The sequence below is a fragment of the Suncus etruscus genome, chromosome 18 (assembly GCF_024139225.1).
Source record: "Suncus etruscus isolate mSunEtr1 chromosome 18, mSunEtr1.pri.cur, whole genome shotgun sequence".
NCBI lineage: Eukaryota > Metazoa > Chordata > Mammalia > Eulipotyphla > Soricidae > Suncus > Suncus etruscus.
In genome coordinates this window covers 35,245,826-35,384,635 of record NC_064865.1, presented here as the reverse complement: position 1 = coordinate 35,384,635, position 138,810 = coordinate 35,245,826, and the positions used below count along the sequence as shown (strand labels likewise).

The 138,810-nt window shown below is 48.1% G+C and overlaps 9 protein-coding genes and 1 non-coding gene across 13 annotated transcripts; 7 read left to right on the top strand and 3 right to left on the bottom strand.

The window, feature by feature from the left end:
• Window positions 1-10,856: 10,856 nt before the first annotated feature.
• LOC125996755 (U6 spliceosomal RNA) lies at window positions 10,857-10,964 on the top strand. Its single transcript, XR_007491436.1, has one exon. It is a non-coding gene; the product is annotated as a U6 spliceosomal RNA (small nuclear RNA).
• A 12,122-nt stretch (window positions 10,965-23,086) lies between these two features.
• On the top strand, window positions 23,087-52,643 carry NOTCH4 (notch receptor 4). The gene is made up of 30 exons (XM_049764680.1): window positions 23,087-23,277; window positions 23,980-24,061; window positions 24,214-24,506; window positions 25,865-26,212; window positions 26,305-26,427; window positions 26,540-26,776; window positions 26,892-27,047; window positions 27,886-28,080; window positions 29,734-29,847; window positions 31,176-31,289; window positions 31,359-31,481; window positions 34,867-35,026; window positions 35,958-36,103; window positions 36,312-36,464; window positions 37,320-37,437; window positions 37,637-37,724; window positions 37,967-38,120; window positions 38,868-39,052; window positions 41,278-41,530; window positions 41,764-41,876; window positions 43,175-43,698; window positions 44,772-45,152; window positions 45,249-45,424; window positions 46,228-46,447; window positions 46,816-46,894; window positions 46,983-47,121; window positions 48,661-48,956; window positions 50,794-50,941; window positions 51,410-51,507; window positions 51,854-52,643. Exons 1-30 carry the CDS (start codon window positions 23,196-23,198, stop codon window positions 52,565-52,567), a joined length of 6,012 nt encoding a protein of 2,003 aa, XP_049620637.1. The 5' UTR covers window positions 23,087-23,195; the 3' UTR covers window positions 52,568-52,643.
• Window positions 52,644-55,755: 3,112 nt separating this feature from the next.
• On the top strand, window positions 55,756-57,139 carry GPSM3 (G protein signaling modulator 3). The gene is made up of 4 exons (XM_049764717.1): window positions 55,756-55,877; window positions 56,103-56,202; window positions 56,428-56,627; window positions 56,893-57,139. Exons 1-4 carry the CDS (start codon window positions 55,836-55,838, stop codon window positions 57,028-57,030), a joined length of 480 nt encoding a protein of 159 aa, XP_049620674.1. The 5' UTR covers window positions 55,756-55,835; the 3' UTR covers window positions 57,031-57,139.
• A 1,267-nt stretch (window positions 57,140-58,406) lies between these two features.
• Window positions 58,407-63,473, top strand: PBX2 (PBX homeobox 2). The gene is made up of 9 exons (XM_049764695.1): window positions 58,407-58,650; window positions 59,448-59,521; window positions 59,670-59,917; window positions 60,011-60,201; window positions 60,323-60,458; window positions 60,556-60,709; window positions 61,456-61,544; window positions 61,643-61,729; window positions 61,848-63,473. The coding sequence occupies exons 1-9, from the start codon at window positions 58,430-58,432 to the stop codon at window positions 61,938-61,940; spliced, it is 1,293 nt and encodes a 430-aa protein (XP_049620652.1). The 5' UTR covers window positions 58,407-58,429; the 3' UTR covers window positions 61,941-63,473.
• A 508-nt stretch (window positions 63,474-63,981) lies between these two features.
• On the top strand, window positions 63,982-67,062 carry AGER (advanced glycosylation end-product specific receptor). Its single transcript, XM_049764727.1, is given in 10 exon segments — window positions 63,982-64,033; window positions 64,192-64,301; window positions 64,428-64,620; window positions 64,791-64,855; window positions 64,959-65,046; window positions 65,363-65,539; window positions 65,668-65,807; window positions 65,991-66,110; window positions 66,492-66,673; window positions 66,800-67,062. Coding segments are annotated over 10 exon segments (1,224 nt in total). The 3' UTR covers window positions 66,897-67,062.
• Window positions 67,063-67,220: 158 nt separating this feature from the next.
• Window positions 67,221-70,019, bottom strand: RNF5 (ring finger protein 5). The gene is made up of 6 exons (XM_049764716.1): window positions 69,717-70,019; window positions 68,437-68,455; window positions 68,231-68,343; window positions 68,067-68,121; window positions 67,874-67,991; window positions 67,221-67,760 (listed from the first exon to the last, which is right to left on the bottom strand). The coding sequence occupies exons 1-6, from the start codon at window positions 69,854-69,856 to the stop codon at window positions 67,663-67,665; spliced, it is 543 nt and encodes a 180-aa protein (XP_049620673.1). The 5' UTR covers window positions 69,857-70,019; the 3' UTR covers window positions 67,221-67,662.
• Window positions 70,020-72,502: 2,483 nt separating this feature from the next.
• On the top strand, window positions 72,503-84,803 carry AGPAT1 (1-acylglycerol-3-phosphate O-acyltransferase 1). Of its 2 annotated transcripts, none has more exons than XM_049764707.1 (7): window positions 72,503-72,763; window positions 81,318-81,526; window positions 81,713-81,846; window positions 82,122-82,297; window positions 82,416-82,511; window positions 82,645-82,717; window positions 83,566-84,803. In XM_049764707.1, the coding sequence occupies exons 2-7, from the start codon at window positions 81,327-81,329 to the stop codon at window positions 83,748-83,750; spliced, it is 864 nt and encodes a 287-aa protein (XP_049620664.1). In that variant the 5' UTR covers window positions 72,503-72,763; window positions 81,318-81,326; the 3' UTR covers window positions 83,751-84,803. The 2 variants fall into 2 exon arrangements, with proteins under 2 accessions (XP_049620664.1, XP_049620663.1); XM_049764706.1 differs by lacking the exon at window positions 72,503-72,763 and adding an exon at window positions 77,220-77,244.
• An 800-nt stretch (window positions 84,804-85,603) lies between these two features.
• On the bottom strand, window positions 85,604-87,252 carry EGFL8 (EGF like domain multiple 8). The gene is made up of 7 exons (XM_049764728.1): window positions 87,128-87,252; window positions 86,781-86,903; window positions 86,566-86,678; window positions 86,373-86,468; window positions 86,122-86,292; window positions 85,953-86,038; window positions 85,604-85,875 (listed from the first exon to the last, which is right to left on the bottom strand). Exons 1-7 carry the CDS (start codon window positions 87,226-87,228, stop codon window positions 85,702-85,704), a joined length of 864 nt encoding a protein of 287 aa, XP_049620685.1. The 5' UTR covers window positions 87,229-87,252; the 3' UTR covers window positions 85,604-85,701.
• Window positions 87,253-88,724: 1,472 nt separating this feature from the next.
• On the bottom strand, window positions 88,725-111,883 carry PPT2 (palmitoyl-protein thioesterase 2). Of its 2 annotated transcripts, none has more exons than XM_049764702.1 (9): window positions 111,758-111,883; window positions 110,497-110,690; window positions 110,119-110,275; window positions 109,254-109,349; window positions 108,886-108,993; window positions 104,888-104,971; window positions 104,700-104,784; window positions 89,732-89,786; window positions 88,725-89,541 (listed from the first exon to the last, which is right to left on the bottom strand). In XM_049764702.1, the coding sequence occupies exons 2-9, from the start codon at window positions 110,680-110,682 to the stop codon at window positions 89,398-89,400; spliced, it is 915 nt and encodes a 304-aa protein (XP_049620659.1). In that variant the 5' UTR covers window positions 110,683-110,690; window positions 111,758-111,883; the 3' UTR covers window positions 88,725-89,397. The 2 variants fall into 2 exon arrangements, with proteins under 2 accessions (XP_049620659.1, XP_049620658.1); XM_049764701.1 differs by lacking the exon at window positions 111,758-111,883 and adding an exon at window positions 110,983-111,207.
• A 1,544-nt stretch (window positions 111,884-113,427) lies between these two features.
• Window positions 113,428-116,446, top strand: PRRT1 (proline rich transmembrane protein 1). 2 transcript variants are annotated; one of them, XM_049764699.1, is made up of 4 exons: window positions 113,434-113,628; window positions 114,705-115,237; window positions 115,790-115,975; window positions 116,132-116,446. In XM_049764699.1, exons 1-4 carry the CDS (start codon window positions 113,610-113,612, stop codon window positions 116,306-116,308), a joined length of 915 nt encoding a protein of 304 aa, XP_049620656.1. In that variant the 5' UTR covers window positions 113,434-113,609; the 3' UTR covers window positions 116,309-116,446. The 2 variants fall into 2 exon arrangements, with proteins under 2 accessions (XP_049620655.1, XP_049620656.1); XM_049764698.1 differs by having other exon boundaries at window positions 113,428-115,237.
• Window positions 116,447-138,810: the final 22,364 nt, after the last annotated feature.

Genomic DNA, 138,810 nt, shown 5'->3' with positions numbered 1-138,810 from the left:
TTCCCAGACCCCAGGTTTGGTGGATAAGAATTCTCTATGTAAAAAAAAAAAAAAAAAAAGAATTCTCTATATATGCTATTATGAAAACAAAAACTTGGAAAATCATAGACAACTCATCACTAAGATTCCTTTCAACTCGAAAGTTCTCAAGATCCAGAGGTGAACCTTACATCACCTCCATCTCTCCACCCTGTGAGAACTTCCTCTTTGATTTCCTCTCTGAGGTCATATGCCTTCCCCCAGGTCAGGGCTTTTTATGTAAGCAAATTTCTTGCACAAGAGTTTCAGTTCCAGAAGATTTGTTGATAAAAGTTCACCTAGAAAGTGAAATAACCAGGGTAGGAGAAATGATGCAGTGGGTTGAAGCATGTTTTACATATGGGAACCCAAAGCTAGATAATTCCCTGCTATATGATCCCTCTAAGCACCATTAGGTGCTACTACCAATGCCAAGCTTGAAGCAGGTCCCTAGCACCACTGGGTATGACCCAAAAAGGGCAATTAATGGCTAAGAAGGGAGGATCTAATAAATGGAATAGGGTTTCTTTGTAATGATCTTATTCTATGGACAATTTGTGATTACTTCCCTCAAGTTCCTTTAAGAAGGTTAGAGGAGCTCATACCACAAAATTCAAGGTGGTGTTGTTATTTTTTTAAAGAAGGCCTCCTAAGTGATGCTAAGGAGAGCTAGGTTCCCCTCCCAGTGTTTCTCGTCCAATATACCCAGCTGTTTATAAGGACCTGTTTATGCTGCTCCGTCAGTGCCAGGAAGCATTAGGGCCAACACAATCAGCAGTGCTCAGGGGTCATGGACATGCTGGCAGAGACCAAGTCTGCCAGGAATCAAATTGGTTCTATCTAAACAATACTATCTCCCTGCCTTAGATTATCCATTCTTTTTGAAGGATGCCCTTCTCTGATGGTCTTGGATTTAAAAGGACTTCGGTGGATTGGTAACACATGCAACTCTCCACCATCTCATGTGGTCTAATCTGCTGCACCAACTTCAGCCCTTTCTCTTGTTAATAGTTAATAGTTAATGCCTAAAATAACTATATTATGAACAACCTCGTAAATCATGATGATATTATTTTTAAAAAATGTTAAAGAAGGGGGCTGGAGTAAAGGCACAGTGATAGAGTGTTTGCCTTACAAGTGGCCAACCCGGGACAAACCCGGGTTCAATTCCCAACCTTCCATATGGTCCCCTGAGCCTGCCAGGAGTGATTTCTGAGCGCAGAGCCAGCATCTTTGAGTGTGGTCCAAAAACAAACAAACAAAAAAATGTTAAAGAAAAAAATAAATTACAAATTCCAAATAAATGGAGAAGTATTTCTAACAACAAAATTGTGTATTGTGGTATCTTAGAAACTTTGTACAAGGGCCGGAGAGATAGCACAGCAGTAAGTCATTTGCCTTGCATGCAGAAGGATGGTGGCTCAAATCCCGACATCCCATATGGTCCCCCGAGCCTGCCAGGGGCGATTTCTGAGTGTAGAAACTTTGTACAAGGAAAGTATACAAGGCAAAAACTAAGAAGGTTGGCCTTTAATGATAATTTATTAATTAATTATAAGAAATTATTATATCTACATAAACTGTTAATAATAAAAACACTGGATGCTGGGTGCATTGAGGATACTCTAAACCAGGGGTCTCAAACTCGATTTACCTGGGGGCCGCAGGAGGCAAAGTCAGGGTGATCCTTGAGTGCAAAGTCAGTAGTAAGCCTTGAACATTGGGGGGTGTGACCCAAACAACTAAAACAAAACAAAACCGAAAAAGATTCCTCTAGGGCAGGGCCACAAAATGTTGTACAGAGGGCCATTTGTGGCCCATGGGCCATGGGTTTGAGACCCCTGCCCTAATCTATTGCCTCAATATTTTCTGCAACACCTTCTTTTGTTTGTTTGTTTGGTTGGTTGGTTTTTGGGCCACACCCGGCAGTGCTCGGGGTTACTCCTGGCTGTCTGCTCAGAAATAGCTCCTGGCAGGCACGGGGCACCATATGGGACACCGGGATTTGAACCAACTCTGCAACACCTTCTAAAAATTAAAGTCGGCCCCGGAGAGATAGCACAGCAGCGTTTGCCTTGCAAGCAGCCGATCCAGCACCAAAGGTGGTTGGTTCGAATCCCGGTGTCCCATATAGTCCCCCGAGCCTGCCAGGAGCTATTTCTGAGCAGACAGCCAGGAGTAACCCCTGAGCAACGCCGGGTGTGACCCAAAAATAAAATAAAAAAAAAGTAAAAATTAAAGTCAGTTTAAAAGAAGAGAAACTGGAATGGAGCTATAGTATAGCATGGTCACTTACCTTGCACAAGATTAAACTAGATTCTATCCCAGTCATCCCAGGTGAGTCCACTGAGCCCAGCCAGAAGTGGCCACTGAGCACAAAGTCAAGAATAATCCCTAAGCACCACTAGGAGTGGCCTAAAAGTCAAAAAATAAATTTAAATAATTTTTATTTTAAAAAATAAAATTATGGGCCGGAGCAGTGGCGCAGTAGTAAGACAATTTGCCTTGCACACAGCTGACCTAGGATGGACCGTGGTTCAATCCTCCAGCATCCCATATAGTCCCCCAAGCCAGGAGCAATTTCTGAGCACATAGCCAGGAGTAAACCCTGAACATCACTGGGTGTGGCCCAAAAAGTTAAAAATTAAATTAAAGGGGCCGGGCGGTGGCGCTAGAGGTAAGGTGCCTGCCTTGCCTGCACTAGCCTAGGACAGACCGCGGTTCGATACCCCGGTGTCCCATATGGTCCCCCAAGGCAGGAGCGACTTCTGAGCGCATAGCCAGGACTAACCCCTGAGCGTCACTGGGTGTGGCCCAAAAACCAAAAAAAATAAAAATTAAAAAAAATTAAATTAAAAACTTAAGACATATCAACCAAATGTAATTAGTGGATTTTTGTTTTGTCTTGCTTTAGGGTCACATCCAGCAACCTCAGGGTTTACTTCTGACTCTGCACTCATAAATTACTCCTGGAAGGTTTGGGGGACCGTATAGGATACTGGAGATCAAACCTGGGTTGGCCTCGTGCGAGGCAAATGCCCTCCCCTCTGTGCTATTGCTCTGGCTCCAAAATGAGTGGATTTTCATTTGTTCCTAATAAAAACAAAAGAAATCTATCTAGACAATTATTAGACAATTCGAGAAATTAATAAATACATGAATTTCCAGATATAATATTATAGTGATCGTTTTAGAGCTTATCTTTTAGACATACTAAAATATTTATGGTAAAAATTATATGATGTTTAGGATTTTGCTCTAAAAAAATATGGGATGGAGGGTGTGAGTGAAGGTGGAACCAGGGTGGTCCAGATTTAATTAATATTCTAGCTAGATGGTACGTGGGGAAATTCTACTTATGAATATGTTTAAATTTATCTATAATAATTTTGTATTTAGTTTCCCTTGCTTTCATGTACCCGTCTACTACATATATTTTTCCTGTGCAAGTCTTTTTTATTCCTTTTTGGTTTTTAGGCCACACACAGTGATGCTCAGGGGTTATTCCTGGCCCTTGTCACCCCACCCTCATCTTCCTGCATAACCTTACCTGATGGTAAGACCAGCCCATTTCTGAGAGGGGTCTTTGGGAGCTAACAAAAGAACTATCTCAGGGTCAGAAGGGAGATTCAGAGAGGATTCAGGGAGAAGGAGCAGAAGAGGTTAATAACATGGAGAGATAGAGATGGCTTGAGATGCCATAGGCTGCTTAAAAGGTTATGATAGAAGCAACACCTGTTGGCTAGGGCCTTGAATAAAGCTTCATATCTCCTGAAACCTGATTGTCTGTGGATTATTTCCTGAACCCTCAGACCTGCCGACTGGCGGGAGTTGCAGGAGCATGACCCAGGCTGGCAGAGAAAGGCCTCTCCATTCATCTCACCATCATCCAGCCCCATCCAGGATTCAATAATTAATATGTTTTTCGACAACCCTGTCCTCAGAAATTACTCCTGGCATGCTTTGGGACTATATGGGATGCTGGGGATCAAACCTGGGTCAACCTCAAGCAAGGCAATTACCTGCTTGTACTATAGCTCTGACCCCAATTCCTGTGCAATTCTTAACAGAAATATTCTTCAAAAATTTGAAGCTGGGGACCAGAGATACTGCATATCAGGTAAGCACTTGACTTGCACACAGCTAACTTGAGTACACTCACAGGCATTATATATAATCTGCTGAGCACATTGGTGTGGTGGCTCATAAACAAACAAAATTTCAGACTAGGGGTTCAGGGTGATAGCTCAGATAGTCAGAGGTTCATGCTATTCAAGCACCAAGTTTGTGCCAGATACCACAAGGTCCTCTGAACACCAGCAAGTGTTACACTGGGGTCCCAGCTTCACTAAGTGTAATCCCAAAGGTAATTTCTATTACCGCATTTTCAGACCCTTGCACTGAGTCACCAATCTGGCTAGTCAAGTATCACCAAGCATGGCCCCCAGGTCCCCTGAGCATCACTTGGCAATTAACTTCCCTCCACCCCAGAAAAAGTTCAGACAGGGGATGTGGCTCAGTGGCAGAATTCCTTCCCTGCATGAGTGATGCCTTACATGAGAGTCCTAGCACTACCAAAAGAAAATTTTACCACACCCAGCCATGCTGGCTCTGCACTCAGGGGTCACTCCTGGTGGTGTTCAGGGGTGCCAGGGATTGAACACAGGTTGGCCATGTGCAAGGCAAGTGCCCCGACCACTATGCTACCACTCAAACCCCTCTCATTCTCTTCTGAAATTGATCTGTAGATGCATAATTTTTAAGTGTTTTATTCTTGTCACACCCTGCAGCGCTCAGGGGTTACTCTTGGCTCCATGCTCAGAAATTGCTCCTGGCAGGCTCAGGGGACCATATGGGATGCCGGGATTCGAACCCCCATCCTTCTGCATGCAAGGCAAATGCCCCACCTCCATGCTATCTCTCTGGCCCCATGGATGCATAATTTATATCTAAAATTCACCTGGTATGGAGGGCTGAAGCAATAGGACAGTGGTGAGGACTCTTCTTGCCTTACATGCAACCAACCCAGATTTGAACTCTTACATCCCAAATAGCCCCCCAGTCCACCAGGAGTATTTTCTGAGTTCAAAAACAGGATTAAGCCCTGAGCACCTCCAGATGTGGCCTCAAAAAAAAAAAAATAAATAAACAAAATAAAAATAAAAAATAAAATGTGGGGGCCGGGCGGTGGCGCTAAAGGTAAGGTGCCTGCCTTACCTGCGCTAGCCTAGGACGGACCGAGGTTCGATCCCCCGGCGTCCCATATGGTCCCCCAAGCCAGGAGCGACTTCTGAGCGCATAGCCAGGAGTAACCCCTGAGCGTCACCGGGTGTGGCCCAAAAACCAAAAAAAATTAAAAAATAAAAATAAAATAAAAATAAAAAAAATAAAATGTGGAGGGGGCCGGGCGGTGGCGCTAAAGGTAAGGTGCCTGCCTTGCCTGCGCTAGCTTTGGACGGACCGCGGTTCGATCCCCCGGTGTCCCATATGGTCCCCCAAGCCAGGAGCAACTTCTGAGCACATAGCCAGGAGTAACCCCTGAGCGTTACCGGGTGTGGCCCAAAAACCAAAAATAAATAAAAAAATAAAAAATAAATAAATAAATAAAATGTGGGCCAGAGAGATAGCATAGTGGCGTTTGCCTTGCAAGCAGCCGATCCAGGACCTAAGGTGGTTGGTTAGAATCCCGGCGTTCCATATGCTCCCCTAGGCCTGCCAGGAGCTATTTCTGAGCAGATAGCCAGGAGTAACCCCTGAGCACCACCGGGTGTGGCCCCAACCCCCCCAAAAAAAAGAATAAAATGTACCCTTTTTGGTGTCCAATTAAATTATTTTAGTCTATTGATGAACTTATGAGACAATGAAATAGTCTAATTTTAGACCATTGCCTTAAAAGAAGCACATGCTCATTTGCATTGTCCCAGCCCACCTGTCTTAGGAAACCAATGATCCTCTGTCTCTATAAATCTGCCTATTGTGAACACTTCATCCAAATTCAGTCCTATTCTATGTGCCTCTTGAGTTTGATTTTTTTGTTCACTTGACATGATTTTAAAGTTTATTCACATTCCGTTCCTGTATGAATAATAAGCCACATTTGTTCTTTCTTTCATCAACTGTTTAATAGTCAGACAATTATAAATAATATTGCTAAAAAACATTTACAGGTATTTACATGATCATATGTTTTCATTTTTCCAGATAGAAAAATAAAGTAGTTTAAGGAAAAGTGAAGTAGATACTCTTCTGACTCCTTCTGCTAAGTACAGCTAAAGCACCACGTGCTATTTAAAGAATAAACAAGAGACTGAAAAATGGACAAAGCCAGACTAGCCAGGAATCTCAAGATCCAAAGACAACAGAATGGGAAGTTGCATAAGGTTTCTTTTGCCTCGTAGCCCTGGGTGCTGGTAAAATCAGAGCCAAGAAACCTTGACAGGTGCACTCCATGCACAAATACACACATATGCCACATATACATATTCCAGATACACACATATGCACGCACACACATATGCCATATGTACACACAAACACTCATAACACAGTCTCTATTCGAAGTATTGAGGCAAAGATAGTCTAGCTAGACAGAAAATTCTTAGTCAATAACTGCATTGCTCCAACTTACAAAAAAAAAAAAAAAAACCTGCCATCAAATATGGAGAGAGTTGGGGCCGGAGAGGTAGCCTGGAGGTAAGGCGTTTGTGTTTTATGCAGAAGGACGTGGTTTGAATCCCAGCATCCCATATTGTCCCCCAAGCCTGCCAAGAGCAATTTCTGAGCGTGGAGCCAGGAGTAACCCCTGAGCACTGCCGGGTGTAACCCAAAAAAAAAAAAAAGAATGGAGAGAGTTGACTTGAACAACTTTACCCAGCTTGAATAAGCTCCCACCCCAAGGCCGGTGATCTTTTTTGTTTGTTTGTTTGTTTTGGGGGGGCCACACCCGACATTGCTCAGTGGTTACTCCTGGCTGTCTGCTCAGAAATAGCTCCTGGCAGGCACGGGGGACCATATGGGACACCGGGATTCAAGCCAACCACCTTTGGTCCTGGACCGGCTGCTTGCAAGGCAAATGCCACTGTACTATCTCTCTGGGCCCAAGGCCGGTGATCTTACAGCTTTAATACTTTGGCTACCCCATTGAACTGTACTGCCTCTTTTAAGTTGATTAAGGTCTAGGAATATTTCCTTTTAACCTCATTAATATTGCTTTGTTTTGTTTTTGTAGTGTACAGTGGTAGTGTACAGTAGCCACTCTCAATTCAGTGTTTGGTGGTCACTCCCAACAGTTCTCAGGAAACAGTGCTGTGTGGGGATCAAACCTAAGCCTCCAGGGGGGCAAAACAATAGAACAGCAGGTGGGGTGTTTGCCTTGCACAAAGCTGGTTGGGGTTCGATACCCATATAGGCACTCCATATGGTCGCCAGGAGTGATTCCTGAGTGCAGAGACTGGAGTAACCCCTGAGCAGGGCTGGGTGTGACCCAAAATCCAAAAACAACTAAAGGGATAAAGAAAAACCCAATCTATAGGCAAAGAATGCATTTCAGCCTGCTAAGCCATTTCTCCAGCCCAGGACTTTTTTTTTTTCTTTAATGAAGTTGCTTTCTTGTATATGTATGGGTATGTCCTCTTTGAGTAGAGGAAAAATTAAATTCCCAAGACATTTTGTTTTGGGCTCATTTATGTTGTTGTTTGCTATTTGTTTGTGTGTGTTTGTTTGAGGGAAGGCTCCCAAATTGTGCTCAGAAGGCCCAGGCCCTTCTGGCAATTCACAGCCAACAGGTAGTCAGCTCAATGCTGAAGATGAGGTGCTGTTCCAGCCCTGTAGGGCCAGGGTTTACCTGTACCACCAGGACAATATTGGGCTGGAAGGACTCGCACTAAATGACGTTCAATGGAATTATGTGGTGCCTGTGATCAAACCTGCCACATTCAATAAATACGTCTTAAAGCCTATACTACATCTCTGACCTACATCCAGACTTCAGTATTTGTAAAGAAGATGGTTTTTAAAGTTAAAGCTTTTCATAGCTGAAGACATTAAGGCCTGTCTAGAGCACCCTGTCCTGAGGACAATCACTGGAAACTTAGGGGGACATTACGGAGGTAGTTCACGTCTCCAGTCAATAGGGGTCAGCAGAGTCCTAGGCGGGAGGCTGAGTGCCAGACACACCTAGCGCGAGGACAAGCTTCGCACAGAAAATCAAGTTTTTTGTTTGTTTGTTTTGTTTTTTGTTTTTTATTTCTTAGTTTTTGGGTCACACTCGGCAGCACTCAGGAGTAACTCCTGGCTCTGTGCTCAGAAATCACTCCTGGCAGGCTCAGGGGACCATATGGGAAGCCGGGATTCGAACCACCGACCTTCTGCATGCAAGGCAAACCCCTTACCTCCATGCTATCTCTCCTGCCCCAGAAAATCAAGTTTTTGAATAACACAAACCCCTAACTTTTGGGGGGGGTCATACCCGGTGACACTCAGGGGTTATTCCTGGCTATGCGCCCAGAAATCGTTCCTAGCTTGGGGGCCATATGGGACGTCAGGGGGATCGAACCTTGGTCGTGCAAGGCAGACACCTTACTGCTTGCGCCACTGCTCCGGCCCCAGATAGTTAACAGAAGCCAAGTGAGAGCCTGGACTTCTCCCCGCTGAGAGCAATGAAGCAGCCCTGGGCATAGACTCCAAGGAAACCTACTGGCATAGACCCAGAGAGACCCAGACAGATAGAGCAGAGGTAGGGCCAGGTTGCATGAGGCTGACCCAGGTTCGATCCTTGGCATCACAGGTCACCTGAACAGACCAGCAGTGAACCCTGAGCATAGCCAGGAGTAAGCCCTAAACAATGCTGAGGGTGACCCCCCAAAAAATGAATACTATAGGAGTCGGAGAGAGCACAGTGGTAGGCATTTGCCTTGCATGCGGCCGACTGTGGAGAGACCCGGTTCAAGTCCCGGCATCCCATATGGTCCCCCAGGCTATCAGAGGCAATTTCTTTTTTTGTTTGTTTGTTTGTTTTTTGCTTTTTGTTTTTGGGTCACATCCGGCATTGTTCAGGAGTTACTCCTGGCTCTACCCTCAGCAATTGCTCTTGGCAGGTTCGGGGGACCATGTGGGATGCCGGGATTCAAACCACTGTCCCTCTGCATGCAAGGCAAACGCCCTACTTCCATGCTATCTCTCCGGCCCCACCGAGGCGATTTCTGAGTGCAGAGCCAGGAATGACCCCTGGCCACCGAGGGGTATGGCCCAGAAACCAATCAATCAATAAAGTTTAAAAAATAAATAAATACTATAATGGGTTTAAATAATGCCCAGAGTCTAGAAATATGATGCACCAAAGTCCAAGAAACAATAGAAAATTACACATCAGTACTCAAATGACCTACATGTTGGAATATATGACATGTTTGAAAATTGACACATTATAAAATATAAAAAAATATTTCAATAAGCAAGTACAAATTTTCCATTAAAAACAGGTTCAGCTGGGGCCAGAGCGATAGCACTGCGATAGGGCATTTGCCTTGCATGCAGCCAATCTAGGACGGACCTTGGTTCGATCCCCCAGAGTCCCATATGGTCACCCAAGCGATTTCTAAGCGCATAGCCAGGAGTAATCTCTGAGTATCACAGGTTGTGGCCCAAAAAGCAAAATAAATAAATAAATAAATAAATAAATAAATAAATAAATAAATAAATAAATAAATAAATAAATAATAGGCTCAGCAGGGGCCAGAGAGATAGAACAGTGGTAGGGCATTTGCCTTGCATGCAACCGATTCAGGAAGGCTGGTGCTTCGAATCCCGGAATCTCAGCATCCCATATGATCCTCCAAGCCTGCCAGGAGCCGCAGAGCCATGAATAATCCCTGAGTGCCGCAGGGTGAGACCCAAAAAACAAAAAGAAGAAAAGAAAAGAAAGAAAAGAAAAATAGGCTCAGCAAAGAAGTGCAGGTATAAAAGAGAACCAAGTTAAAATTTTAGAATTATAAAAGTGCTATGGTAAAAAAAAAAAGTGCCATGGTGAAAATTTAAAACTAGACAGATTGGAGACCAAAGCAATAGCACAGTGGTAGGGTATTTGCCTTGCAGGCGACTGACCTAGGACAGATCTGGATTCTATTCCCAGAGTCCCATATGGCCCCCCCAAGCCAGGAGTGATTTCTGAGCACATAGCCAGGAGTAACCCCTAAGCATCACCGGGTGTGGCCCCAAAACCAAAAAAAAAATTGACAGATGGAGCCAGACCAATAGAACAACTGGTAGGGTGTTTGCCTTGCAACAGGCTGACCTTGGTTTATTCCCAGCATCCCATAAGGTTCACTTAGCCATGAGTCATTTCCAGGTATTGCCTCAAAACACAACAAGAAAAATATCCATCAAACTATATATTATGGTACCTAAAAAAAAGTATTTTTGTGGAATGCCCCTCATTCATTGTCACTATGTACCATAAATGATGCAGTGAAAGATTTGTAATGCACTTTGGTCACAATAAAAATTTTTTAAAAAATTATTTTGTGTTTTTATTTTGGGGAGCCACACCTGGCTGTGCTCAGGGCTTATTCATGGTTCTGCATTCAGGGATCATTCCTGGAGGTCTGAGGGGATCATATAATGAGCCAGGGACCAAAGTTAGTTAAGGAACATGCAAAGCAAGTGCCTTACCCACAGTACTATCTCTCTACCTTCCCCCCAAAAAAATTATTTATATATTTTAAAAACCTAAACTTGATGAATTGATTGACTTACAGAAAAAAATGGGACAAAGCACTAAATGGACTTTAAAATAAATTAAAAGAAATGACTTAGTCTAAACAGTTAAGAGATAATAGACTGTGCTTGCTTCGGCAGCACATATACTAAAATTGGAACGATACAGAGAAGATTAGCATGGCCCCTGTGCAAAGATGACATGCAAATTCATTGAAAAAAAAGAGAGAGATAATAGACTAAAAATAAACAGATGGTGAAAGTGTAAGTTGGTCAGGTACCTAAAGCAAACAACATGGCATATTCTCAAAAAATTAAAATTAGACCTACTGGGGGTCAGGAAAATAGTACTGTGGATAGGGCACTTGCCTTGCATATCTGTGTTCAGTCCACACGGGACCACATATGCTTCCCCCTCCCCACTCTAGCTCTGCCAGGAGTGATCCCTGAGCAGAGAGCCACAAGTAAGCCCTTGTGTTCACAGCTGTGTGTGCCCCATCCTCCCCCCCCCCCCAAAAAAAATAGACCCATCTTATGATCTATCAGTTTTACAACTAGGTATCAAGACTGAATACAGAACTGAGAACAACAAAAGAGAGGGAAGGACTCTCAGGGGGAGGGGCCAGTGGACAGTGGCAGAGAAATAATGACATTCTCCTGGTAATCTTGGTGTGGTAATGAAAAGATATAAAACTGATAGGGCCGACTGATAGCATAGCACACAGCTGAACCAGGTTCGATTCCGGCATCTAATATGGTCCCCCAAGCTTTCCAAGAGTGATTTTTGAGCACAGAGCCAGAAGTAATCCCTGAGCGCCACTGGGTGTGGCCCAGAAACCCAAAAAAATAAGAAGCTTGAATTTGTACCATAAAATACATAGTCGTAAAAAATAATGTTACCTCTATAAAATTATTTACAAAGCCAATGAGATAACACAGAAGTCAGGGGCATATGCCTTGCATGTTGGGTGGGAGACAGGCTAGGTTTGATTCCCAACACATAGCCCTGGTAACCCCAACAACTGCTGGGCCAGAGCTGCACCACATCACTTGGCCAAAGCGTTGAACCTGTTGATCCAGACAACTGAGTATCGCTGCAGGTGGCCCCCATGTGTCACTGCTTTGGAGAACTCCCCCACAAAAAAATAATTAACAGAGATTAGATATTTATGGTATTAAAACAAAATATCAAACAAATAATCAAAGGCCCAGAAGAACAAACCCAAAATCTTAGCATTTGAAGGATACACTGGGTTCATTGTACTCTCCAGCTCCCTTAGTTTAATTTTGTAAGATTTTTTTATATATATATATTCTGGATCCAAGTTCTTATCTGATATATGATCTGAAGATTTGTCTTTCCCTTGGGGTGGGGAGGCATAACCCAGCTGTATCAAGGGACAACTCCCTACTCATTATTACTCCTGGCAGCATTAGGGAGTCAAACAGTGCCAGGGGTCAAACCCATACCTCCTACATGCAGAGCATGCACTTCAGCCAGGGAGCTGTTCTTCAGATCCTCTTCTTTCGGTTTTAAAATTTTAATGAGTCCATTTTGTCAATATTTTATTTTATTTTATGTGGTGCTGTAAAAGATTACTGTCTAATCCAAGACATTTTGTTTTGTTTTGTTTGCATGTGGAGAATAAATTGTCTCAGAACTGTTTGTTAAAAGAGGCTTTTTTTTTCCCCCTTGAGTTGTCTTAGCTCTTTTCTTGGAAATCATTTGGCAAAAGGTTTATTCTACTGCATTGATCTTTAGTGTCCACACCACAGCTGCCTTGGTAGCCACCGTACTATAGTAACATTTGACATTAGGAACTATAAATCTATTTTATTCTTCACAATAGTCTTAACTATTTTCTGTCCTTACCATTCTTCTTTTTTTTTTTTTTTTTTTTTTTTTTTTGGTTTTTGGGCCACACCCGGCGATGCTCAGGGGTCACTCCTGGTTGTCTGCTCAGAAACAGCTCCTGGCAGGCTCGGGGGACCATATGGGACACCGGGATTCGAACCAACCACCTTTGGTCCTGGATCGGCTGCTTGCAAGGCAAACGCCACTGTGCTATCTCTCCGGGCCCAAAACAGACTTTTTTTTTTTTTTTTTTTTTGGTTTTTGGGCTACACCCGGCGTTGCTCAGGGCTTACTCCTGGCTGTCTGCTCAGAAATACTCCTCCTGGCAGGCACGGGGGGGGGGGGGGGGGGGGCATATGGGACATCGGGATTCGAACCAACAACCTTTGGTCCTGAATCGGCTGCTTGCAAGGCAAACACCGCTGTGCTATCTCTTCAGGCCCCTTACCATTTTTCATATTAACTTTAAGATGCCTTTTGCAAATCCCCTAGATGGCTGAAGAAAGAAGAGGACCAGGCAATAGGAAGAATAAGTGTGAAGGTCCTAGGAAGGAATGTACCCATGGAAAAACTAGTGAGGGGATCAATATAGCCCAGAAGGAAGATGTATTATTAGAGGGGCCAGAGAGATTAACAAGACAGGCAAAGATGGGCACAGCTCAGTGGGCCCTTGCAGGCCTTTAAGAAATGTTTGTTTCCTCTGAACAAGTGGAAAAGAGATTATATAGCTTTGAGCAAAGAGTGACATGATCTAAGCTATATTTTAGGGGCTGTGACTACCATGGGGCGCAAGGGATTCTAAAGAGGTCAGGGATATAGCTCAGCAGTGGAGTATTTGTCTTTCTCATGTGAAATAGTTCAGTCCCCAGTACTGCCACATTTAAAAAATCATCATAGGAGTTGGTGAGATAGTACACAGGAGAGATTGTACAGTAGGGAAGGTGCTTGCCTTGCACACAGCCGATTCAGGCTTAATTCCTGGCACCTCATATGATCCCCCAAGCATGGCAAGGAGTAATTCTTGAGTTCAGAGCCACAAGTAAGACCTGAACACCACAGTGTGGCCCAAAAACAAAAAAGGAATTATCAGAATAAATGGTGGTTGGTGGGTTGGTGGGTGGGTTGATCGGTTGGTTGGTCGGTTTGCCTGAGGCTGGCCTCAGCATCCTATATGGTCCCCCAAGCTCACCAAGAGTGATTCATAAGTGCAAAACCAGGAGCAATCCCTGAGCACCACTGGGTGTGACCCAAGAACAAAAACAATAAAAGGTCCAGAGTCTCCAAAGTGTCCATGACTAAAGAGTAAATGATTGACTGGATCATCCTTCTCATGGAAAGCACAGAGAAGAACAAACATCTGTTTGACAAGACATAAGAAAAGAGGTCAGTTTTACATGAGAGAACCCTTGGGCCCCCAACACATAAATCAGCTCACAATGATCAGGACGTTCCTATCAGTATCAGCACTGTCCACTATGAAGCTTCTGGGTAGGGAAACCAGATCTCGGGGAAGCTTTCACACTCTCTGAACAGTAGGATCTTGTCCCAGGACAGAGCCTGGGACCCAAGTCAACATTCCTGTGGAGTGGGTGCAGGCTGCCTTCTCTTAGGTAAGAGATCTGTGAGTACTAAGATGTCTGTGAGCCTTCCTAATTCTTTCCATTTAGCTTCTGCCCACACCATACCACTGGCTCCCCTTCACCTAACCACTCCTGTCTCTGTTGTCACTTCCTCTTCTTTCTCTTAGACTCTAATCTTGTACCAAAGCCTTCCTCTGCAAAAAGAGTGAGATGAAGAACTTGACAGAAATGAAGCTTTTAGTTCTTTCTATTCATCATAGGGGTTAGTGAGATAGTACACAGGAGAGATACTACAGTAGGGAAAGTGCTTGCATTGCACATGGCCAACTAATGCTTGATCCCTGGTACCCTATATGATTCCTCAAGCATGGCAAGGAGCAATTCTTGGTTGTGGGTCTACAAAAAATTTGTTGTCTTATAATGTGCTTTCTCTTCTGAGGAACAACCCTAGTTAGCCAATTCAACAGTGCCAAAAGCAGGGACTTCTCACATCATATCTCTTCTGCCTTGGTCTCTCCACCCACACATGCAGACAACCACATGTGCATGTTCCTCCTTCTGCTTCTTTTAATATTATTACTTTCATTTTGGAGTCATTCCCAGCGATGCTCAGGGATCACTACTGGTAGTATTCAGGGAACCATACAGATTATTATATCAGGAAACAAATCTGGATCAACCATATGTATGACAAGTGCCCTACCCTCTGTAACGTCTCTCCAACTCAACAAAAAAAAGCGATGGGAAATGACAATTATGGACACGACAAAACATTCAAGAAGAAGGAGGCCAGAGTGATAATACAGTGGAAATAAGGTTTGCTTTGCATAAGACTGACCCAGATTCAAGCCCCAGTATTACATATGGTCCCCCAAGTACCTCAAAGAGTGGTGTTGTCTTAATATAAATTAATGAGTCATATTGTTGGGACTCATTATTGTCGGGCGATGGTGAGGCCTTTCTCAGCTAGGCCCAGCTCCCATAGCCCCTATGGTCTGGAAGGTCTGAAGGTTGCAGGATGAGGGCAGAGAGATTCACAAAGCAGTCCGATTAAGTTCCAGGAGTCAGCCATCTTTATTTCATGGTCCCTACTGCCATATACACCTCCTCACATGGCCTCTATACTAAGTCTTTTCCTAGCAGCTACTTCTCTACTCCTTCTGGCTCTGTCGGCCTCTGTCTCCCTTTCAGCTGCCTTTTCCAGGTTTCCTAACTGGCTTCTAGGCTGACTATCTCCCTTTAGTGATGCTACTGCTGCTGCTTCTTTGGTGATGCTCAATTGCTAAAGCTGAATCTCTCTGTTGATTCTCCCTTCTGCCCATTCTTACTTCTGCTTCTTGCTTATGCCTCACTTCTCTCTCTAACTCTCCTTCTTATCTCCTCTCTCTGCCCAGTCAACCTCTTCTACCCGCCCATTTTAGGTGTGGGCAGTTCTGATCATTCAGGTGGGATAAACAAGAAATTGGGGGAGGAGATACCCACAGAATGGTACCTGAGTGCAGAGTATGTCCTGAGCACAGTAGGTGTGCCCATACACACACAAAAGGAAAAAAAAAAACTCATGAAGAAGAAACATGGATAGCCTTTAACCAGATTAAAACAATATTAACTGCAACAAAGCCCAACTTAAAGCTGAATGAGATCCCATTTCATCTGTCCAGTGGCAAGTATCCTCACCCCCATGGTGAGTGGGAGGAAGCGCAGGGACACTGCTCTAGGAAGGAAAAGTTCAAGTTGCTTCTAAAGAATGATTCCGCAACACAAAAAGTTTTGCAAATAACTTTGACCTTTTGACTCAGTGGTTTCACTTCTAAGAATATAATCTAAAGGAAATAATTGGGAAACTATGCAGATATGTATGTTCAAGAATTGTTATTGTAGCACATTTAGCATACATTTTGAAATTGAGACTCACAGGAGTCAGTATGTAGCTCAGTGGTAGAGAACCTATCTTGCAAATTTGATGCTCTAGGTTGGATTCCAGACAAAAATTAATTTTTTTTTGTTTTTCAGCCACACCTGGTGACGCTCAGGGATTACTCCTGGCTATGCGCTCAGAAATCCCTCCTGGTTTGGGGGACCATATGGAAATATAAAGCAGAGGTTAAGGCACTTGCCTTGCACGTGGTCGACACAGGTTCAATCCCTGGCACTACATATGGTCCCCTGAGTAATTTCTGAACACAGAGCCCTGAGCACAACCAGGTGTGCACTCCCCACAAGAAAAGGGGGGAAGGAGATTCACCAAAATCTCTATATTAGAAAACTGATTTTAGGGTCGGAGCAATAGCACAGCAGATAGGGCATTTGCCTTACAACTTGTCGGGAGCTATTTCTGAGCACAGAGCCAGGAGTAACCACTGAGCACCTCCTAAAAACAAAAAAAAAATTAGTTTAATCAAATAAAGTTCACCAAACAATAAGGTACAAACCTTGAGGCTAGAGTGATAATACAGAAAGTAATATGGTTGGGGTTAGAATGATAGCACAGAGAGTAAGGTGCTTGCCTTGTACATAGCAAGTTCAGTTACCAGCACCACATATGTTCACCTGAGCACCACCAGGGTAATTCCTGAGTGCAAAACCAGCAGTGACCTCTGATGATCGCCAGGTGTGTCCCCCAATAAATAAATTAAGACAGCTTGCTTGCATGTAGGAGGCTGTGATTTGACCCCAAACACTCCCAAACACAGCTAGAACTAACCTCAAAGCACAGAGCAAGACATAGACTCTCAGCACCACCAAGTGTGATCCAAGGCCAAAGCAAACAAGCAAAAAATCTCTAGTCAACCCTTATAAATGATGGTGTTGACTCGTGTCTCCTGGTGTGATGCTTTGAGAAAGGTGCACCATCACTTTTATTATACAATTCACATAAACAAAATTGCATAAATAAATTGCATAATAGAAACCAGAGACAAGCCTACATTTAGAAAGAGTCTTTTTTTTTTAAGTTAAATAAGAAGCAAAGTAAGTCTGTGACTATATTAAAGAGCACTGAAAAGACATGAGTGCTAAATGGATTAGATTATGTATCAAGTAAACAATTCATTATAATGTGTATTTGGGATGGGAGAGAACCGAGGGACATTAGTGGAGAGAAGTTGATACTGGTAGTGGGACTGGAATTAAATATTGTTTGCTTGAATTCCATAATAAACAACTTTGGATAAATAGGGTGAGTTCATAGTTATTTTTTAATGCAAGGGATGAGGCTGGAGTGATAGCACAGCAGCAGGGTGTTTGCCTTGCACGTGACGAACCGGAATTCAGTTCCCAGAACCCCCTACAGTCCCCCAAGCCTTTCAGGAGCGATTTCTGAGCACAGAGCCAGGAGTAATCTCTGAGTGCCTCTGGGTGTGGCCCAAAAACAAAACCAAAAATAAAAGAAAAAAAAGCAAGGACTGAAGAGATAGTTGAGAGGATAGGGCACTTGCTTTACACATAGTTGAACTGGATTTGATCCTCTGAATCATTTATATGGTCTCTTGAGCACCACCAGGAGTAATCCTGAGCATTGCTGGGTGTGACCAACATACAATTAGAGATAGCACAGCAGTAGGGCGTTTGCCTTAGACGCAGAAGGAAGGTGGTTCAAATCCCGACATCCCATATGGTCCCCCGAGCCTGCCAGGAGTGATTTCTGAGCGTAGAGCCAAAAGTAATCCTGAGCGCTGCTGGGTGTGACCCAAAAAAACAAAACAAAAAAATTAATAATAATAATAATAATAATAATAATAATATGAAGACACAGACAACTGTAGATAAATCTTCACACCCTAATTCCATACAACCTGTTGGTTATCTGTATGTGTGTATGTTTTCATTCATGCATCTATCTATTTAATAATTTTTTATAAATATTTTTACTAGGGGCCGGGAAGGTGGCGCTAGAGGTAAAGTGTCTGCCTTGCAAGCGCTAGCGTAGGACAGACCACGGTTTGATCCCCCAGTGTCCCATATGGTCCCCCCAAGCCAGGGGTGATTTCAGAGCGCATAGCCCTGAGCATCAAACGGGTGTGGCCCAAAAACAAAAAAACAAAACAAAACAAAAAAAATATATATATATATTTACTAGATTAAAAACGTGGACATTTGGGGATAACTGGCAAATTTTGAAAATGAAATATTAGAAAATAGAGATTGAAAGGTAACTCTGAGAGCTGAGCACATGCTTTGCATTTAGGAGATCCAGGTTCAATCCCTGGCATTGCATGGTTCCCCAAGCACCAGTGACAGTGACCCCCGAACCCAGAGCAATAGTTCCTAAGCACTGTTGGATGTTGCCCCAAAACAAAAAAAAAAAGGAAGGAAGGAAGGAAGATCACAATAGATAAATAAAAATAAAAATTAGAACTGAAGAGATAGCACAGCGGTAGGGCATTTGCCTTGCATGTGGCTGACCCAGGATGGACCCAGGTTAGATCTCCAGAATTCCATATGGTCCCCTGAGCCTGCCAGGAGCAATTTCTGAGTGCATAACCAGGAGTAACCTCTCAGTGCTGCAGCGTGTGGTCCAAAAATAAAACAAACAAAAAAAGTAATTAAATTAAATTTTAATTTTAAAATAAAAAAAATTAATGGAGTTATGGGTCATAATGATAGCACAGTAAATAGGAAGTTTGTCTTGCATGTATCTAATCAAGGTACAATATTCAGCATCCATATGGTCCCCTAAACCTTCCCAGATTAAACTCTGAGCTCAGACTCAGAGTGTAAACTCTGAACATTGCCCAGTGTGGACCCCCAAAAATAATAACAATAATAGAGTTGGAAAGATAGCACAGCAAACAAATCATATGTCTTGCATGTTGGCCAACCTGAAGTCAATAATTAACAACATATATAGGCCCGGAGAGATAGCACAGTGGTGTTTGCCTTGCAAGCAGCCTATCCAGGACCTAAGGTGGTTGATTCGAATCCCGGTGTCCCATATGGTCCCCCATGCCTGCCAGACATTTTTTTCTGAGCAGACAGCCAGGAGTAACCCCTGAGCACCGCCGAGTGTGCCCCTCAAAAAAAAAACATATATGGTTCCCCGAACCCCAGTAGGAGTGATCCCTAACACAGATCCAGGAGGAAATAAACACTGTAGCTCTCAATAATAAAACCCAAAGTAAATTTAAAATTATGTTGCTGGAAAAGTCTTCACCAGGGAGAGGCCCTCAAGCTATGGAGCTGCACAGGTGGGGGTCACTGATGACACCCCACTGCCCTTTAGTCTTCATTCCCTGTGCTGCTAGAGAAACTCGGTGTCCAAAACTCTCTATGTCAACTCAAGAAGGTGGAACCAGATCAGTGCAATTGATTCTCTTTTATTATTTTACTCTTTCCAAATTTTTTTTTGTTTTTATTTTAAGAAAGAGAATTGTCAGGGTTAGAGAGATAGTATGGAGGTAAGGCGTTTGCCTTTCATGCAGAAGGACAGTGGTTCGAATTCCGGCATCCCATATGGTTCCCTGTGCCTGCCAGGGGCGATTTCTGAGCCTAGAGCCAGGAGTAACCCCTGAGCGCTGCTGGGTGTGACCCCCCCCCAAAAAAAAAAAAAAAGAAAGAAAGAAAGAAAGAGAATTGTCACAATAGCCTGAATCTGGAAATAACCCAGTGTCCCAGAACAGATAAGTGAATAAAGAAACTGTAGTACATCTAGACCATAGAATACTAAGCAGCTGTTAGAAAAATGAAGTCATGAAATTTGCTTATATATGGCTAGACATGGAGAGTATCATGTTGAGTAAAATTAGTCAGAAGAAGATGGACAGACAGAATAACCGCACTCATTTGTGGAATATTAAAAAAATAACACAGTATGAGAATAAAACCCAAAGACAATAAAAATGGGAGGACTTTAGTTAGGACAGAAAAGGGACCACTATGACAATAATAGTTGGAAGTGATCACTCTGGTCAAAAACTGGGTGCTGAAAGGAGGTAAAGTGATATGTGTTGAAAAACATATTAATTATGGAGTCCTAGATTGAGGTGGATGATAGTGAGATGGATGGAGGGTGAGGCCTTTCTCTGACAGCCCAAGCCACACACCTACAAGTCTCTCCAGCCGGCGCATTTGAGGGTTCAGGATAGCCGCAAGGAAATGATCCACAGGCAGTCAGGTTTCAGGAAACATCAACTTTATTCAGGCCCTAACCATGTGTGGCTCCTAAGCTTTTAAACCTTTTAAACCTGCTCCATAAGCAGCCCTTGCATTCAAATCTGTCTTTTCTCCTGCCCTCCTGCTTCTCTCTGCATCTCTCTTGCAGAATCCTCTCTCAATCGCTTTAACACCCCTCAGGCAATTGTTTTGTTACCTCCCAGAAATGGACTGGTCTTACCATCAGATAAAATTAGCATATAGCCTTGAGGAGGGGTAACATTATGCATGATACCCCTTCAGTAACAGTATTACAAACGATGGTGCCTAAAAGGAAAATTGGTGAGAGAACAAAAAGAAAAAAAAATGTTTGCCATAGAGTTGGAGACAGGACAGGAGAGAAACTGGGGAAATGAGCACTGGTGAAGGGATGGGTGTTGGAACATTATATAACCAAAACCCCACCAACAATGTTTAACTCTGTGATAGTGATTAAATTTTAAAAAGGGGGGGGTTCTTTTTGGTTTTATTTTGGACCACACATGGTGATGCTCAGGGGTTACTTCTGGCTATGCATTCAGAAATCGCTCCCGGCTTGGGGGACCATATGGGATGCTGGGGCATCAAACTGAGGTCTGTCCTGGGTCAGCCGCATGCAAGGCAAATGCCCTACTGCTGTGCTATGGCTCCGGCCCCTAAATAATAAAAAAAGTTTAAGGGCAGGGGAGAGGTGATGGGGAGGGAGACTTCGGCTCTGCATGTGCATGCATGCACATACACCACAACCACACACACACACACACACACACACACACACACACACCTGGCTATGGTGCTCACATTCTTTAGCTGTGATGTTGTCCGGGATCACACACTTGGTTGCCTTGCTCTGAACCTCTATCACTGGACTCACCAAGGCTTTCTCTCCTTTAGTTTTGGTGCTTACACATAGGCTCACCAAGCCTGGCCATGCACTTGAACATTTCAGCTGCAATACTTTCTGTAGGGTAGCACCAATTCATATGGTGTTTACACATACCTTGTGGTGTGGCCATAACTTGTTTATACCACCAAAAACCCCAGACTACAAGGTGTCAAACAGCAGAGCTGCCAGACTCACTCAGTGCACATGGGACACCTTTAACCACATTCTTAAAAGGCAGGTGCTCTGACCTACCATGCTATCTATACTTCTGAGCCTATTTGTTCAAATTCAGTGGTAGTGTTCCCAATATCACAGGGACCTCTGTGGTAGAGGAAGGGAGAGAGAGAAAGAGCCTACCCAAATGCAGTGTTCACTACAGAAAAATCGCAAAATTTAGTGTAGATGATGTTCAACTGTGACAAGCTTATAAATTCCTCTCAAAAGAAAGGCCATGGGCCCGGAGAGATAGCACAGCGGCGTTTGCCTTGCAAGCAGCCGATCCAGGACCAAAGGTGGTTGGTTCGAATCCCGGTGTCCCATATGGTCCCCCGTGCCTGCCAGGAGCTATTTCTGAGCAGACAGCCAGGAGTAACCCCTGAGCACCGCCGGATGTGGCCCAAAAACCAAGAAAAAAAAAAAGTGTTACTTTCTACAATAGAATGTTTCATATTTTTTCTGTCTAGAAAAATATTGTATTTATGTAGGCATAAATATAATGTGTTTGGTTTGGGGTAACACCAGAATTACTCAGGGTTTACTTCTGGCTCTGAGCTCAAGGAGTCATTCCTGATGGGCTTGGTGAACCTTGTGTAGTGCCGTCACATGCAGGACAAGAACCCTGCCCTCTGTACTATCTCTCCATCTCTCCAGTCCACTTTGATCAATATTAGATTATTTCTGGAGGGCCCGGAGAGATAGCACAGCGGCGTTTGCCTTGCAAGCAGCCGATCCAGGACCAAAGGTGGTTGGTTCGAATCCCGGTGTCCCATATGGTCCCCCGTGCCTGCCAGGAGCTATTTCTGAGCAGACAGCCAGGAGTAACCCCTGAGCACCGCTGGGTGTGGTCCAAAAACCAAAAAAATAAAAATAAAAAATCATACCAAGGGTAATGTGCTTGCCTTACACATAGCTGATTGGGATTCAATCCTCAGCATCCCTCATAGTCCCTTGAGCCCACCATGAGTAATTCCTAAGTGCAGAGCTCAGGACGTATCATTGAGTGTGTCCCAAAACCAAACCAACAAAAATAGAAGTCCGACTCTTTGCCTCTTCTTCAAAGGGAGAAGATTGAGTTCCTGAAAAAAGCAAGGTGAGGTCCAGAAGAGCCCTGGGTTCCTTTGGCCAAGATTAGTGGTTCCAGATTCTGAGAAGTGGCAGATCCTCTGAGCATATTGCTGACCAAGGAGGAGGAAAGGGAGGTATCATTACCCATAACTCAATGTCCAAGCCCTTGGAGAGCAAATACAAGACTGACATCTTGCAATTTCATTTCTGAAAGAATCGGGGGCTAGAAAGATAATACAGTGGTGAGGACATTTGCTTTGTATGTGGTCAACTCAGGTTCCCTCTCCAGTGCTCCATATGGTACCCTGAGCCCCACCAGGAGTGATTCCTGAGCACAAAGCCAGGAGTAAGCCCTGAGCATCACCAGATGTGGCCACCCAGTAAAAGTAAAGACTCTTTCTAAGCGTCTCCATAAGTTCCACTGTCCCCAACACCTCCTAGCTAACTGCCACCTCCTAGCACCTACTTCCAGCCTGCTCTGCTGTTTCTCTCCCACCTCCCTGGGGCTGTCAGGAACAGAAGGCCCCTCCCTCATCCCCCCAAAGTTCCTGCCCCCATCACTAGGGTGTCCAGGACATTGTGTGACTCAGGAAACGACTCAGACGTGAAGCTTGTAGCAGGCCGAGGAGGAGGAAGAAGGGGCTGTGGGAGCAGAGGAGACTCTTGCCTTGGGAGGACCCTGTGGGTCCCTGTCTGCAGGGTGGAGAGTGTCAGGACAGGCGGCTCTGGGATGCAACCTCCTGGGCTGCCTTTGTCTCTGCTACTATTGCTGCTGCTGCTGCTGCTGTGTCTCTCCATCAGCAAGACTGGAGGTGAGGTATGGGGGGGTCCCTGTTTTCTTTAAGAAGATGTCTGGTAGAATGAAGGCAAAGTATCAAGCCAAATGGGGGATTTGGGGTGACACTGGAAGGAGGAGCTAGTACCGCCAGCAGGGAGGGAGGACTCTGCCAGTGAAGCTGCCCAGACCAAGGCCTTGGGCTTGGTGCCAGGGGTGGAAATTGTTGGGGGGATGGTCAGGATGGTGCCCACCTCCAGGGATAATCCAGTTGGCCTAGAGCCAGGAAACAAGGCGCTCTTACCATTACACTGAGGGAAAAGAAGGAAACACCAGCCACCTGCCAGGGGAGGGAAGAGAGAAGAATGGGAGATGGAGACTGAGAAGGTCAAGGGCTCAGCAAGTGCCTTTCCCGGTCCAGCCATTCACATCCACAACCACCCCCCCATAGCTTAGTGCTGGGTCCTTCCGGGAGGAAATCCCTTCTCTGTCTCAGCCATTCAAGTCCCTGGGAGTCCCCACAGCCCCCCTCCTGATCTCTGTTGTCTTGTTTCCAAGGGATGGAGCCTGAGACTGGACTTGGGAGGCTGGAATAAACAGGAAGAGGGGTGGTTACTAACTGAGGGGCCTGGGAAACAGGAACACATGAGCTCTGGAACAGGGCTATGGGGATGCCAGCCAGAGCACCCCCAGAGAAAGGTGGAAACAATTCCCCATCCCATCTCTGTCTCCATCCCAGGGCTGCAGTGTGGGAGCATCCCAGAGCCCTGTGCCAATGGTGGCACCTGCCTGAACCTCGCTCGGGGGCAAAGTATATGCCAGTGAGTTTGTGGGTTTTGTTTGGGGACAGGGAAGGATATGGGAGGGGACATCAGAAGAGGAAGGAGAGAGGGAGGAAGTAAAGAAGGGAAACAAGGAAGCCACAGAAGGAAAGAGGTCAGTTCTAAGAGCTTTCTTCCCTTCCCCAACCCAGGTGTGCTCCTGGTTTTCTGGGAGAGACGTGCCAGTTTGTTGACCCCTGCCAGGATGCCCAGCTCTGCCAGAATGGAGGCAGCTGCCAAGCCCTGCTCTCTGCCCTGCCAGTCTTGACCAGCTCTCGCTCCTCCTTGGTCCCCAGCTTCTTCTGCTCTTGCCCCTCTGGCTTCACTGGAGACAGGTGTCAAGCCACACTCAAGGACCCTTGTTACGCTTACTGTTCCCATATGGGCAGCTGCCACATCCAGGCCTCGGGCCGCCCCCAGTGCTCCTGCAAGCCAGGATGGACAGGTGAGCATCAGCCTGTGGGAAGTAAGGCAGGGGCTGTCCTGGACAAAGGAGGTAGGAAGAGAGATACAAGGAACTTCAGGCCCTTTGAAGACAAAAACCTTGGGACTGATAAAGCCAATTTGGGGGAACCGTTCACTCAGCACTGACATTCAGTGGGCGGAGGGATCATACTGGGATTAAGGCACCTTGCATGAGGCCAACCCTAGATCAATCCCCAGCACTGCATATGGTCCCTCCCCAAAGAACCACCACGAGTGATTTCTAAAGAATAGAGCAAGGACTAAATCCTGAGCACAGGCAAATGTGGCCCCAACCTCCACTACTACCCCCCCCCCAAAAAAAACCCACATTCTTTTTAAGGATCTGTATAGATCCTTAAAATGCTGAAATAGGGGGCTGGAGAGAGAGTATAGTGGATAAGGTGCTTGCCTTGCGCATAGCAGACCTGGGTTTGATCCCTGGCACTTCATATGGTCCCCTAATCCCTGCCGGGAATGATCCCTCAGAGTAGAATAAGGAGTAAGCCCTGAACACTGCCAGGTGTGACCCCCCCCAAAAAAAATAAGAGCTGAATTATTTCCAAACCAATTGCCAGAGTGGCATAGTTGGCATAGCCTATTTAGCACACCCTCTGACACTTTACCAGGCTTCCCCATGCCCCAGCTGTAAAGCTAGAGGGTCAATGCAGGACACCTCCAGTACTTTCCGTCCTGAGTGTAGCCATCATGGGAAATGGATATGAGGTGCAGGATTCCAACCCAAGAGATGAGTGAGGGCCCAACCTAGTGGAGGGTTCAGCCCTGGTACAAGAGACGGATGGAGTGTGCCATCTGAGGAAGTGGTGAGAACCAAATGGTCTTGAAGACCATTTGGAATCCAGGGAATCCCAGCAGGAAGTAGGACCTGGACCCAGCAGATAGGCCACATGAGTAATAAAGTAGCTGGAAAATAGCACCTTCACAAATGAACCAGAGCTAGATTGCTAGAATTTGATCAGCCACAGCAAGCACCTATAAAGCTTTAAAACAGCTTTTAAACATCAGCATCTCAATTGTGTAGGCATGGGGGATGCTACCATTGATGACAGAAAGAAGAGACCCTGAGTCCTGGAGCTTGCCCACAGGGTTGTTGCAATCCTCCCACCAATGATACCCAGTCTGTTTTCCAGTCTGGACAACCAATCATCCCAGAGGAAACCTTCCCAGAAATGGGCGAAACTGAAGCAAGGGGCTATGGAATGGGGCTGGGAAAAAAGGATGGAGCTATGAGCATTAGCTACCAAGAGACAGATGAGAGCCAGGCTGCCTCCCATAAGCAGGGATTTGTGCTTGAAACAGCCCCTCTGTTCTCGGTCCCAGGTGAGCAGTGCCAGATCCAGGACTTCTGCTCAGCCAACCCCTGCGTCAATGGAGGGGTGTGTCTGACCACGTACCCCCAGATCCAGTGCCACTGCCCACCTGGCTTCGAGGGCAATGCCTGTGAACACGATGTCAATGAGTGTTTTCTGGACCCGGGACCCTGCCCAAAGGGCACCTCCTGCCACAACACCTTGGGATCCTTCCAGTGCCTTTGCCCCCCTGGGCAGGATGGCCCAGCCTGCGACCTCCGCCCAGGACCCTGCCCCCCCAAGGGCTGTCTCAACGGGGGCACCTGCCAGCTGGTTATAGAGAAAGACTCCACCTTCCATCTCTGCCTCTGTCCCCCTGGTGCGTGCTCCCCAGGTCGCCCTGCAGCCCCCCTCATAGCCAGAGAGCTTGTCTCCCAGCTCCCTTCCAGGCTCATCCCACATCCCTGTCAGGTTTTACAGGCCTGGACTGTGAGGAGAATCCGGATAACTGTGTTGGGCACCAATGTCAGAATGGGGGCACTTGCCAGGATGGGCTGAATGCCTACACCTGCCTCTGCCCAGAGGCCTGGACAGGTGAGTTGTTTCAGTAATGTCTGTTGAACCCCTGGCCCAAAGGGTGAATCCCTGGCTTCCTGCTCAGAGGGTCCCCAACTCTCTTCATTGTCCCCTTCCCACACCCCTATAGGCCTGGATTGCTCTGAAGATGTGGATGAATGTGGGGCTCAGGGCTCCCCGCGCTGCAGGAATGGGGGGACCTGCCAGAACGTGGCCGGTGGCTTCCATTGTGTATGTGTGAGCGGCTGGGGAGGCCCAGGCTGTGAGGAGAACCTGGATGACTGTGCAGCGGCTACCTGCGCCCCTGGCTCCACCTGCATCGATCGTGTGGGTTCCTTCTCCTGCCTCTGCCCACCTGGACGCACAGGTGTGGGATTAGGGAGCCAGGCGTTGGGCAGTGGGCTGGGTGCAAGAGAGAAGTGGCCATAAGTAGACTGAGAGCTTCAAGTGGACTTGGGCCTCCCCCCAACCCTGCCCTACAGGCCTCCTGTGCCACATGGAGGACATGTGTCTGAGCCAGCCATGCCACGGGGAGGCCCAGTGCAGCACCAACCCCCTGACGGGCTCCACGCTCTGCTTGTGTCAGCCTGGCTATTCAGGACCCACCTGCCACCAGGACCTGGACGAGTGTCAAATAGGTGAGGACCCTGTGTCAAAGCCCCTCCAAGGTCCCAGAGAGGTAAAACAAAGGTTGTGGCATTTCAGGCACGAAGTTGCCGCCACAAATCTAGTTTAATCCCTGGCACTGTCTATGGTCCCCAGACCACCACCAGGTTTGGCTTTTGTCACACTTTTGAAGGTCTTCTGTCCAGCCCCTCCCAGACAGTTCCTACTATGAAGAGAAAAATGAGCAAATTACTTTTCAAATCAAAAAATTAATATTTAGGCCATAGCCATAATATAGCAGGTATGCATTTGCCCTGCACATGGCCAACCCAGGTTCAATCCTTAACACTCAGGTGATTCCAAGAGTAATTCCTGAGTACAGATCCAGAAATAACCTCTGAGATTGCCAAGCATGACCCTACCCCAAAAACAAACAAATAAGCAACAACAAAAACACACAAAAACTAACATCTGGCCAGAGAGATGACTCAGCAGGTTATAGGACATACTTTGCATGCTGGATGCCCAGGGTCAACCTCCAGGACCCAAATGATCCTCTGAGCACCACAAGGAGAGGCCTTCAAATAAAAGTAGATCCTAAGAATTGCCAGGCATATTCTAAAAACAAAATAAAATGAAGTGTATACACACACACACACACACACACACACACACACACACACACACACACACACACACACACTCTTGTTGTCCTGGATTGTCCAGAGGCAGCTTCACCCTCCAGGGCCCACGTAGTCCTTCCCCACCTTATGACATTGACCTTCCCTGGTTTGGTTACTGCCACCAGAAGCTCCCATGCCATCCATGGTGAAATGTCCTCCTTGCCTTCACTTGGCTTCTCCCTTCCAGCCCAGCTGGGCCCCAGTCCCTGTGAACATGGCGGCTCCTGCCTCAACACCCCCGGCTCCTTCAACTGTCTCTGTCCACCTGGCTACACGGGCTCCCGTTGCGAGGCTGATCACAACGAGTGTCTGTCCCAGCCCTGCCGCCCTGGAAGCACCTGCCTGGACCTGCTCGCCACATTCCACTGCCTCTGTCCTCCAGGTATCAGCTGGGGGCTGTTCCTCCAAAGCAAAGGCAACTGGGTCTGTTTTCCAAAAAGGTTCCCCACCTCTTCCCACCCCCACCAGATGAAAACTCAGGGAAGGGGCCCCAGCGATAGTACAGTGGGCTGGGTTTTTGTCTTGCATGCACCTAACCTGAGTTGAATCCTTGGCATCCTATGGCACCCTGAGTCCACCAGGAGTGATTCTTGAGCTCAGAGCCAGGACTAACCCCTGAGCAACACAGATGTGGCCCATTAAAAAAAAAATTAAAATTCGGGGCTGGAGAGATAGCATGGAGGTAGGATGTTTGCCTTGCATGCAGAAGGACAGTGGTTCGAATCCTGGCATCCCATATGGTCCCCTGTGCCTACCAGGGGCAATTTCTGAGTGCAGAGCCAGGAGTAACACCTGAACGTAACTGGGTCTGGCCAAAAAAAAAAAAAAAAGAAAGAAAAAAAAAAAGAAAAAAATCAAAACTCTGGAAAAAGAGCTGCTCCAAGTGGGTGTGAGACTAGGCAAGGGAACAGCTCTTGTTTCTTTTGTTTGTAGAGGCACAAATTGGTTACTACACACAGAAGGTCTTCAAGAGGGAACAGAATAACAACTGATCAACATTTCTCACTGCAGCTTTGCACATGTCAACCCAATGTTCTTCCTTATGACAGAAATTCCCCCTTAAGAATAAACTTTAGAAACCCCAAGGGCCTTTTGCACTTGAACTTGGTCCAACAGGAAAGGAATGCTGCAAGGTTCCACCCACTTCCCAACTAGTTTTAAGGGAGAAACATCTCCCCAGGGATTCACAGGATTCAAGGAGTTGAATGAAATCAGAAAAATAATAGTTTACTTTCTGCCAAGTACTGTGTATCTTACGTGCAATACCTCATCTTTACACCTACCTTGAGGCCAGGTTGCCACTATGACCACTTCACAAATGAAGAAGGCAACATATAGAGAGATTTGATAACTTGTCCAAGTCTCCCAGAGTTTCACATATGTTAATAACTTCTCTGTATCATCTTCCTGTGCCAAATGGCAACCAAGGAAAACGCTGATAAAACTATTCAAGAATTCAGGCCAAAGAGATAGTACCGGTTGGCTTGCACAAGGCCACACCAGGTTCTATCCCTGGCATCTCTCCAGCACCTCCAGGAGTATTTCCTGAGTGCAAAGTCAGAAGTGGCCCCTGAGCACAGCTAAATGTGGCCCTTAAACCAAAAAGCTTCCAATTTAGACTCCCCACAAAAGAAGCAGCAGGTTTTGACATCAAGAGACTGATTCAGCTACAGTTCAGGTGACAAATTGGAACCCAAAGAAACAGGACAAACAGTGTAGAACCATAGATCCCCCAAGCCCTTCATAGCCCCTGCCAGGATAGAATAAGAGGAATGAATTCCTCCAAATGGGTCCCCATTTATCTCAGCTCCTGGAGGATCTCCAGGCTAATCTGTTCCCTACAGAATTCAAATGACATTTTCTCCGGGTGCATAGACATGGGCACATGCACCAAAGTGCAATCAGGCCTCAAGATTCATCTCATCCAACCCACAGGACAGGAGGGAAAGGATCTAGAATCCAGGTCTCCTGGGATGAAGGGCAAATAGCCAAGGATGGCCAGACGCTCACCTTCTCCACCTTTCTATGTCTTCAGGCCTGGAAGGGCAGCTCTGTGAGCTGGAGACAGACGAGTGTGCCTCAGCACCTTGCCTAAATCAGGCCAATTGCCATGACCTACTCAACGGATTCTTGTGTGTCTGCCTGCCCGGTGAGTATAGAGTCCTCCTGACCCCATCAGCCCCACACCTCTGAACGTTCACAGTCCAGAGCTCTCAATCAACCAGGCCCCCATTTCTCTTTCAATGCTCCCCAACTCTTCTGTAACAGCCCCTAAACCTTCCCTCGCCTCCATCTATGTCATATCATCCAAGTTGCCCTTCTCTCCAGCACCTGTCAGATTCCTTTCCAAGCTCCCCCTGCATGCAAGAATCCCTGCTTGGTCTCAGCATTACTCACCGTGAACACATAAAAAACTCCCCAGGCCTTCCTCCTCCCCCCTTCAAGGGGCATACTCCTTCGAGAGACATATCTGCTGTGATAACAGTAACTGAGTAACTTGACTGAAAATTTACTCCAAGCCAACTGACTCTGTAGGGGCCACTCCATTACACTCCCCTGTTGACAGACAAGAAACTGGAGCTGGGAGAGCTGGTGGTTTGGCCACAATCACACAGCGGAGCTTCTTCTGCTCTAAGTCACCCTCCTACTATTTGCTCTTGCCTCAGGTTCAGTTCTCCTGGCAAGTAAAGGCCCAGGACTCATAGTGATGCTTCAGATAAAATGTATTTTTAGCTTTCGTATACACACCTGCTTATACCTTACATTGCAGTTACATCTTAAAACTTGAGGCATGGGGGCCAGAGCAATAGCACAGTTGCACAGTGTTTGCCTTGCATGTGGTCAACCTGGGACAGACCCTGATTTGATCCTCAGCATCCCATATGGTCTCCTGAGCCTGCCAGGAGCAATTTCTGAGTGCAGAGCCAGAAGTAACCCCTGAGTGCTGTGGATGTGACCCATAAACAAACAAACAAACAAAAAACCTTGAAGTACTATTTGATAAGCCACTCAAACTAGTGCTTTCATTATAAAGTGATACATTTATCCATAACCCAAAGCAAGCTTTTGTGTAGATCTAGAGACTCAATCCAAATCTCATGTATATAAGGCATTTGCTTTGCCATTGATCCATATCCCAGGTCAGAGACATATTCACTCTTAATTTCTTGTTTGACTCCTTCAGATAACAACTGTAAAGCTCACTCAGAAATTTGTAATAAACTCCCTAATACATACAAAGTCAAAATAAGTAAATAACAGGGGCCAGAGTGATAGTATAGTGGTAGAACATTTGCCTTGTACGCAAGCCCACCTAGGACCGACCAGGGTTCAATCTCCGGCATCCCATATGGTTCCTGAGCCTGCCAGAGGTGATTTCTGAGCAGAGCCAGGAGTAACCCCTGAGTGCTGCTGTGTGTGCTCCCCACCCCCCCAAAAAAAAGATGACCTATGCCATCTCTCCACTCCTTGCCCCAGGATTCACTGGATCTTTGTGTGAGGAGGACATCAATGAGTGTGAGAGTTCTCCCTGTGCCAATGGTGGGCAGTGCCAAAACCAGCCTGGATCCTTTCATTGCGAGTGCCTCCCAGGTAAACAGGGGTTCAAAGACAGAAGGGGCTCACTTCCATGTGCGCCCCTGACCCTCCTCTTGTGTGCAGGCTTCGAAGGTCCACGCTGTCAGACAGAGGTAGATGAATGTGTGAGCAACCCATGCCCCGCTGGAGCCAGCTGCCTTGATCTTCCTGGAACTTTCTTTTGCCTCTGCCCTTCTGGCCTCACAGGTAATCAGGAGAGGTGCTGGGAAAGGCATGGGGGCATTTTACATTTAGGGTGGGGGAGAGGGAATTGGAGGTTGTTCAATGAGTGGGGAGTAAGAATAGAATGAAGGGGCCGGGCGGTGGCGCTAAAGGTAAGGTGCCTGCCTTGCCTGCGCTAGCCTTGGACGGACCGCGGTTCGATCCCCCGGTGTCCCATATGGTCCCCCAAGCCAGGAGCAACTTCTGACCACATAGCCAGGAGTAACCCCTGAGTGTTACCGGGTGTGGTCCAAAAACCAAAAAAAAAAAGAAAAAAAAAAAAAAAGAATAGAATGAAAATGAATCCCTTAAAGCTTGATAATTCTAGGGGCTGAAACAGCAGGTAGGCCTCTTGCCTTAAAGGCAGACAACCCAGGTTCAATTGTGGGTATCACATATGGTCTCCCAAGCCCACCAGGAGTAATTCTTGAGTGCAGATCCAAAAGTAAAACTTGAGCACCATCATAGGTGACCCAACCCCCAAAAAAACAACAACAACAACCATCCATAATTCTGCAAACATGGGGAGGAGAGTGGGTGTATCTGTAGGGTTCACAGTGACTAGGTAAGAGTTTAAAGGAAAGCTATCAGCCTTTCGGCAGGAACCGCTGTCTTCTATGTTTTTCCTAGTAAATCGCAGTCATGAGAAAGGGAAAGAGGAGGAGCACGCCTGCTATGTTTTCTAGACCTTTTAGAAAAGATGAAATTGTTCCTTTGGCCACATACATGCAGATTTACAAGAAAGGTGATGCTGTAGATACTGTTCAAAAGGAATGCCCTACAAATGTTACCATGGAAAAACTGGAAGAGTCTACAATGTTACCCAGCATGCTTTTGGCACTGTTGCCAAGAGAATTAATATTTACATTGAGCACATTAAGCACTGTAAAAGTGGAGACAGCTTCCTGAGGCAGGTGAAGTGAAGAAAATGATCAGAAAAAGAAGAAAGCCAAAGAGAAAGGGACTTGGGTTTAGTTGAAGTGCGAGCCTGCTTCACCCAAAGAAGCAAACTTTGTGGGAACCAATGGAAGGAGCCTGAGCTTCTGGAATCCATTCCTTATAAATTCCTGGCATGAGAGGCACACTTTTTTTTTTTTTTTTTTACTTTTTTGGGGGCCACACCCTGTGACATTCAGGGGTTACTCCTGGCTATGTGCTCAGAAATCACTCCTGGCTCAGGGGACCATATGGGAAGCTGGGGATCAAACCACAGTCCGTCCTAGATCAGTGGTCTGCAAGGCAAATGCCCTACTTCTGTGCTATTGCTCCAGCCCTGAGAGGCACTTTAAAAAAAATAAAATAAAATAAAAGATCCCTGAAATATTAACAAAAAAAAAAAAAGGAGGAAACCATCAGCATTTTGTTGTTGTTGCCGTTGTTTTGGGACCATACCTGGTGATGCTTAGAGGTAAGTCCACTCCTGGTGGACTCAGTATAGAATGCAGGGATTGAATCTGGATCAGCAGCATGCATGACAACTGCCCTCTCCACTGTACAATCTCTTCAACCCCTGTGATCATTTTTTTTTTTTTTTTGGTTTTTGGGCCACACCCGGCAGTGCTCAGGGGTTACTCCTGGCTGTCTGCTCCTGGCAGGCACGGGGGACCATATGGGACACCGGGATTCGAACCAACCACCTTTGGTCCTGGATCGGCTGCTTGCAAGGCAAACACTGCTGTGCTATCTCTCCGGGCCCCCTTGTGATCATTTCTTAATGCCTGCCCTGCCCTGCCAGCCAATTTGAAAGACTCCTAGCTTTGAAGCCAAGGCAGAGATAAAAATAATCTCTTGGCCTAGAGAGGTGCTCTGAAAGATGCTCTAACAGGGATCTTCAAACTTTTTAAACAGGGGGCCAGTTCACTGTCCCTCAGACCATTGGAGGGTCTGACTATAGTAAAAACAAAACTTATGAACGAATTCCTATACACACTGCATATATCTTATTTTGCAATGAAGAAACAAAACAGATACAAATACAATATGTGGCCCGCGGGCCATAGTTTGAGGACCACTGCTAGGAGAACCAACAAACAAACAAACAAAATAAGGTGAAATAGTCTTGGAGTCAGAGTGATAGTGCAGTGGGCAAGGCATTTGCCTTGCACACAGGCAACCCCATTCAATTCCCAGCACCCAGATGATCCCCAAGTACTACTAGGAGTAATTCCTGAGCCAAGAATTACTGAGCATCACCAGGTGTGGCCTAAAATAACAACAAAGAGATGAAGCAATTTCTTGGAGATTATGGCTGAGCTATATCTTGAAGAAAGTGTAGCAGTTTGTTAAAAAAAAAAAAAATATATATATATATATACATACATACATATACATTTGGGCCAGAGAGATAGCATGGAGGTATTCTGCCTTGCATGCAGAAGAACGGTGGTTCAAATTCCAGCATCCCATATGGTCCCCTGAGCCTGCCAGGAGTGATTTCTGAGCACAGAGCCAGGAATAACCCCCTAAGCACTGCTGGATATGACCCAAAAACAAAAACAAATAAACAAATATATATGTATATATATGTATATATTATGTTGAGGAGGCACACCTAGCTGTTCTTTGGGTTTACTTCCAGCTTTGTGCTCAGGGATCACTTCTGGCAGACTCAAGGGATCATCTGAGGGCTGGAAATTAAACCCTGCATATGCAAGGCAAATACCTTAATTACTGTACTCTCTCTCTCTCTCTCTCTCTCTCTCTCTCTCTCTCTCTCTCTCTCACACACACACACACACAAACACACACACACACACACACACATACCCTCAAGCTGCTTAAAATAAAATGTTAGGGGGCAGAGAGATAGTACAGAGGTCAAGATGCGTATCTTGCATACACTGATTCTATTTTGATTCTCAGCACCAAGTAGCCACTCCAGTAGCCCTGGGTGTGACTTCAAGGTCCATGAGCACTACTGGATGGTCCTAGTAGTCCTTAAGACTGCAGGGACCAACCAGAAAGCACCACATCCTCAAGCTCTTGTATTGAATTGCCAACAAGTTAGCCAAGATCACTTGGGCTGACTCTCAGGCATCCTGAGTACCATTTGAAAACCCTTGCCCCCCCCCCAAAAAAAAAAAAAAAAAAAACAACCACACATAACAGCATGTTGCAGATAACCAGGCATGCAAAGACACAGAGGAAACAGAATTGCACCATTTTCCACATAAAAAGGACTTCAGGGCATAATGGGACAAGGGTACGAGCAGCAGTGGAAGGAAGATCAGGCACCCCCTCCCCACTTCATTCAAAATCCTAAGGGTCCAGAAGGAAAAGAAATCCTCTGGGGAGAATAGGAGCCTTGGAAAAGCAAGCCATGCTGAGAGATGGTCGTGGCTCTTGTCTCTGATCTATCTCCCTATTTCAGGTCATCTCTGTGAGGTTCCCCTTTGTGCCCTGAATCTGTGCCAGCCCAGACAAAAATGCCAGGCTCAGGAGGATAATGCCCACTGCCTGTGCCCTGATGGGAGTCCTGGTTGTGCACCTGCTGAGGACAACTGCACCTGCCTCCATGGGCACTGCCTGAGGTAATATCTTCCAGAACTCCCCATTGACTTCTGGGGTATGGGGTGGGCCTGCAAAAAGGACAAGGGTGTGGGAAGTGGTCAGGGGGAATGGGAAGGGATAGCCTAGTTGTAAGGGCAGCATCAATGGAAGGACTCAGTGTGGGCCCTGTCCAATGAGGAAAAGTTCATAAGCAATGGGGGGTAGAGTGGTATGGGGACAGGAAAAGAGCCACAATTTTTATGACTTGGTCATTCATCAGACAAAAATTACTAAACACATTCTATGTGGAAATACAGCTTCATGCCGACTTGGAGAAAAAGGGAGCAAATCTGAGTGCAGGGCTGTGAGACTGCTAAATGGGCTGAGCACATGCTTTGCATGCAGGAGGTCTATGATTTCTCCCCAGCACCACATGGTCTCCTAAGCTCTGCTGGGAGTGACCCTGGAGCTAAGAGTCAGGAGTAGTCCCTAAGCACTGCTAGGTGCAGCCAAAGGGAAAAAAAAAATCAAACTGGCACAAGCAGCCAGTGTTTCAGGGTTAACAGAAAGAGGTTGGTTGGGGCTGGAGTGATAGCACAGCAGGTAGATCGTTTCCCTTGCACATGGCCACCCAGGATTGACCCAAGTTGATCCCCAAAATCCCATATGATCCCCTGAGCCTGCGAGGAGAGATTTCTGAGTGCAGAGCCAGGAGTAACCCCTGAGCACCATTAGGTGTGCCCCCTCCCAAAATAAAGAAGAGGTTGGGCTGGAGAGAGAGCACAGCACCTCACCTGGTGTTATATACGGTACCACAACCCCTGCTTGGAGTCATCCTTGACACAAACCAGGAGTAAGCACTGACCACTGCCAGGTGTGCCCCAAAACAAAACAGGAGGAAACAAAGAGGTCATGGGGGACCAATGCAGGAAGACATGAAGACATGAAACCTCCTCCTCTCTTTAGGACCAGCTCCTCATGTGTGTGTGACATAGGCTGGACAGGACCAGAGTGTGAGACAGAGCTGGGAGACTGTGTCTCCCTGCCCTGTGCCCATGGGGGTACCTGCCATCCCCAGCATTCTGGCTACAACTGCACCTGCCCCACAGGGTACACAGGTGAGGCGCTCTCTACACCTTATATACCTTTCAGCTGATGGGGAGACTGGGGGAGCAGGGACGAGGGCTCCAGACTAGACACAAGCTGTGGGGAACATACGGATGTGCTGCTGCAGGTGGCATTTGGGGGAGAATGATGTGGTAAGATGAGGAAGGACAGGGGAGAAAAAGAGGGGTCCCTTCCCCAGCACTCCCCCATTTCCCACAGGACCAACCTGCAGTGAAGAGGTGACAGCTTGTCACTCAGAGCCCTGTCTCAATGGTGGTACCTGCAGCCCCAACCCTGAGGGCTACTCCTGTACCTGCCCACCAACCCACACTGGACCCCAATGCGAGTCCAGCACTGACCACTGTGCCTCTGGTGAGTCCTGGGACTGGGCCAAGGGTCACTGTGGAGATTGGTCAGGGTGTGTTTGTGCCACTGAAATAAATTTTGGGGTCACAGAGAAAGTACAGGGATGGTTAAGACACTTGCCTTGCACTTGGCTGACCTTGATTCCTGAGTCCTGCCAGAAGTGATCTCTGAGTAAGCTCTGATCTCAGCTGGGGTGGCCATAAAAAAAAAAATTAGTTGGGGACAGAGGGTGTAAATAAAATAGCATAGCACTTGCTTTATGTGTGTGAGGCTATAGACCATGGCACCTCATGGCACCTCATGGTCCCCCAAACACCACCAGGAGTTCTCAAAACAATTTTTTTAAAAAAATTAGAGAGATTGACTGGAGAGGTGGTACAAGAGGTAAGGTGTCTGCCTTGCCCACACTAGCCAAGGATGGACCACGGTTCGATCCCTGGCATCCCATATGGTCCCCCAAACCAGGAGCGATTTCTGAATGCATAGCCAGGAGTAACTCCTGAGGTCACCAAGTGTAGCCCAAAAAAAAAAAAAATAGAGAGATTACAGAGGGTAAGGCACTTGCCTTGTATGCAGCTGACTCAGGTTCAATCCATGGCACTATATATGATTCCTTGAGCCCTATCAGTTGTGATCCCTGAGCACAGAGCCAGGAGTAGGCCCTGAGTACCACCAGGTATGGCCCCTAAAACAAATATATATACATATATATATATAATTTATGTTATATATACATATATTATTCTATTTCATATATATGACACAGTGAGCTATGCTGTTTGGCCCTGTGAGCCATGTGACTGAGGTTGCAGGCCAGGTTTTAGGTGAGGAACCCAACCCCTCATAGCCTCCTCTCTCCAGCCCCCTGCCTCAACGGGGGTACCTGTGTGAACAGGCCTGGCACCTTCTCCTGCCTCTGTGCATCAGGCTTCCGGGGTCCACGTTGTGAGATAAACATCCATCCCAGCTGTGCAGACAGGTAAGACCCCTGGAGGAGGGTAGGAAGCCCCAGCCTTCCCACCTTCCTCTCCCTCTCCTCCCATTCCACACCCCAAGTCTTCTCACTCATCCTTACTTTTAGTTCCCCACCCCTGGTTGTCAAGCTCCCTCTCCACATCAACTGCCCATCCCACACACACTGTTCTCAGACCTCTCTCCTATGTCTCTGTCTTATTTAGTCCCTGTAGGAACAGAGCGACCTGCCAAGATGGCCCTCAGGGTCCCAGCTGTCTCTGCCCCGCTGGCTACACAGGAGCAAGCTGTGAGGTGAGGAGATACTGAGCCAGGTGTACATAGGGGTTGGGGGTGGGGGCAACAGGATTCCATGAAAGGAGGTTTGAAATGTCGGAACTGAGTTCTAGCCTGAGATTTGGATGGAGGTAAAAGACAGAACCCTGTTCTAGGAGAAGGGAATTCTGGGAAACAGTTTGAAGAGCTAAGAAGGGATTTACTCTAGACCTGGAAATCTAATGCTCTATTCTGCTTCACACTCTTCCCCAACCTCCCAGACTGAGATGAACTTCTGTGACCAGAAACCTTGTCCCCACAACTCCCAATGCCTGCGAACAGAGCATTCCTTCAAGTGCCTGTGTGTCCAGGGATGGAGCGGGCCTCTCTGTGACCGTCCATTGTCCTCCTGCCAGAAGGCTGCTCTGAGTCAAGGTATCAATCCAAGAATTTCCTGGGGAGCAGATGACGAGACAAAGGGTGTCCTTCTCCCTTAACCCAATCAGCAGCCACACACCACAACTATTGACCAAAAACTCCAACTGAGTCAGAGTAGCTCAGACCAAACATGATTGAACAGCTCAACATTGGGGCAGTCTGACACAGATCTACTCCCAACACCAGTCAGCACAGCTCGAGCACACAAATATCCAAGGCAACGAAGAGTACAACCATCATCAGAGATAGCTCAGTTGGGAGCAACTCAAGCCTGCCCCTACCTGACAACACAGCCTGAGGGGACAGCATTCAACCCAGCTATGCCCATTTCACCAACATCCCACCTACTTGATGCAGCTGCAAACTCCTAACTCTTCTTATTCAAGCCAGGCTTGAGGTGAGAACTCACAGGAAAGACTAGAGAGAGAGAGAGACTGATGGAAATCACTGCAGAGAACATTAAAGGGAGACTGGCTGAGGCCACTCCTTAAGCCCCTAACCTTGGAGTTCTTTCTACCTTGACACCTCTTGAAGGACAAGAAAACAACCACTTATAATTAATTCTCCAATAAGCTACAGAGGAGTCTCTCCCCATTCTGGAAGAACAAGCAGGAAAGGAAACTCCTCATGTTTTAACCTGAGAATGTTGATGGTCCTACCAGGCCTCTCTGTTCAGTGTCTGGGCTCCTAGCACTGTTCACCCCATTTAATTTTATCTATTCTGGTTTGTCTCTCTTTCTGTAGGCATAGAAGTATCTTCCTTGTGTCGGAATGGAGGCCTCTGTATGGATAATGGCCCCTCCTATTTCTGCCACTGTGCTCCCGGGTTCCAGGGCAGTGCTTGCCAGGATAGGGTGAACCCCTGTGATTCAAAGCCTTGCCAGCATGGGGCCACCTGTGTGGCTCAGCCCAATGGGTACTTCTGCCAGGTGACTGCAACCAGAGGAAAGGGTGGAGGGAAGGTGGGCTGGGATAGATGTGGGCTCCATTCATCATAGGAATGGAAAGTGGTTAGCCCTCTCCTTTTCCATCCTCCACACATTCAACCAACCACCAAGCCATGCCACTTTACCTCCTAAATATTTCTCAACTCTGTCCTTGCCCAGTTGCCCTTCAGGTCAAACTTAGTCCATAACTTGTTGCATTCCAGCTTGGCATATGCATTAGCCTCCTTTCATCACTGCCCCTTACTGGCCTCCAGAGATTCAGCCTTTGCTCTACCATATCAGAGTGTTCTGACATAGTTAAGCTGGCCTGTTACTCCCCTGTTGGCCACTCCTCTCAGAATAAAGTTCAAGTCCTGCCTGACCGAGGGCAGCCTGTCTGTCAGGCCTCATCTCTGTCCAACAACTCAAACTACTGCTAATTCCCTTTTTCTTGGGGAGGAGGGCATTTGGCATATCCCAAAATCTCAGCAAGTTACTCAAGGCTCTGCACTAAGAAATCATTTCTGGTAGGCTCAGGGGACCATATGAGATGCTGGGGATCAAACCTAGGTTAGCATTCAGCTCCCCACTGTACTGTCACTCTGGCCCAGTGCTACTGGTTTCCTATGCATCCAACCTGGCTCTTAACTCTCAGCCTCTATCCACTGTGCACTGTTTCTCGAATGATCTTTCCCACCCCTCTTCTGCTGGACATCGCTGGGAGCACATTCCTTAGCACATAGTCCCTGTGTTCTCGCCAAGTGAGTTAGGGCTTCTTTGTGGTTTGGTTCACCATGCAAGAGAAGCAAAGCCAGGACTCATGACCTCTGTACTCAGAACCATGATTTCAGACAAAAGGCATCATGCAACCAACTAACCACCATCTTTCTTCAACATTTAAATTGTTTTTTGTTTTTTTTTTTTTTTGCTTTATTAAAATTTTATTTCTTGGGGCCGGAGAGATAGCATGGAGGTAGAGTGTTTGCCTTGCATGCAGAAGGACGGTGGTTCAAATTCCGGCATTCCATATGGTCCCCTGAGCCTGCCAGGAGTGATTTCGGAGCATAGAGCCAGGAGTAATCCCTGAGCGTTGCTGAGTGTGACCCAAAAATAAAACAAACAAAAATTTTTTTATTTTTTACTTTTTTTATTTATTTTTATTTTATTGTGAACTTTTTTCATTTGGGGGCCACCCAACAGTGCTCAGGTATTAGACCTGGCTCTTTAATAAGGATTCACTCCTGATGGTGCCCAAGGGACCATATTTGGTGCCAGAGACTGAATTAGGGTCAGCCGCATGCAAGGCAAATACCTTAACCCCTATACTATCTCTCTGGTCCCCATTATGAACATTTTCAAACAAAAACAGTGCAGTCAAACCTCCAGATACTCATTATTGAGTTTGACTTCTCTCATTAAATGTCCCCCCCCAAAAAAAAGGTTTCCCAAATCTCCCTCATCTGCTTTGTACCAGCTATCTGGCCATTCTGCAGATCTTGGTAAATCCTTTTTTCTCCAGCTTCTGGGAATTCCATTCCTACATGCTATGCTCTTCTTCCCCCTGCAAGAACTAAGCATATGGTACAGACCAGTGATCCTTCCCTCATTGGCAAAAAAAAAAAATGAAACTATCAGAAAACAGCTTAAGGGCATTGATTCTGTTGGGTCACAGGCATGCATTGAATCCTAACCCTACCATCTACTTGTATGTGACTTACACAAGACATGCAGGAATCAGTTTTCTTTTCCGTAAAGTGCCACCCAGATGGGATCATCCAGATAAGGAAATTTAGGGTAGGTTTTATGAGGTTCTATATATGTCATGTAATGATCACGCAATAACTACTAGCTATTGCCCAAGCTGATTGACTCAGAATTTCCAGAAGCAGGAACTCTATTTTCTGGTATTTCCAGTGCCCCCAAACAGTGACTGGCAATACAAAGGCAATACAAAGCCTTACAATTGTGTAACCAGGAAGGAAGGTTTTAGAAAACATGGACTTGTACTTAGTGAAAATTTGCCAGTGATTATTTTGGAGGGGGGAAGAATTAGGTTTGTATTATAAAACTACGAATATCATGTGGAACTGATAGAAGAGTTAGGCTACCTATGACAATTTAATCAAGTTGATTAATGGCTTTTGCTTGAAGACTGGGACAATGCAAGCTTTTGGACTGGGTTCCTTGGAGTGTTAAATGGCTCCCTGTCCTACTCTCTTTGCCTTCAGTGTGTCCCAGGCTACAGTGGGCAGAACTGCTCGGAGAAACCTGATGCTTGTCAATCCCAACCTTGTCATAACCATGGGACCTGTACCTCACAACCTGGAGGCTTCCATTGTGCCTGCCCTCCAGGTTTTGTGGGGCTTCGTTGTGAGGGGGATGTGGACGAGTGCCTGGACCGGCCCTGCAACCCCACAGGCACAGCTGCCTGCCACTCTCTGGCCAATGCCTTTTATTGCCAGTGTCTGCCTGGACACACAGGTGAGACTAAAAATGGGACATACAGATCTCTGTGGCACAGCTGAGCAGACCCTTAAAACCTAAGCAATCCCCTCAAAGGGGCAACAGAGTCATCTTGTCTATGCCCAGTCCCTACGCCCTAGCCAAGAGAATCTGCCCCAGGATCCCTTTGACTATGCCACTGGTACTCCCAGACTATGCTAGAAGGAGAGCAGTGACTGAAGCATGTGATTTCCAATCCCACCCTGACATAGGCCAGTGGTGTGAAGTGGAGATTGACCCCTGCCAGAGCCAGCCCTGCTCCCATGGAGGGACCTGTGAAAGCACAGCAGGACCACCCCTAGGTTTCACCTGCCATTGCCCCCAGGTAAGTAAGGGCAAAGCTTTTCTCCAGTGCCCCATAAGAGTGCAAGGTGAGGAGAACCTAGAGGAGTCCTAGAGTTGGAATTATTGGAGAAAGTAGAAAGTTACCTGGCTCTGGAAAGGGGAAGGCCTCTAGAACCACTAAATCTGGGCTTGGTCTAAACCTCATTCTGAGAATCTGAATGTTCAAATTTTCTTCCACATGATTAATAACCATAGCAAACTAGCTTTACTACAATATATCCTACACTGCAAAAAATAAGTTATAGCATGAATTGAATTTTTAGAAATATGGACTGTCTTAGGGTCCTTAGGTGAAGTTGAAGTTGAATGACTTTGGTTAAATTTGGGGGGTGGGGTATGGGTGTGCATGTGTGCGTGAGAAAGAGAGAAAGCTGGAGAGAAAGAGAGGTGGGTGAGAGGGAGATGCATTGCCCATAGAAATCTTGAATTTTGGCTCATGATATTCTAACACTTAACATTTATTCTTAGAAGATAGCAATCATAAACCTGACCCAAATATTAACAATGATTAACAATAATTAACAATTATATGTCCTTTCAGAGGAAGAGAAAGTATAATCCTATCTCAAATGATTAAGATAATGTACTAGTCCCATTAATATAACCCCAGTAACTGCTAAGTCTCCTGAGAATTGGATCATGAAACTTGGCTGTTGCACACAGATATGGCTTATCTATTTTCACCACTCTGGCCTTCCTATGTGAATTATCATGGGATATTATTTTTGGGGGGTTTTTTGGGGTTTTTTTTTTTTTTTTTTGGTTTTTGGGCCACACCTGGTAATGCTCAGGGGTTACTCCTGGCTATGTGCTCAGAAGTCGCTCCTGGCATGGGGGTCCATATGGGACGCCGGGTGATCAAACTGCGGTCCATCCTGGGCTAGTGCTGGCAAGTCAGACACCTTACCTGTCGCACCACCGCGCCAGCGGGATATTATTTTAACAACTGCAAAATGATGGCCTAGATAGTTGCCGAGGTCCCTTCCAGATAGACTCCATCTAGTCCCTGGATTCTCTCTGTCTCTGTGCCTGTCTCTCTCTGTCTCTGTCTATGCTCTCTGTCTCTGTTTGCCTCATGTCTTTTGCCACACTCAGAGATTACTCCTGGCAGGCTTGTGGTATCCTCTGAGATACCGGGGATCAGACCAAGGTTGGCTGTATGCAAGGCAAACGCTACTATCTCCTCCACTCCCAGAGTTCTTTTAACCCAGGAGTTAGCTTAACAGCAGTGGGAAGAATAATAAAGTTCTCCCCTAACCTCTCTCCTCTTCTCTGCAGGGTTTTGAAGGCCCCACCTGCAACCAAAGAGCCCCTTCCTGTGGCCCCCATCACTGCCACCATGGTGGCCTCTGCCTGCCTTCTCCCAAGCCGGGTTTCCAGCCACGCTGCGCTTGCCTCAATGGCTATGAGGGCCCTGACTGCCTGACCCCACCCGTTCCCCAAGGCTGTGGGCCTCCATCTCCTTGTCTACACAATGGCACCTGTTCAGAGATCCCTGGGCTGGGGAGCCCAGGTTTTCGATGTTCCTGTCCCCCCAGCTCTCCTGGACCCCGGTGTCAAAAGCCCGAAGCAAAGGGTTGTGAGGGAAGAAGGGGAGATGGGGCCTGTGACAGCGGCTGCAGTGGCCCCGCAGGAAACTGGGATGAGGGAGATTGCTCGCTGGGAGTCCCAGACCCCTGGAAGGGCTGTCCACCCCAGTCTCAGTGCTGGCTTCTCTTCCGTGATGGCCAGTGTCATCCACAGTGTAACACTGAAGAGTGTCTGTTTGATGGCTATGACTGCGAGAAGCCTGCTGCCTGCACGTGAGCCTGAACCCCGGAAGGGCTAGGGAGGGCTGGGGGAGAAATGATGGTGAAATCGGAAGAAAGGACATTGATGCCTCTAAGTAACAATATGACCACAGGAAGTTTGCTTTGCTAAACAGCAGTAGATGGTGCTAGACAAATACAGGAAGCAGCTCTTTAGGAAGACAGGAGAAAGTGACTGAGTCTAAAAAAAGTTCAGTGGGTAAAGCACTTAGCTTGCATATGGCCAAACCACTTGTGCTCAGGAGCCTGGAGCCACTTTTGGTAGTACTTGTTAGTGATGAGGCCAGAGAGATAGTACAGTGGTAGGGCTTTTGCCTTGCACATGCCAACCCAGGTTCAATCCCCAGCATCCCATGGTCTCCCAAGCCTATCAGAAGTGGTTTCCAAATACAGAGCCACTAACTCCTGAGAACCACTAGGTGTGGCCCAAAAGACAAACCAACACACACTGCTCTAGGGGTATGTGCCTGAAGCACTGGCAAGGGGTTAATTGTTTATTGACTTGTAAGGCTGATAAGTCATTTACTGATAATAATCAATTTTTATTTCATAACAAACTTGTTTTGTCTGAGAGCCACACCTTCAAGGCTCAGGACTTACTCCTGGCTTTGTGCTCAGGAATCACTCCTGGCAGGTTTAGGGGACAATATATGATGTGGAGGATTGAACCCAGAATAGCCTTTTACAGGGTAACTGCCCTACCCATAGTACTATCTCTCCACACCCTAAAACAAATTTTTATAGGACAGGAGAGACAACTTGATGGGCTGGAGCACATACTTTGCATGCAAGAGACCAAGTTTGATACCATATGGTCCCCTGAGCAGTACCAGAAGCTGCCCCTAAGCACAATGCCAGGAGTAAATCATGAGCACTTCTGAGTGTTTCCTTCCAATTTTTTTTTTTTTTTTTTTTAGCTTTTTGTAACCCCTGAGTCGCAACCTACAGTTTAAGTTTAGAATAGGACTTAGAGTGGTTCTTAACTGGGCTACAGCCAAATCCTCTTGAAGAAGAGCAGGGGTCAGGTTTCAGTGAGGATCCTGAGTGTCCTTCTCCTCACTCCACAGCCCTGCCTACGACAAGTACTGCCGAGATCACTTCTACAATGGGCACTGCGAGAAGGGCTGCAACACCCCGGAATGTGGTTGGGATGGGGGTGACTGCAGGCCCAGAGATGGAGATGCAGAGTGGGGGCCCTCTCTGGCCTTGCTAGTCGTGCTGAGCCCCCAGGCCCTGGACCAGCAGCTACTTGCCTTGGCCCGTGTGCTGTCCCTGACTCTGAGGGTGGGACTCTGGGTGAGAAAGGATAGGGATGGCAGGGATATGGTGTACCCCTACCCTGGGGCCCAAGCTGAAGAAGAGCTACAAAGAGCCATGGACCCTTCTCATTGGGAGAGAACCCCTCAAACACAGCCTGTGGCCAAGGACACTGACTCTCTTGACACTGGGTAAGAAGGCTAGGCCAAGGGGCAGGATGGACACCAGATATGCTACCCACAGAGGGAAAGACTCTGAAGCAACAGGATTTTCTGCCTTACCGATAGGTTTGTGGTGGTGATGGGTGTGGATCTGTCCCACTGTGGCCCAGACCGCCCTGCCTCCCGCTGTCTCTGGGACCCCAGGCTCCTGCTCCGCTTCCTTGCAGCAATGGCTGCAGTGGGGGCCCTGGAGCCCCTACTGCCAGGACCCCTGCTAGAGGCCCACCCGCGTGCAGGCACTGGTGAGTGACCCTGCTGTCTCCCCTGACTTTGCTCCCAGGCCAGCTTTCAAGTCAGTAACCAACAACAGGGTAAATGTAACAGGATCATTGGACCCAAATGTTGTTTGGGAAGTCAGAGCCTCCTTAACTCCTGTCTAAATGGATCTCCTCCTGGCCCATTTGCTCTAGTTTCTTTATGTCCCTGAGCAGTTCATTCTCATCCCTCAAAGACTTCTCACAAAGTCTTGGAATTCTGGTTTATCTTCTACTAGATTGAGAGTATACAATTATTTCTGTATTGAATAGTTCATAGCATATGAATTAACCCTTATATATGCTGCTGCTTAATAAGCACTTCAACTATCAGTTCATTTAATCCCCCCAACAATCCCATGAAATAGGTGCTACTAAAATTCCTGTTTTAGGGCCAGAGAGATGGTACAAGGGTAAAGCTGATCCATGTTGGCTCACTGACACTTCATGATCCCCAAAACACCACCAAAAGGTGACTCTCGAGACAGAAGTAACCCCCTGTGAGAAGCACTGCTGAACATGGCTCTGAAACTGGATTGAAATTTCCAAATTACAATTGTGATGATAGTTCAAAGGACTGAGATACATCTTTTGTATAAAAGAACTATTGGTTAGAACCCCAGTACTATATGATACCTGAGTCATTGAGAAAAATGAAACCCCCCCCCAAATTTCCCAATCTAGAGTTAGGAAACTTAAGGCAGTAACAGGTTACCACTTTCATCCAAAAAGTCTCAGTCCTATTCAGCCTAACCAGGAATGGCATCTTTTTTGTGACTCTCTTCCACCAGTGTCTCCTAACAACCAGCTTCCCTGGCCGGTGCTGTGCTCCCCAGTGGCCGGATTGCTTCTCCTGGCCCTGGGTGCTCTTCTTGTCCTCCAACTCATTCGGAGGCGTCGCAGAGAGCATGGGGCCCTCTGGCTGCCCCCTGGGTTCACTCGCCGGTCTCAGACTCAGCCGACTACCCACCGACGCAGGCCCCCTCTGGGAGAAGACAGCATTGGCCTCAAGTGAGAGGGAAATGGGGCAGGGGAGGGGCAGGATCTTTCTAGAAAAGGTATTTATGATCAGAAGCAGTAAGAGACATTACTGCAGAAAATGAATACAGAAGGGGCTGGAAAGATAGTATAGTGGATAGGGCACTTGCTTTGCATGTGGCAGACCTGGGTTCAATCCCTGGCATCCCATATGGTCCCCAGAGCCTACTAAGAATGATCCATGAGCCCAGAACCAGGGGTAAACCTTGAGCACTGCCGGTGTGGCCACCAAAACAAAATGAACACAGAAAAAAGGGAAGAGAGTAAGGCTATTGGGAATCTTGGGAACTTTGAAGGTTATCACCCCTGTAACCTCTATTGCCCACCCTCTTTTCTCCAAGGACACTGAAATCAGAGGCAGAAGTTGATGAGGATGGAGTCATGATTTGCTCAGTTCTTGAGGAAGGAGAGCTATGCCAGGTGAAACCACCAGAACATCTCAGTGAGAGGGGTTGAAGGACAGATAGGTCAATTATCTTCTTCATTAACACTTACTCTGATTCCCAAGGCTGAAGAAATGGCCTCCCCCTCCAAGTGCCAGCTCTGGCCTCTGAGTGGTGACATCTGGGAGCTCCCCCAGGAAGCCATATTGACTCCTCCCCAGGAATCTGAGATGGAGATCACTAACGTGGACACCTGTGGACCTGGTATGTGAGTCAACCCAGGCCAAGGAAATGAAATCACCCTTTGACCCTTTGCAAAGCAGAGCATCCTTTGTAACAGAACTGAAGGAACTAATGTTAAAATTAGTGCCTGATGGGGCCCGGAGAGATAGCACAGCGGCATTTGCCTTGCAAGCAGCCAATCCAGGACCAAAGGTGCTTGGTTTGAATCCCGGTGTCCCATATGGTCCCCCATGCCTGCCAGGAGCTATTTCTGAGCAGACAGCCAGGAGTAAACCCTGAGCAATGCCGGGTGTGGCCCAAAAACAAACAAACAAACAAACAAAAAACAAAAACAAAAAAAAATTAGTGCCTGAGAATAGTGATTCTTGGTGCCAGAGTATTAATATAGCGGGTAGGATATTTGCCTTGCACAAAGCTGACCCAGGTTCAATCTCCAGTATCCCATCTGGTCACCCAAGGTCTCCAAGAGTGAAAAAGACAGAAGTGAAGTGACTGAAGACAGAGCCAGGAGTGGCCCACAGACAAAAAAAAATAGAATAGTGATTAACATCACCCTGGGACTTACTAGAAAAGCAAATTCAGGACCAAGGGAATAGCTCAGAGGGCTGGAGTGGATGTGCATTTGTGGATTCATTCCCCAGCACATGGTCCCTTCAACACCTCCAGGAGAGAACTCTTCCCAAACATAAACAGGGACCAGAGCGGTGGCACAGAGCGGTAAGGCATCTGCCTTGCCGGTGCTAGCCTAGGATGGGCTACAGTTTGATTCCCCGGCTCCCCAAGCCACAAGCGATTTCTGAGCACATAGCCAGGAGTAACCCCTGAGTGTCACCAGGTGTGGCCCAAAAAATAAACAAACAAAAAACCCAAAAACAAAAAACAAATTCTCGGCTCTACATCAGAGCTATAGATTCAGAATATTAGGAAGTCAATGTTTTAATAAATTCTCCAGGTATATTTGGTCCAGATTGAACCTTGAAGTTGCCTGACATATGGCCAATGTGGGTTCAATCCCCAGCAGTTCAAATGGAGTCCCCAAGCCCCACATGGAGTGATCCCTGAGCATAGAGCCAAGAATAAACCCTGAGCATAGCCAAGTGTCCCCAACCCCTACCAAAAAAAGGAAAAAATAAGATTGAAACTTGAGAACCACCATCCTAGAATGTTCGAAAATTAGGGAGCTGAAATGATAGCACAACAGTAGGGCATTTGCCATGCACGTGGCAGACCCGGAATGGACCTGGTAGTCCTGGTAGTCCTCTGAGCCTACCAGAAGCAATTTCTCAGTACAGAGCCAGTAATAACTCCTGAGAACAGCCAGGTATGGCCCCAAAACAAAACAAAACAAAAAAATTAGGCTTGCTTGGCTCCTTTTATAAATAAACTGAAAACCAGAGTAAAATCACTTTCCTAAATTCACATATAATCAAGGCCCAGAGATGGTCTTCCCAACACCTCGGGTTGTGACTCTCCCTAAGCCTTAAATGTATCCATATACATCCACCCTCAGTGAGGTTCTATTACTTATTACTTGCCTCCCATTCTTCATGTCATGCACAGGTAGAGTGACGCCCCTGATGTCAGCAGTCTGCTGTGAGAAAGAGGAATCCAGAACCATCCAGGGGGCATGGCTGGGAAGCCCTGAGCCCTGGGAACCTCTGCTAGGAGAAGGGGCCTGTCCCCAGGCTCATACCACAGGCACTTCGGAGACCCCCCTACACTTGGCTGCCAGATTCTCTCGGCCAACAGCTGCCCGACGCCTCCTTGAGGCTGGAGCCAACCCCAACCAACCAGACCAGGCTGGGCGCACTCCCCTTCACACAGCCGTGGCTGCAGATGCTCGGGAGGTCTGCCAGGTCAGTGCACAGTGAAATCACTAATAGGAACACGGGCAAACCCACAATGCAGTTGGCAAAAACATTCCCTAGAGTTTGGCACAAAATTATTCCCTAGAGAATAATTGGGACCTGAGTGGGGAACAAGAATAGATAGGTTGGGGCCGGCGTGGTGGCACTAGAGGTAAGGTGTCTGCCTTGCCAGCGCTAGCCTAGGACGGACCGAGGTTCTATCCCCCAGCCTCCCATATCGTCCTCCCAAGCCAGGAGTGACTTCTGAGCGCATAGCCAGGAGTAACCCCTGAGCGTCACCGGGTGTGGCCCAAAAACCAAAAAAAAAAAAGGATAGGTTGGGAGTTGGTTAAAAGTATGAAAGGCAAGGCTAGAGATATAGTACAGCAGGCAGGACTTTTGTCTTGTATATGGTCATCCTGGGCTCAATTTCCAACACCCCGTATGGACACCTAAGTCCTGCTAGATGCGATCCTTCCATGCAGAGTCCATAGTAAGCCCTGTCAGTATGCACCCCCTAAAAGAAGTCTGAGAGGCAGAATCTGGAGGAGAAAGTACAGTAGGTAAGACACATGTTTTGCGTGGGACTGACCCAGATTCAATTATCAGCATCACATGAAGCCCTGCAGCACAGCCAGGAACAACCCTGAGCACAGCCAAAATAAACTGGGTGTGTCCCCAGAAAAATAAAGTATGGCCAGGGAAGTGGGGTAAATGGTAAAGTACATGCTTCCAATTTCTGAGATCTTAGGTTCTATGCCCAGTACTGTAAAAATAAATATATAAATAAAACTAAGGCTAGGGAGAAAACTCAAAGGGCTGGACCACATGTTCCCCCCTTCCCTGAACCTTAAGTGAAGCCCTGGAAGCTACTAAAAACTTCCTGGATCATGCTGGTCACCCAGGACCACTGGCTGGAGCACCTGTCAAATCCAGCACTGCCAAATTTTGTTGTTTTTGCTTTGGGACACACCCAGCAATGCTCAAGGGTTACTCCTGACTGCACTCCTTGCGGTACTCAGGGAACCTATGGGGTGTCAGAGATCTAACCCAGGTTGGCCATATGTACAACAAACGCCCATCATATCCACTGTACCATCACTCTGGCCCCAAAGTTTTTTTGTTTTTTGGGCCAAACCCAGTGATACTAAGGGCTTATTCTTAGGTCTGCAATCAGGAAATACTCCTAGCAGGGGACCATACGGGATTCTGGGGATGGAACACAGGTTAGCCAAGTGCAAGGCAAAAACCCTACCACTGTACTATCTTTCTGGCCTCATCACTAACAAGTATTATCAGAAGTGACCCAGGCTCCTGAGCATAATAGGGTAGCCACCCACAAAAGTATTAAGGAAGGGCTGGAGCGATAGCACAGCAGGTAGGACTTTTGCCCTATACACAGCCAACCTGGGTTCTAACTCTGGCATCCCATTTGGTCCACCAAGCCTGCCAGGAATGATTTCTGAATGCAGAGCCAGGAGTAAACCCTGAGCATGTAGCCTAAAAACCAAAACCAAACTAAAATAAAAATATTAAGAGGGGATGTGGTTCAATAAAGCACTTACCATGTGAGACTCTGGGCTTAATTCCAAGCACAGACCCCCAATGACATAAAAAGTACTGAGGTATTTCGGACTGAAATGCATACTTTGCATGGAGGAGGCCTCCGCTGGATCCCCAGCCCCAGATGGGCCCCTGAGAGCCACTGGGAGTATCCCCAGAACACCATGCTGATTTGGCCTGTACACACATATAAAAAAGCATAACAACCAAAATAAGCGTGATACATCAGAGCTATAGTTGTCTATGATATAACCGACATCATTGATCCTCTCTGGGGCCCCAGATCCTACTCCGAAACAGACAGACTTCAGTGAATGCCCGGACAGAAGATGGAACCACAGCCCTGATGCTGGCTGCTAGATTAGCAGTAGAGGACCTGGTTGAAGAACTGATTGCAGCTCAAGCAGATGTGGGGGCCAGAGATAAATGGGGTATGGATCTGTAGTCTGATAAGGCTTAAGGTACAACTCAACAAGGAACAGCTAAGGAACCAAGTGGGGACTAAGGCATCCCGGGCTAAATTTATGCTTCAAATGCAAAAACATAAGATCCTTGAGTCGACCCTTAGTCACACATACACATCCCACACACCCAGCCCAATGGGAACCAAGGCCGGGAAAGAGTGCATGAGTCGGCAGGGAGGGGTCTGGGGTAAAAGGCCTTCTCCCGGTCCCACCGACCCCAGAACAATGCCCATTGTCCCTCCTCGGTGATGTCACCCAGGGCAATGCTTCCTGATGGCAGGCGGTCACCCCAGTAACGCTTCCTCCTCTGAGGCACCCGGCGGGCTCCAACAGCTTTTCCCCCCCAAGAACAGATCCCTTGGGAAACCGGAACCCTGGCGTCTGGCACCCCCAGCCTCGGACTAACAACCTGGCATCGTCCCGTCCCCTTTCTAGGAAAGACCGCGCTGCATTGGGCCGCCGCAGTGAACAACGCCCGGGCTGCCCGCTCCCTTCTCCAGGCCGGTGCTGATAAAGATGCACAGGATGGCAAGGTTAGATGGGGGAGCGGGTTCGAACACCCATCCCTAACCCCAGTGGCCAAGAGGCGTGGCCAGAACTCTAGGGGCGTGGCCATAAATCAAGGGCACCCGAGGGGCGGGGTCAGAAATCAAGGGGTTTGGTCAGCAGTAAAGGAGGCGTGATTAGCTATCAGGGGCGTGGTCAGAAGCCAATGTGTGGGGCCAGAAATCGAGAAGTGTGACCAACAGTTACGGGGCGTGGCTAGCAACCAGGAGCGTGGTCAACAGTCAATGGGGCGGGCCCATCAGCCAAGGGGGCGGGGTCCCGAAGGGCCCAACCTTCCCTGACCTCACCCCTCAGCTATTTCCTCCCACCCAGGAGCAGACGCCCCTATTCCTGGCAGCCAGAGAAGGAGCGGTGGAGGTGGCCCAGCTGCTACTGGGTCTAGGGGCGGCCCGAGGGCTGCGGGACCACACGGGACTGGCGCCCAGAGACATCGCCCGCCAGCGCCACCACTGGGATCTGCTGACGCTGCTGGAAGGGGCGGGGCCACCGGAAGCGCGTCTGAAAGGCCCCGCGCGGAGCCGCGGACCCGGGCAGTGCGCACGCGCGAGGACGGCTTCCGGAAGTGCGCCCCCCTCCGGAGGCGGGGCTGCGCCGCGCTGCCGGACGCTGTCAGCCGGAGCCGGCCCGCCGCATGGGGGCGGAGCCTGTCTGCCAGGCCGGACTTTGTCCGTCGACTTGGCCGCGCACGGGGGCGGGGCCTACTCGCAGCCCCGGAACTTCTCGAAAGCAGGAGGCCCGCCCCCCTCGCGCGAACGGAGATTTCCTGCGGGCCTGCGCGGATCTCGGCCCAACCCAGCGATTGTACGAGAAAGATCCGGGGTTGCGGCCGGGGCTAGGGGCGTGGCTTCAGCTGCTGATTGGACCTGTGATTGGTTGACCTTGGGCGCCTGCAGCCCCGCCTCCAACACGCCTATCCCAACCCCTTGCCTTACTCCCTCCCCAGAACCCGGTTCACCCAACTTTACCTGGGATCCCCTAGCCCAGCAAGTAATGCACTTAAGTAAGGGAGGCGGTGCTGAGAAGTAGGTTATGGGGGATTCTAAGGGGTTCCCCCTTAGATAACTGGAAGTCTGTAAGCATCCCAGATATTTTAAGACCTAGGCCTAGAGCCTTCTAGATGAGACCCCTAAGTTTTGTTGCCCTCCCCAAAGGCCCATCAGAACCTTCATCCGTTGTCCATGTGGAACAGCTGCAACCCTGAAAATGGGATTTCCAGTAGTGTAGTAAAGAGGACTCAGTCTCTTCCAGAAAATAAGAGTGAGGGGCTGCCAGGAAGGTAGAGTAGAGTGAGGAATATATGGCCAAACGGGGTATGTGTTTACTTCTGTGTGATTCTCACGGGATCCTATCACCTATCCTATCACTGACACCTGACAACTATTTATTGAGCATCTGATATGTGCCAAGACTGCTTATGACTCCTTGCATTCTCCCTCACCCAACTACTGCAAGAATGATGCATTCTTCCAACCACTCCTGATCTCTATTTAAAAGTCTAAATATTTCACCTTTTAATAAAAACTCATATGACGTGTTACTTTTTTAAGAGGGGTTGGGAAGTGGAGTCTGGTGAAATTAAACGCATAATTTATTGTTTAGAATTTTGTGATAGTTTAGCATTTGAATAGAGAGCTTTGAGTTCTGGAACCCTGGATTTGACCCCTGCACATCATACCACCAGAGCACCCAGATGAGCAATCCCAGAGCAACCATCCAGTAGACAGTGGTTCCAAGTTGCACAGGGTTGTCCAAAAACTAAACTAAAAGGATATATCTAGTTTAAGACCATGAAGAAGTAGATTTGGGAGTTACATGTTAGCTTGTAGTACTAAGTACTGTCTAGTAGTACTGTCTAATACGAGTAGCACCAGGAGAAACCATACACATATGCTTTGTCCTCTCCTCTCCCAAAGGCACTAGTTATGGCCACTTTGTTGCATTTACTTATGGCCAGTTAAGAGAGTCTAAGATTTCACATTAAATAGAAACGTGAGCTTCTCAAACTATTCACCTTTCTGCAACTAGTTATACTTCTGAGATGATAATATGCAAGCATGAGGCATTTTTTAAAAACTATCATATATGCATTATTTAAAGCTCACATCAACTCTATAAAGCAAGCACTATCAAAGCTCCTGTGGACCAGGGAGACAGTTCATAAGTATATACCTTGCATACTCAATAAATCAATTCTCAAAACTATGTAATACACCCCCCCACAACACAGCTAAGTGTAACCCTGGAGGTCCCCAAGAACCACTGGGCATGCCCTGTCCCCTGAGCAATACAGAATTTCTAGCCCCAGCACTAAAAACTACAATCCAGGGGTCGAGCGATGGCGCAGCGGTAGGGCGTTTGCCTTGCATGCAGCTGACCCAGAACAGACTCGGGTTTGATCCCCATCCCCCCCGGCATCCCATATGGTCCCCCAAGCCAAGAACGATTTCTGAGCGCATAGCCAGGAGTAACCCGAGTGCCACCAGGTATGCCCACCCCAAAAATACAACCCAGTTGATTATCACTGGGAGTGAACCACAGGCCTGTTGAAAACTGCTTAGAAGGTCTCCTCTCTACCCCCCCCCATCCTCATTTCACGTTCAGAAGCTGATACAGAGATTTTAATTTTTTAAATTAATTTATTTTATTTATTTTGTTTTTTGGGGGGGGATCACACCTGGCAGCGCTCAGGGGTTACTCCTGGCTCTACGCTCAGAAATCGCTCCTGGCAGGCTCAGGGGACCCTATAGGATGCCGGGATTGGAACCACCGTCCTTCTGCATACAAGACAAATGCCTTACCTCCATGCTATCTCTCCAGCCCTTTTTATTTTTATTGTTTATTTTCTGGTTTGGGGCCAAACCAGTGGCGGTCAAGGGTTACTCGTGGTTCTGTGCTCAGAAATAACTCCTGGCAGATTCAGGGGACCTTATGGTATGGCAGGTATCGAACCCGGGTCCTTCCCGGGTTGGCCACATACAAAGCAAACACCCTATTGTTATGCTATCTCTCTGGCCCTAATACAGAGATTTTTATTTTTAATACAGAGATTTTTATTTGCCAAAATTACAAGACATTAAATAGCAAAAACAGATCCACATGCCATTCTCCACAAGTTACACCACAATAAACCTAATATGACGGGTTGCCACTTGTCAGTCTTTTAAAGGGAAGGGAGGGTTTGTGTGCTACCTCACTGTGATCAGAGAGTACTCCAGGGGTAATTTCTGATGAGCTTGGGGACCATATATAGTACCAGAGATTGAATCAAGGTCAACTGCTATCTCCAGTATCCAACCCAATGATTTTAACCCAATGATTTTAACGTGTGTATCCTGCTATCACCCAGGTGTTAAGGAGACAGGGAAGTGTACTATCCCTTTCCCATCTATATCCATCATTCATGACCAGAAAGGTTTTCCCTAGTCCTCTCATACTTGGGGCATATCTTTGTTTTTGTTTTGGGCCCACATCCTGCAGTCCTGCCTCTGAGCTCATACTCCTGGAGGGCTGAGGGAACCATATGGGATACCAGGAATTGAATCTAGATTGGCTGTGTGCAAGGCGAACACCCTACCCACTGTACTATCACTCTGGCCACTTGGTGAATGTGTATCTTGTCTCCCTAATGTCTGCCTGGGGAGCAGGAAAAACCATTTAGATGGTACTGATGACTTATGCAGGACCTAGAACTAGGATTCATGAATATATTTGAGGACCTGCCATTCCTGGGTCTGAGTTTTATGTTTCCCAATGGAACCAAGCTCCTCCAGTACTTATAAGTCAGAGTCAAGCTCGGAGGCAAGAGAGAGCCAAATCCTATATCGGGGCTGCTTTATGGAGCAAAGGAACCTGGTCTGTGTGGGAGCGGGGGCGTTGTTGGAGTAGTGAAACCACTTCCTGTATAGCTAGTTCCTGTGTTGACAGAACAGAAGGGGAGGTGGGGGCTGGAGGGAACACAGGCTAGACTGGGGGGCTACTGAGTCTCTGGAGATGAGGCCTTTAGTCCTTCATCAGAAACCCCACCACTGCAGGAGCTGATGGAGCTTTTCCCAGACTCTGCTCCCAGGGGGGCCAGAGAGGTCCCACAAGCTGTTTGGGTGGGAAAAGAGATCTGGAGGAAGTTGACAGGGTTGGGCGGGGCCCGTGGGGGGCTGACCAGGAACTGAGTTTCCTGTTCTGTACCCAGACATCCAGCCCCTGGCTCACCCCCACCCCTTTCCAGCCCCCACTCCCCTAAGGAACCCAGGAATCCCGGTCCTCCTCCCAAATCCCAGCTCACCCTCCCCTCCAGGGGATGGAAGCTGAGAGAGCCCAGGAAGAAGAGGATGGTGAGCAGGTGAGCTGGGCATGGGATGTGGGAGGCTGATGGTGGGACGGAGGTGAGAGGACCTGGACCAGGCCATGGACCCAGAGGACTCGGGAGTGACCATGGACTAAGACCTAGCAAGGGCCCTGAGCCCTCAGAGGCAGGGAGGGAGACACAGAAAGAGGAAATAGGTTGCTGGTCTAGCCCCCTGCCCACTCCACTCCGGCTTGGCTAGAATGTATCTGTCCACTTCAGGGGCCCCATCAGGATGAGCCTGGCTGGCCCTCTGTGAACCCTACTACTCGGCCTTGGCGATCTGCTCCTCCATCCCCTCCTCCAGGAACCCGCCAAACAGGTACCCCCACTTACACGTATCTCCCTGACCCTGGTGCCTACGTCCTGGTCCCTTTACCTCTCTACCACATCCTAGTCCATCATGGGTCCTCTTCTACCTATGAACTGTATGGGCAACCCTCTAGCTTCTACCCTCTCCCTATTCTTCATTCTACTCCCCATCATTACCTCCACTGTGCCTCTAACAATTCATCTGGGTCTCTGAATGCTCCCCTCTGCTCTCCAGTCCTAGGACCCCGCTCGGCCTCCCTGCTCTCCCTACAGACTGAGCACCTCCTGGACCTGGTGGCAGAGGCCCAGTCCCTCCGCCTAGAGGAGCAGAGGGCCACCTTCCATGTCCCCTTGAGCCCCCCAAGTCTAATACAAGCCCCACCCCGGCCTCTTGAGGACAGAGAACAACTCTACAGTACTATCCTCAGTCACCAGGTGAGATTTCCCATCCCACGCCACCTTCGCACCCCCCCCCCCATCACCACCACAATTCAAGGCTCAGAGCTCAAGACCTCTGAACCCCTATTCATTTTGGGTCCTACCACTCTTCCTTCCCCAGACATACGTGCTGCACCCTCCCCACCCCTTACCTCCAGAGCCTACCCATCGCAGGTGTCCTACGTGCTCCTACACCAGTCCTGGCTCTTTCAGTGGCTGCCCTTAGCCCTTTCCAAAACTGACCTTCCTTCCTGTCCTCCAGTGCCAGCGGATGGAAGCCCAGCGCTCAGAACCACCCCTGCCCCCAGGCGGCCAGGAGCTCCTAGAGTTGCTGCTGAGAGTTCAGGGTGGGGGCCGAATGGAGGAGCAAAGATCCCAGCCCCCTACACATACCTGCTGAGACAGGAGCCCCACCAGCCCTACACAAACCTGGGCACAAAGCTGGACAGCCCCACTGCCTGCTCCCCGCCTTGCTTGGCAGTGGCTGTCGGGCTGGAAGACCCAGCAGAGATCAGTCATCCACCTTCCCTGGGAATGAGGGGGAGAAAGGCCTCAAATCCTAGGAATAGTCAAGATAGCATGGTTATTTAACTCTTCGCCAAGTACTTGGGAACCGAACACAGAAGCTGACCCCAGCCTTCCAGACACTTCCACCTTCCTCTGCATGGAGGACATTCCTTTGGGGTCACCCCAAATTAATCCGTTCACTCATCAGGGTCTGAGGGCTCAGGTCACCTCCCACAGATCTCAGGTGTGTGTCCGATGGCCTGAGTCCTTACAGGTTCCTTTTTAGTAAGAAGAGGGGAAAGGAGGTAAAGCTTGCAGAGGCTGTTGTACCTCCCCATCCTCAGCACCCCAACCCCAGGACTGAAGGGCTTCTTGAGCTGTGAATGGACTGTATGTAACCTGCCCCCTGATACCCCTATTCTTCCCCATGGCTGCTGAGAAGTCTTCTGACCCTTGGTTGTATGAATAAACCGAATTCTCTTCTAGACTGAAGCCTGGTGTCTGGGGCTATGGGGTAGAGAGAGGAGAGGAAGGTGAGGCCAGCGGCGGCCTCGCTCCCTGGCCAGAGGCCAGCTCCCCTCCCCGGCTGCTTAATTACCGGCTCATTAAGCAGCGGCTGGAGACCTCCCTAATTATGCGGCCCCCCTATGCCCCCTCTCCTGGTTTTAATTAAGTAGGAAAGGGAGGGGAGTCATTAGGACAAGAAATATGAACTGAGCTGTCTGTCTGTGAACCCGGACATTCATTCCAGCGGCCCAAGTCCCAGCCTCAATCCAGGGGTTGGGGGGGGGACACCCTAGCTCTCGGCTTCAGAATTCAGGGGGGGCAGCGCTGGGTACCCCAACCCCCAGGCAGCCGGCTCCGCCCCGCGCCCCTTTCCCCTCCTCCACCCCTCCCGGATCCCCGGGTTCGGCCCTGCTCTCCCCGCCCCCGGCTCCTCCCCGTTCCTCCTCCCGTCTCCCCTCCTCTTCCTCCGGGCTCCCCTCCCCCAGCCTCCTCCCTGGCTCCCCTCTCCCTCCTCCCTCTCTCGCACACACACACCCCCGCTTGGGCCTCCTCTCTCTCTCTCCGGCTCCATTTTCTCCGCCGCCGGGGGCCGGGGTCTCCTGTGGGGGCCCAGACGGTACCCCCTGGTCTCCCTTCTGGGCCGGGGCGAGCCCCCGGGGGAGCCAGGAGCGAGGGAGACGGGCGGGGGTTGGGGCGGAGGGAGCAGTGAAGGGAGAGTTTTGGGGGGAAGGACCCAGGCGGGGGAGGGGCGCAGGCGGGAGGGGGCCTCAGGGCCCCCCCCAGCTATGGACGAGCGGCTGCTGGGGCCGCCCCCTCCGGGCGGGGGCCGGGGGGCCCTGGGATTGGTGGGTGGGGAGACTGGGGGCCCAGGCGAGCCTCCCGGTGCCGGGGACCCCGGTGGGGGGAGTGGGGGGGTCCCGGGAGGCCGAGGGAAGCAAGACATCGGGGACATTCTGCAGCAGATAATGACCATCACCGACCAGAGCCTGGATGAAGCCCAGGCCAAGTGAGTGCCCCCAACTCGGGACCCCCTCCCCCGCACTGAACAGAATGGCAGAAGCTCCATTCACAGGCTCTGAATCCTCGAGGAGCACCCCTCCCAACTCCTGGGTCCTCTTAACCCCTGGGGAGTCCCGAGATAAGTGATCCCCTGGAAACCTTCCTTCCCAGTCCCTGGAACCTTGGGGGGGGGAAGGAACCCCAGGCGGTCTCACCCTGCTAACCTCTCAGTGACCCCGGCCTCACCCCCCAACCCCCCAATCCTCCTTTGCCAGAACCCCCTCTGGCTCCCAGCCTAAGAAACTACTCTCTTTCCAGCTCTCCCCCATCCTACCTCCTCTTCAATATCTAGGGACCCCCTCACCCTTCCGCTGCCACTATTCTCCTGGCTAGGTCCAGCTTCCAGGGGTTCTCGCCCCTGGGGTGGGGTGGGGGACATCAGAGCCTCCTTGCCCCGTCCAGGATCCTTCACAGACTGCTATACTGAACTCTTTATTCACTTGAGCTCGTACCCTTTCAAACCCCTTGCACCTCAGACTCTAGACTCTTTTCCCTCCTGCCTCTCTCTCAGAAATCTTTGTAGTACCCCACTTCTGCAGCCACCCCTTTCGATGCACCCTCTTTAGACTGTTTCCCTTCCTTTAGCCTCCTGTCTACATCTTCTCTCAGTCTTTACAAGGCAAGCTATTTCCCTGCACCTCCACACTTGGAGCTGATCTCTTCTCAAGAAGGCCCTCAACCCATTTAGGGGACACCCTGCTCTGTCTTTGTATGTTCTCAACTTTTGTCTCCTTTTGTCCCAAGGAAACATGCCCTGAATTGCCACCGAATGAAGCCAGCTCTCTTCAGTGTCCTGTGTGAAATCAAAGAGAAAACAGGTATGTGGGGCCATGGACTAAGAGTTTGGGACTTGGGGAATCTAAGGAAGGAGGATCCTGGGAGGTTACTAAAAGAGCCTAGAAAAGGAACCAAAGTGTGGGAATGTCGGAAACTCTGGCCTCTGATCCTTCTTGCATGCATGCTAAGGTCTCAGCATTCGAAGTTCCCAAGAGGAAGAGCCAGTGGACCCCCAGCTGATGCGCTTGGATAACATGCTTCTGGCTGAGGGTGTCGCTGGGCCTGAGAAAGGTGGGGGCTCAGCAGCAGCGGCTGCAGCAGCTGCAGCTTCCGGGGGTGGCGTGTCCCCGGACAACTCCATCGAACACTCCGACTATCGCAGCAAACTTGCCCAGATCCGCCACATCTACCACTCAGAGCTGGAGAAATATGAGCAGGTGAGGAGAGGAGATTGGGATGAGTGGAAAGCGCTGGAGGGGCTGGACCCAAGGCTAGAAGGTTCCTCACCAGGCCATTTGCCCTTTCTGCAGGCCTGTAACGAGTTCACGACCCATGTCATGAACCTGCTGAGGGAGCAGAGCCGTACCCGGCCTGTGGCCCCTAAAGAGATGGAGCGCATGGTGAGCATCATCCACCGAAAGTTCAGCGCCATCCAGATGCAGCTCAAGCAGAGCACCTGCGAGGCTGTCATGATCCTGCGTTCCCGCTTCCTAGATGCCAGGTAGGGCCCCCGGTCACCCCTCTGTCTTCCATTCTCCAAGCCCCTGAGCCATCATGTTGGACCACACAGTATTGCATGATGGACCCCACTGATTTCATCACCTTTGTCCCATTCTCTGCAGACGAAAACGCCGTAACTTCAGCAAGCAGGCCACTGAAGTCCTAAATGAGTATTTCTACTCCCACCTGAGTAACCCATATCCTAGTGAGGAAGCTAAAGAAGAGCTTGCCAAGAAGTGTGGAATCACTGTGTCTCAGGTATTGAAGTAGGGCATGCATGCAGAAAGCTCTGCTGTCATTGACTTTCTGAGGGAACCTTTCCACCTGACTATCCTTTCTGCCCAATACCCCACAGGTCTCCAACTGGTTTGGCAACAAGCGAATTCGCTATAAGAAAAATATTGGAAAGTTCCAAGAGGAGGCAAATATCTACGCCGTCAAGACGGCCGTGTCGGTCACCCAGGGAGGCCACAGCCGCACCAGCTCCCCAACACCCCCTTCCTCTGCAGGTGGATCTCCTTGACTGGCTCTTTCACTCATTTTCTACTTTGTCCCTAGGCTGGGTCATAGGCAAGAGGATGCCTTTGGGATTTTAGGGACTAAACTGAGCAGGTTGGGAATATTGGGTTAAGGACTATTTTTTTTTTTTTTTTGGTTTTTGGTTTTTGGGTCACACCCGGCAGTGCTCAGGGGTTATTCCTGGCTCCAGGCTCAGAAATTGCTCCTGGCAGGCACGGGGGACCATATGGGGCACTGGGATTCGAACCGATGACCTCCTGCATGAAAGGCAAACGCCTTACCTCCATGCTATCTCTCCGGCCCCCAAGGACTATTATTGTAGTGTCCATCTTTTCCAGTGCAGCGAGTGGCCAGGGAGGCTCAGGAGCTGCCTAATTTTTTTTAATATGGCAAAAAAAAAAAAAAAAAAAATATATATATATATATATATATAAATATAAGATATATATATGTTTTTTTGTTTTTTTGAGGTAGGAGGGTAGGACACACTCAAAAGTGGCCAGGAACCACTCTAGGCTCTGCTAGGAGCTCAAAGAATTCTAGTGTTCTACCTGGGGGTAGTTATGGGCAAGGCAACTGCCTTACCCCCGTTTTATCTTGGCAATGATGTTTGTGGCAGGTTAGGCTGCATACCCACAGAGCTGAGTTTAGAGGGCTTTTGGGAAACAGCATTGGTGGGTCTCTGTCTGCCCTCACAGACACTAATTTGTTCTTCCCTACTCCCCTCTCCCTCAAGGCTCTGGTGGCTCTTTCAATCTCTCAGGATCCGGAGACATGTTTCTGGGAATGCCTGGCCTCAATGGAGATTCCTACTCTGCCTCCCAGGTCAGGTGGCCCGTGTTCCAGCTCCTGTACCTCCCCTTAGATCAGGAGCATGCTTCCTTTAAACATATCTCATACTATCCTCTCCTTTGGGCCTGCAGGTGGAATCTCTCCGACACTCCATGGGGGCAGGAGGCTACGGGGATAACCTCGGGGGAGGCCAGATGTACAGCCCTCGGGAAATGAGGGTGAGTAGAACACTAAAACTTCTCTTAGTCTTTAACCAGGATAGAGGGCTAGTTCCCCATGTTTTACCCCACCTCCTGGTGCTTCTGAGCCCATCCCTAACTGCTTCTCATTTTCTAGGCAAATGGCGGCTGGCAGGAGGCAGTGACCCCATCTTCAGTGACATCCCCAACAGAGGGACCAGGGAGCGTTCACTCTGACACTTCCAACTGAACTTGCCCCTCAGGGCCACAGGGCTGGGGTCTCACCAAGCGACCAGAGAGGACTCAGGCATCCAGAGGACAAGCCCCAGACGCAGAAGAAGCACAAGACTGAGGGCAAATGGGGTCGTCTCCTCCCCACCTAGAATCTCAGTGCTGAGGATGCTGACTACATGGCAGGGAGAGTGGGGTTATAGGGGAGAATGGTGTCTTTCTCCCCCTATTTTTTTCTCTTCCCATCTCTTCCACACAGAAAAACACTCCCAGAATCCTGTTTTCAGATCCTTCTTTTCTCTCATATATACAATATATAACCAATGTATCTGGGCTCCCCTACCCCACTTATATAAGCTCTGGGATCTGTGGAGATGCCAGCCCTGCCTGACCAGAGATGCCAAAAATGGGGACACAACTTCTGGACAGAGGACGCCACGCCCCCTGTGTCTCCCCACCCTCCGCCCCTCCAGACGGCTTTATTACCTCATACGCAGCTCATCTTAAACCAATAGAATTGCTCGGTGGACGAGAGTGTCTGACTCAGATATCTACCTCGGAGGGAGTTTCTGCTACTTTAGGGAATTGTTGACTGAGCTTTGGGGTTGTTGACTGGGCTTTTTTTTTTTTTTTTTTTTTTTTTTTAAGGAAAGAAAATGAAACCCTGGGATCCATCTGTACATTTTTTTTTTCTTGGTTGGTTCTTAATTTAGTTTGGGGAAGTAGATGTTTTTATAAATATGTTGGTCTTTATTTTTTTTTTTAATTTCTTGTTTTCCTATATTAGGGGTGATAGTCAAAGGGGTCTAAGAAAAGGGAAAAACATAGAACTGGTAAAAAGACCCACCTGGCTCCTGTCTTGACCATCAATCAGGAAATTTAGATTTAGCTGGGTTACCAACCTCGTGCCCCCTAAAATCATTTAGACATTCTCCTTTGCTTATAAAATCACGTAGGTGTTTGCTTATGCGGGCAGTTTACTGCTGTACCTGGTGTGAGGAAATCCAGCTTGCTCTTCAGGCAAGCCCCTTCTGCAACAAAGCTGGACTCAATTGTTTTGAGGCAATAGCACCTCAAAAAGAACCACCTTCCCTTGTGAATGACATGCCTTTGAGTCTTCACTTTGCAGATAGGAGGGGAGGAAAAGGGAGGGACTATGCCAAGTAGGTTAAATACGTGTTTGGGTACTTATGTCTATCTTCCTCGATTTCCCCAGAAATGAAGTTTCTTTCTCAGTCCAAAATTGAGAGGAGGGAAATTGCAAAAGCCAGGTGTGGAGGAAAGAAAAAATGACCATTGTCCCATCCTTGGCCCTGAACCATCTGAACCCCCTCAAACCCGCTCAAACATCCTCAGGATTATAACAAGACTGTCCTAGTGGAACTCTTCCCATAAAGATCCAGGCAGTATTGGGGGGCAGGTTGGGAATGTGATGGGTTGGGGTGGGAGGCACGGGCCTGGGGCAGTTCTCTCCTCACTTGTAAACTTGTAGTTTCACAGGAAAAAACAAAACACTGCAATTTTAAATAAAGAAATTTCGTTTTTCCCTGGGTTTAGTTGAGATTTTTTTTCAAAATCAGAATTTCCAGAAAAAAATTTTTTCTCATAAAGTTCACCAAGGATTTTTAGTCTCCCAAGCTTCTCCCTTTCTTACCCCCCAGGCCTCAGTCCCTCTTACTTTTCTCAACTGGAAACTTGGATCAGAACCCTGTTGCCTAGCAACTTTACCTAGTTGGGATGGGGCTCCGGGGTCCTTCACACTGAGCTGACCTCAGGCAACATATTGGGGCTCCCGAATCCCAGGCATGACTGGGAGGTGCACTCCCCACCCACCCCCACTAAAAGGCCTGTGTCCAGAGGCTGGCAGTGCCCAGGGGCGGGGTGATAATTGTTTCTCTTAGTACCTGAAGGACTCTTGTCGGGGAGGCATAAATTCCTAGCATTCCCTATGAAGGCCAGGATGGGAGATGGGGGCAGGGGCTGGGGTGCAAGCCCCACCTAGGGCGTAGGCCACAGCAGTTGAGAGGTGCAGACAGCCAGGAGCCCACGAAGGAAGAAGGATGGCAGCAGGGGCAGCCGCTGGAACCTGGGTGCTGATCCTTAGTCTGTGGGGTGAGCTACTCCCCCTCATCCTCCCTATAGAAGCTTTACATTCCCTCCTCAGAACTTTCCTGGAACCTGGGCATTGCTTTCCAAGCTTACATTCCCTGACCTGACTAAACGTGGACCTCTCTCTTTTCCTGCCCCTTGACCACGGTGCTGTCTCCCAGGGGCAGTAGTTGATGGTCAAAATATCACAGCCCGGATCGGGAAGTCATTGGTGCTGAAATGTAAGGGGATCCCCAGAAAACAGCCGCAGCAGCAGCCAGAATGGAAACTGGTAAGTTGGGCTCCCCATTTCTAGAATAGTGCTCCTAAGAGTCATTTCACATCCCAACCTCCCTACCTCATGTCTTGGGACCTTCCCCAAAGCCTTGCCCTATTGACACTCTCATCTTGTTCCCAGAACACAGGTCGGACAGAAGCCTGGAAGGTTCTGAATCCCCAAGAAGGTTCCTGGGATAATGTAGCTCGCATTCTCCCTAATGGTTCCCTCTTCCTGCCAGCTGTTGGGATACAAGATGAAGGGACCTTCCAGTGTCGGGCAACAAGCCGGAGTGGGAAGGAGATCAAGTCTAACTACCAAGTCCGAGTCTATGGTAAGGGTACCAGGGCCTTCTCGGAGACCCATCTCTCACCTAAAAGTTCCAGCTTGCCTCCTCTGTGGCTCCATGGCCCTGTAGAGCAGTCAGTACCTCTGGCCTCCATTACCCTTTTCCATGCTGGCATGAGAAGCCTCCTCCACTGACTGCATTTATCCCTCTTTCAGAGACTCCCAAGAAGCCAACAATCATTGATCCTGTATCAGAACTCAAGGCTGGTGACCCCAACAAGGTAGGAGAGCCAAGAAGTAGGAAGTAGTCATGAGAATGGACATGGAAAGGAGCAGTTTGAGTGTGTACAGTCTTAGTTTTAGAGATATTACTTCTTTTCCTAGGTGGGGACATGTGTGTCCGAAGGGGGCTACCCTGAAGGCACTCTTAGCTGGCTCCTCGATGGAAAACCCCTGATACCTGATGAAAAGGGTAAGTTCTAATGTCCCCCAACTAGCCACGTTCAGATGCTCCCCATATAGTGCTCAGGAAACCATGCAGTGTTTGGGCATTGAACATAAAGGCCCCTGCATGCAAAGCATGCACTACATCCAGCTCTTCAAGCCCCATCCCTGGTTGGGCCACACCCAACAGTGCTTAAGGGACAGGCGGTGCCAGGGAACCAAAGCTGGGGCTTCAGCATGCAAAACATGCACCCAGCCCATTGAGCTCTCCAGTGCCCCTGCACTGACAGTTTCTTTGGTTGTCCCACACCCACCCTGGGTATCTTGTCTCCCTTCCACCGCAGGAGTGTCTGTGAAGGAAGAAACTGTAAGACACCCAGAGACAGGTCTTTTCACTCTTCAGTCTGAGCTGTTGGTGACTCTAGAGGAAGGAGAAACTTTCCCTGGCTCCACGTTCTCCTGTAGCTTCAATCCTGGCCTTCCCCGACGCCGTGTCCTTCACTCGGCCCCAATCCAGCTCAATGTCGGGGGTGAGTATAGAGGTAGGGAAGAACCCCAAGCTCCGGGGAGCATATTCTGAAAGTCCGGCCTTCAGGAAGGAAGGGTAAATCCAGCATTGCTGGGATGATGTATATTTGTAATTCTGCACCCCATGCCCTCCCCACTCCCAGAGCCTGTGCCCCTTGAATTCCATTGCTAATGAAACCCGAAGGTAGGGCAGTAGGTCCTGGTGGTATTGTGAACCTTACCTGTGAAGCCCCTGCCCCTCAAATCCACTGGATCAAGGATGTGAGTGATCTGGAGAGGGAGTGGGGAGGTAGAAGGATAAAAGCTGCCAATTTAGGGGCAGAAGGCGCCTGGAGGGAAGAGGAAGGTGAGCAGGGAGGCAGGCAGGGTACCTGAGGACATGGAGACAAGAGTAGGGATGTGTGGTTGGGGGTTATAACAGCCTCATCCACTTTCCCCCACCAGGGCATGCCACTGCCCGCACCCCCCAACCCTGTGCTGCTACTCAGTGAGGTAAGGCCTAAGGTCCAGGGAACCTATACCTGTGTGGTGACCTATCCCAGCCACAGGTCCCAGGAAAATCATGTTGTCACCATCAATCAGCCTTATCGGTGAGACCTCTCCCTGAAACCCCAGCTCTCAGCGCTGGGCAGTGCAAACTCCCATTCCTCACACCACTCAAGCATCATCCCCAGGAACCACCCCCTCTTTTCCAATCATCCTTAGTGTGTCCACACCTGGGCCTTCTTGGCCTCCCCCAAACCCTACCAAGAAAGCGACTCAGACTGGCTCCTCTCCCCTCTGAACTGAAGAAAGGGCAAAACTCCCAATGGGGCACCCACTATGACTGTCCTTCTGAGGCCACTGAGGCCTTCCAGAAACAGGTGAGGATCCACCAAATGCAGGTGTGGGTGGGACTGTCAGAGAGGCTGGCAGACTCTCCTGACAGGGAGACTGACTTGTGAGGCTTAATGGTTAGGGGTGAAGCTGTGCCCTAAGTTCTCCCCTTTCCCTACAGGCACTCAGGAAGAGCCAGGGCTGGGAACTCTAGCCCTAGGTCTGGGGGTTCTAGGAGGCCTGGGGGCAGCTGCCCTGCTCATTGGGATCATCATGTGCCAAAGGCGAAGGCGGCGCAAAGGTGAACAGAGGTGAGCAGGGAAAGCTAGACATCTCTGAATTGGGGCTCTCAGGCAGCAAGGAGGAGGGGGTGTGGAGGGAAGAATGTCAGAGTGCCTGAAACCATGTGCAGAATTCTTCCCAATCATCCTCCCCAGGAAAGTGCCAGAAAACCAAGAGGAGGAGGAGGAACGTGCAGAGCTGAATCAGTCAGGGGAGCCTGAAGCACCTGAGAACAGTGCAGCAGGGCCTTGAGGGCCCCCCATCTGGACACCCATTCCTCAGCAGCACCCTTTTCCCTTTCCTACACTGTTGTGACTCTTCAGCCAACTTTCCCCTATATAATTTCTATCCCACCTCTCCTTTTTGCTGCAACCAGAGCCTCCCACAAACGGCGATGAGTAAACACCTGACAAATCCAGTCCCGTTTGCTTTTGTGTGTGACAACCTCACCTTCTGCAACCTGAGAGCCTCAAAAGGGAGAAGGGCTCACCCCTGGGGCTTCCCCATAGCACACCAAGCATCTGGGGAGAAGTTGCTCCAAGCCTGGTAGTAAGGAGGGAAGGACAAAGAGAAATGTTCCCATCAATACATTTCACTTTATTTATTGAATGTGTAATCAAGGAGGTAGTTAAGGGAAGGAAGCAGAATTCCTATTAGACACTGGGAAGGGAAAATTAAATTAAATCAATAAGGGGGGAAGTGGGGGAGAACAAGCCAGCCCTGCCCACCTTTCAACAACAGATCAAGAAATCTGGGGGAAGGCAAGGGATCAGGAAGGAGGAGATGTGGCCTGTCCTCTAGCACTGCTGCAAATCATGCACCTAGTGAGGAAGCAGTTCAGAGCAGAAGGGTCTTTCATCCTCTGCACAACTGTCACTCCTCTCCACACCTTCCTGGAGAGCGGCCTTAGCCGACAGAACGGAGGGTCTAGGGGAAGGGTCTAGGGGTAAGGATGGGTCAACAGGGACCCCCAATACTGATTCTCCTCTGGCTGGAGGTGGGCAGAAGTAGACACAGCTCAAATACTGAGCAGCCAGAAAAAGAAGAAGATTGCAAGGAACAGGAAGAGGGAGTCTTGCCAGCTGGAAGCCGGGTGACCCTGTCCCAGATCCACACCTGTAGGAGAGAAGAGAGCCAGGGAAGCATCCATACTGAGGCCTGTGGGGAGGGGGTTACTGAAGACATTTAGATGGTTCCCTAAGAGGATCAGAGGGAAGTATTCTTCTTACCTGTACCCCGACGGAATGGATCGTGGGTGTTGAAGACAGTGGTGAAAAAACCAAAGGGAAAAGCACCAACACCAAATGAAAAGTGGAAGCCGCCAGTATCACCAAAAGGCTGGAATCCCTAGGGAGGTGGAAAAAGTCAGACGAGAAGTGGGCAACCTTTGGTGGGGAAGGAACACTATTAGACAAGACTCACCCCTCTGCTCTCTGGAGCTGGACGCTGGCCCTGGGGACGGGGTGGAGTTTTCAATCTGAGGAAGAGAAGAGGGGAGAGCAATAGGCAAGGCTCTCTTCCATGACCTGCTCTCAGGCTGGTACCCCCACCCCACTGTCCCTCTGTGCCATCCAGCTGTTACTCACCTGGGATCCCGGGGTTTCTGACTCCCACGCCCGTAAAGAGGGATGACCTTTTCTCTGCTGATCCCAGCCTTACATACTGGGCACTCTTGCCGATCAGGCCGAGTCTCCAACCACTGGGGGGGAATGAAATGGTTTCCAATATATAGCAGGCTCTTCCAGCAAGTCAGACCTCCCCATCCCCCTCTTCATTTCCTCTGACTACACACCTGATGAAGACACGGCCAACTGCATGGGGTAAAAGAAAAGAAAGGTCAAACTTGTACAGGAAAAAAAAAATCACAGACCCAGCCTCAGAATCATACTTGGCTTCCTTCTTCCCAGATATTTTACTTGCTGCTTTTGTCATAATCTCTCTTTTTCAGGGGCACACCCAGCGATGCTCAGGGATTACTTCTAGCTCTGCACTCAAGAATTACTCCTGGGGTTGGTGAGATAGTACAGTGGCTAAGGTGCTTGCCCTATATGCAGCCAACTTGGTTTTGTTCCCTACCATTTCATATAGTCCCCTGAGAATTGCCAGGGGTGATTCCTGAACGCAGAGCCAGGAGTAATTTCTGAGTATGGCCAGGTGTAGCCCAAAAACAAACAAGCAAAAAAAGAAAAATTACTCTGGAAGTGCTCATGGGATCATATGGGATGCCAGGGATAAAACCGTGGTCAACCACAGCCTTACTCACTGTACCATCTTTCCAGTTCTTCTTGTCAAAAATGTCTGCAACCTCAGTCATGCCAATTTGGCTTTCCTGCTTCTCTGATCTTCCAATACCTAAAGTTACATCCATCCTAAATGTGCTCAACCTGATATATCTCTGTTTCTCTACCTCTCTCCTCTCCCTCTGTCTGCCTGTCCATCTGTCTCTCTTTCTGTCTCTGTCTCTGTCTGTCTCTCTCTCCCCACTCTTTCTCCCTCACACCCCTCTTCGTTTTTTCCAAACTCACTTTCCCACATCTCTTTCAGCCTAGCCCCATCAGGATTCCCGTCACTCCCAAAACAAACCGGCTCTACTGCTACTAGATTCCCCCGCTACTCCTATTTCTCATCGCCAGCACAAACCAAGTCCCCATTTCCACAACCCTTTTGAACCTCTCAGGGTGTCCCCTCCAGAGGGCCCTTGTCCCCAAGTTCATCACATCACTCTGTCCATATCCTACCCTAAAAGGGCTTCCACATTCTCTAGGTCTCTCCTACTCAACTAATGGGCACCTCCCCAAGCCTATAAGTCAACTAACCAACAGCTGAGACCTCTCGCTTTAATTCAAAATAAGCTAGCTCTGGGCGGACATGGACAGATGTGAGCTGACACGCCCCCCATGGTCTATTCTGTACAGGTAAGAAAGACCCTTCGACCTATACAGATCCAAGACTTTAAATGGACCCTCCTAGGATGTCCCTGTGTGGGGGTGTGCCCTCTGATCATCATAAGCGACCCCCATTACCACACTGCCCGGTAGAAAGGCGAGCACCACCGCCTTTGATGATTCTCACCAATATAGGTGGCCACACACACTGACCACGGCTTCCCGAGCAGTCTCCAGGCATATATTGCATTCGAAGGTGGAGCCCGCCCCGCCCCGCTCGCGATTTAGCCCTTCGGGGCCTCCGTCATCCTCCTCTGCTGCTGCCATGGTCGGTCGGCTTCGCCCCCGTGTGGACCCCCTCAGTCCCCCAAACCTACATACACACACGCCCCAACCAACAAGAAACCGCCTCCAGCCCACGATCGTGGACACCGGGAGCTTCAAGGTTTTTCTACACGATTGGTCTGTTTGTCTGACAGTCACAAGGGTTCAGCAGAATGGATTGGCTCCCCAGGTCTGGGGAGTGGAAAGAGGCGCGTCAGGACCCGCCCTTGCGCACATATGATTGGTCCTTCTAGCTTGATTGTCTTCGTTTTTTTATACCCAGCCAGGGAGGCTTTTTATTCGTCGGAGTAGCTGTCAATCATAGCTAACGACAGACGCGATAGGTGTAGGCTCAACTAGGTTTCGCTCCCTGTCAACCACCCTCTTTCCTTTCTTCACTTCCTCCTTTCTAGAACGTCCGGGTTCCTATTGGACTTTAAAGCGTCCGTTTTCGAAGCAGCTGATTGGCTAGAACGCCACGTAGGGGAGGAAAAAAGGGCGATGAAGCGATTGTGCGCGTGCGCGGGAGGTGGCGGGAAGGGCCGGGCCAATCCCCAAGAGGGTTGCGCTTTTTCTAGCCCCGCCCTTTCACTGTGGGCTTGTTGTTATGGTAACCGCTTTACAATTGGCGGGACGTACGGGGTCAAAGGTCGAGCTCGGTGCGCTCTCATCCGGGTCCTCCGGCTTTTCTGTGTCAGCTCATTGGGTCCGTGTCTTTCGCTCCTCATTGGTCGCTCGCTTGGAAAGGCGGCGGAGTGTTAGAAAAAAAAGAAAGCAAAACTGAGGGTAGGGGGTGGGATCGCAGGGTTTAAAATGGCTCCGGCCTCTTTCGATGACGTTAAAGAGCAGAACTACTTGGGTCGTCCTCTCAGGGAAAAAAGTAGGACTAGGACTGGCCCGCTTTGGGGAGAGTGAGAGCAGAGCGTCCTTTTGAGGCGCTGATGAACTCATCTCCCCTCTGGCTGGACGACTCAGCCCGCCCGCCCCTTGCTGTGCTAGGTGATTTCCAGAGCACCCCAAACTACAAGGCCCTCTCCCCCCCTTTTTTTTAACTGTGACAGGGGTGCTGAGCAGGTGTCGCCTCACCCTTTTGGGATTGGGGGGCGCTTCTAGGGGACAAGGCCCGCCCTGGCCTGGCAAAACGTCCCACAGATTTGGGGGGCTTCCTCCTGGGCTAGCCTGGGGGACCTGGGCCAAAGCTGATTCAGAGCTTGTGAGCTTGTGCCTTTTATTCCAGAGTTTGGGCTTTATCCTATCATAAAACCTCACTGGCCCAAAGATACCAATCTAGGTGACAAGCCTTCTGGAGGCCCATTTGGGAGTGGGGGTCACTTCTAGGGGACAAGGCTCTCGCCCTGGCCTGGCAAAATGTCCCACAGATTTGGGGGGCTTCCTCCTGGGCTACCCCGGGAGACCTGGGCCAAAGCTGATTCAGAGCTTGCGCCTTTTACTCGAGTTTGGGTTTTATCCTACCATAAAACCTCACTGGCCCAAAAGATACCAAATCTAGGTAACAAGCCTTCTTCTGGAGGTCCAAGTTCTAATCTCTCTCTCCCTCAGGGCGTGTCATGCAAGTCCTGCGGGGCAAAGGTGTTTCGGGATGAGGTTCCGCAACACCCCAGCTTAGAAGTACCCCATGTGACTCCAGTTGAGGGCTTGGACGTTTCCTAAAGGAGGGCAGGGAAGGTTAAGAGGTTCAGGAAGCATTAAGAGGAGAAAAAAAGTGACTGGAGAGCAAGGAGGGAGGAGACATGGAATGATCCTGGTTGGAGGTATAATAACGGGCTTAAGGGCTGGTCAGGGAGCTAGATCCCAGAGCCCAAAGATGAAGGAAACATCTTTTCCGCAAAGGAATTTGCATTCTTTCCTCCTTCTTCCACCAGCCCCCCAAAAGAAGGGAAAGCTTTAAGCTTTATGCCCAGTTTTTGCTGGAAGAAAAGATCTCAGGATCTATCTTGGGAAGAAGGCTTTAAAGGGGAGACACTGATAAGAAGGGGAGTACCAAGAAGAACCAGGTATTAGGCACTGGGGTTAAAGGCATGTAAGGAGGAAGGGTTTCTCCTTTTCAAGAAACGGGGTGAAGGGTTCTGTACTGCTAGAAGAGAAGTCGAGGGACAAAAGGCAGAGACTTCATGCGAGGACTCTAGGGGAAAGTGGGGGAGAAAGTGGGAAAGCAAAAAGAAACCCGAAGACCTTTGCTGGGCATATAGTAGGTGTTTGATAAATACTAGGAACTGAATGGGACGCAGATCCTGGAGGAGAGCTGGAATTTGGAGGGAAGATGTCCCAGATCTGGGCGTTCAGGAGAAAGAGAACCAACCAGGAGGATTTGCGGACTAGCAGGAGGACGGGAGCTGGGAGCCAAGGAGTTGGCAAAGGAAGGGATGGCGCACCCAAACGCAAGCCAAAGGGGAGATGCAGGAAGAAGATGAGTCGGAGTCTACCCCGGCAGCCAGAGGCTGAACCCAGCAGAACGATCTCTTATCTCCCGGGTGGAAGGGAGCTAGAGGAGACTGGGAGATGTGGGGAGAAGCTGCCCGAGTCCCTAGGAAGCGATTGGCAAAGCAGGCCGCCCATCACCGCCCCCTACTTCCTGGCCAGCCCCGGAAACCAGCGGGCGTCGGGGAGGGGTGGGGGGCCTAGCGGCGGCGGCAGCCCCAGCCCTCGGAGACAGCAGGAAGGGAGGGAGGGCGGGAGCTGGGGGGACAACCCCCCACCATTCTACTGCTATGGGCCCAGCCTCCCCATCTCACCTCCCCTCCTTCGGCCGGGGCTAGGACACCCCTAAATCCTGTCGCCCCCCTTGGCACCGACTCCCCGACCGAGGCAGAGACACAGCCACCCGCCACCACCGCTGCTGCAGCCTGGCTGGGGAGGGGGCCAGACCCCCAGGCCCCCCACCCCATTGAGGTGGGGGCGGGAAAGGGATGGGAGGAGGTGGGAGGAGGGCGCCGAAAGGGACCGGGAGGAGGGAGGGGATGGGGGCGAGACCGGGTCTGGGAAGGCGGTCTGGGAGAGAGAGGGTGGCTGCTGGAAAAGAAGGGCCAACTGGGGAGAGGGTTGCTGGGAGAAAGGGGGCCTCTAGGGTGGAGGGCTGGAAGAGCTACAAAAGGGAGGAGAGATGGAGAACGTGCGAATTTGGGATGGGGGTGTGGACTGGGAATCCTGGAAAGGAAATTCCTGACACTTTCCCAAATTGCCTTTCCTGCTCTGTGGCAAGGAGAAGGCAGTTTGCTGCCCTCCTTCCAGAGTTTGCTTCCTAGGAATGCCCTCAAGCACCCCGTTTCAATTGAGGCACTCAATGTACCTCTCCTTTCTGTATGGCCTTCCACACCGTGGCTCGACTTACACACATACTGCTCTGGGGGGGGGGGGGGGCGTCTTCTATATTGAATTTGGGCCTTTGACGTGGTTAATGACTTGTGTGGGGCCTGGTTGCCTTATGCTAACTGTGGGCTATAAAGAAATGATATTTATTTTCCATCAGAGTTGTCCATTCATTCTTTTATATGTTCATGTCTCAGTTCAGGCTTGACATGTTAAAGTGTGTTTTCTAAATTTTCACTTGTTCAGGGATTACTTGTTCGTTGCACATCGATGCATATATACTTTAGCCTATAAAGATCTTTCTTTATTTTGTTTAGGCTTATGTTACATCCGTGGCCCCCCATGTGAAATGGTCTCCATGTGTGGGATCCTGTGATTTAACTTAATAGCACGTATGTGTTGTGTCAGTGGATTTGCCTTTTTTGCTCCCTGTGTTTTCCTGGTCACTTCACTGTCCATGTGCGTACACCTTCACATGATGTGCTGTGTGCTTCTGGTTATGCATACTATTTCATAATTCTGTTGGCAGTGTGTTCTGTGAGCTGCATGCTCATTTGCCTATTTGGCACTCTGGTGTTTATAAGTCCTTGGGCATTTCTGCTTCGAAGAGAGCAGTTAATATCACAGATCCAGAAAGATAACCGGACTTCCAAGTGGCTGAAGAACTATTCTCGGGTACCTTGATTTGCTCATATTTCTGGCCTGTGTCTTCTACTATGCCTTTTTCCCATTTCGGTGTGTGTCTCTCCAGGGAACGTGGTGCATGCGATGGGGTCAACCCTACTTCATACGTACACCCCCCTGTGGCATGTATTTGATGCAGTCTTTCTCCTATGGCATGTTGATTCTGTTTTTCTCACGTGTTGAGATGGTATGTATTCTTGATTATTGTTCTGCCTTTGCAGTAACTGTGTATTGTATCTATGTCTTCAGAGCAGGAAACTGAGATAGACTTGCTCCAGTCACAGTACCTCTGTCTCTCTTTTTAATTGGTTTTTGGGCCACACCTGGTGATGCTCAGGAGTTACTTCTGGCTCTGCTACTCAGGTGATAATTACTCCTGGTGGGGTTCATAGGACATATGAAATGCCAGGGATTGGGGATTGAACCCAGTTCGTCGCATGCAAGACACTCAATCTGCTGTAATATTACTCAAATTTCATCTTTTATGTTGATTTCTCTCTTTTTTTTTTTTTTTTTTAATGCTCGGGCATAGTTTTCCTGGCTTGTATTTTGGTACCTTATTCTTTCCTTACCCCTGCTCAGGGGTCTTTCCCGGCAGTGCTCAGGAAAGCATATGCAGTGCTGGGATTGAACCATGAGTGAACTGGGATCTGCCACCTGTAAGGCAAGCTTGTGCAGTCTCTCTCTGGTCCCTCTTTTTTTCGTGTGTGTGTGTGTGTGTGTGTGTGTGTGTGTGTGTGTGTGTGTGTGTGTGTGTTCTGGGTCACACCTGGCAGTGCTCAGGGGTTATTCCTGGCTCCAGGTTCAGAAATTGCTCCTGGCAGGCACGGGGGACCATATGGGACACCGGGATTTGAACTGATGACCTTCTGCATGAAAGGCAAACGCCTTACCTCCATGCTATCTCTCCGGCCCCTGGTCGCTCTTTTTTGTTGTTTTGGGCCATACTTGGATGTGCTCAGGACTTACTTCTTTTTTTTTTGGTTTTGGTTTTGGTTTTGGGTCACACCTGGCAGCACTCACGGGTTACTCCTGGCTCTACGCTCAGAAATCGCCCCTGGCAGGCACGGGGGACCATATGGGATGCCGAGATTCAAACCACCTTCCTTCTGCATCAAAGGCAAACACTCTACCTCCATGCTATCTCTCCGACCCCAGGACTTACTCCTAATTGCACTCAGGGATCACTCTTGGCAGGGCTCAGGGCTGAACTCAAGGATTGATTGAATTCAGGAATTGGAGCCAACTAATCAGGGTTGGCTATGTGCAAAGGAAACCCCTTTTCTGTGATATTATCTCTCTGGCACTATTTTTGTTTTGTTTTGTTTGGGGACCACACCCAGCAGCACTCAGGGGTTACTCCTGGCTCTGCGTTCAGAAATCGCTATTAGCAGGCTTGGAGGACCATATGGGATGCCGGGAATCGAACCTGGGACCGTCCAAGGTCCTATGTGTGCAAGGCAAATGCCTACTGCTGTGCTATCTCTCCTGCCCTCTGGCACCTTTTTAAATGACTTTTTTTAGGCCACATACAGCGCTGATGAAAGAACTGAGCACATTACCCAATGGTTGCTACTAGTACTTGGTGCTGAAAATTGAACCTATGCCTCCTTCATAGGGACAGAGCATGCACAATAGCCCTTTGAGCTATGTTCTTAACTCTCCATGCTTTTTCTTTCTTTATTTTTTTAATTTTGTTTTGTTTTGGGGTTACACCCAACAGCGCTCAGAAATTTCTGGCTCCACGCTCAGAAATCACTCCTGACATGCTCGGGAGACCATATGGGATGCTGGGATTCGAACCAATGGCCTACATGCTATCTCTCCAGCCCCTCCATGCCTTTCTTGTTATAGGTAACATTCCTTAGAGCAGGGGTCTCAAACTCAATTTACCTGGGGGCTGCAGGAGGCAAAGTCGGGGTGAGGCAGGGCTGCATAAGGGATTTCGCTTACTGAATATTCACAATAAAAAATCGCATTAGTGGGCCCGGAGAGATAGCTCAGTGGCGTTTGCCTTGCAAGCAACCGATCCAGGACCAAAGGTGGTTGGTTCGAATCCCGGTGTCCCGGTGTCTCCATGCCTGCCAGAAGCTATTTCTGAGCAGACAGCCAGGAGTAATCCCTGAGCACCGCCAGGTGTGGCCCAAAAACCAAAAAAAAAAAAAAAAAAGATCGCATTAGTAAGAAAAAAATCGCAAAATATTGCATTAAACATTTGCATACCCCGAACGGAACTGCTCGGGGTATGCGAATGTTTAATGCGATTTTTTTCTTACTGATTTTTATTGCGATTATTCGGTAAGCGAATAATCGCGAATACTGCGGTATTTGAAGGCCAGCCACAGGCCACAAAATGTACGGAAGGCCGTAAACGGCCCAAGGACCTTGAGTTTGAGACCCCTGCCTTAGAGGTTAGCTGTCAACTCATAATCTGAACTCCGTGTCATTCATTAATCATGACTCTGTGGGCCTATAATCTATTCAGCAAATGCTTATTGAGTGCCTTTTGTTTTGCCATTAGGGATCAGACAAGATTCCTATCTTCAACAAAAATGCCATTGATTTAAGTAATAATTACACATCAGATATAGTTTCAGGATTAGTGGCTCTCAAACTCTTGTGCAAGTCAAATTTGCCAGAGGACTTGTGAAAATGTAAATTGATAAACCCAATACCCAGAATCTTATTTGTATGTGTTGCTAGAATTGAACCCAGGTTTTTTACTCCCCCTTTTTTTGGTCTTGTTTTGTTTTGTTTGTTTTTGGGTCACACCTGGCAGCAGTCAGGAGTTACTCCTGGCTCTGTGCTCAGAAATCACTCCTGGCAGGCATGGGAAACCCTATGGGATGCCAGGATCAGCTGCTTGCAAGACAAACACCCGACCACTGTGCTATCACTCCAGCCCCTCCATTTTTTTGTTTGTTTTGTTTTTTTTACGTTGTTTGTTTTTTGGGCCACACTCAATTGTTCATAGGACTTAAGGATCTAGCTCATAGATCACTCCTGGCAGGGCCTGTTCTACCATATGGGGTACTAGGGATTGAACTCAAAAAAGTTGCATCCAAGGCTAACACCCTGTCTGCTGTACTGTCTCTTTAGCTACTGAACCTAGGTCCTTTGTGTACAAGATATCCCCTCTACTGCTGAGATACATCTCCCCATCCCCCTAAAAATCTTGTTTTGGGAGGCCAGACCTGACAGTGCTCAAGGTTGTACTAGTGCTCCGAAGACCATATGGAATGCTGGAGATCAAATCCAAGTCAGCTGCATGCAATGCAAGCATCCTACTTGCTGTCCTATGTTGCTTCATCCCCTCCAGAATTACCCCCACAACCACCATGGTGCCATGCTGAAAATCAAGCTCTGAGCCTCACATGAAGGTATGTGGCATGTGCTTTATATAGCTGAACTACAGCCTCAGCCCAGAATTTCTGACTAATAAGATTGGTAGTTAGGCCCAAGAATTTGCATTTTCATACTTTGAGAACCACTGATCAAAAAAAAAAAAAAACAAAACTGATAATGGGGTGGAGAGATAGAACAGCAGTAAGACATTTGCCTAGCACACAGCCAACTGGGGCGGATCTGGGTTCAATTCCAGACATCCCATGTGGTCCCCTGAGCCTGCCAGGAGCGATTTCTGAATACAGTCAGGAGTAACCTCTGAGTGCCACTGGGTGTGGCCCAAAAATAACAACTGATAGTAGGGCCAAAATGATAGCATAGGATAGAACGTTTACCTTGCACATGGCTAACCCGGGACAGACCTGGGTTCCATCTCCAGCATCCTAATGGTCCCCCGAGCCTGCCAGGAGAGATTTCTGAGTGCAGAGCCAGAAGTAACCCCTGCACACCAGCCAGGTTTAGCCAAAAAATGAACCTATATATATAATATATATATATTATGTATATATATATATATATTAGGATCCTGAGCAATAGCACAGGGTAGGGCTTTTACCTTGCATACAGCCGACCCTGGGCCAACAGAGGTTTCATCCCTGGCATCCCATATGGTCCCCCATTCCTGTCAGGAGCAATTTCTGAGTGCAGAGCCGGGGGGGGGGGGGGTCGGAGAGATAGCATGTAGGTAGGGCGTTTGCTTTTCATGCAGGACAGTGGTTCGAATCCTGGCATCCCATATGGTCCCCTGAGCCTGCCAGGAGCGATTTTTGAGCGCAGAGCCAGGAGTAACCCCTGAGCACTGCCAGGTGTGACCCAAAAACCAAAAAAAGACCAAAACAACAATAACAAAAACACCTCCAAACTGTGATGCAAGTGGCAGAACGATATTTTAGCTGGGGCCGGAGAGATAGCCTGGAGGTAAAGCATTTGCCTTGCATACAGAAGGACAGTGGTTCGAATCCTGGCATCCCAGGAGGAACCCCTGAGCACTGCCGGGTGTGACCCAAAAACCAAAAAAAAAAAAAAAAACCAAGATATTTTAGCTAAAAGAAACAACATGTTCATAGCATAGAGCCATGAAAACAAGATCTGTGTGTCTAAATGAAGTAAATCGTGCGGGAGTGATAGCACAGTGGGTAGGGCATTTGGCTTTCACGTGGCTGACCCATGTTCTTTCTCCTGCATCCATATGTTCCCCAGAGCCTGCCAGGAGTGATTTCTGAGCGCAGCGCCAGAAGTAGCCCCTGAGTGCCACTGGGAGTGGCCCAAATACCTAACTGAAAAATGAAGTAAATCAATTTGACAGGAGCAAAAAAGGCTTTTGTGGGGACATGGCCAAAGAAATAAGACAAGGACATTCTCGGATGTATGTTAAAGAAAAATGCAAATGGCTGGGCCCAGAGATAGTAGAGTGGGTAGGGTGCTTGTCTTGCCTGTGGCTGAACAGGGTTCAATCACAGCACGGCATTTGATACCCTGAGCGCCTCCAGGCGTAAGCTCAGCACCAATTTGGGTATGGCCTGAAAAAAAAAAAAAGAAAATTTTCAAAATTTCAATGATTGCCTTGGGTGGGGGTGGGGGTTCTGTATGAGTAGTTGTATGACAGGAAGAATTAGGAACCTGTTGAAAGAAACTGAACTAGAGAGGCAGAGCCCTGATTGCTGTCTTGGCAGTATGGCTCACCTTTGAGCACAGCCATTAGAGGGAGTGCCAGTGAATGTGTGTTCCTTCTGAACACCCTTTTTGTGTGTTATTGCCCTGCCCTCCAGCAGTAGGAAGGAGGAAAAGCCTGGAAGGCAGGCTGTGTGACAGCTTCTTCCTCCTCTGCTGTCCCTTTTACCCTTTCCTTCCCTTCCCCTACCTCCCAATATTGGGTAAGGATCTATGGGCTAAATTGCTTCCAGCACTCGGAAAGAAGAGGATGGTAGGTTGGTTTGCTGGTAGAGACAGAATTGATGGATTTAGCTGCTTCTGGTATGTTTCTCTGGGACGGGGGTGGTAGAGTTGCTAGAGAGGGATTTTTGTAGGTATGTGTTTACATTTCTTTCTTTATCACTGGTGTGACTAAATTTATGTCTGTGAACAATGTCTCTGTGTAACTATTAGTGACAGTCTTTATTCCTGGCAGCTAGGCCTTGAGAATGTCTGGGGGTGTTCTGTCACTCTTGTGTGTCTGCTATGTGTATGTTTATGTATGGCCAGCAGTATTGGCGAGATTTAAGCTAGGAAATATCTTAGAAGTTCCTTAATGTCTGGTAAATTATTTAGCCTCTTTGGGCATTTTTCCCATGAAATGTAAATATGGCAGCCGGAGAAATAATACAGCAGGTAAAGCACTTTTTCTTTTTTACATATATCTGACCTGGTTTCAATCCCCAGCATCCCATGTGATCCCCTGAGCTTGCCAGGAGTTATCCCTGAGTACAGAGTCAAGAATAAGTCCTGAGCACAACTTGGTATGGCCCCACAAACCAATAGCCAAAACTTAAACAGACCACATTTAAGAATGTAAAAGTATCTATACAGACCTATCCAACTGAAATATAATAGAAGCCTTAATAATGCCATTTTGTGGGCCCGGAGAGATAGCACAGTGGCGTTTGCCTTGCAAGCAGCCAGTCCAGGACCAAAGGTGGTTGGTTCGAATCCCGGTGTCCCATATGGTCCCCCGTGCCTGCCAGGAGCTATTTCTGAGCAGACAACCAGGAGTAATCCCTGAGCACCGCCGGGTGTGACCCAAAAACCAAAAAAATAAAATAAAAAAAAAGAAAAATAATGCCATTTTGTGGGAGATGGTGAGGGGTCTGGGCCACACCCATCTGCTCAAGAGTGACTCCCACAGAGGTATTTGGTGGACCATATGCATATATAGTGCTGGTGATTCAAACTGAGGTTGACAGAATGCAAGGCAAATACCATAATCTCTGTACTCTCTCTAGACCAGTCTGTCATTAATTTTGTCATAACTGTACCAAAAAAGATAGAGTAACAGAATGAAATTAGTATCTATTATATACCTGGTAATAGATGGCATGTCCAGGAGGTTATATTTTTAACCTATAATCAATAAAATGTTATTAATAGAATTTTGTCATTTGCAAGGGGGCATACTTAATTGTGCTCAGGGATCACTCCTGATAGTGCCCAGGCAACCTTAAAAAGTGCTGGAAATAGAACCAAGTTTGACTGTTTGCAAGACAGATGTCTTAACCTCTGTATTATTTCTCCTGTCCTTAATATACTATGTTTGATTTTTGAGCTACATCCAGTAGTGCTCAGGCTTTCTTCTGGCTCTGCGCTCAGGGATCACTCATAGATGGATCAGGAGATCACATGTGCTGTCAGGAATCAGCAGGTCTGCCATGTGCAAGGCAAGTGCTCTACCTGCTGTACTATTGCTCTGGCCCCCTTAATAGACTATTTTATGTTTGGTTTTTCATTCAAAGGTTTTGAAATCTGATGTTTATGTTACATATTCAACACTTCAGGCTAGACCACATTTCAATTGTTCAGTTGCCAGATGGTGGCTATTATTTAGACAGTGCAGGTTTAGGGCATTGTGGGCTAAAAGTGTTAGCTCTTGTTTTGAATTTCTCTTTTTTTTTTTTTTTTTTTTGGTTTTTGGGCCACACCCAGTAACGCTCAGGGGTTACTCCTGGCTATGCGCTCAGAAGTTGCTCCTGGCTTGGGGGACCATATGGGACACCGGGGGATCGAACCGCGGTCCGTCCAAGGCTAGCGCAGGCAAGGCAAGCACCTTACCTTTAGCGCCACCACCCGGCCCCTGAATTTCTCTTTTTGCTGTATATCAGTGCATTGTGGGTGTCCATGACTTGAGTTTCTGGAGTCTTCACAGAGCAGTGGGGTGAGAGCTACCCTGAGCTCCAGCCCCATCACCTCATCTTGGGTGTGGATAGTGGGAGTCCTAACCCGGTCCTGCATCTCTGACCTTTGTACAAATCATACTGGCAGCTCTGTTCCCATATCTTGCCTGCCCAATGCCCTCCAGGAACCAGACTCACTGTCCCTCATCCCATTCCCTCTACAGGTGGCCAGAATGGAGCTGTGGCCAGGGGCATGGATGGTGCTGCTGCTTCTCTTCCTTCTGCTGCTCTTCCTGCTACCCGCCCTGTGGTTCTGCAGCCCCAGTGCCAAGTACTTCTTCAAAATGGCCTTCTACAATGGCTGGATCCTCTTCCTGGCTGTGCTTGCCATCCCTGTGTGTGCTGTGCGAGGTCGCAACGTTGAGAACATGAAGTGAGGAGGAGCAGAGATGTGGGGCTCTAGGGGTATGGGGAGGCCTGGTATGTTGAGGGGAGAGGGAGGGACAGAGAGAGCCCATGTGTCCAGGGACACAGAAGGGGGTGGGTTACAAAGATGCTTAGGGGATGGGGAAGCTGAGGCATGTGATAGATCTGGAACTCCCTTCTCATGACCCCACAGAATCTTGCGCCTGATGCTGCTCCATGTCAAGTACCTGTATGGGATCCGAGTGGAGGTGCGAGGGGCCCACCACTTCCCTCCCTCCCAGCCCTATGTTGTCGTCTCCAACCACCAGAGCTCCCTTGATCTGCTTGGTGAGACCCTACCTTAGGGCACAGCCTTTCTTCTTGGATTCCACCCCAGACTATCCTGCCCTATAGGTCCTCAGTTCCCTCCTCATTTGGGACACGGCCCCTTTATTCCCTCTCAGGCTTTTCTCCCTGGGATAGAGTGACCCTTAAAGTACCTTTAGTCATCCTTTCCTCCTCCAATCCCTCTTCCTGGATCTTCATTCTCATCACCTCGGGCAGTGACCAGCCAAATAGTTATCTCCACCCCGATCTTCACCCCATTTTCATCTCTACCCAAGGAATGATGGAGGTTCTGCCAGGTCGCTGTGTGCCCATTGCCAAGCGTGAGCTACTGTGGGCTGGTTCTGCCGGACTGGCCTGCTGGCTGGCAGGAGTCATCTTTATTGACCGAAAACGGACTGGAGATGCCATCAGTGTCATGTCTGAGGTCGCCCAGACCTTGCTTACCCAGGATGTAAGTCACCCTGGGAAATCAGGACTTGGAGGAGTCTCTGGAGTAGGACAGTTCTAAGTGAATTGATGGGTAGTGCCAACATACCTGCAGCACAACTCTATGTTCATGTCTTTCTCAGGTGCGGGTCTGGGTTTTCCCTGAGGGTACAAGAAACCACAATGGCTCCATGTTGCCCTTCAAACGGGGCGCCTTCCACCTTGCAGTGCAGGCCCAGGTGATTACTACTTTTCGTGCCCCTTCTCCCTGAGCTCCCAGCCCTCTACCCTTTCTTCCTCTCTTGTCATAGACATGTCAGATGGGTCTTGGGACAAAGCTGATGTGGACTGATGGCTTTTCCCCTTCCTCAGGTGCCCATTGTTCCCATAGTCATGTCCTCCTATCGAGACTTCTACTGTAAGAAGGAGCGCCGTTTTACTTCAGGTGAAAGTTCTGGGTGGACCTGGGACTGGGTTGCTGGAAAGGCAATGGGGAGGAGATTGGATGTAGAGAAGTGGTAAAATACTTGTCTTGTATATGTAATGCCTGGGTCTAGTTCTTGGCATTGCCAAGTAAAAACAAAAGGGGGCAAAAAGATAGTATAGGGATTAAGGTGCTTGCCTTGCATGCGGCAGAGTACTGTTAGATCCCCAGCATGACATATGTTCATGGTACTGTCAAGAGTGACCTCTGAGCACAAAATTGGGAGTATCCTTGGAGCACAGCTGGGTTTCCACCCCCATCCTCACACGCTCCTCACACAGAAAAAGGGGAAAAATGAAGGACCTCTCTGAGAGAGATTACAGGGACAGGGACATTTCTGTGAGGCAGGAAGATGGGCCAGGGTCAGAGCATAGATGTCCAAAGGATCATGTGGCGCCATCCCATGTCAGCTCATGGTACAAACTACGCATTTACCATTCCTTGCTAAGGTGTGACACTTGGTCTCTTCTAGAAGGGCTATTATGGTCAGTTGGAGGAGCAAGACAATAGCAATAGCAAGACTATAGCAATACTATAGTAAATGCTACACTCAGCAGGTAATGAAGCTAAGCTTAGAAGGGGACTCGGTGGGTGCTGACAAGGGGTCTGGACTAGATTTTGGGAAGGCTTTGTGCAGGACTTTGAGAAGGGTTTATGCAGGACAGACTCACATATTGGTTCCAGAGAAGGCAAGTGAGAACTGAATAGATAAGGAATGAACAGAACAAGCTGGGGAAGGCAGGCACTGGCTGCCACAGGTGGGCCAATGCCTGGGTAAACAAGCCGTGATGTTGCTCAATCCCTTCCAGGGCAATGTCAAGTGCGGGTGCTGCCTCCAGTGCCCACAGAAGGATTGACACCAGATGACGTCCCTGTTCTGGCCGATACAGTCCGACACTCCATGCTCACCGTTTTCCGAGAAATCTCCGCAGATGGCAGGGGTGGTGGTGACTCTCTGCAGAAGCCCGGAGGGGTGGGCGAGGCCCGACTCTGAATCTCCTCTACCCTATCCTTTTCCCTGTTCCTCCCAGCCCAGTGGGTCCTGAAAAAGGGCTCAGTCCTCTTATTTGTTTTCCCTCATCCCACTTGTTCTCTTCCTTGGAATCTTCAACTTCTGAAGTGAATGTGGACTCAGCACCGCTCCCTGACCCTTCCCAGCTCCCCTCACAGACTCTCTGGCCTCGGTGCAGTCTATACTTTGTCCCACACCCACCTCCTGTGCCATTCTGTCTGGGACAGTTACCTCCCTGCTATCCAGTGGCTCAGCCTACACAAGGTGGGGACACTCCAGCCTGTCCTCAGTGGACCTCTTCCTTGTGATCTCTCCCTCTCCACCCCACATTGGCTAGTGGACTCAACCATTCTCTGGAACAGTTCCCCACCTCTCCCAAGCCCATGGATTCAATGGACTCATCATGTGTGGAGATTTCCTCACACTGCTGGAAGCTGATGCCTGGAACACTCCTCCTGGGCTCATCTTGGGAACACTCCTCAGCACTTCACCCTCCTCATATGGAAACCCCCAGCCCCCTATCGGTAGAGGCTGGACATTGACTGCAAGGTCTCATCCCTGCCTGTGCCAAGGATTGAGCACTCTCCTGGTTGCCAGTTTTGGTCTTCACATTTCAGCTTTTCCTTGTCCCTATGGTACAATTTTTCAGTGGTTCTGGCCCGCCCAGCCCATGCAGCCTTGCCATACCATTTGAAACAGACACCAGAGGAAGAGGCAGACATCTGTTACTGTTCTCTCACACCTTGCTCTTGGGGAGTTGGGGAAAGCTGAACCCTGGCTGAAGGGGACAGGAGGGCTTTTAATTTATTTCTCTTTCTTTTGAGGCTTTCCTCTGAGCCAGTTTTCATTTCCTCCTTGTGGCATTAACCACTCCCTGCCTCCCACCCCAGACCTATGCCCACAGCCAAGGAGGTGGGCCGGGAGCAAAGGAGAGAGTGGGATTTGGTTTTGCGTCGTTGGATTTTATTAATTATCGGATAACAACAAAAGAAAACAAAAAACAAGAATAAAGATTGAGAGAGAGAAAGAGTGAGAGAGAGATATCTAGGTGCTCTGTGGTTGTGTTAAGGCGTTGAAGAAAGCAGTTCTCAGTTCTTCCAGGTGGCCTGCCCACATGAAGACTGGCTGGCCTGGCCAGGACAAGGCACTTACTCCTACAAAGTTGCACAATACGGTTTGGGGGGGTTTTTTGGTTTTGGGGCCACACCAGGTGACACTCAGGAATTACTTGTGGCTATGTGCTCAGAAATTGTTCCTGGCTTGGGAGAGCTTATGGGACGCCAGGGGATCTAACCATGGTCCGTCCTAGGTTAGCACATGCAAGGCAAACACCCTACCGGTTGCACCACCACTCCAGCCCCTGCACATTACTTTTTTAATTTTTGTTTTCGGGCCATACCCAGTGATGTTCAGAGGTTAGTTCTGGCTCTGGGCTCAGGTATTATTACTCCTGGCAGTTCTGGATGACTGTATGGGATGCCAAAGATCAACCCAGGCCTGCAGAGTACAAAGCAAGTGCCCTAGGCTTTACTATCTCTCTGGCCTAACACTGCTTGCTGGCAGATGACTAATCTGCAACTCTCCAGCCAGCCAGTCCCAGAGGATTAGTGGGTCTATAAATTAGGGGGCAGGATCCAGTGCACCAATTTCTTTATCTTCACTTGCTTCTTTATCTCTGCTTCCGATTGAGGCCTGGGCCCAGGCTATTGTCCTCACAGGAACCTGGTTGATGACAAGGAGAGAAGCCAACCTTTGCTGGGGACATCTCCAGCCTACAGTGAGCTGTGAGCACTGCAGACTCCCCCTCACCAGGAAATGGATCCACTCAACCCAGGGGTGGGGCAAGGAAGGGAGGGGGAGACCTGAGTACAGGAGAGTTTCAGGAAGAGGAAACTGCAACGTGGAAGTGCACAGTAGGGGACGAGGTTCCAGCTCACAGTATGACTGACTCACAGGTGCCCAACTTCTCCTCCAAAAGCAGCATCTGGTCACTGAGAGACTCGATCCTGTCACCCCAGCCCCAGAGCTCTGCCACCTGCTCAGGCTGTATCTCTTCAGGTGGCCTGGGCAGCACTGCTCGGACCCAGGCCCCAGCCTGACCTGCCCACTAGAAGAGAAGATGTTTCAGGGTGCTGGGATGTGGCTCTGGGTCCTGCGGGCTTAATCGCAGGCATCTCTGCTCACCTGTTCCAGCCTCTCCAGGCGCCCTTGCAGTTCCTTAATCTCCCGCTTTAGGATGCGGGTGCGGTCCTTGTGTTCAGCCTCCCGAACTGGGACAGAGGAGCACATAGCCAGCACTTGAGATCCTGCATCCTCCCAGCACTCCTCAGGGCTCAAATTCCCACGCACTCACCGGCCACACTGAGGACACTGGGAGTGGTTGGGGACCCGGGAGAGCCATCGGCGCAAGTGTGCCCGTCGGAACCCAGCACCAGGCCGGTGGGGCAGCTACAGGTGAAGCTGCCCGCCGTGTTGTGGCAGTGGTGCGAGCAGAAGGTGACACCAGTGCGACATTCATCCACGTCTAAGGACAGTGAAGAGAGTGCTGAGAGGGCGGGGCGGGCAGTCTGGGGCACACACGGGGGCGCAGGCGGAGACACTCACCCACATGACAGTGCTTCCCACCCCAGCCAGGGGCGCACTCGCACTGCTCTGGCAGAACACAGACGCCTCCATTCTGGCAGGGTTTGGCGCAGATAGCTGTGGGTGCAAGAAGGGGGCTGGAGGATGGGACCAGAGGTCTGGTGGCCCGGTCCAGCCCAGTGCACCTCCCTGGAGGCCTAGGAAGACCCCTCACCTTCGTCACAGGTGAGTGCCCCTGGATGCCGCTTCTTCCAGCCCTGGCAGCACACGGTATGAGTCTGCTGCACATCCTTCCGGACCTCCCGCCACGCTACCCGGTATATGGTCCTGGAAACACAGCACTGGGCTCTAGGTATTGGCCTTGGGGCCTGATTATGGTTCCTGGGATTCCTCTGGGGAGATCCTGGGGCCCAGATTCCTATCTCTCACCTGTAGGTGCTGCAGACGCGCCTCCCACCGCAGAGAGTCAGGTAGGGCTTGTACACTGGCTGGCTGTAGGATTCGTTGTACCGGAGCGGGACCACCAGCATCTGCTTCGAGCAGACCCTCGGACTACTCCCATGCCAGAAAGGGGGACACTGAATGGGCCAGGCCCTGCCGAGTCAGGCACTCCACTCCCCTCAAGGCTCCACAGAGACATACTTCCTTCCCTGGAGGGACAGCCTCATTCCCTTCTAAAGGATCCACTTCAACTGGTCACCCACGAAGCCCCATCCCCATCAAGGTTCATGAAGTCCTTAACCTGCCCCTGCCCCTGCCCCTACCCCTACTGTCACCTGTCTTTGTGGGATCCACTCTTGGCCCCCTCGCCTGGCATAAGAAGCAGGAGGAATGTAAGGCCACCTAGGAGAGTGCACAGCTCAGCTCCAGACCCCATGATTCTCCTAGGCTCCAGGCACCTGTCTGTAGGCAAGAAGAGGTTAACAGAGGTCCTGCTCTCTTCTGTGGAAGTCAAACCCAGAGCCTGCCAGAGCACATGCTTCACACACATACACACACACACATACACACACACACACACACACACACACACACACGGATCAACCCTATTAACTCTCCACTCAGACATGCTGCAGAATTCTACCTTCATCTTCAAACTCAAAACCTCAGATACCAGGGTTGGGGGGTGGGATGGGGACCATATGCTTCACCTGCAGGAGGCCCAAGTTCCATCCCCATCATAGATACCCATTATCTCAGGGTCCCCTGAGCAGTGCCAAGAATAATCCCCAAAATAATGAGCCTTGAGTAGCCTGAGCGTGATCAGGTGTGGCCCTCCAAACAGCCTCCCTCAGATCCAGCATTATCCTGCATATATGTTGCATGCAAATCCACAGACCTCCAGGTACCACCCCTTAACCATAATCCTGCTACCCCCACCCCTTGCTTAGGCATCACCCCCCAACATGCTCTCAGGTCCTTAGAGCTCCTCTCCTTCCCAGATGGGTTTCTCCCACCTGTCTTTCCCCGGCTCTCCTCAGACTTCAGATGTGGTTTCAGCTGCAGCTGCTCAGTGTGTGGTGGGCGGGTGGGAGGCCGCAGGAGAGGAGGGGCGGGGCCAGACAGCCCTGCTACCCAGCCCCTGCTCAAGTCTCCTCCAGACGCCCACTAGGCAGAGGTCTCCTTAGAAGCAGCTTCCCAATTCCCTGATAAACCCTTACTTATAGACTGTCCCCAAATCTACAGAAGTTACCATTGACACCTCTGGCCCTTGACCCTCCCTCAAACCCAGACTAGGGGCACAGATCGGGGGCAGAGAAGACACTCATCCAAGAGAACAAAGCAGGTTGGGTCATGGGAGACATGGCAAAGATTAGCTAAGAAGGCAGAGTCAAAGGAGTGGGCAGCCAGAGGATGAAGGAAAAACTGCCCCCATTTCTCGATGACATTTGTTGGAGCAACGTCTGGGGGTCAGAATTGAGTCAGTCACTGCCCCCCCTCCAACACCAGAGCAGACAGTGCCCTATTGTCACCACCAAATTCCTTCTTTCCAGGAAGAGGAGACTCATTGTCCAGCCCCTTGCCCAGCTCTAGCCTACAAAGGTCGAAAGGGGGTTCCACAAATGCCCACTCTGACCTCCAGCCCCCTCATCTGGCCTGGAGGTGGCAGACACATTCCACCCATTCGGCTGGGGCACAAACCACTAGAGTCCTAGACTTGGTCCCCCAAAGTCAGGCTGGGACAGGAAGAGAATTGTCCTCAGCAGGAAAGAACCCGCAGAGAATCAGGAACCCACACAGAATGGTCATTGAGAGAGCGGAAAGACCAATGGGGTCCCCACCCCATATCAGGCATCCGGGCACCCAAGCCTCAGGCTCCCCAACCCTACCCTCCCTGAAGTGTCAGGTCCCCTCACCTGGAAATGAGCCAAGTCACACTGAGGAAATGGAACTTTATTTCCATAAATACTGGGGCAACACCCATTCAAGGGCAGCTAAAAGAGGGGCTAGGGCCTCAAAGAAACTAGGCTCCCAATGGGTACCCCAACACTGAACATAGGGACTGGGGGGATCCCCAAACCTGAGATGGGCTTTGCAGGCCACAGATTTTATTCCCCAACACTGACATTTCAAGTACAGAACTGTCCTCATAGGGGATCCTCAGAATCCCACTCTTAACAGTAGTCCTCATGGAGGTTGGGAGAGCTGACGGTCTGCGAGTTCAGAGAAAGAACAGAAGCTAAAAATGTCCTGAGTGGCCGGGAGGGAGAACCTCATGTGAGCAGAGGCTGGGCCCTCTTCAGGCACGGCCAGAGATGGAGCAGCAGCAGCAGCCAAAGTTAAAAACCTGGTGTGTCCCTTCCCATCCTCAGCCTCGGGAGGATGCTCGAGATGAAGCAGCCTTCGAAGGAGAGGATGTGAGGTGAGGGCACCCAGGACTTGTCATTCACAGAGGAGCAAAGGAGGGGATCGAGGAGCCCTGGTTGGTGGGGGGCAGTGTGAGAGCAATGACGTGGTCACAGGCACACCACATCTTGGTATCAGCTGCCAAGGCCTCCACTTGGTCTCTGGGCCAGGGCCTTCAGGGGGATCCCTGCGGAAGTCCTCAGGAGAGCCACGGTTCAATGCAGGTCTCATAAAGGGTGCGGTTAGAGTGCCAGGCTGTGTGCACAATCCCAGGCATTGTGCACTTCACAATGGCCCCCCTGGCCAACAGAGTCTTCAACCCAAAAGAATCCCGAAGATAAACCTTCAAGGTGGGCAGTAGGGTACAGGAGAGAAACACAGGCAAATACAAAGTTAGATTCTGCTGGCATCCTGGGCCCCTTCCACACAGGGTGATCCCACCAGCTCCCAGGTTAGAGGCAGGGAGGGCTACAGACATGGGATGGGACTGTGTGTGTGGATCACGGAAGTAATTCCCAGGGGATCATGCTCACCGGTTGTTCTTCCATCTTCAACACTGTCTCATTTGCATCATAGAAACCAAATAAGCTACAGAGAGATTGGAATAGAAGGATGTTATCAGAAAAGCTGGATAAAATACAGATGGGTTAGGGAACAGAGAGGTAGTACAGTGGGTATGGTTCTTGCTTTGACTGGCTGACCTGGAATTGATCCCTGACACCATATATGGTCACTTGAGCTCAGAACCAGGAGTAAGCCCTGAGTTCTATTGGGTGTGACCTAAAACACAACAACAAAAGAGATGGGGCTAAGGAGATGGCTCAATAGTCTAGAGCAAACTCTTTGCATTCAGGAGGCCCAGGTTTAATTCCAAATACCAAATGGTTCCCTGAGCACGGCTAAGAGTGACTCCCACGCAGTAAATGGAAGAATCCCCTAAACATCACAGTGTGGCCCAGGAACAAACAAAAATAAAGATGGGACATGGTCTTTCCTGATTCTTGGCCTTTAATCTCTCCAGGCCAAACAAGATTCCTCTTAAAAGACCCTCAGGGTTGCAGTGATACCTGCCTTGTACACAGCTGACCTGGGTTTGATGCCTGGCACCCCATATGTTCTGCAGTACACCAGGCATTGCCAAGGAATAATTCTTGAGTGCAGAGCCAGGAGTAAGTTCTAAGCATCACTGGATATGCCCCCCCCCAAAAAAAAGAAGACCCTCAAAAACTCCTTAACTAGAGGCTGGAGAGAGAATACAGTGGGTAAGGTCTGCACACAGACAACCCAGGTTCAGAACCTGGCACCCAAATAGTCCCCCAAGACCTCCAGGAGTGACCCCTCTGTGACCCTTGAGTGCAGAGCCAGGAGTAAGCACTGGGCACAACAAAAAGAGGAGGAAAACAAAAAACCTAACATAATAAGGTAATAACCTAAGGATACATAATTTGTGTGGAATCTCCACCAAAAACACAGGACCCAGTGCCAGAGAGATGGTGCAATGGACTGGAGCACAAGCTTTGCATGCACAGAGCTGGGAGTATCCCTGAGCACTGCTATGTGTGTCCCCTAAATAAAACAAAGCAACCAAAAAAAAAAAAAAAAAAACCCTAAACTAAATTTGACCATAAGAAAATAGTGAAGGACCAGAGAGATAGCATGGAGGTAAGATGTTTGCCTTGCATGCAGAAGGATGGTGGTTCAAATCCCGTCAAACCATATGATCCCCTGAGCCTGCCAGGAGTGATTCCTGAGCTCATAGCCAGGAGTAACCCGAGTGCTGCTGGGTGTGACCCAAAAAAAAAAAAAAAAAGAAAAGATAAAAGAAAATAGTGATGAAACCAATCTAAGGGGAGTATAGAAAATAGTTAGCTGGCCAAGAAGGCTGGAGAGTTAGCATATGAATCAGTAAGTGCTTTGATGTGGTAGATCTGGGATCCATTGCCAGCACTGCATAATACTCCAAGCATTGCTGAAAGCAACCCCCAGCATCTCCAGGTGTGGTCCAAACAGCACCCTCTCAAAAAATATTTAGTTAAAAATTATCAATGTCGGGGCCAGAGAGATAGCATGACGGAGGGCATTTGCCTTTCCTGCAGGTCATTGGTTTGAATCCTGGCATCCCATATGGGCCTGCCAGGAGCAATTTCTGAGCGTGGAGCCAGAAGGAACCCCTAAGCACTGCCAGGTGTGACCCAAAAACCCAAAAAAATAAAATAAAATAAAATAAAAAGTTATCAATGTCATGGACTATGGGAAAATTCCAGATTGAGACTGAAAAATATAGAAACTAAATACAACATTTGATCCTGGGCTTAATCTTGCACTGCAATTTTTCCCCCTAAAAGGACATATGTTCAAATAAAAACATTTGGGAAAAAAATAAAAAAGAAAGAAAACACTTAAAATAAAATCAAATACATGAAGTATTAAATCAGTGGTAATTTCCTGATTTTGATCACTGTATTGTGGATATGGAACAGAATTTCCTATACAGGAAATACACTGACATATTGAAATTATGTTTGCAAATGACTACCAAATGGTTCACACACAACAATATAAACATCACACAATGCACACACATAAATTAGAGGTTGCTAATGTAAACACAGTCAAATTTTAACATGTTGGGGGGAAAGAGAGGTAAGTCAAGGGTCAGAGGCTCAAGTCCTTTTGTTTTGGGCCATACTCAGTAGTGCTCCGGGAGTACTTTTGGTGGGGCTGAGGGGGGTCTATATGTGGTGACAGACATCAAATCTGGATCTGGGTCTATACCTGCAAGGCAAGTGCCCTTTCCACTATACAATTGCTCTGGTCTCAAGGATCAAGTCGTCTTCTTCTTCTTTTTTTTTTTTTTTTTTGGTTTTTTTCAGGCCACACCCATTTGATGCTCAGGGGTTACTCCTGGCTAAGCGCTCAGAAATTGCCCCTGGCTTGGGGGGAACCATATGGGACGCCGGGGGAGTGAACCATGGTTGGGATCTTTCATTGGCTAGCGCTTGCAAGGCAGACACCTTACCTCTAGAGCCATCTCACCGGCCCCGAGGATCAAGTCTTTGGTACTCAAGAATATAAATTTTACACAAAAATGTTCCACATCACCAGTCATCAGGAAGATGCAAATCAAAAATAATGAGGGGCCGGGCGGTGGCGCTGGAGGTAAGGTGCCTGCCTTGCCTGCGCTAGCCTAGGACGGACCTCGGTTTGATCCCCCGGCGTCCCATATGGTCCCCCAAGAAGCCAGGAGCAACTTCTGAGCGCATAGCCAGGAGTAACCCCTGAGCGTCACAGGGTGTGGCCCAAAAACCAAAAAAAAAAAAACAACAAAAAAAACAAAAACAATAATGAGGTATTATCTCATGCCACAGAAACTGGCACATATCACAAAGAACGAGAACAACCAGTGTTGGTGTGAATGCAAGGAGAAAGGAAATCTCATTCGCTACTGGTGGGAATACCATCTAGTCCAGCCTTTCTGGGAAATAATACAGATAGTCCTCAAAAAATGGAAGTTGAGTTCCCATATAATCCAGCAATTTCATTCCTAGAGATATACCATAGGAACACAAAAACACAATAGAAAAATGCCCTCTACATGCTTATATGCATTGCAGCACTATTTACAATAGCCAGTATCTGGAAACAACCCAGGTGCCCAACAACAGATGAGTGGCTAAAAAATCTGTGATACATCTATGCAATGGAATATTACACAGCCATTAGTAAAAATGAAGTCATGAAATATGCCTATACATGGATGGACATGGAGACTATTGCATTGAGTACAATGAGTCAGAGGGAGAGAGACACACACAGAATGGTCTCACTCAGCTGTGTAATTTAAAAAAAAATAAAAGATGGTATGGTAAATAATACTTGCAGACAATAGAGATGCAGGCCAGAAGGACCAGCCCATGATATGAAGCTTCCACAAAGAGCAAAGAGCACAGTTAAAAAATAAATAACTGGGCCCGGAGAGAGCACAGCGGCATTTGCCTTGCAAGCAGCCGATCTAGGACCAAAGGTGGTTGGTTCGAATCCCGGTGTCCTATATGGTCCCCCGTGGCTGCCAGGAGCTATTTCTGAGCAGACAGCCAGGAGTAACCCCTTAGCACCTCCGGGTGTGGCCCAAAAACCGAAAACCAAAAATTAAATAAATAAATAAATAACTGCAGAGGCCAGAGAGATAGCATGGTGGTAAAGCGTTTGCCTTTCATGCAGAAGGATGGTAGTTCGAATCCCGGCATCCCATATGGTCCCCTAAGCCTGCCAGGAGTGATTTCTGAGCATAAAGCCAGGAGTAACCATTAAGCGCTGCTGGGTGTGACCCCCCCCCAAAAAAAACTGCACTAACAACTACCATGACAATGATAGGAGAGAGAAAAATAGAATGCCTGGGCCCAGAGAGATACAGCAGCATTTGCCTTGCAAGCAGCCGATCCAGGACCAAAGGTGGTTGGTCTGAATCCCAGTGTCCCATATGGTCCCTCGTGGCTGCCAGGAGCTATTTCTGAGCAGACAGCCAGGAGTAACCCCTGAGCACCACCGAGTGTGGCCCAAAAACGAAAGAAAGAAAGAAAGAAAGAAAGAAAGAAAGAAAGAAAGAAAGAAAGAAAGAAAGAAAGAAAGAAAGAAAGAAAGAAAGAAAGAATGAAAGAAAGAAAGAAAGAAAGAAAGAGAAAGAGAGAGAGAGAGAGAGAGAGAGAGAGAGAGAGAGAAGAGAGAGAAAGAAAGAAGAAGAAGAAAGAAAAAAGGAAAGAAAGAAAGAAGAAAGAAAGAAAAGAAAGAAAGAAAGAAAGAAAGAAAGAAAGAAAGAAAGAAAGAAAGAAAGAAAGAAAGAAAGAAAGAAAGAAAGAAAAAGAAAGAAAGAAAGAGAGAGAGAGAGAGAAAGAAAGAAAGAAAGAAAGAGAAAGAAAGAAAGAGAGAGAGAAAGAAAGAAAGAAAGAAAGAAAGAAAGAAAGAAAGAAAGAAAGAAAGAAAGAAAGAGAGAGAGAGAGAGAGAGAGAAAGAAAGAAAGAAAGAAAGAAAGAGAGAGAGAGAGAGAGAGGGAGGGAGGGAGGGAGGGAGGGAGGGAGGGAGGGAGGGAGGGAGGAAGGAAGGAAGGAAGGAAGGAAGGAAGGAAGGAAGGAAGGAAGGAAGGAAGGAAGGAAGGAAGGAAGGAAGGAAGGAAGGAAGGAATTCCTGTCTCAAAGACAAGTAGGGATAGGTGAGGAGAGAAATGGGGGACATTAGTGACTGGAAAGTTGTACTGGTGAAGGGAGGTGTACATTTTGTTGTTGATGTTGTTTTTGGTTTTGGAGCCATACTCAGTGGCACTCAGGGGTTATTCCTGGTTCTGTGCTCAGAATTACTCATGGAGCCACGGGGGACCATATGGGATGCCAGGATTTGAACCAAGGTTGGTACTGGATCAGTCACTTGCAAGGAAAACGCCAGCAATGCTGTTGCCACAGATTTACTGTACATGAGAAGTACCACATCACACTATTCAAGCATTTTGCCCAACAGCTGGTTCAATCACTAAACACTACTTGATATATTTATAAAATAAATTGGGAAGGAGATTGGAGAAATAGTACAGTGGGTAGACTGCTTGCCTACCTTGCCCAGCTGGCCTGGGTTTGATCCCTGGCAGCCTATATAGCCCCTTCAGCACTTCCAAGAGTTAATTCCTGAGTGCAGACCATGAGTAACCTGAATTATTGCCAGGTGTAACCAAAACACAAACAAAAATATTGAGGAAATCTAGGCAAAGTTGGGAAGAGTATATACAATACTACTTGATACTACTCCGTATGAAAGTATGGCCTTGCATGTGGCCAACCCAGTGGAATACGCAGCATCCTAAATGCATGCAGTCACTCTGGTTTAATCACCAGAACACCAACAGGAGTGACTCCTTAGTGTAGAGCCAGGAATAAGCCCTGAGAGTTGCCAGGTGTAGTCCCCAAACAAACAATAACAATAAAAGGAATATTTACTGAGGTGAGGGCTAAGAAAGTGATATAGTGGGAGTGCCAAAGAGAAGCACAACTTAAAAAATTAATTGGATGGGGCCGGGAAGGTGGCGCTAGAGGTAAGGTGTCTGCCTTACAAGCGCTAGCCAAGGAACGGACCGCGGTTCGATCCCCCGGCGTCCCATATGGTCCCCCCAAGCCAGGGGCGATTTCTGAGCACATAGCCAGGAGTAACCCCTGAGCGTCAAACGGGTGTGGCCCAAAAACCAAAAAAAAAAAAAAAAAAATTAATTGGACCTTTTAAATTCACCCTCAGAAAAGGCCTTCAGTTAAACTATGTACTGGGGATGGGAGACAGCAGGAGGTAAAGGAAACCCCCATGCAACTCTCTGTGCCCCCTTACTAGTGCCCAGACAGAAAGCAGGACAGCAGGGATCTCACCCATGGGCACGTGGCCAGACTAAGGAAAGCCAAGGGGACAGGGAGCCACAGGAGCACAGCTCTAGAGAGGCCAAGTAACAGATGACCGAGCAGCAAGTCCCAGCAAAGGGATACAGACAACAAGGTTCCAGATGCAAACAGAGAAGGATGTAGGAACAAGACCAGATAGAGAATGATTATAAACTGGCAGTGAGCAGAACAGGATTTAGGACATTGTACACTTGACCAGGCATTGAAGGATAAGATAATAGTTAAAAGGAGAAGCCTGGGGGCCACGGCAATATAGTACAGTAGGTAGGGTGCATGATTTGCATGTGGTTGATCCAGGTTCAATCTTCAATAGCCCCAGAGGTGGTCCCCAGAGCATCAAGAGTAATTCCTGAATGGAGAATGGAGAGCTAGAGGTAACCCCTCAGCATCTCTAGGTATGGCCAAAACAAACAAACAAACAAACAAAAACAAAACAAAACAAAAACAAAAGGAGAGGTCTAAACACTGGGGGAGTCCCACATTTTAACTTTTGTTTGTTTGTTTTTGGGTCACACTTTGTGGCGCTCAGGGGTTACTCCTGACTCTGTGCTCAGAAGTCATTCCTGGTAGGCATGAGAGACCATATGGGATGCCGGGATTTGAATGACCATCCATCCTGAATGGGTGATGTACAAAGCAAACACCCTACCACTGTGCTATCTCTCCAGCCTCCACTTCTTAAGCATCTGAATTTTGTGTGCAAATCTTTCATATAATGCTCATATAATGGTATAATGCTCAAGAATAATGCCACTTTTAAAATAACAATAGTATGGCAGGTAGGAAGCATGCTTTGCATACAGCTGACCCGGGTTCAATCTCCAGCACTGTATATGACTCTCAGTATGGATACTGAGTCAGGAATAAGACCTGAGCAGTTTGGTGTGACCCCGAAACCAATGTTTTTGGTTTTTTTTTTTTTTTTTTTTTTTTTTTGGGCCACACCCGGTAACGCTCAGGGGTTACTCCTGGCTATGTACTCAGAAGTTGCTCCTGGCTTGGGGGACCATATGGGACGCCGGGGGATTGAACCGTGGTCCGTCCAAGGCTAGCACAGGCAAGGCAGGCGCACCTTACCTTTAGCGCCACCGCCCGGCCCCTTGTTTTTTTTTTTTTTGGGCCACACCAGGTGGTACTCAGGGATCACTTCTGGCAAGTTTAGGTGATCATGTGGGATACTGGGGATTGAACCAGATCAGCCATGTGCAAGGAAAACACCTTATCACTGTATTATCTGGATCCCAAACAATAAAATTTTAAATATATAATGGGCGGGCTAGAGAGATAGCACAGCAGTAGGGTATTTGCCTTGTATGCAACCGACCTGGAAAAGACCCAGTTCAATTCCGGGCATCCCATGTGGTCCCCAGCCTGCCAGGGGTGATTTCTGAGTACAGAGCCAGGAGTGACCCCTGAGCACCACTGGGTGTGGTCCAACAACCAATCAATAAATAAATTAAGCTAAAAAAAAATAGGGGCCAGAACATTGGTGCAGCAGTAGAGCATTTGCCTTGCACGCGGCTAGACGGACCAAGGTTCCATCCCCTGGCATCCCATATAGTCCCCCAAGCCAGGAGCAATTTCTGAGCGCATAGCCAGGAGTAATCCCTGAGCGTCACCGGGTATGGAACCCCCCCCAAAAAAAAATTTAATGGTGCCAGACAGGTAGTAAAGGAATAGGGTGCTTGCCTTGCAAGAACCAATCTAGGTTCAATTCTCAGCACTGTCTGGTCCACCAGGCATTGCTAGCTCTGATCCCTGAGAACTCTCGGTATGATCTAAAACCCAAACCTTCCCCTACCTCCCCTACATGTAAACTCTTAAATTTTACTGGGGGTCCAGAAAATAGTACAGTGGATAGGGTGCTTGTCTTGTATGTAGCCAATCCGGGCTCAATCCCCAGCATCCCAAATGATTCCCTGAGCCTGTAAGAAGGGATTCCTGAGTGAAGAGCCAGGAATAACCACTGTGCACTGCTGGATGCAACAAAACAAACAGACCAACAAAAAGTACTTACTGGGGCCAGAGAGATAGTAAAGAGGTTAAGGCACTTGCTTTTATGCTGCTAATCATCGTTCATTTCCTGGTCCTGCCTATCCCTACTGTCACTCCCAGCATTGCCAGATGTGATCCCTAATCACACCTGGTATGACTCAACCCCGTCTATCCAGCCCCACAAAAAAGGGATATTTACTGGCATGAGCACTGAGTGGACGCTGAATGCTGAGAGGGAAGAGTTGTATAAATGCTACTAGTGCTCAGTCCAATGGGCTATAGTAGATGCAAGGTCACTGTCCTGTTTCAGAGCATCAACCCAAACTTCCCAGCCATGACCCTGGACTTGGGCAGCAAATGGAAGAGTACTGGCAAGGGTGAGAGAGATGTACTCGGGGAGCTAAGCTGGAGGCCTGTGTTGTAGAGTTGGATTGCATGAAACATAGGGGAGCACTGAGGCACTTAGAACCAGATCTTTTGTTTTGTTTTGTTTTGGGATCACACCTGGCAGCACTCAGGGTTTACTCCTGGCTCTATGCTCAGAAATCGCTCCTGGCAGGCTCGGGGGACCATATGGGATGCCGGGATTCAAACCGCTGTCCTTCTGATTGCAAGGCAAAAAAGCCCTACCTCCATGCTATCTCTCCAGCCCTAGAACCAGACCTTTTGTGTGTGTTTTGGGCCATACTCAGCAGTGCTCAGGGGAACATATAAGGCACTGGAATCAAACCCAGGCAAACACCTTCCCCCAAGTACTATCTCTCCATCCCCTAAATAGATTTAAACTCCAGCTTTATCACATGCCCCACTATGTACCTCTAAGCATGTTAGTTATTGCCTGTCCTAAATAATAACCTCTTGTGACCATCTAAATTCATAATTTACTCTACAAATACAGGCACATTACCTTCTATGGCAAATGAAGTAATGGGATAAATAATTATCTCAAAGGGTTGTTGTGTGGATTAAGTGGGCTTTATTTTAAAATTACTTAGAATAGTGTTTTGGTACATAAAATGTGGCTTATAATATGAATAACTATTATTTTAACAGCGGCTGCAGATATGAAATGAGATCTCTTTATAGTAAGGCATTACCTGTCACTCAAAACACTAAAGGCTCGGGCCCGGAGAGATAGTACAGCGGTATTTGCCTTGCAAGCAGCCGATCCAAGACCAAAGGTGACTGGTTCGAATCCCGGTGTCCCATATGGTCCCCCGTGCCTGCCAGGAGCTATTTCTGAGCAGACAGCCAGGAGTAACCCCTGAGCACCGCCGGGTGTGGCCCAAAAACCAAAAACAAAACAAAACAAAAAAACACTAGAGGCTCAAAGATGGTTCAAAGTTAAAGTATTTATCTAAATGCCAGAAGACCCCAAGAATATCATCCCCAAGAACCACCATGAACGATTCCTCAGAGCATTGGCAAGTATCATTCAAAAACAAAAACAAACAAACAAGGGGCTGGAGAGAGAGTACAGGTGTAGGGCATTTGCCTTGCACGTGGCCAACCCAAGACAAATGATGGTTCGATCCCTGGTTTCCCCTATGATCCCTTGAGCCTGCCAGTATCGATTTCTGAGCACAGAGCCAGGAGTAACCCCTGAGCTCTGTCGGGTCTGACCCAAAAACAAACAAACAAAAAAAAAGAGCCAGGGCCAGTATGATAAAATGCTTTGCATAAAGTACAAGCAGGGGCTTGCTTTGCAGGCAGCTGACCTGGGTTTAATCCCCAGCACCTCAAATGGTTCCCAGAGCACTATCAGGAGTGATCCCTGAGTATAGAGCCAGGAGTAAAACCTGAGCACAGCCAGTTGTGGCTCAAAACAACAAAAAGATAAGCTTTATGATGTGTATATCTAGGTTGGTTGTTGTTTTTTGCCACATCCAACAGTACTCTAAGGTTATTAACTAGCTTTGTGTCCAAGGGGCTCTCCTGGTGGTGCTTAGAGCATCAATCAGTACCCGAGATCAAAAGGCCCCTCATATGTAAAGCATGTGCCAGTCCCTTGAGCTATCTCCTGGGTCTAATGTAACTGTTAGGGGGAAAGAGAGCTACACCTGGAAAGAGGGGAGGATGTAGCCCAGTGGTTGAGTTTAAGTTTTGCTTATGAGGTCCTGGGTTTAATCTTCAGCACTAAAAATAAATAAACAGGGGCCAGACAGATAGCACAGCAGTAGGGTTTTTGCCTTGCAAGTGGCCCACCGGGTTCAATTCCTGGCATCCCAGTCTGCCAGGAGCCATTTTTTTTGGGGGGGTCACATCTGGCAGCTCTCAGGGGTGACTCCTGGCACTAGCTCAGAAATCGCTCCTGGCAGGCTCGGGGGACCATATGGATGCCAGAATTCGAGCCACTGTCTTCTGCATGCAAGGCAAACACCCTACCTCTATGCTATCTTTCCAGCTCCCAGGAGTGATTTCTGAGCACAGAGCAGGGAGTAACCCCTGAGCACTGCCAGGTGTGGCTCAAAAACAAATGAAAAATAATAAATAAAAAGGAGTGAAGAGATAGCATTGGGTGTAGTGTTTGCCTTGCATGTAGTCCACCTGGGGTTCTATCCCAGGCATCCCATATGGTTTCCCAAGCTCTCCAGAAGTGATTACTGAATGCAGAGCCAGGAGTAAATCCTGAGCATTGCTTGGTGTCAGACATTTCCCAAAAAAAAGTAGATAAACATTTGTTTTTGTTTTATTATTTTTTTAAAATTTTGAGTCACTCCTAATAGTGCTATGGAGACAATAATAATGGGATATAATAATAATAATAATAGTAATATAATAATGGAATATAATCAGGGTCAACAGCTTGCAAAGTGGGCTGGAGAGATAGCACAGTGGTAGGGGATTTGCCTTTCATATTGCTGACCTGGAAGGGACCCGATTTGAGTCTCGACACCCATATGGTTCCCCCAGCCTGCCAGGGACAATTTCTGAATAGAGAGTCAGGAGTGACCCCAGAGCACCGCTAGGTATGGCCCAACAACTAATCAATTAATCAATCAATAAATAAAGTTTAAAAAAACAGCTTAATAATTAGCTATTACCAAAAAACAAAAAACAAAAACAGCTTGCAGGAACCAGAGAGATAGCACAGCAGTAGGGCGTTTGCATGCAAGCAACCTACCCTGGACCAAAGGTGGTTCGAATTCCAGCATCCCATATGGTCCCCCGTGCCTGCCAGAAGCAATTTCTGAGCAGAGCCAGGAGTAACCCCTGAGTACTGCCAGGTGTGGCCCACCCTCCCAAAATAACAGCTTTCAAAGCAAGTGCCTTACCCACTTTAGTATCTCTCTTTGGTCCTGATAAACATTTTTAAAATATCAAGGGTTTGGGTTTGCCTACAAGCTCAACCACTTCAAGATTTGTGAGATAAATAATAGGGCACTTGTCTTGCATGCAGTCAGCTTGGGTTCAATCCCCAGTAGCTGAGCCCAACCAGAAGTAAACCCTGAGCACAGCAAGGAGTATCCGCAAACAAAAATATTAAAAACTCGACTGGTTCCCTATTACTTCTATAACCTTCTCTCCCTTATCCCTTATACTCCATTACACAGTATTTTTTTGCTATTTGGGGGGGAGAGGGCACATCTGGCAGTGCTCAGAGGTTACACCTGACTACTGGTTGTGCTCAGGATACCATATGGGATGCTGGAGATCAAACCTAGGTCAGCTGTGTGCAAGGCAAACTCCCAATCTATCAATCCAGTACCCTACACAGTATTCTTATTTCTCACGCACATTCCCCTGGCCCTTTGCAGCAGCTCTTTCCTCTCCTTGACTCACTCTGCCTGAGATGATAGAACAGCTTTTCTCACTTCCTTTAGTCTCTGCTCAAATGACTCTTTCAGGAGACTTCTGTGGCCCCTGTCTAAGAGACTAACCACCCTAACTTTTGTGTGTGTGGGCAGAGGAGGGTTGGCCACGCTGGGAAGTGCTCAGGAGTGACCCCTGGTGGTGCTCAGGAAACCATGTGAGGTGCCTAGGCAGTAGGCAGGGCAAGGTCCCCTTACCTTCCCCTCCTATCTCTCTCTCTTCCCCCAGTCATACTCTTATCCCTACTTCTGCTTCTTTTATCACTGTCTAAAATACGTATTTATATTTATTATTCGTCTAACCCACTAGAAATGAAGCTACATAAAAGCTTTCTTGATTTTTACCAATGTATTTCCAAGGCCCAGAATAGTGTTTTGACACAGAGAGCTCAATGAATGTTTTTTGAGTAATTTAAATGACTGTAGTGAGCCAAGGAGAGAGCTCAAAGACCCGAGTGCATGATCTGGTGTGGGAAACCAGAGTTCAATCCCCACACTGCCTCATCACCCCCACCCCAAACACTGCTGAGAATAATAGCTGAGCACTGCCAGGAGTGTCCCCAAGCACTGCCTAGTATAGCCCATGACCATGGCCCCTGAGCATGACCCCAAAATTGAACATTAAGTCAGTAGCTCAGGTGACGTTTCAGACCATGAAAAGGCATGGTCTGAAGTGAAGCATTTAAGCAGCACCAGGGGTTTTCCTGAGGAATTGGATGGTGGGAATGCAACTAGGGGTTAATATAGTCCAGCTAAGTAAAAGTGACAAGAAATATTGGGGCCCACAGCAGATAGGGTGTTTGCCTTACATATGGCTGACACAGGTTCAATCCCCAGCATCCCATATGGTCACCTGAGTCACCTGAGCCTGATGGTAACAATTTCGCAGCACAAAGCCAGAAATAAGTAATCCCTGAGCATGCTGGGTATGGCCCAAAAAAACAAACAAACAAAAAGTGATAAGATATGTGATAAAGAGGGCAGAAGGGAGGAAGGGAAAAAAAAAGAAATGTGATATGGGGCTGGAAAGAGATAGCATGGAGGTAGGGCATTTGCCTTGCATGCAGAAGGATGGTGGTTGGAACCCCGCATCGCATATGGTCCCCCGAGTCTGCTAGGAGTGATTTCTGAGTGTAATGCGCAGGAGTCGCCCCTGAGCACTGAAGGGTGTTACCAAAAACGAAAAAACAATAAAACAAAACAAAACAACAGGGGCCAGCAAGGTGGCGCTAGAGGTAAGATGTCTGCCTTGGAAGCGCTAGCCAAGGAAGGACCGCAGTTCGATCCCCCAGCGTCCTATATGGTCCCCCCAAGCCAGGGGCAATTTATGAGCAAGTGCCAGGAGTAACCCCTGAGCATCAAACGGGTGTGGCCCAAACCCCCCCCCCAAAAAAAAGAAATGTGATAAAGGGCCAGAAATGTAGAGTAGAAGTAGAGTGAGTGTATCTAAACATACCTAATTCGCATCTTGCTTTCCCCTACCCTGATTGGCTGAAGCACATTGTAAGTATCCCACTCTCACCTAAATAAAGTGAGTAATTTCTCAGAAATTGCTCCAAATCCATATGTACTGTCTGTCCTCTGCTGTCCTGCCCCATGCTAAGCAGCCCAAAACTCTTACATCCCCAGGATCTTCTATGGTACAGCACTTGCTTTGTAAGGCCTGGGTTTGATCCTTGATATTTAAAAAAGTGGTAAATGGGTCAGAGCAGTAGCATAAGGGGTAGGGTTTCTGCCTTGCATGCAGCCGACCTGGGTTTGGTCCCCAGAATCCCATTTGGTCCCTCCAACCTGAGGAGTAATCTCTGAGTAATAAGAAAGAAGTAACCGGGCCCGGAGAGATAGCACAGCGGTGTTTGCCTTGCAAGCAGCCGATCCAGGACCAAAGGTGGTTGGTTCGAATCCCGGTGTCCCATATGGTCCCCCGTGCCTGCCAGGAGCTATTTCTGAGCAGACAGCCAGGAGTAACCCCTGAGCATCGCCAGGTGTGACCCAAAAACCAAAAACCAAAAAACAAAAAAAAAAAAAAAAAAGAAAGAAGTAACCCCTGAGTGCTAATGGTGTGGCTCAAAAACCAACCCACCCAAAATAGTGGTAATGATGAAATTAATACCCTAAGAAAATAGAAATGATGAAGGGGCTACAGTAGGAAAGAGAGGACACCACTATGATACCAATAGTTATTATTATTACTATGATTAATCTGGGCAAGAACTGAGAACTAAAAGGAAGTAAAGTGATATGCATATGCCCTGTAAGTAAAAGTTTTGCAAACCTTGGTGCCTATTTCTTATCATTTTAGCAGCAATTTGACTCTTTTTTTTTTTTTTTTTTTTTTAGCAGTTTGACTCTTAACAGCCAAAATGAGAGTGCAGGGAAAGAGGAAGGGTAGGTCTGCTCCAGGAAAGAATTCTGGTGCACACAGGAAGACAGGCAATGCCAAATGATCAGATCCAACCAGTGAGATTGATCAGATCCAACCAGTGAGATTGGGTGGACATTCTTGGACATACTCAGGAGTTTCTAGACTCGATAGATAGCTTTTAGGCTTATCTATTTGGCTTATCGATAGATAGATAGATAGCTTTTTGGCTGAAGCCCAAGTTATATCCTTAAAGCTGTGTGTGGCACCAATTTATTGTCAAATAAACAGTGGTAATGATTACTAGTATGGCTTATACTTAGCAAAACTAGCCAAAAAATAATCATAAAATATGACTGGGTTTGGCCATGCTGTTTGCTGGCACCCAAACTACTGTGGAAAATAAGTGCTGGGAAAGGGTCTGAAAAGACTAAAAAGACTTGAGAAATAACAGCACTAAATACCCAGACTGGAGTCTTACGAAAAAAAAACAATAAAGTGCTTTTTTGAGGCTGACCCAATTCAAAAAAAAAAAAAAAAAGGGAGGAGAAAGAGAAGAAAAATCTGCCATCTAGGCAGACCGGCATGAGAGTGGAGGAAGGGAGGGAAACTGGTGAAGGGATGGGTGTTAGAACACTGTATGACTGAAACTTAATTATCAACAAAATGTTGGCCACACCCAGCTGTGCTAAGTGGTTACTCCTGGCTTATCACTCAGAAATTACTGAGCAGGACTCAGGGACTGGCAAGATACAAAGACCTGTAGGGAAGCCGCCCATGTTTTTGACTTGGGTGTGGGATAAATGCAGGTAGGGGGAACATTAAGCAGTAGAGGAGCAGCCGACTTTAGTTAAGAGACAAAGACTGACCCTAGCTGATTATTTGCCACAGAAATCCTTGTTACCTGGACTGCCATGGGGTGATAACACCATCATCAGGGCCCCCAATCAATATCAAGCGGCCCACACGAAGAAAGTTCTTCCGCCAGGCTGCAGGATGAGAAGATGATACTCAGTTACCAGGTCAGACCAGGAGATAGTGGGTTTCAGAGAAGCAGAAAATGAGACTGAGGGATGAGGCCTGGGGTCTTACCGGTGGCATTGGGATGGTCTCTTTCCCCATTGATGAGGGCCAAGAAACTGCTGGCATTGAGGTACAAGTCATCATGGTGGGGATCTGGATACAAACAGCAGTTAGAAAGATTATCGGGCTGGAAAGATAGTACAGCAGATATGGAGATTGTCTTGCACACATGGATTCAATTCCCAGCACTCTATATGAGCCCAACAGGAGAAACCCCTGTGCATTTGGGCTTCACCAGCTATGACTCAGAAAACAAAAGATAACAGAAATGACAGGAGACATGACTGGAGACTGATAATAGCTGACATGAACAGTAATATATAGAATAGTAATAATAACTACACATGACAGCAAACACCTCTACCTAGGACCTACTATAAGCCCAATACTATTCAATGTACTGTGCAGATATGTTACATTCATTCATTTCATTTTCACAAACCACCTGTTTTGTTGCTTTGGGGGTGGACTCTCTCTGAGAGGGTGCTAGGGGGTGGCTCCTGGAAGTGCCTAGGGGACCACGTGGTGACTAGGGCTTTGTGCAGAGCAGGTATTCCAGCCCTCAGACCCAACTCCCTAGTCCATAAGCACCTACTTCATTTTATTTTATTTTATTTTTGCTTTGTTTCTAAGTCACACCCAGAAGTACTAAGGGTTTATTCCTGGCTCAGGGGAGCATACACATGCTGAGAAACCCAGGTCACTTCATTTAAGGCAAGCACCCTGCCCATTGTCTTATCTCTGACCCTGCCACAACCATTTTATTAAGGTAGGTATTGTGTTATAATTGTTGCTATTATTTCATATTTGAAGAAAACTGAGTCACATGTTAAATATATTGTCCAAAGTCACCCAGCAGGTATAATTGGATTTTTTTTGTTTATGTTTTGGGCAACACCCAGTGATAGTTAGGGATTGATTACTCCTAGTTCTGTCCTCAGGAATTGCTCCTGGCAATGTTGGGGGATGAGGGTGGGGATGGAACCCTGGGTAGGCAGTGAGCAAGGCAAGGCCTACCTTCTGTACTATCACTCCAGTCCCAGGGAAAAAAAGCTTTAAACTAAATTTAAACACAAATAGTACAATGCACAATGGGTACACAATGGGTAGGGCATTTGCCTTGCAGTGGGGCCAACGTGAACCAACCCAGTACTAATCTGGATTCAAGCCCCAGCATCCCATAAGGTTCCCCTGAACCTGCCAGAGCGATTTGAGTGCAGAGCCAGGAGTAACCCCTGAGTGCTGCCAGGTGTGGCCCAAAAATACCAAAAATTATATATACCGTATTTTCCGGCGTATAAAACGACCCCCTAATTTTGCAGTTAAAACATAGGTTTAGGCCTATATATGCTGTATCAGACAGAACGTTCCTATGCTGCAACTGTATGTACCACAGTGAGCCAATCACAACAAGCAAAGGTTCAAAGGTTCTACTGTCATAGACTTCCTCTCTGACTCTGGCCAACCTGAGCAGGCTTTTGACAGTGAAGATTTGGGTCTAGAACATTGTCTAATTTGCATGCATCAAAAGCCTGCTTGGATTGGCTGAGTTAGAGAGGCAGTCGAGCAGCCTTGCAGTGATTGGTGCAGGATCGAGTTGAAAAATTCATTTTGTGGCAATATTCAGACAATCAGTGGCATATTGAAACATTTTTCGGGATATACTCGGCGTATAAGATGATCCCTGATTTTCAGTTGACTTTTTTTGTTTCAAAAGTCGTCTTATACACCAGAAAATACAGTATATATAAAGCAGTTTAGACACAGCATCCATGGTCTTAATAACTATCCTAGGGTAAGAGAAAAAATAAATGTAAAGAGCTGAATAATGCCTCATATGCTGGGAGAACTGAGTTCAATTTCCCAACAACACATGGCCTCTGAATATTATCCAAAAATAAAAACAAAAAAGAAAAAGAAAGCCATTGGTGGGGCCGGAGAGATAGCATGGAGGTAAGGCGTTTACCTTTCATGCAGGAGGTCATCGGTTCGAATCCCGGCATCCCATATGGTCCCCTGTGCCTGCCAGGAGCAATCTCTGAGCCTGGAGCCAGGAATAACCCCTGAGCACTGCCGGGTGTGACCCAAAAACCACAAAAAAAAAAAAAAAAAAAAAAAGAAAGCCATTGGTGTCGGGAGATAGCACAGCAGTTGGGCATTTGCCTTGCACACTGCCAACTCCAGACAAACCCGGATTAGATTTCCGGCATCCCATATGGTCCCCGAGCCTGCCAGGAGCGATTTCTGAGTGCAGAGCCAGAAGAAACCCAAGAAATGCCAGGTGTGGCCCAAAAAACAACACACACACACACACACACACACACACACACACAAAACATTTATTAGGTGGGAGAGATAGGACAGAGAGTAAAGTGCTAGGTTTACATACACCTGACCTAGCCAGGCTCAATCCCAGCACTTCATGTGGTCCCAAATCACATCAGGAGTGATCTCTGAGCACAGAACCCAGAGTAAACTTTTTATTTTGTTTCGTTTTTAGTTTTGGGTCACACCCAGCAGCCCTCAGGAGTTACTCCCGGCTTTGTGCTTAGAAGTCACTACTGGCAGGCTTGGAAGACCATATGGGATGTCAGAATTCAAACCAGAGCCCACCCTGTGTTGGCAGCATGCAAGGCAAATGCCTTGTTGCTGTGCTATCACTCCAGCCCAAGAGTAAACTTTTTTGTTTGTTTGTTTGGTTTTGAGCCACACCTGGTGGTGCTCAGGGAGTTAATCCTGGCTTTGCACTCAGAAATAGCTTCTGGCAGGCTCAAGGCACCATATGGGATGCACAGAATCAAACCCAGGTCCAGAGCCCGGAGAGATAGCTTGCCTTGCAAGCAGCCGATCCAGGACCAAAGGTGGCTGGTTCGAATCTCGAATCTCGCAAGCAGCCGATCCAGGACCAAAGGTGGCTGGTTCGAATCTCGGTGTCCCATATGGTCCCCCGTGCCTGCCAGGAGCTATTTCTGAGCAGACAGCCAGGAGTAACCCCTGAGCACCGCCAGGTGTGGCCCAAAATCTAAAAAAAAAAAAAAAAACCCAGGTCCATCTTAGGTGGGCAGCATGCAAGACAAACGTCCTACTGCTGTGTTATCTCTCCAACCTCCCAAGAGTAAACTTTGAGCATCACAGTATATGGTTCAAAAAACAAAACCAGAAATTATATCTCCTGAAAAAAATTAAAATATTTCCTAGTTGAACCTTTAAAGATAAAAGTTTAGGGAGATAGGGCCAGAGTTTAGGGGTGAAAGTGGGAGGGCATTTGCCTTACATGCGCTAACCTAGGAAGGACCACAGTTCATTCCCCCCACGTCCCATATTGTCCCCCAAGCCAGGAGCAATTTCTGAGCACATAGCCAGGAGTAACCCCCAAGCATCACTGGGGTATGGCTCAAAAAAAAAAAAAAGTTTAGGGAGATACAGCTCCCTAAAGAACTACCCCACACCAGTACCTCTAGGGAATAAACACAAAGACAGGGACAAAGACAACTCAAGGGGCCATATAGAAGGCCCAGGTTCAACTACTGGCACCTATTCCCAGCACTGCATGGTCCCCTGAACACTGCCAAGAATGAATCTGAAACACAGAGCTCAGAGTTCCTCCATAGGTGACCCAAAACTAAAAAGCAAAAAAGGGGGCCAGAGCAGTGGCGCTAGAGGTAAAGCATCTGCTTTGCAAGAGCTAGCCTAAGACAAACCTCGGTTCGATCCCCCGGCATCCCATAAGGTCCCCCAAGCCAGGAGCGATTTCTGAGCACATAGCCAGGAGTAACCCCTGAGTATCAATGGTTGTGGTCCAAAAACAAAATAAAATAAAAGAGTCAAGTTTGCCTTGCTCTTGACCACACTATACTGTGAGAAAATAGGTGATAAATATAAAGCATTGAGCAATGTCTATTCACATAGTAAGAGCCCAATAAACTTATCATCATTTTCACTGCTGTGGATTAAGGCAACCAGGATGTTCTTTCCATGGTGACCCCAGTTTCATATCCTCTACTCACCATGCCAGTAGTTGCAGATAGAGAATTCCTGGCCCCAAGGGCTATAGCAGATCCTGTAGAGATTGGACCTCATGGAGGTGGGAAAGAGCCACTTTAAGTAGTCTGTATCTGGGACCAGAGAGATAGTACAAGAGGGTAAGGCACTTGCCTTGCATGAGGCCAACCTAGAAATCCCCCAAGCACTGCCAGGAATGATTCCGCAGTGAAGAACCAGGAGTAACCCCTGAGCATCACGGGGTAGGGCCCCCAAAATAAGCAAACAAAATAGTATGCATCTGTCAAGAGAACAAACATGCTAGATAGCCCCAAATATTTCTGTTCCCCTTGCCAACTCAAGGCCCCCCTTAAAGTCCATAGTGTCCACTCACCTCCATACTGTCCCATTTGTGGAGATGAGAGAGAGATGAAAGAATCCACATTGTGGTCATCCATGATTGAGAGAAGTGCCCGGCACACCAGCCCCCCTGGAGACAGAATATACATCGAAGAGGAACTCAGACCCCACCAGGTCAACAGCTGCCCCCTTCTACCTACCACCACCACTAGGTACATAAAGGAAACTTAAGTTCAGAGAAAGCAAAAGATGACATGTCATATAAATGACAGAGCTAGAGTTATTTTGAGTCTCTGATGCTTAACTCTTGGGCAGCTGTACTTCCCCTCATCCCTAATGTCCAAAATCATGGGTGATGGGGACAGAAGGGGGTCACCAGTGCAGTAAGCCTCCTTCCCATCAGGACATAAGCAAAAACAAGAACTTTCTGCGAGCTATCAGCCAGCAGATTGCTGGCTGGAGCACTGCAGTTCAGCCAAGAGAGCAATAGAAAGTTTCTCAGAAGTCGAGACCTGGGGCAGGAGTGATGGTGCAGCGGTAGGGAGTTTGCCTTGCACGCGGCTGACCCAAGACAGACTTGAGTTCGATCCCTGGAGTCCCATATGGTCCCCCAAGCCAGGAGCAAATTCTGAGAGCATAGCCAGGCATAACTCCTGAGCATTACCGGGTATGGCCCCAAAACAAAACAAAACAAAAAGAAGTCAAGACTCCAATAAAACTTTGGATCAGAGATAGTACAGGAAGCTGAGCGAGCACTTGCCTTGCATGTGGCTGACCTGCGTTCAATCCCCAGCATCCCATACGGTTCCCCAAGCCTGCCAAGTGTGCGGCCCAAAAACAAACCCCCAAAGAAAGACTCCGATAAGATTTAAGAGTTTGGGTGAGGGGAAGATGCCTACCCTGTGAGTAGCAGATAAGATGCACCCCCTCTTCGGAGGCCTTTGCCATGATGGGGGCCACGGCCTCTCGGAACCCTTGCACCTGTTCCCACATGGGTCGCAAGCTCTCTCGGCCATCAAAGAGATCCAGCACTGTCACCACAGTCCCAGGGTGTGTCTATGAAGAAGGGAGGCAATGCTGCAACCAGAAGGAATGATGAACCCCAGCATGCAGACAAGCCTGGGCTCTCACCACCCAGTCCCGCACACCCCACCAGCTCCGCGGGGGCAGCGGGCAGAACCAAGAGCGAAATGGGGTCTTTCAGTTCCCCATTCTCTCACCCCAACCTCTGCACTGAGAGGTGCACACAACCCACAACAGGGGTGTCCCTGCCAGACCTCATTGATGTATTCCAGCAGGTGGCGGAAGGCGGACGGGCTGTCAAAGAGCCCGTGCACCACGATAACCGGCTTGTAGGAGACGCGTTGGGACGCAGGAGCTGCTGGCAGGAGCAGCGGCAGCAGCAATGGCAACAGGAGCAGGATCCCCGGCAGAGGGAGCCGGGGCCCCCGGAGCTGCAGCATGCTCTGGCCTAAAAAGAGGGTATGAGGGTCTGTGAGACAGAGAGAGACACAGAGAGCAACTCCCATGCCGTAATGACAGATAGATGTCCCAGAGCCAAGCTGCCTTTCCTTACCCACATCAAGTCTTTTCTCCAGCAAAATAACCTACTTCTTACCACCTCCAGCCGCACCAAGGAGAGCCGGAAGCCCAGCCCCCCAACTCAGCCAGGCCTCGGCTCTTCCAACCAGCGTTCACCCCAACCATGCAAGAAGCCCCGGGCGGCAGCGCACACCCCCCTGGAAAGTGCAAACCTCCCCCACCTGGCCAGGGTCCGAGCGCCTCGCTCCGCCTGCAGTTTACTTCTGCCTAACCGATCTGGAGCCTACGGGGGCGGAATAGGGGGGACGAGGGGGATTTGGGGACAAGGACGGGGCGCGCAGGGGAGTGACGGGCAGCTCGGGGACGCTCAGCCGTCACGTCCGGGACTGTCCCTGACAACCGTGTCTGCGTCCCCCGCTACGAAGGCCGCCACCGGAGGGGCAATGGAACTTTCCACCGCGGCCGAGGAGCGGGGGAGGAGCGTGAGGAGCGATCCACTGGCACGGCGGGGGAGAGAGAGACAGAGAGGAGAGAGGCAAGAGGTAGATCCTGGGACGCGCTGGCAGCTTCGGCCTCTGCAGGCCCAGCTGCTGGCACCCCCGACCCGGGAGGGGGGCCGGCCTCGCTGGGTTCGAATCGCCCTTCTTCCCAGGTCGGGCTCGCGGCTCCAGGGCAGAGCCAGCTGTCTGCATGGCATTCTCGCCATGGCATTCTCGCCGCAGAATGCCCAGCGGACCCCAGGCCCGGGGCCTGGCCTGCCAGCCTGTCTGCCTGCCTGCCTGCCCGCCTGCCCGCCCGCACCCCAGGTCAGCCAGCGCCTTACAACTCTTCTAGCTCAAGTGCGTGTCCAACTCTTGTCCTCGGAGTCGCAGAGAACCCTCGAGGACCCTCGAGATCGTTGCGCAGCCTGGCCCAGTTTCTCCAGCTTTATTTTCTGCTCCCCCGGGATGACTCCCTCCTTGGGGGCGGAGGGCCCCTGGGGCAGCGCTGACTCACGCTCGCGCGGCTCCTCCGTGTCTTTCAACCGCAGCGACCCCAGCACCTTGCCCGGGGCCCCGCCAGTTGCCCGTAGGCGGCTCCCAGCCCGGCCGCCGCGTCCAATCCTCTGAGCCCAGAGGCTCACACCTCCACCACACCGAAGAAGGCCTTGACTTGGGGCCCAACTAGCACGTAGACTTTAGCTCGGTAAAAAGCATTTTGCTCCTGGCCTAAACTCCTCCCTGTTTACCAGTCTATTTTTTTTTTTAGGAGGAGAGGGAGATCAAAGGGCTGGGCAGCTTTGCCAGCCTGAAGGAGGCCAACCCTGTTGTTGTCCAAACCCCCAAAAGCCCTCCCCATACACACAAACACCCAGCCCCTCCTCCTGCTCCAACACCTCCAAGAGTGGCCAACACCCCCCCCCACTCCACCCTACTGCATGATGTGACCTAGAAAGCACACACACTAACACACACGAAAGAAAAAACAAACACAAAACTTTAAAGTCTTGCAATAAAACTAAATTGCTCCTTTGCCCGGATGGGATGGGGGAAGGCAGTGGGAACTCTAAGAGTCTAGAACTATTCAACCTCGGGATTAAATCACATCGGGCCAAAACCTCAGAAAAAAAAAAGCTCCCTCTGCTGACTGGGCCCGAGAGGGGAAGGCCTTGGGCCTGGGAAGAAAATGACTACTTCAGGCGGGGGCCGGGAACTGCCAGTCTGAAACTGGAGAGTGTGTGGGGGCGGCCGGCAATGATTCCCGACTGTGTTTTTTGCAAAGGCCTAATTCACGTAAGTCTCCATGGGCGCCTCCTTCCCCTTCGTGGAGCTCTGGAGAAGCAATAAGCAAATAAAAAGACTGCAATTACCGCTGTGCCCCCAACTTGACTCTGGAGGTGGTGCTACTGGTCTTGGATGTGGTGGTGGGTGGATGGATGGGTGGGATTTAAGGAATGGATCTGAAGGCCGAAGGCCCAGGGACTCTAAGAAACCCAGTGCTTGAGGGGAATCAAACACATTCCCAAAGGGCTGTGAGAAATGAGCACCTGATTCACTCACTCATCCCCAAGGTTTCAGCAGCTTCACCCTGGAGGAAAGAAGGTCCCAACCCTACCGTCACACCCAGACTTTCCAGCTTGGTTCAAAGCCTGCTCCCCTATCTACCTCACTCCTGAGACCAATATCCCCCCCCAGAAGTACTGGAGAAAGAACAGTCCGATTAGCCTCCAGATGGCCCAGGGAGGCAGGTCCAAAGATAAGCCTGAGAATTTTGCAGCCAGAAAGGTCTCACCTTTACAGTTTTCATCTATAGTCACCTCTCCTAATGGGTGAATGAGAACCAAAGATTTGGGAGAGGATCCTAGAATCTTGCAGGGACTCCGAGGGAAGCTGGGAGGTGTGAACCATATGCTCAGGGAACTGGGGTGTTGAAACCGGGGAGCACCTGCTAGCTTCCTACACAATATCACTACAACCAGTCTCGGCTGGGAAGACTCTCAGAGTTCTCTCTCCCCCCTTCCTTTCCTTAGTCCCACCCGCCTTGCCTGGTCTTACTTGCCTCCCTGTTTCCATGACAACTCCAAGGGAGCCCAAACTGGGGGCTTGAATGCCAGGGTGAGAGGAGGAGAGACTAGTCCAAATCAAGAGAGAGAGAGAGAGAGAGTCCGAGTGGGGGTACGTCTGAAGCGCTCCCCCTCCTTTGCCTCGGTCCCTTTAAGCTCCCCCCCTCCCTCCACCCCCCACCGCTGTCTTCTTCTCTCCATCTCTGCGCTGCTGCCGGCTGCGCAATCCGTGCACCCAGCTTCCAGCACCAGCCCAGGATCTCGACTCCAGCAGCAAACACCCTGTCCCAGCGAGAGACTGCAGGCATGTCATCTGAAAAGTCAGGTAAAAAAACAGCAGCAGCTCCAGACCTTTTCAGGTTCTCCGGGCCCTCCCCCATCCTTAACCCTAACCCCCACCTTTGGCCCTCCCCAGCGGGGGGGGGTGTCTGCTTCTCCTCAACATTTTAAATCCCCCCTCCCCAAATGTCCTTCCTCTTTCTATATGACTCCCTTCTCGGCCTTCCTCCCACTCTCAGGCTCTGCCCCTGGTCAACAGCGCAGGCAGAGGGGGCAAGTGGAGAGGGTAAAGGAAGTCTGAGAGTGGCTTAGCATCCGCCAGGTACTGCGGGGACAGCATCCTTGGGAGTGACAGATGGACAGGTGACAGTGGCCTGTATGGGATCATTCGGTGGTTAAAAAAAGAAAATACGTAGCCATAATCCGGTGGGGGGTTTCAGAGGCACAAAATGCACAGGATCCTTCTTTATCCACCCTAAATGAGACCTCCCCAATTCCCAGAGAGGCCGGGGACCCCCTCCTCACTGAAGGAAGAGCGGAGTGGAACATAGCCTACATGTGTTTATACAACTGTTGAACGGAGCACATGTTAACAGCGCTGCACAGCTCTCTGCACATGTGCGCACACTCAGAGAGACAGCCCAGAGGCAGCCATCAGCCCCAGGGGGTAGAGTTTGGGGCTGCAAGTGCATTCACGTCGCTGAGAGTTGTGACCTCAAAACTAGAAGGGAAGGAAGAAGGGGGGGGACAGATGGCCTAGATACCCTCTCCTGTCCCAAGAAAGATGCTTTCTCGCTCATTTCCTGTTTCTCCCAGTATCTGTCTCCAATCCTCATCCTCTGCCCCCCCATCACTCTCACCTTCTTGTCTCATTTCTTTTATTTATATATATTTTTTGGGGGGAGCCAAAGCCGGCGATGCTTAGGGGTTACTCCTGGCTCTGTGCTCAGAAATCGCTCCTGGCAGGCTCGGGGAACCCTATGGGATTCGAACCACCGTCCATCCTAGGTCGGCTGTGTGCAAGGCAAACGCCTTACCACTGTGCTATCTCTCCGGCCCCTTCTGGTCTCATTTCTGTCTTGTTTCTTCTTCCATCCCCTCACCTCTGCCCTGCACCCCCAGGCCTCGCGGACTCAGTCCCTCACACCTCTCCGCCTCCCTACAATGCTCCCCAACCCCCGGCCGAAGCCCCTGCTCCACCCCCACAGGCAGCCCCCTCTTCGCACCACCACCACCACCACCACTACCACCAGTCTGGCACCGCCACCCTCCCGCGCCTAGGGGCTGGGGGGCTTTCCTCGGCGGCCTCCGCTCAGCGGGGCCCCTCGTCCTCGGCCACGCTGCCAAGGCCCCCGCACCACGCCCCGCCCGGCTCAGCAGCCGGCGGCCCCCCACCCGGCTGCGCTACCCTACCCCGCATGCCACCCGACCCTTACCTGCAGGAGACGCGCTTCGAGGGCACATTGCCCCCGCCGCCACCCGCCGCCGCCCCGCCCCCGCCGGCGCCCTCTCACACGGCCCAGACGCCCGGCTTCGTGGTGCCCACGCACACGGGCGCAGTGGGCACGCTGCCACTGGGGGGCTACGTGGCGCCAGGCTACCCCTTACAGTTGCAACCTTGCACTGCCTACTTGCCTGTCTACCCCGTGAGTGCGGTAAGCCACCCCGCAAAGCAGGGTCTGGGATGGGGCGTGGGGTCATGATAAAGCAAGACCCGAAACTGGGGACACATGTCTGGTGGGATGGAGAAATAGAGCGGGCCAGGAGTGGGGAGGGCCAAGGCCTAGAGAGAGAAAGGACTGGGGGAGTCTGGAGCATGGGGTGATCAGGGTGTGGAAGGGGTCAAAGGTTAGTCCCCAGAGGGCTCCCAAAAAGGGCCTGAGACAAATAAAATCCAGGGTCCCTGCCAGAACAGAAGAGCTAAGACCAGGGCCTCAGCAAGGTGGCTAGGATGGGGTGTTTGGAGAAAAGAAGCATGGTCTTGAAATAAGACCAGGAGAGAGGAATAGTGCTGGGGGTAGGAGTGTAGAGAACCCCTAGAATACAGAATGTATGACTTTAGTGAATTGAGGGAGAGACCATAGTGGACTTTTGGGGACAGTATGAGATCAGATAGATTCTTGGAAACTGCTCTTCCAGACATTGAAGGTTGGTGAACTCTGAGAGTATAGGAGTGAAGGCCTCTGCTCTCAACCTTCCTTCTACAGCCCTATGCTGGAGGGGCCCCGGGGGGGACCGGAGTGACCTCCACGCTGCCCCCACCGCCTCAGGGCCCGGGACTGGCCCTCCTGGAACCCAGGCGCCCGCCGCACGACTACATGCCCATCGCAGTGCTGACCACCATCTGCTGTTTCTGGCCTACAGGCATCATCGCCATATTCAAGGCTGTGCAGGTGGGCGAGGACAGGGACAGGCCACGGGAGGCACCTGGTTCTGTGTTCCATATTCCCAGGGAGGGCTGGACTTCCTGGGGAGCCTCTTAGGGTGGGCTAAGCTGACCAGGAAGCTTTCCCTGATCCCTTCCCCTATGCCCCCCATGCCAACCGCAGGTGCGCACAGCGTTGGCGCGCGGGGACATGGTGTCCGCCGAGATCGCTTCGCGCGAGGCCAGGAACTTCTCCTTCATCTCCCTGGCTGTGGGCATCGCAGCCATGGTGCTCTGTACCATCCTCACCGTGGTCATCATCATAGCCGCGCAGCACCACGAGAACTACTGGGACCCGTAAGGACGCCCACGGCCCGGCCCCAGATCCCTGCTCCCCCCAATTTCCCCAGCGCGTTCGGCGATCACACAGACGATCCGAAGGGCGCCCCAGCACACCCGCCATTGGGGCGACCGAACTTGGGCGCATCCTGTACTACTAGATCTTTGCGGAACCCCCTCTCTAGGCTTGCGGGCACGCTCCAAAACCAGTTTCTCCGGAACGCTCCCCAAACCCACACTCTCACCGGACGCTGCTCCCCGAAATCCTCGCCTCACTCTGGGTCCGCACTCGCTCCAGGCCCCCCTACCCACTCCATCTGCTGCGGCCACCCCGATCCCCACCCCGTGGACACTCCACCTGGCTTGGCTTCCCAGCTTGGAGATGGGCTCCCAAAGCCCCCCTCTCCAAGCCCCACCCCGACTCCAAAAACCACGCCCCCAGGCCGACAGGCCCCGCCCTCTCTCCCCGGCTGGTGGTGGGGTTTGTTAAGTTAGGCCACACCCCAAACCCGCAGGCTCCACCCCTTCTGTCACTTTTTGTTTTCTTTTGTCAGTGCGGTCTCCTGTGTCTCTTCCCTCTTCCACCCGGGGTCTTCCTTTGCCTGTTTTCTTGCTAATAATGTCAGAGCCTGTATTTTTAAGCGTTATTTTGGGGATGAGATTTTAGGACGTTCCCTTCACTTTGGGAGTTATAGACAAACGTCTGGGGTTTTCTCTGTAAATACTTCCACCTGTCCCAATAATCCCTGGCAAACCGAACAGAAAAGAACCCAAGGGACAGAACCCAGTTTGGAAGGGGACCGACCGGGCAGCCCCACTTTTGTTCTGAGAAGTGAGTGAGCGTGTGTGTGTGAATTTCTGAACGACATTAAAGCAAGGAGGTGGATTTGTCATCCCAGTTCTACGACTGCAACCTTGCAATGACCCTGTTCTTTTTTGATTCAACATACCTCTCCTGATTTTCCATTTCAGAGAAAATAAAAAACACAAGTGGGAGGAGGCAGAATCCCAGGCCACCTAAGAGACATAAATATGGGGTAGGGGGAAGTAAACTCCCTGTCAATACTAATGAGAAGGATTTTAGGGTTTTTTTTTTCCCCTGGCACACCCTTCCATTCAACCCAACTGTACTAATTCTGGGCTTCAGAGGGAAAATTTAATTAGGCAAGAGGTCAGACTTTTCCAAGAAGTTGGGTAGGAAGGAATAGGGTAGAAGGGCAGAAAGTAAATTGCAACTTTCTATAACTGTTAGTGCCTTGGTGGACTGGAGGGTGACTGGCAATTACTTGTCTTAGATCCCTATCCAGTGCAGTTATGGAAACCAAAGGGAGCAGATAGCTATAGGGACCTGTGCCAGTTTGTTCCAGTTACTATAACAAAAGTGCTATTGGTTGTGCTGACTGATAAACAGCAGAAGTTTATGTCTCATAATGTTGGAGGCTAGAAATCAGGGTTCCAACACAGCAGTTTAAGGGTCCTCTCCTGGGTTATGAATTGCTTATTGTATCTTCACTTGGGTGGAAGGGCTGGTTGTGGGGGTCTTCACAAATTCCATTCATGAGAACTCAAGCCTCACAATAAGTACCTCCTATATGCCCTACCTCCTAACGTTATCACTTTACACATTTAGATTTCAACATCAGAATTTTGGTGGGAAAAGATGAAAACATTTAGACCACAGCTCCAGGAAGAAAGATTACCTTTCAAGTCCAGCTGACACTAATTGTCTTCTATCAGAGTCAACAAGCAGTGAGGGGGGGTGTAGTGGATGGGGGATTAACACAACCATCGGGTTTAATATTATCAGTTGTATATGCAGGACAGGATCCTATCCTGAATCCGTGCTTTGCATTCATACAACATACAGACTCAACGCAGGATGCAATGAAACATTCTGAGACAGTAAGTGTGAGTCTTGAAATTCATGGGGTTAATAATCTACAAGAAAAGTTATGCATCTAGATGGAGACACAGAAGAGACATGAGATAGGGTGTGGGAATCATGGGTTCTTTATTAGAGGATACTATTCAAAATGTGTCTGTATCCTTCTTTCATAACCGCTGTTTCTTAACCCCTTTAAGTCCCTTTAGTAACTCCTTATTCTTCTGAAGTTGCTGTCTCAAATAATATTCAATGAATAGAAGTTGACCAGAAGCCAAAATCAATGGCATTTTCACAGAATTCTGCCTCTCTGAACCCTCCTAAGAGAAATAAATTTCTGTTGTTTATAAGCCACTCAACTTATGGTATTTTGTATTTACAGCACTCTGCACCTTACAGATTTATATTGCATTCTTCCAGTACCTATGGCAGAAGGCCATATGGACCATGCTCCTGGTCCTCTAAACTCAGCATGTTCCAGATCAAATTGCCGAAATGTCACTTAAACCTTGTGTCACTGTCTCTTAATGGCACTGTTTTCCCAGAGCTCTTAATTGAAAAGCTTGATGCATCTTCTCTTCCCCTCTTGCCTTTACTTTTCGTGTGGTCTCAATTCTGGCCTCACAGTGTCTTGTGATTTTGAACTTTCCCCCAGCCTTTGCTGGATAAATGGCTTCATCTAGGATTAATGCAATAATTCCCTGACTTCCTCTTTCGACTCCAAGACTCCCTTGACACTACTGTCAGCTCCTCCCTAAACATACTTTTCATAAAACTGCACTGCTTATGCTCACATCTGAAGTACATATGAACACTGGAATGAACAGAAATTAGCCCCTACATAGGATAATGTACAAATGCTCAAGTGTTCCATACCACTGTCTCTCAAAAATAAATGAAAGGGGGTTGGAGCGATAGTACCAAGCAAGGCATTTGCCTTGCACATAGCTGACCTGGGGGTGACCCAGCATCCTATTTGGTCCCCTGAACATCACTAGGAGTCATTTCTGAGTGAAAAGCTAGGAGTAACACCTGAACAAACATCTCTGGGGTTAGTTCAAAAGACAACATAAATAAATAATTAAAAAAAAATGAAAGTAGGAAGGGCCAGAGCAATAGTACAGTGGTAGGACATTTGCCTTGCATTCAGACGAACCAGGACGGACCCATGTTCAATCCTCAGCATATCATATGTTCCCCTGAGCCTGTCAGGAGCAACTTCTAAGCACAGAGCCAGGCATAACCCCTGAGCGCCTTTGGGTGTGGCCCCAAAACAACAACAACAACAAAAGTAGGATCCAGAGATATAGTATACTGGGTAGGGTGGTTGCCTTGCACACAGATAACAAAGTTTCAAATCCTGGCATCCTATATGGTCCCCCAAGTCTGCCAGGAATGATTCCTGAGCACAGAGCAAGGAGTAACCCTTGAGCACTGCCAGGTTTGGCTTCCAAATCAATAGATGTCAAAAAGTTAAAACTAAACCAAAATAAAACTACACTGCACAAAAGTCCTTCAAGATTTCCTATTGTTTACTCAATTTGAAATCTGGCCCTCAATTCCTTTCCTAATTTAAAACCATCCAGTTTTGCAAAGGCCCGGAGAGATAGCACAGCGGCGTTTGCCTTGCAAGCAGCCGATCCAGGACCTAAGATGGTTGGTTTGAATCCCAGTGTCCCATACGGTCCCCCGTGCCTGCCAGGAGCTATTTCTGAGCAGACAGCCAGGAGTGGCCCCTGAGCACTGCCGGGTGTGGCCCAAAAAACAAAACAAAACAAAACAAAACAAAAAAAAACATCCAGTTTTTTTCAGAACTGAAACAAAACAGAGGTCAAGGAGCTTGCCTAGAATTCAGCTACAGCAGAGACCTTAGTTTGAATCTTGGCACTGCATATGGTCCCCAGCACCAGACCTGATTCGATAGGCTGTGACCCTAAACAAATCCTTGTTTTGTTTTGTTTTGATTTGGGATCATACCCACCTTTAATTCACAGGTTGGTGAATTAAACTAGTCACTCAGTTTTCTCTCTTAAATCTAAACTCCAAACAAACTGAATTAGTCACTATTCCTCCCCTCCAAGTCAGTGCCCAGCTGTTCTCAAATCTTAGAACTCCTTGTCATGTGTTATAAATCAAATTGTTAGCTGCTTGTCATCTCAGGTTGTATGTAAGCTTTTCCTCAAGATGTTCCCTTTAGAGACCAGAGCAAATAGTATAGTGTATAGGACGCTGTCTTGCATAAGGTCGACTTGGGTTCCATCTGCGGCATCCCATATAGTCCCTGGAACCTCCCTGAGTGATCCCTGAGTGCAGATCTAGGAGCAAACCCTGAGCAATGCCAGGCGTGGCCATAAAAACAAACAAACAAAATAACCCACAAAACAAAACTTAAAAAAAAAAAGATTTCCTCTTTATCTCCCCCCATCTCACCCCTAATTCTCCACCATCATCACCATTCACATATGATCAAAATGTCCCTGTGCCTAAAGTCACAAGCACATTTTACCCCCTTACTACAACAGAGAATCTGTTGAACCGGAGCAATGGGTTTCTAATCAGAGCTCTGGGCATTCCTCAGAGCAATGATTCTAAGTCTGGCTACACATTAAAGTCATCTGGGGAGCATTTAAAAATCCCTAAGCCCAGATTTGTGGCATCCTAGCTCAATTAAATCAGAATCTCTGGGGTGGAGCTCAACATATTTTTTTAAAGACATTCCCAGGTTATTACCAAGAGCAGTGAAGGCTAGGAACTACCGTCTTTATCTTTTATTTTTGGGGTCACACCCTGAGATCTCAGGGATTACTCGTATCTCTGCATTCAGAAATTACTCACATTAGAGCTTTGGGGACCATATGGATGCCAGATATTGAACCCAGGTTGGCTGTGTGCCAGGCAAGTGTACAAAGTAACCTCTCTGGCCCCTAGGAACCATAGTCTTTACAGGTATTTTTAGGGACTACCAAAAGAGAGGGCAAAGGTGTGGCTTCAACTACAGCAAGTGGCTGAAGACAACATGTCTAAAACTACTTTTCAGTTTACCTCACCCTTTTCTACAAGAAAACTTAATGTTGACATCTTACCTTGGAGACAGAAGCCAAAATCTAATTTTGTTTTGTTTTGTTTTTGTTTTGGGGCCACACCCAGTGGTGCTCAGGGGTTACTCCTGGCTGTCTGCTCAGAAATAGCTCCTGGCAGGCACGGGGGACCATATGGGACACCGGGATCCGAACCAACCACCTTTGGTCCTGGATCGGCTGCTTGCAAGGCTTGCTATCTCTCCGGGCCCTGATTTATTTTTATTTAATCTGATTCATATGATAAAAAAATTTTTTTTTTTTGGTTTTTGGGTCATACCCAGCAGCACTCAAGGGTTATTCCTGGCTCTGTGCTCAGAAATAGTTCCTGGCAGACTTGGGGGACCATATGGGATGCTGGGATTCAAACCACCATCCTTCTGCATGCAAGGCAAATGCCCTACCTTCGCTTCATGCTATCACTCCGGCCCCTGATAAAATTTTTTTACCTTGCTTTGTTTTGTTTTGGGATCACACCCAGCAATACTCAGGGCTCTGTATTCAGGAATCACTCCTGGTTGGGCTCAGGGGACCATATGGGATACCTGGATCAAACTCAGATCAGCTGCATGCAAGGCAAGCTCAAGTATCTCTCTACCAATCTTTGGACTCAAAGAAATTAAAAATATTCTACCAATCTTTGTGTGTGTGTGTGTGTGTGTGTGTGTGTGTGTGTGTGTGTGTGTGTGTGTGTGGTTTTTGGGTCACACCCGGCAGTGCTCAGGGGAAACTCCTGGCTCCATGTTCAGAAATTGCTCCTGGCAGGCATGGGGGACCATATGGGATGTCGGATTCGAACTGAGGACCTTCTGCATGAAAGGCAAACGCCTTACCTCCATTATCTCTCTCCGGCCCTTTCTTCTACCAATCTTAGAAGTTACCGTATTTTCCGGCATATAAGACGACTTTTGAAACAAAAAAAAAGTCAACTGAAAATCGGGGGTCGTTTTATACACCGAGTATATCCCGAAAAATGTTTCAATATGCCGCTGATTGTCTGAATATTGCCACAAAACGAATTTTCCAACTCGATCCTGCACCAATCACTGCAAGGCTGCTCGGGCTGCCTCTCTAACTCAGCCAATCCAAGCAGGCTTTTTGATGCATGCAAATGAGACAATGTTCTGGACCCGAATTTCCACTGTCAAAAACCTGCTCAGATTGGCCAGAATCAGAGAGGAAGTCTATTACAGTAGAACATTTGGACCTTTGCTTGTTGTGATTGGCTCACTGTGGTACATACAGTTGCAGCACAGGAACGTTCTGTCTGATACAGCGAATATAGGCCTAAACCTATGTTTTAACTGCAAAATTAGGGGGTCGTCTTATACGCCCAGTCGTCTTATACACTGGCAGATACAGTAACTAAATTAAAAAGAATTAAGCATAGCCGGCGAGGTGGCGCTAGAGGTAAGGTGTCTGCATTGCAAGCGCTAGCCAAGGAAGGACCTCGGTTTGATCCCCTGGCGTCCCATATGGTCCCCCCAAGCCAGGGGCGATTTCTGAGTGCTTAGCCAAGAGTAACCCCTGAGCATCAAACCGGTGTGGCCCGAGAAAACAAAAAAATAAAAACGAAAAACAGAAGAATTAAGCAGATAAATTAAGAGATAAAGCACAGTGGTAGGGCATTTGCCTGGCACGTGGCCGACCCAGGTTTGATCCCCAGCATACCATCTGTTCCCCCGAGCCTGCCAGGAGTGATTTCTGAGTGCAGAGCCAGGAATAACTCCTGAGTGCTGCAGGGTGTGCTCCCCCCCCCCCCAAAAAAAAAGAATTAAACGGGCAGGAAAAATAGTATGAAATGTAAATGATTTTTGCCACATCTCTTCATCTCTCAGACTCTTCCCTCTGGAAGCATATTCTAATTCTCTTCTTCCATCATACCTAAACTGCCTCTATATATGGTTATTGAAATCCCCTATCCACACCCTATTCCCCCCTCTAGCTTGAGAACTCTGATGCCCCATAATTGGAACCACTGTTATCAATATTAAGTACTTTTTTTTTTTTTTTGCTTTCCCATCTACTATTGTTGGTCATCATTTTTCTGGGCGGCTGTTGTTATTGTTGTTGTTGTTGTTGTCATCTTTTGGGGGGAGTTGTCACATCCATCACATCCAGTAGTACTCAGAGATTACTCCTGCCTCTTGCACTCAGGAATCAATTCTGAGACTCCTCCAGGGAATATATGCGATGCTAAGGATCAAATTAGAGTTGGCAGTGTGCGAGGCAAGCACCCTTTCCATTCTATCGTTTTGGAACTCTTTCATTAACTTCAGTTATCACCCAGTCAGTTTCTTTTCTTTCTCACCTCTAGTGCTGCTTCCCTCAACCCAACCCTACCTCTTTCTCCCTATAGTATGAACCATTTGACTTGGTTAGTGCTAATGTCAACTGCTCCATCCAAAATCTCTTTAGTCTATTTATGTCATTCCTCCTCCATTCAATATCTCTATTTCAAAAATGCTCAGCCTTACCCAGAAGTCCCATTCATGGGTTCTTTCAGTTATTGTGCTTTAATTCCTTGGGTTTATTAGCCCTTTTATCCCCCAAGTCAAGGTTCCCAAAGTTGATCACATAATCACCCCTCAGTTCCAGCCCTATATTTTTTGTGTGTTTGTTTTGGGTTTTTCCCACACCTGGTGGTACTCAGGTGGTACTCCTGACTCTATGCTGCAAAACAGTTCTTAGGATTGGCTTTGGATGGTGGATGGAGCCCTTTGTCCTTAGACCCCGGCCACATAGCTCCATTCCTCATTAACCAGCGGGTCTGGGTCCAGGAAAGCAACAGGTATTGAACTCACTCACAGGCAGGCTTCCAGAGAGAAAACATCTTTATTGCCCTGGCCAACAGATGTGGCTGCTAACCATTTACGCATGCCATTGTCAGCTAGCCCTGCATCTTAACTTCTTTCATCCATGTCTCCTCCAACCTCCATCCTGGCCAAAGACCAAAAAGCCAAAAGACCCCAATCCTCTCTGGTCAAAGCCTTATCTAACCTTTCCAAGACTCCTCCCAGGAATGGGCGGGGTCTTGCAGGTAAGATCAAGTTACCTAGTTAGAATGGGGGGTGGGGCCACAGCTCTACACTCCCGAATTTCTACTGGCAGTGATCGGAGGCCTATGGGGTGCTGGGGATTAAATCTGGGTTAGCCGCATGCAAGGCATTCAGAGTATAGCATTACCTACTGTGCTGTTACTCCAGCCCCCATTGCCCTGTATGTATTCTTGGCACTTCTCTTGTAGATTCATTTTTATCTCTGGTAAAACCAATTCAGCTTATTGCAACCCTATTCCCTATGCTGAATATGTCTGAGAGGAAACAATTATTTTGATTTCTCTTACTTCCTCAATGTGGACCTTCAGTGTAATCTGTAAACTCATCCTTTCCTAGTTGATTCACATTTCTCAGATCTGAGGCCTCAATGCCTTTTTTGTTTTGTTTTGTTTTTCGTTTTTGAGTCACACCCGGCAGCGCTCAGAGGTTACTCCTGGCTCCACACTGAGAAATCGCTCCTGGCAGGCTCAGGGGACCATATGGAATGTCGGGATTCGAATCACCATCCTTCTGCATGCAAGGCAAATGCCCTACCTCCATGCTATCTCTCCAGCCCCATCTGAGGCCTCAATTTCATAAGTGAGGACACTTTGAGGAGAGTATTCCTTCATGATTTCTACTCACAATCTTCAGATCAGCCTCTCAAACCTTCCTTTCCTTGTTTCTGCAGAAGCTAACTTGTTGACTGTCAGTGTTGCACTGGGATCCTTCCCTTTCTTATCTGCCCTGAAATGGGACTCTTGAAATTAATCCCTGTCTTTCATATAATTAGTTTACCCCACTTTATTGAAACATTCCCATTATCATACAATTGTGCACAATAATACAACTTAGACTGCAGTTAACTAAACTCTTGTTTGTCAAAAAATAAACAAGAGCCCCAGACATACAATCAATTAATCTTTGATAAAGGGGCAAGAAATGCAAAATGAAGCAAGAAAAGCCTCTTCAGCGAGTGGTGCTGGGACAACTGGTCAGCCACATGCAAAAAAAAAAAAAAAAGTGAACTTGGATCTCCATCAAACACCATAAAGGTGGGCCGGGAAGGTGGCGCTAGAGGTAAGGTGTCTGCCTTGCAAACGCTAGCGTAGGACGGACCGCGGTTCGATCCCCCGGTGTCCCATATGGTACCCCCAAGCCAGGGGCAATTTCTGAGTGCATGGCCAGGAGTAACCCCTGAGCGTCAAATGAGTGTGGCCCAAAAACCAAAAAAAAAAAAAAAAAAAAACACCATAAAGGTTAAATCCAAATGGATTAAAGATCTTAATATCCGACCTGGAACCATAAGGAAGAACATGTAGAAGAAGAACTTATGGAACATATAGAAGAACATGTAGGTAAAACACTCCATGACATTGATACTAAAGGCATCTTCAAAGAGAAAACACCACTGTCCAAACAAGTGGAAACAGAAATAAACAAACGGAACTACATAAAACTGAGAAGCTTCTGCACCTCAAAGGAAATAGTGACTAGGATACAAAGGCCACCCAAGGAATGGGAGAAACTATTCACCCAATATCCATCAGATAAGGGGCTAATACCTAAGATAAACAAGGCAATGACAGAATTTAACAAGAAAAAATCTAACCTCATCAAAAAATGGGGAATAGAAATGAACAGACACTTCCTTAAAGAAATACAAATGGCCAAAAGGCACATGAAAAAATGTTCCACATCACTAATCAGCAGGGAGATGCAAACCAAAACAGCAATGAGGTACTATCTCATGCCACAGAGACTGGCACACATCACAAAGAACAAGAACAATCAGTGCTGATGGAGATGTGGGGAAAAAGGAACTCTCATTCACTGCTGGTGGGAATGCCATCTAATCCAGTCTTTTCTTATAGGGAACAATATTGATAGTCCTTAAAAACAAAACAAAACAAAAAACCCTGGATATTGAGCTCCCATATAATCCAGCAATACCACTCACACATAGGGATACACCCTAGGACCACAAAAACACAATACAAAAATGCGCTTTGCATGCCTATGTTCATTGCAGCCCTAATGGAGGGCAGAATCAAGATATCATGGAAGGTAGTCCTCAGCCTGGCTGCTTTATATGGTGAAACTTGGCTGGAGGGTGGGGGGTGGGGAGTGGTTGACCCAATCCAAGTGGGCTAGAGTAAAATTAGAATTTGCTCCTTATCTGAAAAGGGAAAATTTCCCAGCCCCTTCCCTTTAAAGAGTTTATTGTCTGTAATCCCAGAACAAACTCCAGCTGGGTAGGGTAGGGCAGAGTGATTTAGGTAGTCCCTTTACATATCAAAGGAGAAATTCTATTGTTTTTTTGTTTGTTTGTTTTGTTTTTGGGTTACACCTGGCAGCGCTCAGGGATTACTCCTGGCTCTACGCTCCTGGCAGGCTCAGGGGACCACATGGGATGCCGGGATTCGATCCACTGTCCTTCCATATGCAAGACCTTACGGGGTCTTCAAACTACAGCCCGCGGGCCACATATTGTATTTTTTCCGTTTTGTTTCTTCACTTCAAAATAAGATATATGCAGTGTGCATAGGAATTTGTTCATAGTTTTTATTTTCACTATAGTCCGATCCTTCAACAGTCTGAGGGACAGTGAACTGGCCTCCTGTTTAAAAAGTTTGAGAAAGCTATCTCTCCGGTCCCATCAAAAGAGAAATTTAGCAGAGGAAAGATGAGAGAATGTCTTTGTTTGGTTAATGGCTGAGAATGCAGAAAGGAAAAAACAATTCAGGCCTTTTAAATTTCTTTTTTTTTGGGGGGGGGGTTGGGTTTTTGGGTCACACCCACTCTGTGCTCAGAAATTGCTCCAGGCTGGCTTGGGGGGACCATATGGGATGCCGGGAATCGAATCTGAGTAGGCCGCATGCAAGGCAAACACTTTACCACTGTGCTATTGCTTCAGCCCTGACTTTAGAGGTTTCTAAAAATGAAGAATTGGTTGGAAAATGTTGCAAAAAAAAAAAAAAAGGAAAATGTTGCAAATGATTGCGATTAGCCTTTCTTAGACAATATTGTTAATTTTGTGAGTGCACGATATTGTTATGGTAACTCAAATCCATGTCAAATTTATCACATCAAACTTAATGTTGGGCTTAAGCTACCTTTAAGTGTGAAAATCTCAATGGTACTAGATTGTAAATATCTAAAAGTTAGGAAATCAATAGAATGGGTTTAAAGGTCTTTAATAAGTACCATAAAGGGCAATTTGGTCCTGCTGGGTGGCAAGAATGTGTAGCGATTTGGTTCAAAATTGGCAGCGGGCACTTTCAGGCTTCTCTCTTAGGGCCTTCGCATTGGGTTCGAGGCTGCTGACTTAGGATGCCAGTCTTTCCTTGGAAGAGGCTGAAGTGCCAAGCCAACAAAGAGCCCTCTCCAGTGCTCTGAGCTGGGTGCACACGGTTGCCCATGGCGGGCAGGGCAGCAAGACTGCCCGTCTTCGGAAGATTAAGAGAAGAGAAGGTGGGGCCGGAGAGATAGCATGGAGGTAAAGTGTTTGCCTTTCATGCAGGAGGTCATCAGTTCAAATCCCGGAGTCCCATATGGTCCCCCGTGCCTGCCAGGAGCAATTTCTGAGCATGGAGCCAGGAGTAACCCCAGAGCACTGCCGGGTGTGACCCAAAAACCACAAAAAAAAAAAAAAAAAAAAAAAAAGAGAAGAGAAGGTTAGAAAAAGGAGTATAAATAAGTGTTTTATGCAGGAAAGATAATGAAGTTGTAAAAAAAAAAAAGAAGAGAATTCTGTGAGAGTGTAATCAATCTATTGCAAATTGAGATGGAGGAAAGTTAAAAAGAACAAAGTAATATGCAGGAGGCTTGAGGGTTGTGTTAGAAAAAAACTGTATGGTCAAACTGTATTAGATTTTGTTTGTTCGTTCGTTTTTTTTGTTTTGTTTTGTTTTTGGGCCACACCCAGCGATACTCAGGGGTTACTCCTGGATATGTGCTCAAAAATCGCTCCTGGCTTGGGGGACTATATGGGATGCCAGGGTGGGATCGAACCGTAGTCTGTTCTAGTTTAGTGTGTACAAGGCAAATGCCCTACCTCTTGCTCCACTACTCGGACCCCCAAACTGTATTGTTATTAGTGATTCTCTAAATTAGAAATGACCTAATGTTTTGTATAGAGAATTTTGTGGAAAGGAATTTAGATGCTCTAGACTCATGTTACAATGCTCTTAGAAAATGGAACCTTTAGAAACAGGAAATCAGGGCCCGGAGAGATAGCACAGCGGTGTTTGCCTTGCAAGCAGCCGATCCAGGACCTAAGGTGGTTGGTTCGAATCCCGGTGTCCCATATGGTCCCCCGTGCCTGCCAGGAGCTATTTCTGAGCAGACAGCCAGAAGTAACCCCTGAGCAACGCCGGGTGTGGCCCAAAAACCCAAACCCCCCCCCAAAAAAAAGTAACAGGAAATCAAGGGTTTTTGAAGGGAATTAAAATTATATGCATAATGATTGTTCTGAGTGTTCTGTAAATTGAGAAACATTGTTTTTTCTCTTGGCACCTTCAGTATTTTTGATGTATCATCATGACATTATGTTGGTTTGCATAAATACAGGCAGAAAGTTTTCCTCTGTAGTGGGGATTATTTCAAGACAAGAAATTACTCCAGACAGGAAATCTTGAAAGTCATGTAGGGGACCCCAAATTATCACCCCCAGGGTTTAAGGAAATACCAGAAGGCCCGCTGAGCCCCTCCCTCCCTCATAGATGGCTGACCAAACCTCAAAGAGAGGTCACTTCCCTATAGTAAGGGTGATATTTCTCAAACTTAGTTGCGAACATTTATCTGGCCTAATACGAATCTCCCTTCTGCTGTACTAAGTATGTATATATTTGAGCATTTACCTCCAGATGAAAGAATTAGTAAAGGCAAAATGTGGCCTTGATATATTCCACTTTACCAGGAAAACTCAGCACAAGAGAAACATAAAAACAACTTTGTAATTCTTTTTTTTTTTTGGTTTTTGGGCCACACCCGGTAATGCTCAGGGGTTACTCCTGGCTATGCGCTCAGAAGTTGCTCCTGGCTTGGGGGACCATATGGGACGCCGGGGGATCGAACTGTGGTCCGTCCAAGGCTAGCGCAGGCAAGGCAGGCACCTTACCTCTTGCGCCACCGCCCGGCCCCAACTTTGTAATTCTTATAGTCTTTTAAAAAGCTCTGTAACCTTAAGCAGACTGCTCTTTCAGATGAAAGGAATGTTTGTTTTGGGACATATCTAAGGGACTTCAAATGACTTGCTAATTCTTTTTTTTTTTTTTTTTTGGGCCACACCCAGCGTTGCTCAGGGGTTACTCCTGGCTGTCTGCTCAGAAATAGCTCCTGGCAGGCACCGGGGACCATATGGGACACCGGGACCTTTGGTCCTGGATCGGCTGCTTTCAAGGCAAACACCGTTGTTCTATCTCTCCGCCCAGATTTGCTAATTCTTTACCTCAGATATAACATCTAAGGTTTGGCCTGGAAGTAGCAATGGGTTGTTAAGAAAGCTTTTATCAGGTAAAGATTTATATCTCTTTTAGATAAGCTTGTCTCTTTTTGCTCATATTTTTAAAAACTGTTAGGAAGTTAGTTATCTGCTAAAGCCCTAAAAGCAAAAAACCTGGGGCCAGATAGGTAGCATGGAGGTAAGGCATTTGCCTTTCATGCAGAATGTCATTGGTTCAAATGCCAACATCCCATATGGTTCCCCTTGCCTGCCAGGAGCGATTTCTGAGCCTGTAGTCTGGAGTAACCCCTGAGCACTGCCGGGTGTGAGTCAAAAACAAACAAACAAAAAAAAAAAACAAACAAAAAAAAAAAGAAAAGAAAAGAAAAGAAAAGTGAAAAATCTGTTTCCTCAGGTGAAAAGAAATCTTGATAGTAAAACTTTGCATCTTGCTAATCTTTTTTTTTTAATTTTATTATTTTTTTGGCCACACCCATTTGATGCTCAGGGGTTACTCCTGGTTAAGCGCTCAGAAATTGCCCCTGGCTTGAGGGGACCATATGGGATGTGGGGGGATCAAACCGGTGTCCTTCCTTGGCTAGCACTTGCAAGGCAGACACCTTACCTCTAGCACCACCTCTCCGGCCCCTGCATCTTGGGGTCTGGCCAGAGAGAAAAAACTGAGATGTTAAAATTTTCCCTCTTTTGATCCCAGGGAAGCCTCTGAGTTCTTAATTGAAGTGTAATTATTCATAAGGTCTGCAAAACACCTAGAGGCATGTGCATTATTTTGAAGATCAAACAGTATATATTGATATAGCTTCTGTTAACAAAATAGATATGTTTTATTTTGCAAAGAAACAAATGTGAGCTTTTTTATTTTTTCATACCACAGTCAATTATGACTGGCAGAAAGCCTGCATATATATACCCCTGGTGTTTTTTGATAAAGTCAGAATGCTTATTCTTCCACGCAACTGTGGGTGGCTCCTGTCATTCATCTGAATCCATTCATCACTGAATCCATGACCCACTTTACTGAGGGTCTTCTGAGAATTCCCTGACATGTCCGGACCAACATGGCCATGGCACCAGAGCCCCCTTTCAGAGGAACAGAGTTGAAAGGGATTGAGGTTGAGAGACAAGCAGGTCCCTACTGTTATGCACTTGGCTGATTTGACTGGGAGGCCATTGTGGTGGAATGGCCTGGGGAAATCGAAGATCTTCTAGGATCTAGGTGTTTCTGCATCTACATTGACTGGCCACAGCCTGGGCTCTGCTTTCAGCCTCAAGAAAGTTCCAGAGATCAGAATCTCTCCAACCCAGGAGAGGAATGGTACAGATTACCACCAGGACACTCATAGAGAGGGTAAGATGTCTAAGGCCATTCTTCAGTACATCATGCTGAACTTATCTTCTCATCTTTACATTGACCAAGCCTGGGTAACCCTGACATGACAGGTAAAATATTGATGCCCTTATTAGAAAACCAGTTGCTCTGTCCTTAAACAATCCCCAGAATTTCTCTGTAAATAATGGGGTTCCCTATATGGAAATCTTTCCAGTCCTAATGGGTTTTTGCAAAGGAACAAGCCAGGTTTATTTTTAGCCATGTGGCAAGGTTCAATATGAAAGTGGAGAGAAAAACTATTTTTCTGTAGCTGATCGAATTAAATGTATTCTAGTGAACTTAAGTTAAAGTCCACTCCTCATGGGTAACCTATATAAAAGGATACTTACTGGTTGTAATATACTGGTCATAAGGAACTGAAAGTTGTAAATACAATCACTAGTCTGGCTAAAATTTTAACAGGGAAAACTTAACCTGAATAGAAGTAAAAAGAAGTAACTCAAATCTGTGTTTTTTATTGTTACTGCATCCAGTGGAAGTCCTGGATCTCCTCCAGACAACATCCATAACTCTAGGGATCATACACTGAGGAAGACAAGAAGCCTGACCTAACAGATACCAAAATCATTGGGAACATGTATAATGCTATGATGCCTTGGTTTCTGTTTTTACTTCTGTATTATCATTTCAGAGGAAGCTCTTTCCTCCCAAGAATAGAGAAGACCATTTACTGCTCTAGGGCCTGATTGGTTTAAGTAATATTTCCCTGTCTGATTGATCTAATCCTTTTCAGGTGTTGAAGCTGCAGAACTGAAACAGTTAATTGCTCATTTGAAGCTAAGGTAGCATGAGATTTCACCCCTTTTTAGGTAGAGACCACAGTCCTTTGCCAGTCTGAAGAAGTTATAGAAGAAGACCTTTATTCCCACTCCCTTTTAATGACTTCTAAGATGGTAAAATCTCTAGGGAAAATATGGAACAGGAAGGTCATCAGAAAAGCTTTCAGGATGATAAGGGCAAAGAAAGGTCATGGGAATTCAACTACCTAAGACCATTGACATCAATTGGAAATTACATTATGCCTATCTATCTCAGAGGCTGGGGCAAATAGAAAGAACCAGACACTAACATGTAAGGATGAGGATGGGTGGTATAAGGAAAGGAGGAGCAAAAAGTATGGCTTGCCCTGGTAATGGTAAGGGTAAAAGAATTAGCATCAAGTGTGAGAGGCATTTCTTCTTCTCTTTCTGACCTATATTCAGAACAGGAAAGGCAACTGGATTTTATGGCCCTATGTTGTTCTTTCCACCCAAAAGCTATTTAAGTTGAAGGATTGAAGAAGAAGCAGGAACCTCCTTTCTCTTTGAGGTGGAGTCACAGCCCAGATAAGATCCAGATAAGATCCTAGATAAGATCCTGCAGATACAGCCGACTTAGATCCCAGGACCAGGACAGAAGGCAGATAGTCCTGGTGTTCCTACTGACTGCAGTCGTGACTATGCAGTGACTATGGAATGTCCAGCAAAAATGAACACCCTCTTGCTGGACTTTGGATGGGAGGTGTTTTTGGGTCAAACTGTTACCCCAGGGATTCCCCCCTAAACTTTGACTATGTGATTTGTTTGGGGTTTCTGGTTATGTTTCACAAGATCTGCTGCTACAGAGGTGTAAGTGTTAAAAAGAAGTGGGTACCAACCCAGGGGTTCACGTCCCTGGATAGGGAAGTTGCTCTGAGAGCATTCTCATTTTATGCTTGTCCAGATTGGAGTTCTCCAAAATGTGGGAGAGGAATTTTCTCTGCAGGGTATAGTAATGTGTCAGGGAAGCCACTTGGCAGTACAGAGGAAGCCAGACCCTGAAGGTCTGGAGGTCTCAGGCAGAGTTTCAGAAATGCTGTTAATCAGAAATGTCTGGTCCAAATATCAGTAAGGTCTTTAAGAGAATGTGCCCAATGGTCTCCCGAGCCTGCCAGGAGCAACTTCTGAGTACAGAGCCAGGAGTAACCCCTGAACAGTGCCAGGTATTGCCAAAAAATAAAAGAGAATGTGCCCAAACTAACTTCCTAGCACAGCAGTTAAAGCAAATAAGAAGGAGGAAGCCAGCAGCTCAGCACAGCCTTAAGGTGTCAGTGTAAGCCCCACAACCCAGTACCTCTTGTGGGCCCAATAACTGAAAGGGAAGAGGCACTCAGGACCATAGAAGCAACCTGCAGTTTTCTTTTTTTTTGTGTGTGTGGTTTTTGGGTCACACCCGGCAGTGCTCAGGGGTTATTCCTGGCTCCAGGCTCAGAAATTGCTCCTGGCAGGCACGGGGGACCATATGGGGCGCCGGGATTCGAACCGATGACCTCCTGCATGAAAGGCAAACACCTTACCTCCATGCTATCTCTCCGGCCCCCAGTTTTCTTAATGCCACCTGACTGGGGCTATCCAAAGACTGCTGGTTATGCCTGGAACCTTGACCCTATATATCATGGGAGTAGGAATAATGGCAGCAGTGGTCCAGACAACAGACTCTGGCTGCACCTGGACTGAGGGGAGGATCACCCTGTAGAGAATACAAGGCATAGAAATGTGTCTCTTGCCCACCCCTGGATGGGCCACCAGGATCCCCTCCCCTTACCTGGACTATTGCAATGATATTGCAGGTGCCAATATAGCAGCATGGGGAAGTAATCCCCATCAGGGACTGAATGGGACATGGCTTGCCATGTTTACCAAGGGACTGACCCCCTGTGTGTTTGCCACTGTTTTTGCAAATCTAGATGAGTTTTGCATTATGGTAATTCTACCACTGGTGTCATACCTTGCCAGAGAAGGTGGGTGGGAATAAGTTGAACAGCGTTATCCCCACTGGAAGAGGGCAATTCCCCTTCTTTTTGCAATTCGTGTAGCAACTGCTATGGGAGTGGCCTCCTTTGTCATAGGAGACATGCAATTTAAAGAATTCTCCTAAGTGGATGCTCATCTAAGAAGCTATCATTTTTCTAGAAGAACAAGTTGCCTCCCAAGCTGAAGTTGCTCTCCAGAATAGATGGGAACTAGAACTACTCTTCCTGAAGAAAGACAGTGTATATGACTCTGGGGGAGCAATGTTGTTTCTTTTTTGTTTGGTTTGGTTTTTGAGCCACACCTGGTGATGCTCAGTTAATCCTACCTATGTGTTCAGAAATCACTCCTGGCTTGGGGGACCATATGAGACAATGGGGGTCGAACTGCAGTCCGTCCTAGGTTAGCACATGTAAGGCAGACGCCCTACCGCTTGTGCCACTGCTCTGGCCCCAGCAATGTGTTTTTTTGGTTGATGGTGGTGGTGTTTTTTTGTTTGTTTGTTTGTTTTTGGGTCACACCCGGCAGCACTCAGGGGTTACTCCTGGCTCTACACTCAGAAATTGCTCCTGGCAGGCTCAGGGGATCATATGGGATGCCAGGAGTCGAACCACCATCCTTCTGCATGCAATGCAAACGCCCTACCTCTATGCTATCTCTCCAGCCCCAGCAATGTTGTTTCTATGCTAACAAGTCAGGGGTCATTCGTGAGACACTGCAGCCGGTGATGGCTAGTTTGCAGGAGTGGGAAAGGCAACAGAAAGATTCTGCCACCTGGTGTGAATAGTGGTTCAATCATTTTAGCAAACCTCCCTAAGGTCCCAGCATGTGCCCATAAGAAGGGATGAGGATAAAGAACCTCAAGGAGAGTCAAAGATTTGATTCAGGTCCATAAGAAGAGGAAAGAGGGCCAGAGAGATAGCACAGCAGTAGGGCGTTTTGCCTTAGACACAGGATGGTGGTTTGAATCCTGGCATCCCATATGGTCCCCGAGCCTGCTAGGAGTAATTTCTGAGCATAGAGCTGGGAGTAACCCCTGAGCGCTGCAAGTTGTGATAAAAAAAAAAAAGAATAAAGAGAGAAGAATGTGGGGTCCTGTGTTCCAAACAAGGAGGACACCATTTTGTAAAGGCCACATGGCTTGCTTCTTTTAGATTATGAACAGGGAAAGATGTCATTTTGTAAGGACATGGTATAAGCCACAGGCTAGGTTTCCTCAGGCCTATTTGCATTAATATTACCTCAAGTTACCTGGCCAGACCAGATAGCCTATCAGGAAAGGACACAAGGGAGCAGTAGGAAGGTAGCCAATTATTTTTAAAGATCATTAGAAAGCCAAATCCTCCCTATGTCTTTTCTCTATATAATCCTCTTCATGACCTTAGACAGGGTTCATCTGAAGATGGCCCTTCCCAGCTAGTTTTGGGACTGTTGGCAGACAAATTATTCAACTTAGGGGCTGGAGAGATAGCACAGCGGTAAGGCATTTGCCTTGCATGCAGGACGGTGGTTCGAATACCAGCATCCCATATGGTTCCCCTAGCTTGCCGGGGATGATTTCTGAGCATAGAGCCAGGAGTAGCCCCTGAATGCTGCTGGGTGTGACCCAAAAACCAAAAAAAAAAAAAAAAGTATTCAACTTAGAAAACCAACAACAACTGGGACTAGAGCAGTGGCGCATGTGGTAAGGCGTCTGCCTTGCTTCCGTTAGCCTAGGACGGACCGCAGTGTCCCATATGGTCCCCCAAGCCAGGAGTAATTTCTGACTAAAGTGCATAGCCAGGAGTAAACCCTGAACATCACCTGGTATGGCCCCAAAACCAAAAACAACAACAACAACAAAACACACACACACACAAAAAAAAAAAAAACAACAAAAACTGTAGTACATATACTATGGAATACTATGCAGCTGTCAGAAAAAATTAACTCATGAAGAGATAGCACAGTGGTAGGGTGTTTGCCTTACATGTAACTGACCCAAGACAGACTGGGGTTCGATTCCCAGTATCCCCTATGGTCCCCCAAGCCTGCTAGGAGCAATTTCTGAGTGCAGAGTCAGGAATAACCCCTGAGCGGTGCCATGTGTGTCCCATTAAATTTTTTTTAATTTTTAATTATGAGAACAATGATGCAAAGGAAGAGGACAAGGTAAAGTTACCGTGGAAGGACAATCACCAATAAACAGAGTTCTCAGAAGAAATCCCTCAAGTCTCCAGATGTACATTATAACATTTCTTAGTGGTACACAAAGCAATTTAAAGCCATGATATTTGGGCCCGGAGAGATAGCACAGTGGTGTTTGCCTTGCAAACAGCCGATCCAGGACCAAAGGTGGTTGGTTCGAATCCCGGTGTCCCATATGGTCCCCCGTGCCTGCCAGGAGCTATTTCTGAGCAGACAGTCAGGAGTAACCCCTGAGCACCGCCGGGTGTGGCCCAAAAACCAAAAAAAAAAAAAAAAAAAAAAGCCATGATATTTGTGTAACTCCTTAAACATTGAAGGCACAGTATTTTTTACATTTCCATGCATATGCATATTAGTTTATGTTAACCTCAAAAAGTTTAAGTAGTTTTTTTTTTTAAGGTTTAGAGTCAAAGGAGCAAAGTAAAAACGGTGTTAGAGTGGCAATTATTGTTTGCATAGGCCCACCAAAATATGGGTGACATGGAAAGGAAAAGCCTTGGTCTAAATACAAGGAGACCCTGAAGTTTCCTGGCATAAGACCAGCTCTAGGCTCAGGCAAAATAGTTTGTCTAATCCAAGTCCTGTCTGTAGTGCCAATACAGTTTTATTTTTCAAACAGTCTCTGTTGTTGGCAAAAGATCCTGGAATCTGCATATCCTACATTGAAGTCAGGCTGGTGTCAAAGGTCCTCTAGTTTCACCTCACAATTAAAGTAAAAATTTTAAGAAATCAAGTGGCTGGGGCCGAAGTGGTAATGCGCAATTGGTAAGGCATCTGTCTTGCCCGCGCCATCCTAGGATAGGCTGTAGTACAATCCCCTAAGGTCCCCAACCCAGGAGCAATTTCTGAGCGTATAGCCAGGAGTAACCCCTGAGCATCACCAGGTGTGGCCCAAAAATCAAAAACCAAATAAAAATAATTAAGTCATGAAACTTTCCTATACATGGATAGACATGAAAACTATTATGCTGAGTGAAATAAGTCAGAGGGAAAGAGATACATACCGAATAGTCTCACTCATCTGTGGAATTTTTTGTTTGTTTGTTTTGAGCTACACCCGGTGGTCCCCCAAAAATCACTCCTGGCTTGGGGGACCATATGGGATGCCGGGGGATCGAACCACGGTCCATCCTAGGTTAGTGCTTGCAAGGCAGACACCTTACCTCTAGCACCACCGCTCTGGCCCCATCTGTGGGATTTAAGAAAAAATAAATTAATTAATAATACCCAGAGACAATAGAGAAAAGCACTGGATGAACCAGCCCATGATATGAAGCTTATCACAGAGAGTGGTGAGTGCAGTTAGAGGAATAACTACACCAACAACTATCATGACAATGGTACTGAGTGAGAGAAATAGAATGCCTGTTTCAAGACAGGCAGTGGTGGGAGTGGAGGAGGAGAGAGATGGGGGCATTGATGGTGAGAAGGCTAAACTGGTGAAGGGAGACATGTACTTTTTTTGGGTGAGGGGGTCACACCCGGCAGTACTCAGGGGTTACTCTTGGTTTTACACTCAGAAATCGCTCTTGGCAGACTTGGGGGACCATATGGGATGCTGGGATTCAAACCACCGTCCTTCTGCATGCAAGACAAATGCCCTACCTCTTTGCTATCTCTCCAGCCCCAACATGTACTTTATATGACTGAAACCCAACTACAAACATGCTTGTAACCATGGTGCTTAAATAAAGATATTATAAAAAGGAGCCGGAGCAGTGGTGCTAGAGGTAAGGCATCTGCCTTGTAAACGCTAGCCTAGGATGAACTGCGGTTTGATCCCCCGATGTCCCATATGGTCCCCCAAGCCAGGAGCAATTTCTGAGCTCATAGCCAGGAATAACCACTAAACATCACCATGTGTGCCCCTCCCCCCCAAAAAAAGATACTATAAAAAAATAAGCAAGGTCTTATTTGTTACTCCCTTGGTGGGAGAGAAATTCTGCTTGAAAGGGAACAACAAGTTTAACAATAGGTAGGATACCTGGGGCTGGAGAGATAGCACAGCAGTAGGCCTTGCATGTAACCAACTCAGGATGGACCTGGGTTCAATTCCTGGCATCCCATATGGTCCCAAGCCTGCCAGGAGCCATTTCCGAGCACATAGCCAGAAGTAACCCCTGAGTGCTGCTAGTTGTGCCCCCACAAAAAAAATTACGAATAAACAATAGATAGGACACTTGCTTTACATGAAACTGACCCAGGTTCGATCCCAGTATCTAATATGATTCCCCAAGCCTGCCAGGAGGAATGATTTCTGAGTTCAGAGTCAGGAGTAACCCCTAAATGATAATCACTCATCTTGGCTCAAACCCACTGAGGATTACTAATTAAATTAAAAAAAAAAATTTCAAAGTCTTGGGGCCGGTGAGGTGGCACTAGAGGCAAGGTGTCTGCCTTGCAAGTGCTAGCCAAGGAAGTACTGCAGTTCGATCCCCCAACATCCCATATGGTCCCCCCAAGCCAGGGGCAATTTCTGAGCACTTAGCCAGGAGTAACTCCTGAGCATCAAATAGGTGTGGCCCCCCCAAAAAAATTCAAAGTCTGAGACCAGAGAGATAATATAGTATGTAAAGGGCTTGTCATGTATGTGCCTGCCCCAGGTTCCATCTCAAGCAGCCCATATTGCCTCCTTAGCCTGCCAGGAGTGATCTGTGAGTGTACTGATATGAGTAAGCAAGCCCAAAGCACCACTGGGTGGTACTTGAGGGACTG

Coding starts and splice junctions, on each gene's coding strand:
- NOTCH4 (XM_049764680.1), top strand. CDS start 23,196: ATGCAACCTCCTGGGCTGCCTTTGTCTCTGCTACTATTGCTGCTGCTG. Junction 48,957..50,793: donor ATGCTCGGGAGGTCTGCCAG/GTCAGTGCACAG, acceptor CTGGGGCCCCAG/ATCCTACTCCGAAACAGACA. Junction 51,508..51,853: donor AAGATGCACAGGATGGCAAG/GTTAGATGGGGG, acceptor CCTCCCACCCAG/GAGCAGACGCCCCTATTCCT.
- GPSM3 (XM_049764717.1), top strand. CDS start 55,836: ATGGAAGCTGAGAGAGCCCAGGAAGAAGAGGATGGTGAGCAG. Junction 55,878..56,102: donor AAGAAGAGGATGGTGAGCAG/GTGAGCTGGGCA, acceptor TGTCCACTTCAG/GGGCCCCATCAGGATGAGCC. Junction 56,628..56,892: donor GTACTATCCTCAGTCACCAG/GTGAGATTTCCC, acceptor CCTGTCCTCCAG/TGCCAGCGGATGGAAGCCCA.
- PBX2 (XM_049764695.1), top strand. CDS start 58,430: ATGGACGAGCGGCTGCTGGGGCCGCCCCCTCCGGGCGGGGGCCGGGGG. Junction 60,459..60,555: donor GTGGAATCACTGTGTCTCAG/GTATTGAAGTAG, acceptor AATACCCCACAG/GTCTCCAACTGGTTTGGCAA. Junction 60,710..61,455: donor AACACCCCCTTCCTCTGCAG/GTGGATCTCCTT, acceptor CTCTCCCTCAAG/GCTCTGGTGGCTCTTTCAAT.
- RNF5 (XM_049764716.1), bottom strand. CDS start 69,856: ATGGCAGCAGCAGAGGAGGATGACGGAGGCCCCGAAGGGCTAAATCGC. Junction 68,122..68,230: donor CAGAAACCCCGGGATCCCAG/GTGAGTAACAGC, acceptor TCTCTTCCTCAG/ATTGAAAACTCCACCCCGTC. Junction 67,761..67,873: donor TCCATTCCGTCGGGGTACAG/GTAAGAAGAATA, acceptor TCTCTCCTACAG/GTGTGGATCTGGGACAGGGT.
- AGPAT1 (XM_049764706.1), top strand. Junction 82,512..82,644: donor ACCTTGCAGTGCAGGCCCAG/GTGATTACTACT, acceptor CCCCTTCCTCAG/GTGCCCATTGTTCCCATAGT. Junction 82,718..83,565: donor GGAGCGCCGTTTTACTTCAG/GTGAAAGTTCTG, acceptor AATCCCTTCCAG/GGCAATGTCAAGTGCGGGTG.
- EGFL8 (XM_049764728.1), bottom strand. CDS start 87,228: ATGGGGTCTGGAGCTGAGCTGTGCACTCTCCTAGGTGGCCTTACATTC. Junction 86,469..86,565: donor GGCACTCACCTGTGACGAAG/GTGAGGGGTCTT, acceptor TTGCACCCACAG/CTATCTGCGCCAAACCCTGC. Junction 85,876..85,952: donor GCCTGGAGAGGCTGGAACAG/GTGAGCAGAGAT, acceptor CTTCTCTTCTAG/TGGGCAGGTCAGGCTGGGGC.
- PPT2 (XM_049764702.1), bottom strand. CDS start 110,682: ATGCTGCAGCTCCGGGGGCCCCGGCTCCCTCTGCCGGGGATCCTGCTC. Junction 104,785..104,887: donor AGACCATCCCAATGCCACCG/GTAAGACCCCAG, acceptor CTCATCCTGCAG/CCTGGCGGAAGAACTTTCTT. Junction 89,542..89,731: donor TGAAGATGGAAGAACAACCG/GTGAGCATGATC, acceptor CCCACCTTGAAG/GTTTATCTTCGGGATTCTTT.
- PRRT1 (XM_049764698.1), top strand. CDS start 114,500: ATGCTTAGGGGTTACTCCTGGCTCTGTGCTCAGAAATCGCTCCTGGCA. Junction 115,238..115,789: donor CTGTCTACCCCGTGAGTGCG/GTAAGCCACCCC, acceptor TTCCTTCTACAG/CCCTATGCTGGAGGGGCCCC. Junction 115,976..116,131: donor CCATATTCAAGGCTGTGCAG/GTGGGCGAGGAC, acceptor TGCCAACCGCAG/GTGCGCACAGCGTTGGCGCG.